Source organism: Plectrocnemia conspersa, unplaced genomic scaffold (genome assembly GCF_051122295.1).
Source record: "Plectrocnemia conspersa isolate PC_06_02 unplaced genomic scaffold, ASM5112229v1 ptg000013l, whole genome shotgun sequence".
In the NCBI taxonomy this organism is placed as follows: Eukaryota; Metazoa; Arthropoda; class Insecta; order Trichoptera; family Polycentropodidae; genus Plectrocnemia; species Plectrocnemia conspersa.
The window spans coordinates 4865904-4990293 of record NW_028277177.1 but is presented as its reverse complement, the minus strand read 5'-3'; the positions used below and the strand labels follow the sequence as shown (position 1 = coordinate 4990293).

The 124390-nt window shown below is 29.1% G+C and overlaps 11 protein-coding genes and 2 long non-coding RNA genes across 25 annotated transcripts; 7 read left to right on the top strand and 6 right to left on the bottom strand.

Moving 5' to 3' along the window:
- Positions 1-10588: 10588 nt before the first annotated feature.
- LOC148227114 (5-hydroxyisourate hydrolase) lies at positions 10589-11722 on the bottom strand. 2 transcript variants are annotated; one of them, XM_088202267.1, is made up of 3 exons: positions 11634-11722; positions 10838-11126; positions 10589-10776 (listed from the first exon to the last, which is right to left on the bottom strand). In XM_088202267.1, the coding sequence occupies exons 2-3, from the start codon at positions 11093-11095 to the stop codon at positions 10687-10689; spliced, it is 348 nt and encodes a 115-aa protein (XP_088058393.1). In that variant the 5' UTR covers positions 11096-11126; positions 11634-11722; the 3' UTR covers positions 10589-10686. The 2 variants fall into 2 exon arrangements, with proteins under 2 accessions (XP_088058393.1, XP_088058394.1); XM_088202268.1 differs by having other exon boundaries at positions 10838-11114; positions 11634-11718.
- Positions 11723-13565: 1843 nt separating this feature from the next.
- On the bottom strand, positions 13566-20799 carry LOC148227113 (uncharacterized). Its single transcript, XM_088202566.1, has 7 exons — positions 20626-20799; positions 19809-19969; positions 16314-16467; positions 15518-16243; positions 15149-15439; positions 14977-15085; positions 13566-14572 (listed from the first exon to the last, which is right to left on the bottom strand). The coding sequence occupies exons 1-7, from the start codon at positions 20681-20683 to the stop codon at positions 14383-14385; spliced, it is 1689 nt and encodes a 562-aa protein (XP_088058692.1). The 5' UTR covers positions 20684-20799; the 3' UTR covers positions 13566-14382.
- A 1228-nt stretch (positions 20800-22027) lies between these two features.
- On the top strand, positions 22028-29833 carry LOC148227112 (uncharacterized). Its single transcript, XM_088202507.1, has 2 exons — positions 22028-22362; positions 27892-29833. Exons 1-2 carry the CDS (start codon positions 22054-22056, stop codon positions 28183-28185), a joined length of 603 nt encoding a protein of 200 aa, XP_088058633.1. The 5' UTR covers positions 22028-22053; the 3' UTR covers positions 28186-29833.
- A 2317-nt stretch (positions 29834-32150) lies between these two features.
- On the top strand, positions 32151-34839 carry LOC148227111 (uncharacterized). Its single transcript, XM_088201951.1, has 4 exons — positions 32151-32208; positions 32269-32327; positions 32392-32464; positions 32795-34839. The coding sequence occupies exons 1-4, from the start codon at positions 32181-32183 to the stop codon at positions 34198-34200; spliced, it is 1566 nt and encodes a 521-aa protein (XP_088058077.1). The 5' UTR covers positions 32151-32180; the 3' UTR covers positions 34201-34839.
- A 938-nt stretch (positions 34840-35777) lies between these two features.
- On the top strand, positions 35778-38979 carry LOC148227110 (uncharacterized). The gene is made up of 4 exons (XR_015811958.1): positions 35778-36427; positions 36498-36814; positions 36939-37020; positions 37733-38979. It is a non-coding gene; the product is annotated as an uncharacterized LOC148227110 (long non-coding RNA).
- A 1917-nt stretch (positions 38980-40896) lies between these two features.
- Positions 40897-44022, top strand: LOC148227109 (uncharacterized). 4 transcript variants are annotated; one of them, XM_088202370.1, is made up of 5 exons: positions 40897-40983; positions 41055-41166; positions 41231-41478; positions 41692-41764; positions 42387-44022. In XM_088202370.1, exons 3-5 carry the CDS (start codon positions 41239-41241, stop codon positions 43706-43708), a joined length of 1635 nt encoding a protein of 544 aa, XP_088058496.1. In that variant the 5' UTR covers positions 40897-40983; positions 41055-41166; positions 41231-41238; the 3' UTR covers positions 43709-44022. The 4 variants fall into 4 exon arrangements, with proteins under 4 accessions (XP_088058496.1, XP_088058497.1, XP_088058499.1 ...); XM_088202371.1 differs by having other exon boundaries at positions 41211-41478; XM_088202373.1 differs by having other exon boundaries at positions 41692-41841; positions 42387-44016.
- Positions 44023-44741: 719 nt separating this feature from the next.
- On the bottom strand, positions 44742-47082 carry LOC148227108 (uncharacterized). The gene is made up of 2 exons (XR_015811998.1): positions 46725-47082; positions 44742-46644 (listed from the first exon to the last, which is right to left on the bottom strand). It is a non-coding gene; the product is annotated as an uncharacterized LOC148227108 (long non-coding RNA).
- A 3551-nt stretch (positions 47083-50633) lies between these two features.
- LOC148227107 (circadian clock-controlled protein daywake-like) lies at positions 50634-57217 on the top strand. 3 transcript variants are annotated; one of them, XM_088202468.1, is made up of 5 exons: positions 50634-50883; positions 53128-53359; positions 54996-55126; positions 56788-56940; positions 57014-57217. In XM_088202468.1, the coding sequence occupies exons 1-5, from the start codon at positions 50802-50804 to the stop codon at positions 57166-57168; spliced, it is 753 nt and encodes a 250-aa protein (XP_088058594.1). In that variant the 5' UTR covers positions 50634-50801; the 3' UTR covers positions 57169-57217. The 3 variants fall into 3 exon arrangements, with proteins under 3 accessions (XP_088058594.1, XP_088058595.1, XP_088058596.1); XM_088202469.1 differs by lacking the exons at positions 50634-50883; positions 53128-53359 and adding an exon at positions 53657-53769; XM_088202470.1 differs by lacking the exons at positions 50634-50883; positions 53128-53359 and adding an exon at positions 53705-53755.
- On the bottom strand, positions 57208-63760 carry LOC148227106 (uncharacterized). Its single transcript, XM_088202467.1, has 8 exons — positions 62369-63760; positions 62126-62286; positions 60770-60895; positions 59167-60236; positions 58957-59107; positions 58773-58896; positions 57545-57734; positions 57208-57483 (listed from the first exon to the last, which is right to left on the bottom strand). The coding sequence occupies exons 1-8, from the start codon at positions 63174-63176 to the stop codon at positions 57255-57257; spliced, it is 2859 nt and encodes a 952-aa protein (XP_088058593.1). The 5' UTR covers positions 63177-63760; the 3' UTR covers positions 57208-57254.
- A 990-nt stretch (positions 63761-64750) lies between these two features.
- LOC148227104 (tRNA-splicing ligase complex subunit RTRAF) lies at positions 64751-75856 on the top strand. Of its 2 annotated transcripts, none has more exons than XM_088201110.1 (4): positions 64751-64883; positions 65067-65291; positions 65359-65451; positions 75717-75856. In XM_088201110.1, coding segments are annotated over exons 1-4 (381 nt in total). In that variant the 5' UTR covers positions 64751-64822; the 3' UTR covers positions 75719-75856. The 2 variants fall into 2 exon arrangements, with proteins under 2 accessions (XP_088057236.1, XP_088057235.1); XM_088201109.1 differs by lacking the exon at positions 75717-75856 and adding an exon at positions 71275-71697.
- LOC148227105 (uncharacterized) lies at positions 71690-72580 on the bottom strand. The gene is made up of 2 exons (XM_088201111.1): positions 72335-72580; positions 71690-71822 (listed from the first exon to the last, which is right to left on the bottom strand). Exons 1-2 carry the CDS (start codon positions 72486-72488, stop codon positions 71767-71769), a joined length of 210 nt encoding a protein of 69 aa, XP_088057237.1. The 5' UTR covers positions 72489-72580; the 3' UTR covers positions 71690-71766.
- Positions 75835-121060, top strand: LOC148227103 (venom dipeptidyl peptidase 4-like). 5 transcript variants are annotated; one of them, XM_088201105.1, is made up of 18 exons: positions 75896-76079; positions 104163-104235; positions 111828-112041; positions 112112-112206; positions 112278-112352; positions 112432-112681; positions 113165-113334; positions 113402-113499; positions 114279-114390; positions 114461-114556; positions 115604-115740; positions 115808-116018; positions 116316-116509; positions 116578-116772; positions 118978-119135; positions 119199-119290; positions 119367-119492; positions 119906-121060. In XM_088201105.1, exons 2-18 carry the CDS (start codon positions 104197-104199, stop codon positions 120002-120004), a joined length of 2361 nt encoding a protein of 786 aa, XP_088057231.1. In that variant the 5' UTR covers positions 75896-76079; positions 104163-104196; the 3' UTR covers positions 120005-121060. The 5 variants fall into 5 exon arrangements, with proteins under 5 accessions (XP_088057234.1, XP_088057231.1, XP_088057233.1 ...); XM_088201104.1 differs by lacking the exon at positions 75896-76079 and adding an exon at positions 99253-99325; XM_088201108.1 differs by lacking the exons at positions 75896-76079; positions 104163-104235 and adding an exon at positions 75835-75856.
- Positions 121061-121892: 832 nt separating this feature from the next.
- Positions 121893-124066, bottom strand: LOC148227102 (carboxypeptidase Q-like). Of its 2 annotated transcripts, none has more exons than XM_088202578.1 (4): positions 123998-124066; positions 123449-123667; positions 123162-123291; positions 121893-123093 (listed from the first exon to the last, which is right to left on the bottom strand). In XM_088202578.1, exons 1-4 carry the CDS (start codon positions 124042-124044, stop codon positions 121993-121995), a joined length of 1497 nt encoding a protein of 498 aa, XP_088058704.1. In that variant the 5' UTR covers positions 124045-124066; the 3' UTR covers positions 121893-121992. The 2 variants fall into 2 exon arrangements, with proteins under 2 accessions (XP_088058704.1, XP_088058706.1); XM_088202580.1 differs by having other exon boundaries at positions 124022-124066.
- Positions 124067-124390: the final 324 nt, after the last annotated feature.

Sequence of the window (124390 nt, the reverse complement as noted above, 5' to 3'; positions counted from 1 at the left end):
TAAAAGCTTTACAGGTCTTTAAGTGCAACTGAGCTTTATACTGGATAGAGAATGGAAAATGTCCATAAAAGGGACACGCTGGAATATTTACCTCGAGGTCTTAAAGTGCATATGAGCAAAATATGCACAAGTGGCATCAAATTTAATTCCTATTTACATTGAATTAAAGGATTTAAATATTTATTTGTGGAATAGATGGGATTGTTTTTTTTTTAATTTTAAAATTGAACTGAGAGAAGTGAAGTGCTAGTTCCGAGTATAAATATTGACTAAGTAATTTTAACAGTGTTATGGCTTGTATACAGTTTAACTCCTTCCTTTAAAAAGATTATTTTTGAGGTATAAGGCCAGAAAAAAATATGGTGTATTTCTATATACACATCACACGTGCGAGCTTGTCGAGCGCCAATGGAATAAAAACGAGCGGAAAACTTCCGCTCGGGTTGATCCAAGCAACGATTTTTCCGAGAATATCCAAAATAATTTAGAAAAAACTCCTTCGGGAAAGAATAAAATGTTATCGTCTCTTTTTAGTTCTTGATCTTCTAATTAATACTAATTTCTCATAATAAAATACATTACTTATGTAGCCGAGTAACGACAGATTTAAAATCGGTTCAGGTAGCGATGTTGTATTTTTCTTAAATATTTAATTTAGAAACGCTGTACCTGCTAAATATTTGGCACCAACCTTTGTTTTTTTGTTAATGTAAGCTTCAGTGGCTTAAGTGTACTTCTCCAGATTACTAATATATACCGTTAATTGCAAGATGAAAAACTCCAATTCTCAATAAATATGAGAAATACAAATCTATTAGCTTTGTGGGGGGTATCAACCACCTACACAATTAATTATAATTTAAAAGTCAATTTAAAGACCATTCGAACAAACGAAAAGAGAGATCAATTTGAATCAAATATGGTGGCACACACAGTATGTTTACACAACAATAGAGAAGAGATCTCGTGACCAAATAATTGAGTTATTAATTGAATATATTGAAGAGATCCTCTTATAGCACATTCATCCCGAAGCGTTAATTATCTATAAGTACCGCTGAAAAAAAATCTTTGTTTGGAAAGGACGCTACAATGCGCACTAAATACTATCGTTCTTTCACTTTTTGTTTACCGAACGCCAGGGTGGCTATCTGAACTGTTTATTTTAAGACGTGAATACATTTCATTGGTGTATCTTAGAAGCGATGCAATTGGCTCGAAAAAATCCTCGTCTGCGATTCGCCAGAGGTGTCACGAAACAGCATTATAAATGATGTGACACTTGGTCACAAGAAAGAGACGACATAGAAATGCCATGGAGTCACAGCAACAAATACGAGCCAAGAGACACGGATCATCCAGAAAGCATCACGATAAATCCCAGCTACTCAACAAACATTACAACCGGCAATAATATAACTCGAAACAATAAGAATGATAAACTTGATCTGATCTAAATTTCTCTATGTGTTTATAAAATAAACTGTTACCAACTTTTCTGGCGTCTATCTGGCTGCAAAGTCACATCCCTTCGACCTGACATCCTGAAAGTTTTATGACCCTTTTAACGAATCTTTATAAACTAATTTTGCCGTAACGATCACAAATAGTCCCGACAAATTAATAAATTTTGTTTAGCAAAAATAGAGTTGTATAAATAATGAAAACATATTTCTATTAAAATTTAGGGTTCAATTTAACAGTGAATTATTTTAAGTGATATGTGCATTTAAATAAATACTTTGTTTCATAAAATAATTGTTTGTGTATTTATTTAAAGTATTTTTTTTAAAAAGGATTCGTTGCAGAGATTCATAAGGTTTTCATTCCAATAGTAATGCACAAATAATTCGTTTTATGGAACAATTATTTGATTTATTGCTCATTTAAATTGTCCTCACAAATATAAATATGAAAAACAACTGGACCTTTCCTTCTTATTCAAATAATATTAAAAGCAACCTAAATGTTTAGAAATTTAATTCGTTACTTCTCTACAATAGATACATTAAATTTAACGCAATCTTAATATAATAAAATATATAAATATATTTAATAAATAATTTATGTACATTTCTTATTATCAATTTATCATAATTTAGTGTTTACTTTTGCATATAACTCACTTTTTTTCACAAATACCCGTCAACTGGCTTATTAACTGTACTGTACATTTGCTTTATTACTTTTATTTATTTTTTCTATTAATTCAATAAGCAGTTCTTAAACTATTTTATAATTTAAAAACGTTATACTAAAAAATCATATAATTAGGTATGCAAATAATGTAATTATGAATATATTTATTAAAACATTAGATAATTGGTTAATTATTAAAACTTGCTTTTAGATTGAAAAAAGACAAAAAAATAATTGTGCACAGTGTAGAATTGAGCAGTCTGTCTTCTAGCTCAGACATGACAAACCGTTGTTTGCAAGCATTTTGTCAATTTTCCGAGCTCATCCAAAAAAACAAAGTTTTCTATAAATATTCAGATTTGTTTAAAAAGATTAGAGGTCTGATCTTGAAACCCAAAAGAGTAAACACTTTATTTATTTGCTCCCAATTAATATTTGCGCCGAAATAATTCTCCTTGGATTGTTTTTTAAGCTTCCGCTTAATGCCCATGCAAAATATAATGTAAAGTATCATTTTTATATTTATATAACAAATCTGTGTCTAATATCTAATAAGTAGAACCTTGCATTAGTGCCGTGGGAACATGCAATGTTTCGAAAAACACACGACAAGGTCGAATTCCTCGATCAAGTAATTGGATACTTTGTTTTTATGATGTGATGAGCTCTCTCGTTTTGTGGAAATTGATTTTGTACATAGTGTTGTATATCTGTTGCGCAAGTCCAATAATCTCTTTGTGCTTTTTTTCTTAAAAAATAAAGACAATGCTAGTTACGTGATAAGAGTTTTAAACCGATGATAAAAATGAGATTTTATTTTCCAAGAGAAGCTATCCATAAGATAACAATACAATAATATAATATATTAAAAATGTTTAATAACACTATGCAACAATTTTGTACCATTTTTCCACACAGAGCAATTACCTTAATTTATATGTAAGATAAAAAGATAAAGATAAAACATTAGCCCCGTTTTTTCAGAAATAATCAAATCAATTTATTTTTTAGTAAAAAACAAACTTTTTATACTTTAAAATTGAATTGTTTTTATATATATAACATCAAAAATAAAAAATAATACTTAAACATAAAATTAATGTTTTTTTTATTTGTATGCGTTACATCAATTTTTACGGTAGCTTGTGCCACATAACTACAAGGATTAAAACAAAAAACGGGTTATAATTTTTTCCCAGTGAATTACAAAATTGAACACGGTCAGCTAATATTTTTTTGTCTGAGAAGATAACAGTTTAACTACATGACCCTACAAGTCCAACCCTTTGGGTGGGCACCCAGCTTAGCGGCTCCTCACCCCCCCTCCCGTAGTACTAAATATGTTATTGGAGATATTAGTTTTTCTCCCGAGCGCGCAGGGAGACGACATATGAAAGGTGAAACAAAGAACAAATAGATTCTGGACAAACTGACCAAAAGACAAAAGCAGCAACGTTTCGAAATATGTTCTTTATTAATTTTCAGAAAAAATAGGAAACCATTTTTAAGAAGATCATTACCTGAAATGAGAAATGAATTCTTTCAAGTATCCAGAAGGTGATTATACCATAAAACAGACTTGGAGCGATATTTCTTTATGATAATGTCAGACCTACACACTGTTGCAAAATCAAACGAATAAAGATTGGAAATTTTATATCATCCCCCATATTTTACTGACCGTTCCCCTACATATTATCACCTTTGCAAATATTTACACTTATATTTTTGAAACACGAAATTCAATAATCAGATATTTCGATAAATTCCTCTAAAAATAAAGATTTTTATAAATATATAATTTATTCATTGTTAAATTGTTGGCGAATATTTTGATTTTGATTATTATAATTGAAATTAAAAAAAACATAGCGTTATATACTTCACTAAAAAAAATCAGCGATTTAATATCAAAAAACCTAATAAATACAATGCAAAAATATTATTGTACATTGTAAATTTTAATTATAATAAATTATTTGGAGTATACGTTTACAACTTTCAATATCCATCAACAAAATACAAATAGGTACTTATTGACCCAGTTTAAATAACCCAATACTTCTTAAGATTACATATCCATAAAATCAGGTTTTGGACATGACCTGAAATCCAGGACAAGCCCAGATCCTTCGATGACAGCTTTGTAAGCTCCGAAAAGATACACAATATTTTTTTTATTATTTCTGTTCGATATTTTAACTATCTGACGTCACCGAGGCACCTTACCAGGTGTGGTCAACTTCGAACCAGGACACAAGGCCAGGTCGTGACTGGTTTGGCCATGGTTTCGGCCTCCCTGCAAGCACTGGCTGGTGTCAGTGGTCAGATTTCAACTTTTAATTAATCTGACCCGAGAAGACGGTTCGATTAACGGAAGGCGATAAGCGATTTTTCATGTTTTAAAAACTCGTTTTTAATATGAATTTATTTATATGTGTATATATTTTTTCAATCGAAAAATTATGATTGGTGTATATGGCACATGTCTCTGGCGGCGATCTTCATAAATAAAATAATAATCTTTTTAATGCTAAGCCAGATTTTGGATATAAATCGAAATAAAACTCAACCTAAAACGTGCATTTGAAACAGTATATTACTAATTGATAATATATAGAATGCTACAAATGTTATTTAAGTAAGAGAGCAATAGTTTATATATTTTTTATCACAATAAGTAGGATGCAGTTATAGACGAAATGAGCACCAATAAATTGTACGATCGAAGTAAAACCAATTAAGTTTTTCTGGACTCGACTCAATTTGGGGTTAGCTCCATTTAATTTGAGCTCAAACTGAATTGACATATATCATGTTGAAGTTCCTACAAAATGTATTTTTCCAAACAAAACATAAAATAAATCGAAATTTTGGAACGTCCAAGAATATGAAGAGCGAGTAAACAAACAATGGCTTTGCAGAATTTTGAAAACCATAAACGTTAATTAGCATAACAAAAAGTAATTAGCCACACTAAGCACAAATATTGATGCTATTCGCAGATTTTGTCGATATTCGATAAGCGACCACAATGATTTCATTAATCGAGGACCACACGGAAGACGAACTTTTGTTTATTAAAGCTATTTTTACATTATCTGTGCTAATCTATTTATGATAAGTCCCGTTTTAGCTATAATTGCTTTTGGTTTGGTTCCTTTTAAGATTTGGTCGGCTATTACGGGCTTATTTTTATTTTTACGGTATTTGTACAAACTATTTGCAATACAACGATTATGGATGGTCCCGATATATTTAAGTGTGTATATATAATTATCATTATAATAATTAAAATTTAAAATATACAGTTTAAAAATGATAGAAGGCAGTGTTAAATACTTAAATTAATATATCAAATAAAGAAACTAAAATAACTGCAAAATATTTTTTGCCACAAAAAAAAATACATACTGATTTTAGCCGTATCAAATATTTTTTTTCTTAATCGGTTTTTTTTATCATTTTCTTTGACATTGTATTTGCAAACTGCTTTTAAATAAAATAAAATATGAAATGTTCTCTTTTTCATATATCATAGATTTTTTATTTTGGTACGATTCTATGAAAAAGTAATTAATTATTATTACTATGTTATAGCTTGACAGGCGTAAGCTCAATGCGTTACAACGGGGTAAATCTGTACCAATCAGGTAAGTCAATCAGACATAATGAATATCTACAAATAAGTATTAACCAACAGACTGAAAGTCTGGGAATCGGTGACATCTATATTATTATTTACAAATTATTATGTTTGTAAATAAATTTTATTTGTATTTATTTTTAAATTAGATAATCAGTTCCTATGCTATCTAAAAAACATTGAATTGGAAATCTCAATGTTGAAAAACCAGAAAAAAAATTATATTAAGGTGTTAATATTTCTAAGCAATTGCTGATAAAACAGGGAATATAAATCCCTGACAATGTTTTACACAGAATTAAACCATCTTAGTACGGACAAAAATAAAGATATAAAAATTGTTAAATTTATTTTATTACTGGTTATATTTTATTATCATCACAATAACATAATATTAAAATACAAAATATGCAAACTACATTATCTAGATAATAATTCCATTCCATTAACAAGATTAAACGTTCAAAAGAACTAATCTAGCAAAGAATTTTCGTCGAAACATCTCGAGATTAGAAAAAAATGTATATTTATCGTATAATTATGGATATAGGACCGTTATGTCATAATGTCTAAAATGCCTAAAAATTGAGAATTCGATTAGCATTAAAATGAATATTATGAGTCATCGATGTTAATTATACATCGCATTAAGATAAATCTAAAACATGTTCGTTTGATACAACAAGTTTATATTATTTATCAAGGAACCACTTGTCCTTATTATAAATATCAATTCAATTGTACTGTCAGTCATTGGGTGACACAATGATTAAGCAATTTCAAACGACTGATCAGTTCTGCGATCTTAACTCAAGTTCATTTTTTTAATAGGAAGCTATTAAAAAAATGTTTAATAGAACTTGAACTGCATAATATGACATTATATCAAGTACAGTTTATCAAATAATGTAAATTAATTGTCAACTATTTTATTTCCGGTAATATAATATATGCAAAAAAATACCTTTAGTACCGTAAAGTTTTTAAATAACTCACGTAGGCGTTTTTCTCCAAAAGCGTACGTGTTTAATCAAAACTTGTTATGTAAATTCTTAGACCGAAAATGATAGACCATAATATTATCGCTCATATAAAAAACATATATAAAATTTGAAAGACTGTTATTATCATTTTAATTACAAAATTGCCATTCGAAACTTATGTTTTATTATTTATGAAAAAATGTACAGTAAAAACTTTGTATAAATCAACACAACACATGATTATTTAACTCGATATATTCCTAATATTTTTAATAGATTATTTTTATTTTAAAGCAACTTTAGATCATTGAATTCATGGTTCGTATTTTTAAAAGTTTATATAATAAATTACATATTTTAAATAACTATTTTGCAATAAATAATAATATTTTTAAAATTGTTAAGCATTTAAGTCTGCTGAATTGTATTCTTAGAGCTTTTATGGTATATGATTTACAATTAATGTGTTGAATGTAACTATTTTTTTTTAATATAATTAATTAAAGAATCATCCATATTCGTATGTAACGAACGAAGTTAATCGCAAGTGAATTAAATAATAATTTTACTAATGGTTTTAAACTTTGCTATTTTTTCCACGAATTATATTTTAATATATTTATAAATGTGTGTATGTAAAAATACTAAAATCGTTTTATAAAAAAATACATTAAATGATTATTAAATACTATACTCTATTTGCGTTAACACAGTAAGTTCGAGAGCTATTCGTTTCATTGAAAGTTTGGGTATAAAGCACGCGATGCGAATGTACGTTCGATATACTTATCATACATAAATAAACTAATTCTAAAAACTAAAACAACCAGAGCAAAACTATACCCTCTTCTTTGCCGAAAAATGAATTAAATATGAAAAACAAATTACTTTTCTTTAGATCTGCAATTTCTTACGTACAGGGATAAATATATAATACTCATAAGTACCCAATAAAACTTCAGTCACAATAAAATATTTAGTTAAACATCACATAAAAATCTCCATGGCTTGTCCTCAGCTCGATGTTACACCGTGATTCAAAAATAGATACCCTAATTGAACACTTCGATAAATTAAACGTAAAACAACGCAAGAGAATTAAAACTCATAAATACGCATTAATAAAAAAATTATACAAGGTATAATTAAAGAGATACTAGTTAATATATATGGGGGGAAAAAATATATACATATAAAAATATATATATTGTTCAAGTTTTTACCGGATTTATTCAAAACGTTACTTAGCTTTTTCAGATGTGATGGTTTTCGTATCACGCCTTTTCTTACTCGCACCTAGTTTGTCGAAGTTTCGACAACCGATGTTGGGGTCATCATCTTGCGCGTAATTTTGACCTTTTCTCAGCCGCCGCAAAACCCTTGAGCTGCGTAATCCTTGACTCGATCTTGTGTTTATTATTTTTCCGTTTGTTTGTTACTAAGGGAGCAATAAGCGCATTTATTTTTCAATTGTTTTGTTTAAATTAATTTATAATCATATGAATTTTATTTATTCAAATTTAATTTAGTTTAATTTAAAACCGGTAACAAAGTATGCGAAATTTTTTTTACGTCGTCTCTTTTATTTAGTGCTATTTTTCTTTTAATTTCAATTTCAATTGCTACTCAATATTGTTTTACAATTGGGTTTTAATTTTGCCTAAAGTTTTTAATGATGATTTTTATTAAAAGTTCTGCTCGTTGCTCTATGAAATAAACAATAAAATTTGTTAAAAATGTAAGAAATTAAATTCAAAAACAGAAAGCGAAAATATGTTTAATAATATAAAATGACAAAAAATAAGGCTTATTCCGCATGAGGTATCCAGTAACAAACAAAATTTCCTTCAAGAAATTTTACGATTCACTGTCGTGACTTTCATCTGTCAAGAGTCGAGATTCATTAGACCGGACATGTATTACTTTTACCGCTACATCATGTTCGCCAACATTTATCACTTTCGCTAAGCTTCTGTGCACGAGCTTTTTATTTAGAAAATTTCGCTTTCGTCAAAGCCATATGTGATCTTGATTGAAGAAAAATTCCATAGTTATCAATAGCGTAAACAGTACACTTTCTATAAATACACGTAATTTATTTTTCTTCCTTGTAATTTAAAGATGCCTTGAGCTAAAAAATACAATATATAAAACAGCGTTAAGTGACCACACATTCGCTAAATACCAGTCAACTTGGGGACACTTCCGGTTAAGAAAAATTATCAATAATCATCGCTTAAATCTTGATAGTTAACCAAATTGCGTTCCAAGCGCTGAGAGCGATCTCGAGCAATGACGCTATAGCCGCAACAGTCAGAATAACGGATGCAATCGCGATTTTCTGGGTGAACGTTCTATAACCCGCAACATTGACAATTTATTGACACCAACACCTCAGCGATTTTAAAAGTTCTTCATTAATGTTGAGACGTTGAGAATTCAATGAATTGTATAGCAACCCTCTTAGCAAAAGGACACTAGGATACTAATATGATCCATTGTTACATTATTCATTGACCCTATAAACGATCCGTACTTCCTCTTATAGAAATATCTTAGAAACAGAAAGTACTTCGTTTCGTTGTGATTCTACATGGACAATAGATCCATAATCAAGGAAGTTAATTGATGTAAGGGAGCGATTCAGTTGCTACCCTGAAGCAATAAATCTGTAGTGATTAACTGTGCCTAATTGCCAAACCATCACCACACATACGCTAAACTACAAACTAGCGTATTGCCAATAAATTTGTAAAGTGACTCACGCTCCGCATAACAAAGCCGAGCATCTTCGACCATCGCAAACTTGGTGATGTGCATAATCTACATCTCTACTTGAACGTCCTCGACTGAAATAGTTTTGCTTAAAACGCTACTGCCTAATCTATAAGGTGATTCCGCCGGGCAAGGAGATCTATAAAATGTAAAAACGAATGCTGTATCAGTCAGTATGAACTACATCAAACTGAATTTTAAAAGCAAAGGTCTTCATCATCACCTTCGAGAGGCACAAGAAGCTTGTGAAAGTGTTGCACTAAAGGTCCACTAAAGCCTGCAGACAGGACTTACTGATATATGTGTGAAAAATTATATCAAACAACTCAACAGATACCAAAAGAAAGGCGACTAGTCTAAAGTTTTTGTTAAACAATCTATTATCAAAGTGACTATTCTTGATTTTTTTTATTCAATAATTTCAATATCTTGCAAATCAATCTTTTTCCCATATTGATTCTGATGTAATCCCATATATAGCCATATGTATTCATAGCACAATACATGCAGTGCCAGATGTGATTTTACTGCATTCAGTAGCATATTTAGCCTTATAAATATACATCATTTATGTTTTGATTCGATTGTAAAATTAATCAAAATAATATCAAATAAGCCTGACAACATTCAATTTTTCAAGATATATATAATGAACACTTATAATTAACATTATAAATGCAAAATTTCTGTCTGAACATATTGCTTGTTATACTCATCACTTTATGTATCATTTGAAAGTTATGAATCAACCGTAATTTAACTGAACGTCCTCGGCGTAGGCTATATATTGTGCACAAGCTCAACTTCGTGTAGCTGTAGACTAAGGCCAATGCTAGTTTATAGTATTAATGATTTCCATAGTTTTACAGTGTGTAATATATTTAAAGCAGTGTACATCATTTCAATAATATTGTATTAGATACATATAAAGCAATCTCAGTAAAACTATATGTAATTAATATAATTTATATAAATATATAATCAAAGAACTACCAATAAGTAACCTTTCCAATAGCTGATATAATTGTAGATGAAAGCTAAAAAATTATAAATTATATTTATATTTATTTATTCCTTTTTACATTAAATTTAATACAAAATAATATCAATTATTACATATTAGATCATGTTCTTTAAACCATCTCATTTTCCTCTGTACGTTGTATAACTGAAAGAGCTCACGAGTAATGGAATATGATACTTCTCCTCAGACGATTGACAATCAAAAGCGACCTACAACATAAGCCGTCATAAATATGTAATTATAGTATTGAATCAAATTTTTAAGTTTTACCTCAGCCGTTGGGAAGAAACAGTAGCTCTTCTTAGACTTGTAATAAGCACCTAAATCGAATATAAATTTGTACACCCCGCTAGTGAACTTATCGCTTGTTATAAATGAAGCAGCTCGTCCGTCCTCTCCTGTGACTCCTTCATTTATAAATTCCCAAGAATCATTGCCCGAAGACTTAAACAGAGTGACTTTCACACCAACAGCTGCACCACCGTGCACCGTATCCAGGACGTGGGTAGAGATTTTATTCTCGGCCATAGTGAACGATGACCTCAATCTATAATTTGCTCTAATAAATATTTATTACATTACTTTTTTATAACATTTAACATTATCTTTTTATGTATATACAAAATATATCTTTATTAATAGTTATATTAAGATAAACACTCATCTGAATGCAGACAAGATAACATATTTAACCTTTACAAGATTTATAGCTCCTACATACCATTTTTTTATTATAGTTTATTAATAATTCAGTGCAGTACTAACTAGTAAATTGTGTTGCACTTTTACTATACTATTAAATTTGATATTAGTCAATTAATTACATAATTTATTAGTTCATTATACCTTCATATCTGCTTTATGCATATAGATCCAATTATATAATAATTCAGTACTTTATCTTCTACACAAAAAAATTAAGTAAACAAGTTTTTTATAATACAATCTGACAAGTAAATTTGGTTACAATTTTATATATATTACTATTAACGAATCACTTCAATTAGTTAATTATAAATATAGAATGATTAAATCTATAATAAAAAACGTGTAAACCCATACATACGTCTGTTAGATTGAAGAATAAGAAGATGATTAAAAACTTGTTATCTTTGAAATTATATTAACCTTACTAGTGATGTTCGACTTTGTAACAATCTTACATTATTGTTACTAATATATATCTACTACTAGGATGTCTTGGATTATTCAGAACTAATCAAAAATAATACTATGAAGGTTATTAAAAGATAATTTAGACAAATTATATGTATTTTTATTGTAATACTATTTTATAGCAGAAAACTAAATTTGAGGCTAAATAAATTAATGAAGAAAGTAAAATCGGACTAGAATTGTAGACTAATAAATAGTATCAAACAGAAAATATTTCAATTAGAAAAGATTTCTCACTGCTGGGCCAATTAGAATAAGATGTTTTAATAAAATAAATTAGAGTTTTTAATAAAAATAAAATATAAGTTGAAGGGTATAACAAAAATATTGTTTATGCTCTGTTATAACTAAATGATTAAATGATGACAGGCCTCACCCTATCTCTAATGCTTCCAGTCTCTTCCAATTTTTTCACTACGTTGCGAATTGTTCGCTCAGTAGGACGATAAAATTTATTATAATCTTCCCGTAAATGTTGATACACAGCTCGTACAAAATTGTAATTTCTGTAGAACAATTTTAACGCGTTGAGCAATGGTTAAGCGATCCATTTCATAAATATGTTGTTGCAAATATGTTGATGCAAACTAATGTTTAACATTTTCAACACGCGCGATTATTGATAGCTTTCTCAAATTGGATCATCCTGTACTTACCTATTTTTTCAAATATTCCATTTTAGCGGATGGATAGTGACGGGTAGCAATTACACACAGTCGTATTTTTTTAATGATATATGATTTACAGTTTAGTAACATTTTAAAACCATGTGAGTAATCGGCGAACGATGCGCCGCCAGTCGTCATACCAAAGAATATCCTGCCCCCTCCACGTCAGTGTTACCAAAGTGCCGCTTAGTTTTGGCCATAAAAAATAAATAAATAGGCTCTAACACCGCTGATATTTTTTGCGCTTAAAATTGCAATATTATATCATAGAAGGAACTATGCTTTACATTGACCGAGAAACGACTATCGTGTGTGTACAAACTTGCAACTCTCTTCACCGTTAAAATATAGACCGATTCTAGTCGTTTCAAACACGATGTAAGGACATTAACCAATGCCTCTTAACCATAGGCAGGAACAGGGTGTTGCCATCATGCGCAGAAAGCACTACAGTATAGCTTAGAAAATATGAATAAGGGTAACTTTTTAAAGTACCAAATGAAAAAATTAATCTTGATGTTGAATCAGTAAACGTCAAATATTACGTAGACATCTTAGGTATGCAATAATCTTTTGAACCACTCCCATCTACATATATATGAGTAGAATTGTAGATTTACAATGTCCATTCTAATACCTGCTAAACGGAAAGGTCGTTTAAGCGACGCAAAAGTATGCGTCCTTCAGTCGTTTGAGGAATGCAGATCTTAAAAACATTGAGTTTTTGCTGATGATAATAAATCTTAGATCAATTTGCTCCAATTATGACCGCATAAGTGCATAGTTTATTGAATTATTTTATTATATTTTTATTTAAATGATAAATATAGATTATACATAATATTCTACTAATCAAATATGTGTATAGATAAATAATCAATAACTAAGTAAGAATACAGAAAGCTTTAAAGCGTATAAATCAGATAATGTATTGTTATTTACTTATTATTCGATTTAAGGAAAGTGGACATGAATCTAATCCTGAAATATTTTTATTTCTCAATCTATTGAACAAAAAATGTACAAAAGGACATTATTTTTTTCGTGTTCAAAACAATTTTTCTAATGCTGATAAATGAACGACAGAGTATGTGTTAAATTACAGTGGCTATCTTCAGCTACCCGGCTTATATCTATCTAAATAAAAACAGAGATAAGATTATACATGTATATATTTATTTTTTATTTTACAATCAATACACTAAAAAAATATACTTCTAATAAACTTAATATAACGTATAGAATTACATATGTATTTTGTATAAATAAAAATATTAATTTTCTATGCATCAGTTTAGGAACGACTCGTATGTTTTTGTATGGATCGTAAACTTTGGTTTTGTAGCCACATTAAAATGTATATTACAATTCATTTTCACACTCGTCATTGTTACTAATAAAAGTTTAATTTTTTTAAACTCATTATGAAATATTTGCAATAAATTAATAACACAAGAAAATATAGAAAATTAAATATATGCATTTTGGATATATGTTCCGAAAATATATAATCAAATTGATAAATGGAAAAATATATACGACTAGTTTCAATTCAGACAATTTTAAATTTGATTGCAATAATAAAGTTTGTTGTCAAATATATACATAAAAAATCAATATAAATTTATAAATAAATTAGATATCATTAAATAACATAAGTTTGTTCGGAGATGATTTATAATATCAAAATAGTTTCTATTAAATTTAAAACATTGGAATGTTGTTTTAATTTAGATTATCAGATTGTGCTGAAAAAATAGATGAAAATAGATTAAGCCTCCAGAAAAAAAAATCATCGCCAAAAAATATTTACATATTACATTTCATATAATTAAATCACATTTATATATCAATTGTTATTCACAACATAAAAAATGCAAATCTTTGCTGAAATAATCACAATGCATTTATAGTATAATATATATTTCATCAGCGTTTGCAACGCGAAAAATACGAATTTTATATCAAAAATCATTCTGTCATGGTGCCGTATTTGTTATTGTCGTTGTGGGCACAATTTACGTATGGAGTCGTAGTCTCCCTAGCACCTCCCCACGTGATAGCATTATTGAAGCTGTCCTTTAATCGTTCTAGGAACGTTTTATACTCTAAATCGGTGTACTGCTTTCCGAAATCAAAATCGGCTACTTCTATCGTATACCTGAAAAACAATAATAAAATTAATATAAGAAATATTTAAAAGTAGATATACAAAGTCCTGAAAATATTTATAATTTTACAACGCATTACGTGAGCTTAAAATCTATAGCATTCAATACCGGAATACTAGTACTGACTTTTTAAATGCTCTGGTTATTTTAAGAATATATTACTACCCACTCACAGTAACATCTCTGATCTTAATGACTCGTGCCTTGTGAGTGGTCAATTTACCATAAGCACATAGTCTATGAGTCACGCGCATAATAAAATACTAGCGATAAATTATTAATTTATCAAGAAAATTTGCTTTTTGCATAATATGAAATATTGCCATTTTATCTATTATGGATATTTTTTGTAAGTAACATTAGCATAAAAATGAAAAGATTGTATTCTACAAACCTCGATTTACTCTGTATATAATAAGCAACACCAAATACAACTAGAATAGCAGCCACCATACAAAACGAAACTGGCACTACGATGACTGACAATTGAGCTTGCTTCGTAACTATAAAATAAATGAGATTATATTAACAATCATAAATACCAATAAAACAAATTTAAAAACTACCTTTATAAATATGTATTGTGAGTGGTGAAACCATCTTTCCTAACTTATTAGAAATAATAACGACGACTGTCTGTATATCCATGCTAGGAAAATAGTGCTGTATTGGAAATTCGCACGAACTAGTCGTTGTGACATCATCGCACGTTTCATTTCCAGTGACGTTATACTGTCCTGTCTTATAATCTATACAATATGTAAACGGAGGCGTTCCTTTACATTTGACCTGCATTTGCAGCATTTCTCCATGCTGCAGCCAATTGGTGCCGCTGACACTCAAATTCGTCAACGGAACTGAAAGTAATAAAAAATATATTATTGCAATAAGCCATCGTACATTATTGGATATATATTTATATATAACACATTTACCTTGAACAATGACTTGTCTGTGAAAATAACCGTAAGTTTTATTCAAGTCGACTGGGATGACCGACTGATTTACGCAGACGTAAGGCATTTGTGGAGATCCAGAAAAAGGTATTATTTGTTCTTCTCCTATCTTTTTAACAATCGTTAAGAAAGTTGTAGATAAATCATTATTTAAATCACTTTCTTGTACAACTGGAGTATTAATTGATCTCGATTTTCGAACTGTATTAACTTTCGGATCAACTGTTGATGGTGGTAAAATTGTGGACGGATCGGAAGCCTTTTTCGGTGTAGTCGTGGATGGTTTGTCGGTGGTAGTAGTAGTAGTGGTTGTTGGGGTAGTCGGTTTTGAGGTAGTTGGTTTTGGAGTAGTTGTAGTAGTGGTAGTTGTTGTCGTTGTGGTGGTTGTAGTAGTTGTGGTAGTTGTCGTTGTAGTTGATGTGGTAGGAAGCGGAATCGGATCATAGGACACAACTACCCACGCTTCAATTTGATGAATCGAATTTTCCTCTTTGAAAGCGTTAGAAAACGAGTAGTTGGTTGAAAATCCATGATAGATGCAATCGACAAACCAATACGTATATACGGAGGTAGCGTTTTCAATTAAATACTGATAATCAGGATGCGAGAGTGAGATAGTATAATCGATCGGAGTATCGAGAGCCACGTATTGCGTGGTCATCACGGTTGCGTTTTGCCTTAAAGTTAAATCGCCGTTTAACAAATCTAAAAACATTATGTTGTATTGAATTTTAAATAAATAAATAGATTCGTAGATAATTAATATGGTACAAACTAGTTAAGTTGAAAAATTCTCTTCCTGAAGTCTCGGGAAACCAAAAGGCTATTGTCCATTTAGACAATTCTACCTGAACTTCGTACTGCCCAGGCTTGTAAATCGAATTGGGATAACTCAACGTCCAAAAGGCAGTTGTTGTATTTGTATACACCTGTTAAACAATAATAACTCTTTAACTCCTTACAAAAGTTTCTTACCCAATTATCCAATTATTGCTAAATATTGTTTGTAAGCACATCTAACATACAAAAGGTAAACAAATATCTGTTTTTGTGCGCAAAACAAATTAAAGTCATGATTTTACCAGGGATTCGAACCAGAACTGAACCGAAAACCAGAAAAAAACGTTATTTTTGTCAGAACGAAAACCAGATCTGAACCAAAAAAAATATAGATATTAGCAATTTAATATACAGTAAACCCCCTATAGCGAAGTTTCCTATAGCGTATGCGTCAATCCATCCTATAACGTTCGCTAGATGTATTTTGTGATAGGCAAAACCCCGCCGCGCTATAACATTCCAGGAATATTCATCACAATACAGTAAAAAAAATTTTTTTTAGCTATGGAAAAAATTATGATCAAGCAAATCAATGTATACGTTTTTTAATACAATTATGTATACACTTCAGGGGGTTTCAACCATTCTATTTTTTTTATAAAATTATTTAGTTATGTAATACACATGTATATATTACAAATCTAAAAAATATTAATGAATCATAAAATATATTTAGATATATGATTGATATAAGACACTATATCCAACATTCAAATTTTAGTTCATTTAAAATAAAACGTAATCTTTCTAAGCTTTGCAATTTTTTATTTCAAAATTTAAATGCAAAACTTATGTAAATATCATAATTTATTCAATACGATTGTTCCACAGAGCAATTTACTGAATTAAAAAAACAATTAGAAAAATGTCAAGCACCATATTATAAAATTCGAGAAGAAATGCAGAGAAAGACAATAAAGAAAATTAACATGTTATTAATGAAAGTTATGATGAAATTAAGGTATTAAAAAGGTCTCGATGGAACGTGATATTAGATAACACTGACAATAAATTAATTCATAATTACACAATTTAAGATGTTTAACTTTTTTCATTTGTACCATTATTGTTCGTTTTTAATATGATTAATAGGGTTTTATTAAAATCCTAAAATAAAACATACTGCAGAAAAAGTTTGATAATTTATATTTACTTTTTACTATTTATCCATTGTAGGCTTACGCATTTTAAAAAAATAACTCAAAAAACTTTTTCTCCCTGGCACTTGCAAAATCAAGGACATTCTTCGAGTGCGTGTCGCAATAAGAACAGGGCAAGTGCTCTTGTTTACAAACTAAAGATAAGTGCATTTAATACATAAAAATGGAAAAAAAGTTTTGATTTGCTGATTTCGTTAAATTCACAAAATACAGTTGAAAGAACCCAGCCTTAAATTTTGTATGGGTGCCTAGTCCCCTATAACATAGTATTCCTATAACGAAGTCCCAATCTCTACGCTATAGGGGGGTCGACTGTATATATTAAATTACTAGTACCAGAAGACTTTCAATACCACTACTCAAATATGCACAGCATTCGAAAAAAAATGATTTCTCTAAAAATTGAAAAGCTCGAATAAATAGATCGAATCAGTGTTCAGTTGATAATTTAAGAAATTTTTTAAGTAAACAATTGACAATAGAGACAAATAGATTCCCTATTTCTACAGATGTGGACATTGAATTAATATTAAATAATTTTAACCTTGTACAAAGAATAGACAGAAATAAACATATTTTAGAATTTTGAGTAAAATAAAAATACATATCCTCATTTATATAAAATTTAAATGGTAGTTTAATGAGTAATTAAATACTTGTACTTAGTCATTATAATAACGGTAAAAAAATAAGTCATTTAAAATCAATAATACTCGACTTATTTACGTTTAAAGCTTTGTAAAACTATTTGTCTATGCCAGGGTTTCCCAAACTTTTTCAGGGACGGAACACTTGGCAAATCTGAAAATTTTGGCGGAACACTTAACTTATTTTTTAGGCTAAATAATTCATAATAAAATAAAACATGTTATTAAAGAAATGTTATTAAATTTATTAAATAAACATAAAAATACAAATAAATAAAACTCCTAATGACTGATGATTTTGGGTTCTTAAATAACAATTTTTTTTATATCAGGCACAATTTTGGTTAGTTGTATTTTCATATCTGCCGTGGCGTGGAGTCTATTTCTATATTTTGTTTTTGTTGCAATATACTTAAAAAATCCCACTTCGCATAAATACGTCGTGGAAAACGGAAGTAAACAAACCAGAGCTTGTTTTGACACATTGGGGAACTCTTCAGCCAGACTCGCCCAGAAATCATTTAATGGCTGATATTTTTGTTTCAAATCAGAGTCATTAACTAAATTCTCATAATCCCTTAAGCCCACTGGTTTTACTGTCACGGAAAATGGATTCCGAACCCAGGAATCGTCCTTACTAGTTTTCGGAAAATATTCCGAAAGAGTTATTTTCAAGTAATATAGGTGTACTAAAAATACTTGTGAAACTTTTTTATCTACTTGAAAATTAAATTAATTTAAACATTCATATCCAAGACAGGAAAACAATCAAAATTATTAGAGTCAACCGATAAAATCTGAAATTGTAATTTTTTATCAAAAGATTCAATTTTATCTCTCATATTAAAAATTGTAATACTTTTTTCTTGTAATAAGTTAACATCATTTCACTTTGTAAAAATATCCGCCAGATATGCAGATGTATCAACCAGGAAGGATTTGTTAAAAAAATTATAAAATGATGTTGCAAATTATTTTGTGCTTTCAAGAAGACTAATAATTCATTTCGAAGTTCATAAAGTCTTAATAGTACTTTTCCTCTAGATAGCCATCTCACTTCAGTATGTAATAAAAGTGCTTCATGTTCACTGCCCATTTCATTGCACAAAATTTTAAATAATCTGGATTGAAGTGGTCTAGATTTTACATAGTTTATCATTTTCACGGCTACTTCATAACATTTTTTAAATTTGTGGAAATTTTTTTAGTCAACAGTGCATGCCTATGCAAAATACAGTGACTGCTAGTAGCATATGTAGTCACATAAATAAAATTCGTATAACAAGCACTAATATCGTGTGATTAATTAACAAAAAAAAAATTGTTTAAATACGAGCAAGTTTTAAAGTTAAAAAAACAGCACCGACTTATAAAACTTTTCCCTCCAGATTTTATACACATCAATGTTGAATATTTAACACATATTTTCAAGCTTTTCTATCAGATTTATGAACAATTTTTATGTATTAGCAAGACTAACAATTTTTTTAATCTACTCTAAATTTTTGTGAAATATCTATTTAGGCTCCGCGGAACACCTATTTTGGATCCGCGGAACACCAGTGTTCCGCGAAACATAGTTTGGGAAACCATGGTCTATGCTATAAATAAATAAGATTATACCTCGTGATAATGTTTGGGCATTGCATTGTCTGTCCAAATGAATCGAAAATCGCCAGTAGGTGGATCTTCGCCCACCGTCACCAACTGAGCCTTGAACGTTATATTAGCTCCCAATACAACAGGTCCATCATCATAAATTTGAATATATTGTAAAGAATAACCTGAAACATAGGTAAAAATTGACCAATGGAATTAAAGTATAAATATTTTTATTATTTTCTATTAATAAAATAAAACATGATAAATAAAATATACATAGTTTGATTATCCAGAAGCTAGACATTTTTTTAAATAGCTTAATTTGTTCGAAAGACTCATTTTTATTTTCATAATTAAAAACATTTGTTCACATGTATATATGTACTTGCAAACATTGTTTATACATATGACAAGCAAATTGTGTAATGGTTAAAAAACAATTAGCTGATAAATCTGAGTGAAATTTGATCAAATCAACATTTATGATTTAGACAAAAAAAAGAGTATATTTTTTTTTAATATTAAATAGAATTAGCTTGTGAACATAAAATCAGGTACAATATTTTTTTTAAATATGACTATTAATCGCCTTGTAAAATCAAAATATTTATATAAGTATATAGGTATGAGAGCCAGATACAACCTAACGCAGGTCACATTTAGCCCATGGGCTATTAGATATCACGTGTATATTTGCATTTGCACTACTCACATAAGATATAAAATAAGAAAAAGTAAGTCGAACTACACCGCGGTTTATGTTTTAGTTACAAGTTATTAGATCTTTACTGCAATGGAACAAATATGACAATGACATTTGTCAATCAGAGGCACTCACCCAATCGAATCGCGGACGCAAAGCAAAGAAACGATAATAATCCGGCCAGCGAAGCCATGATGGGTTTAGATCATGCTAAGATACTGCAAAATAAACGTGAACGACTTTACGACTGTCACCGATCCAACCTGCGTCTTACAAACGTCACAGCGAGGACATAATAGATGTCATAACATCTAAAAATCTGACCATTGATTTTAAATATAATATTTTTTAAATAATAAATTGAACCGTTTAAAAGCAAAATTAATTAATATTTTATTTTTTTATTTTATTATAAAAAAAACTATTATTTTTTAAGTACATTTAAATTCATAGTAGAATATATTCTTAAATAAATAAATATCATAATCTATGTAAATTGCTTTTTTATACCTGTGTAAACAACAACAATATTCTTGAAGTTCTAAATTAAAATAATTTAAGTGCCGCGTAGTATTTGTAATAAAGGTAAAATCATCAATATAGTTTTAAAATAACAAATATAGATATCTAGCAATAAATTTAATTAGCAGAGTATGAAGTAAATTAAAAAGTATTAATTGAATAAGATAATATGACATACATTTCTTATCAAATCATTCGCTGCTATACAAAAAGATGATCAAACATTAGTTTCCGAACTTTTTTTAAAAAAAAATCTGGCTATATCTCGATTATAACTTCATGGATGTTGGATTTTAAGTGCTCGGAAGTTTTGAGTTTGTTTTAAATTATACGACCTGAAAACTTTTCACACAAAAAAATCCGACGTTGCACACGACGTGTATGTTACCTTGCGCCGTTGCTGAAATCACACTTCATCAATATCTTCGCATAGATCAAGAGACGTCGTGCCAAAAATAATAACGCTTACCATTGATTGTTATTGTCCAACCTTCATCGTTTTCAAAAATGTAATGCCCAATAGCGCCGCCTGAGTAAAATGTGCACCAAACAGTCTCTTGTTGGGCATGTAATGCTTTTTCGTGAATCACATAAGAGTGTTCTTTGCCGCATATACGGCAATTTTGCTTATTAACATACCCAGAAACGCATAAATGTTCCTCGTAAGAGAAAAAGATATTCTTTAAAAAAAACGCCAACGAATCGACAATTCCGGGTCTTCGGCCACAATTTTACTTATAGTAGCAATATTCTCTGCTGTACAAGCGCCACGATGTTGCACAGGTCTTAACCTATCTTCAACGCTTCCAAAGTTTCAGCCAAATTTTACGGCCCTGCTACCAATATAAGAAACTTAAATTGGATCACTTTGCATTAAGGTTTTTAATTGTAAAAAATTAAAAGTCAATATTTAAATAATCAGTCAGACGCAAAAACTAATAAAAAAGTTGTAAAATTTTTTATAAATATCGGACATGGCCGAGCGAACGAACAAAGGGGCGGCATGTTGCACGCTGACAACACCGTCCGCGGCGATGACAGATGGCGACGCTGTTCGACAGCCCGTGGCTGGGCAGCCGGCTGCAACGAGCCGCGGGCTCCGCGGGCCGTTGCGACTGCGTCTCGTACTCCTACCTAGGCCTGTCGCTGATGCTGTTCGCGTTCGGCACCACCGTCACCGTGCTGGCACTAGGCGACGCCGACGGCCGTCTTTTCAGCAAGCTCGGTCACATGTGGCTCGTGGGGCCCGTATTCATTTGCTCGGGCATGATGATAGCGGTCAAGAGCATGCTCTACCTGCGCCGCCGTAGCGTCATACAAATGCTGCTACACCAGCGAGCCGTCTTTCAGGTAACTTTCATTCCTTTCTCGTACACTTTCCTTTTCTCTTTATTGTTACATCTTTACTATACTGTTATTGATTCGTCAGACATATCCCATCTTTAAGATTGGCTTTAGAAATAAATCACAACATAATTTTTAAATTAAAGAAAGAAACCAAAATTGATGAATTGGACGTAAATATAATTAAAGAAACATGGCAAATACTTGAAACTTAATTACATTATATAGTAAAGAAAGCGCTTTCTCTGTTATTCCTATACCTAAAATAAAAAAATTCACAGACTGCATTACAAGTATTGATAAATGATTGTTTGTTGGTCAAGGATATAAACAAAATTATTGGAGCCGTTTTCTTCGATTTCAAGAGAGCTTTAGAAACAATAGACAAGGGTATATTGTTAAAAAAATTAGAGATTATAGGTATACTTGAAATAGTTTTAAGATCGTTTGATAATTATTTATAAAAGAGAAAGCGTAAGGTTAAAATATATTTAGCTTATTCCAAAAAGAAAATAATAACTCAGTGTATCGCACCAGCTAATTACATTTTTACTTATCTACTGAATAAGAGGAAGGCAGATAATCAGAAAATAACACAGAATACTTCTCCAAATATGATATATACCACTCAAACAAAACATATTAAATAATGGTTATTAGAAATGCAACAATAGATAACATAGGCCCTTCTCCGTAATTTAGCAGGTGTAAAATCCGTTGTATAAATGTCGCTATTTTTACACGGTCCATTAGACTTACGTGAATAAGTTTTTATAAATGGTAGTACAAATTCAATTTACGACCCCGTCAGCTCCAATAAGTCGAGACAAAGCTAAATGAGAGAAAGAGGATCATTCCCTTTACAATGATAGTGATATTGTGTATAATAAGTATTACTCTGTGCTAAAAGAAATTAATTTACCAAACAATCAGATCTTGATAACCATGCAGACTTTAATCTTTGAAATTGTCTTAAGATGACTGGCGATTATATAAATCACATATACAATATCTGTTAGTGTTCCTTCACATTTAAATTAAACGTGATAAGAGAACCCCCAGAAGTAGACATTGCCACAAATATTCGTAAACAAAGATATAGGATATTTTACAAGATAACAAACAATCATTGTGGTCAATGTTTCTATAACCGTTTGTCACGTCTAAATAATATATTTATCCTTATTCAAACGTCGCTAAGAAATTATATGCCATTTTCACGCTAGATAGATACTTTTGTTTTTTTTTAATTTTAATGTCAATAATGTTCATGTTATTGTCAGCTGATTAAACAATTCTTAACCACATTAATGCAAGCTTTATATTATATTTCGGTTTTCCCCAGTACACATGTATTTTGGATGTGTTTCATGCAACAAGATACTACCTCTTCCGAACCTCTAGATTACAGTTTTCTCCCATTAATACATATTTACATTGTCTTTTCGCTTATAGTATGCAACATAAACTGATAACTTGGGATAAAGAAGTGCCTTTTGTAGATCATATGAGAACACAAAATATTTATCGGGGTTTATTGAGACAAAGTTTTGATCTTTTAAAGATTTTCTAGCTAGCTCTGCATTTCTTATATGGATACTATGTCTGAAGTAAATTTAATCTTCATATATAGCTCATCACACTTTTGGCAGGTATCTTTTTGTGCTTGATGAAAAATTAAATCAAAATTTTCCATAAAAAAGAACTACATATTTGCTCGCTGAGAAATGTATTGTTTTCTTTACATTTTTTGACATACGAATTACACATTTTTCTTAAATTCGATTCAGACCCCCCAATAACACGGTAAATTGGGAATGTGCTATTTAGGGTGCGTGTAGTTGGGGAACTAGAAAAGACTCATACAATTTTTTGCAATACGTGCTTACGAATAAGGCTTGTGTGGTGAGAAAGTAAAGGACATCCAAACAGCACGTCCCCAATTTACCGTGTTATTGGGGAGTCTACTGTATATAACAATATAGTTAAATCTTTTTCTCCTTAAAGTGGTTGTCATTTTTTCGCGCAACTGAAATTTTTCATCTCCATTTGTTTTTAAAAACGCCATACATCATATTGCTTTTTTGGGTTTAATATGCAGTATTAAATGACCCTAAAACATAGAATCAACCACAATTTTCGCTTATGGGAAATTTGTCGAGGAATTGCAAATGCTTTACAAGTATATAGTGGAAAGGCAGACTTACTTCTTACCGGATGATGTTAGTGCTAATTGCTGTCTAAATTTGAAATGTGCGTATTTTATTCCCATTTGCTTTCAGCGTTCATATCTATACTTCTAATTTGAGGGATTAAGTTGTTCAGAGCGTTGCTGTAAAAAATATAATTATGTACATCAAATCTTATGAAAATGAAGGCCTTATTATAAAATATTGGCTTTAGCTCAGTTATCTTGTGTTTATTTTACATTTAACAGCTATGTTGTGAGAATTGTTTTAAACGAATTTAAATTATAGTAATGCTTTTAATATAATATAAATATGTTTATAGAACTTGTTATTTACGTGGCTTCATTTACATCCTTTGTTCTCAATATTTGTTTGACTTCAGTCTCATTTACCTCTTTGAGCTCATCAATTGAGTCTTCGTTTGGTCAACGACCTTAATCAACCAATCTTGTTGTGGAATTTCATTTATTACTTAATTTAATATTCAAAACATGCGGGGATTTGCAATCAATAGTATTTTATATATATAAAAGTGGTTCTTGTTATGCGAATAGCACATTTATTCAAGGCTATATTTACATTTGCCTTCAATTGTGAAGAGATGAGAATGATCTTGGTTTGTTTAATGACAGTCCTTGTATTCCTTTACATTTTTATGTATATAACATCCGTTAAAATAATATCTTGATAGATATGATATCATTAAAATTGTTACGTTAATAAGGAGGTCACCAAACAACTTTAATTTGTACGATGAGGCCACTCTTACTCGTGAACCTTGACATTTAAAATTTTTGTGTTTTGTAAATGCCAACATTTCCAATATAATCTTAGATATGATCCTTTTATTTTTTATAAACATACATAATATATTTTTTATTTACCCTTTTTTAATGATTGTTTATTTCCCAAGACAAAGAAATGTCTATTGAATGTATTCTGAGTGTTTTCCACATGTTTATCTAATATTCATTAAGTATTCAAATCATACGCATACACAATGATAAATAAAGATGCACATGTGATTCCAAGGTTGTCTTTGTGGTTAGATGTATATTTATTTACTTATGAGGTTATTGTCAATTTTGCCTTTGACCAAAAAAATATGAGTATATTTTTACAATAAAAATTGCCATAATGTATTTTTAATTGTATGACAACAATATTTCGCTTAATTTTAAGCAATTTTTAACAAGAGTACTTTTAAATAAATAATTAATAATTATAAATGGGATCTAGCTAACAGGGAATTATTTTAAGAGATATATATATTTTAATAAATACTTTGTTCCATAAAATGAATTGTTTGTGAATTACATTAATAATAAATGAACATTAAATAAATATATCTGTGTTCGATACAAAATATTAAATTGAGCAACATTTTATTTATATTGTGCATTAAAATATCTTTATTCAATAAAAAATATTACATTGAGCAATATTTTATGTTCAAACCCAATCTAGTTTTAGAACTTTTATTAGGTTAGGTTTGGGTTTGAACAGTAATTTAACGTTTCGCAACTGTTACATTGAAGTTATGTTTTCAAAAGTGTGAATATAATTTTTGTAACTAGGCCAGTTAAAATATATTAAAAAATGGTCATTATCAGTGAAACTGTATTTATTCACTACACGGATGATCCGGTACACATACATAGGTTTGGAATATTTTGGCAATTGTGTAAACCACACCAACGCTAATGTACAACTTATTTATTTTAATGCACATATTTTTAAAATGGTTACAATAAAGGCGCATTTATTTTATATATTGCCCATTTAAAATGTCATCATTATAAACTGCTGGTCGAATTCGACAAAATAATTGATTTTGGTGGCTGTTTTGCGCTACGCGTTCATAAATGCCTGCTTGACGCTCATAATCTCAAGCTTTCTTCTCAAATCCTTGCTTTTTGTGTTAACTTAATAGTCTAGGCATTTTAACAAATATGAAATATGTATCTGATACAATAAGATTCAATGTCGGCCATCGTGTTTCGTACATTTTAAAATATTATTTTTAGATATGGTTGCTAATTAATACCTGTATCTAATTTTCATCATTTCCTCTGTTGAATTTTTTAGTTGAATACTGTGTACCACTAGCTTTTTTAAATTATATTCCTGTAATACTACAAAAATTCGTCAAAATTGGTTGCATACAAGTATAAATTAATTTAAAATATGTTCAGAACATGAGACTTGCGCTGATATTGGATGCTGTTACTTTTTCTATAAATCCAGGATTCATCTATATACATAAGCCAGAAATGATAAAAATGTAGGTTAATCATATGTACCGTTTTGAACAGTATTAATGTATTTTACTTTATCCAGGCTATCCCGTCGTTTTAGTAAAAAAAATTGTCCTGTTTTATTGGCAGTTATTTTCTTTTAATAAAATACATTTTTTAATATCTCGCTATCAAGTAAACTACGTCTTTTTAAATTAAAATATTTATTTTATTAATACATAATATTTAAATTTGTGCTTTATTATATTAATTGATTTACAATTATTATTATGGGGACCGAAAAGTAATCAAAATTTTTGTTTGGTTGCAGAAATCATTTATTTACAAGATCATATTAAATACTAATTTAAAAAATAATTTCCATCATTATCAATGACCTTTTGACAATGTGTAGGCAAATTTTCAATTCTCTTTTTGTAAAACTCTTGGTTTTTCATTAAAAAAAATTTCACCTCGTCAACATTTTAAATGTTTTTTACCATAACGAATATTCTATTGACCTAAATAGATGGTAATCGGACAGTGCGAGATCTGGTGAATATGGAGGATGGGGTAAAACTTCCAACTCAAGCTCCCTTATTTTTTCTTGAGTCAATTCTGCAGCGTGAAGCATCGTGTTGCCATAATGCAAAATTCTTATTGACCAAAACAGATCGTTTCTTTAACAAGTCGTGTTTCAATCGTTTGAGTTGTTCACAATACACAATCTCTGTAACTATCGATATTATTTACTTTTAGCTCCTCTAGTCTCTGTGTTTTTCTCTTAACAAATTAGAGCTGATGGGGCGTAACATGGATTTACAAAAATTCCATTCTCGTCCCAAAATACCCTGAAAAAAATATGTCTAATTTAGCTTTAAAAATGGCCTCAATTTCGCCACTTGAAAAAATGTTTATAGTGTATCTAAATCTAATATGGAGACATATAATTTTATATGTATGTGGCCCACTGAGTTATGATGCATTTTCAAAGTGGCCCGCATGATCATTTGGGTTGGCCACCCCTGTACTAATGAACAGTGCATATATGTAAGTGTATTACTTCCTACATTAAATTGTAAAAAATATATTTTTTATTTTTATTTTAGAATATTGCGGCTGCTCAGGCTGAACAAGCACTAGCTGAGGGTCAGGTAGCGAGAACGGCTTCAACCTCAACATTGCCTCCGTCCTACGAAGCCTTAATAGTTTGTGAACCATCTGTTATATCGCCGCAGCAAACAAGCAGCTCGGAATTGCCTCCACCTTCGTACGAAGAAGCCATGTTTTTAATGGGCGATGAGAAGATCACGAGCATACTCGAAATAAGAAACGAGACCATATCGAAAGAGTCCAACTTAAATATTGACGGTTGTCAGAATCTCAACGGCTTGAAGCCTTGAAGCGAACCAGCATTTTATTATTTAACTATGTATATTACGTGCCTATATGATATATGTGTACATATTATAAAGGACGAAATTTTTGTGATCATGGTTATTCTCAAAATTAGCTAATCACTTCCATATACGTTTATTTTTTATTAAAATTGTGATTTATATATTTATTGAAACGGTCTATATAATTTTATACTTTAAAGTATTAGGTTTAAGTAAGTGGAATTATAAAGGTACACAATATGACAAGAAAATTCCTAGACTGATTTATTAAAAATTAATAGATACAAAAAGTCCAGTGAGTCGATCAACAAGCTTTAAAAAGTGACGGAAAACATGACGAAAAATCTAGTCTTTTTATGTACAATACATTGAAGTAAAATAAAAGTTATGTGTACCCAGTCTAACGACTCTCTTGCCATATTGTGTATATAAATTTATTTTAACCAATATACATATATGAATTACAAATTTGGGTTACGAGAAATTATTGCAATTGCTGTTAATGTGTGTGACCAAACTGATATATATTTTTTGACATTTTATATATGTATATGCATGTATACACCAACGTGACTTATTTATGGCTAAGTGCAAAAAAATTACGTCCAGCGACATAGAACATTAATAAAAATAATTTCGAACTTAAAAAATAATATTGAAACTGTACTTTATTTTTTTTTCGTAAAGACTGACTTTTATATGATATTAAAACTAATAGTAATTGTGATATTCCAATGTAACTCTTACCAATAACATAATTTTAATATAGTTTTGAGCAAAGATGCGTTGATTTAATTAATGCCAGTGGTGTTTATATTTTTATTTTATTTTTTCTTTAAGCTCCCACTATCAATCATGATAAAATTTTATATCTTGTTCCTCTGAGCTAAATGTTAGATAATTGATAAACGAAAGGTGCTCGTTAGAATATAAAATGAATCTTTATTTTGTAAACGACAGCTTGAATCACTGCTTAAAGGTGTCGATCAAATCTGTTCGGTTGCAGTATAAAGATTGGTGCTCAACTTACTCTAATTAATCCAGAATAATAAAAATATATTTTTCACTCATAAGTCGTAAAACATATATATTTTTATACTTGTATAATATTTTTCATATAGTGTCATGAAAAGGTTGACAAAGAACGTTAGTTTTTCAGATAGCATTTAGTTAGCATTTATTTTATTTTCATATATGTAATATAACAATTTGTATAGTGTATTTACGTTTATTTTATATATTTGTGAATTGTGTATTTCCATTTTTTTTATATATATATTTTATTTGTGTATATTATGATATGTTTTAACGCTTGTACATTAAATGTATTTTGGTTGAGGTAGTATTATAACCGTTTTTATATGATTTTATTATGTATGTACCTATCTGTAATGCTTATGCCTTATTGGTGTTTATACACTTTTGTACTACTACTTCATTTTAGACGACATGAGACTTGTTCGGTGTAGCACTGATTTCGGTCAAATAGATTGGTCAGTGGGAAGATAATACTGAAAAGCTTTCTCTTCACTGGTCGACCAATTTGGTGGAAAATAGTACTATGTGGACATGTATCAGAATCGTATTTGAGATCTGTAGTTGCCATTCCCAAGGCCCATGCAATATTTTTTAATAAACTTTTACAATTAAATTAACGGATTATTATTACTTCCATTAAACTCAAACAATTCGATTATAAATACTAATGATTTTTTGGTTTCGGCCGAAATTAGACATTTCGAAGTTTGTGACGTAATAAACAAAATCAATAAAATAACCACAAAATCATAAGTGCAATGTCATAACTAACAGCCTTAATTTGATCTGTCAGGACCCTACCTTGACTACCACTAAGAAGCTAATTTGATAAAACAGTTAAAAATTAGACACTGCTGAGATAGGTAGCTTTAGACTATCGACTTCGCTGCTATTAGCTGTGTGGTACATATTCGCTGACGGAAAATATTGGGTATGTTACAGAAGTGTTTTAGGTACATAATTTAAAACGCAGTGAAAAAACAAATACATATATTTATTCTAGTAGCAATATACCTGCACTTTACTAAGATATATGCTGGTAATGTATTTTCTTAAACATTCCGCTATTTACGACATTAGATATAAAAATTCAGAAAACACAACACGCCGTCGATGAAATGAAGAAATCACACTTTCTTTCGTAAAAATATCTTCATAAAATATTTTGCATCCATGGTTAAAGACCAAATACTTGAATACTAATGAAATTGACATTGATAAGAACACAATATAAGATATTTTGTAAAAGTATGCATTCAACATCCTCACACCATTCAGAAAGCTGCTTCTAATTTATGGATATATTATGATAATTACTACAACAATTGAAGAGTGGTTATCTGATAGAAATAAATGAATTTCAGGACCACCGAGGGTAAAATTGGACCCCATGCTTATTGTTCCTTCGCCCCCCACCCAACCTAAATATTTTAGCGGATGGAGCGTAACGGGTGGCAATCAGACACAGATTGGGCCGCTGCAGTAGTATTTTATTGAAAGTATATAAGAGTTTACATGTTTATTATTGAAATATATGTAAATGAACGGTGGATGAGGCACCACCGACCGTTTGCTTCTCGTCGAGGTCCGCCAAAAGAACGTGTTGCCCTTTGCGCCGTCGCATCAGTGTTACCAGAGTGCCGCCTAGTTTTGACCATAAAAAAATACGGGCCCACACAGTATAATATTTAAAGACGTGTTGCGCAAATATTTGTTTTCTAGTATAATCGAAAATAAAAACCAAAAAATGTAAATGAAAAATATTTCATCTTTTTTTCACTGACCCATGTATAATTGTAAAAAGCCATAAACTAATAGATAAAAAATGGAGATTCGGCATTTAGAAACTCTGGAAATATTTATTTTATTCATAAAAAAATTGTATGAATAAAATAAATATTTATTAATTTTTCCACTTTACAAAAAAATATCCAAGCCCCGATTATCTACATTAGCTAATAGCTCCTCCCCCCCCCCCCTCTCGTCAGGCTTTGATAGAGCTGACTGGTAATATTGAGGCTAACTGATAAGTATCAGCTAGAATTCTATCTCCGCAGCGGCTTAGCGTCGACGCCTCGTCATCCGATGTTTCTCTTTATGAATAAATATCTGCAACTGCTAACCTGTGCAACATTCGATAAATAAAAAGCTATATAGCAACATGGTGTTTTTTATCATTTAACTCCATTAAAACTGTTCGGCAAGAATCTGAAAAGCATTATTTTTTAGGTCAATAATAACCTCGTAGTATGGAATTTTTGCCCAAAAATGTTTCAAAATCCATTTCTTTTTATATTATCTTTTCAATATAATTATATATCAAGGAACAAAGAAAAATATTTTAAAATCTATATTTTTCACAGACGTGTAAAAAAGCTTATTTTTATAAAAAGAGAGGTACTGTAACCATAAAATCATATAAAATAAAGTCGTTGGAGATATGGCATGTGTTTCTATTAGCAGAAAAACCAGTTATTTACTTTGGTTTAAGGTCAAACAATAAATTCTTAGTAGGTAATAAAAACCAGGGCTTATAACCGTTATTTTTTTTAATTTCGATTCAATTAAAAAAATATAATGGTTGGATTCCAGTTTTCGGTTTAACTCCAGGAGATTAAAATTATTAAAGAAGTAAACTAAAAAAAGTTATTTCGGAAATTTTTCTTTATTGCAAGATGCTGTGAAAACTAAAAAAAAGTGAGTTTCAAAAATTGTGTTAAATGAGGACATAGAGGATAGATTTTTTTTAGAAGAATAATTCTTAGCGAAGAAGGGCAGCTGCACACCTTATTTTAGTAAGATAATATTTTTATGTGAATTTTTACTATTGATATTGATTATTTCCTAATAGATACATATAATTTAGAGATAAAAATGTAAATAAAATCATGAGCGGTATGTGTTTTGTTTAGGCCAATATATTGACGTATGCGTCATTCGTAAAACGTCAAATCGCAAACATGTCATTTCCATTATATGTTAAAATAGGTAAGTTATTTGTAATAATAATCAATTTTAAAGTATTACAAAATATATAACGTTGTATAGAACCGGACATTGAAAATTTAGATGTTAAAGTCAATGATGTAAATTGTACAATAATAAAGGTAAGCACAGTATAAATAATAATAACAAAATATAAACAAAAATAAAGCTTTGTTGTATTTTTAGAAAGAGTGCATTAAGATTGAATATGATAGCAAAGATGAAGATGACTCTGACGAAAATGACATGTTGGAAATCGGTAAGAAAAATACCTTCGGTGTTATATATACATATCGTTAGAATGGAAGAAAACTGTCATGACACATAATTAATAGATTTTTAAGAGAAGCATTTTCATTCACATCTTGAGGGAATAAATAACATAAACTATGGACTCTGGGATTGACAGGCATTTTATGTTATTTTGTGATTTTATAGTTTTATACTAATATAATACTAATTATCAACCCTTACATATTGAAAATTTCAAGTTGGTTTATATAAAAATCTAAAAACTTATATTTTTAGTTGTGATGGTCTTATTCCATACTGGCGATATGTATCAATTATTAATAGATTATTTTTTCAGAAACACATGATGTTAAGGATGTACTTAACAGTACGGACAATTTGGTTATTAAATCTCAACACCGTTTTAACGATTTTTCAGCTATGCATAAAGAGAGTTTAGAAACTATAAAACAAAAAAAATCCTATAAATGTAGTTTATGCTCAAAAGATTTTTCATCTAGCTCTAGCCTTTCGAGGCATATGCAATCTCATAACAATTCTTATGATTTTGAGTGTGGCCAATGTAAAAAAAAGTTTAAAACTAGTCAAAACCTATCGAGTCATATGGATAGTCATAAAGAATCGTTTGACATTGAATGTGACGAATGTGGTAAAGTGTTTAAGAATAAACGCAATTTATCTTATCATAAGAGGAAAACACACGTAGATTCCCATGAACATGGATGCGAAAAATGTGGAAGAACATTTAAATATAAAAATAATCTCTTGCTTCATTCGAGAACGATGCATCTCGATTCTCATGATTTTAATTGCGATAAATGTAATAAAAAGTTCAAAAATAAACGTACTCTGTTATATCATATGAAGACGGCTCATGTAGATTCTTTTGACTTTGAATGTGACATATGTCACAAGAAATTCAAAGTAAAGCAGAACCTTTTAAATCATATAAACATTCATAAAGATTCTTTCGACTTTAAATGCGACATATGCTATAAAATATTTAAGAGCCGACAATATCTCTCACATCATAAAAAGAAAGTGCATTTTGATTGTTTCGACTTTGAATGTAACATTTGTCAAAAGAAGTTCAAAAGTAAATCGACTCTGTCGTGTCATATGCTAATTCACGGTAATTCATACGACTTTAGCTGCGATAAATGTGGGAAAATATTCAAAAGGAAACCACATCTATGGTATCACACGAAGACGGCGCACTCCGATTGTTACAATTACGAATGTGATAAGTGCGGAAAGAGATTTAATACTAGACTCAGACTTACAACTCATATGGACTGTCATCTTGAAACTTACAACTTTAAATGTAAAGTATGCGAAAAAAAATTCAAAACTAAACTTCGCCTCTCTAGGCATATGTTAAGTCATGTCGATTCTTGCGACTTTGAATGTAACAAATGTGAAAAGAAATTTAAATTTAAATACAACCTTTGGTATCATATGAGTACGCATAATGATTCTTATTACTTTGAATGCGACAAGTGTGGAAAACAATTTAAAAAGAAGGGTATCCTTTTGGGACATATGCGTTGTCATTATGATTCTTATAACTTTGAATGCGATAAGTGTGGGAAAAGATTTAAAACAAAGGGTTCATTGGCACAGCATGTGCAAATTCATAACGATTCTTATGAATTTGTATGCGATTTATGCGGAGAAGGATTTAAAACTACTCATAATCGCCTTTATCATATAAAGAAAGTACACTATGATTTGTTAAACTAAAATTTATTTTAAATAAGATCAAAGAAAATGTTGATAACAATGCATTTTATTTTCGAAGCGAGATATAAATGGTAAAGCTTTAATTTTTTAGCAGCATTAAAAATGATTCAGTATTTATTGGTTCAACTTATATATGTAAATATGTATATATTTTATGTTGTTTATAACTACTTGTATTGTTTTTATATTTTAAATTATTAAATCAAAATTATATATATGTTATGCTAGTAACTTAACCCCTTCCCGGTCCCAAGTTAAATAAAAAATTTGTATTTTGTAAATTCTCATCTCAAAAATCAGCATATGTTTCAAGAAAATTATCATAGCCTTTTTTTGTTAAAAATTAAATATTGTACGAATATTTTTAAATGTTTTACAACGGCTATATATTTTTATGTTGTTGCATAAGAAAGGATGTGTTAGTGCAAAAAGTTTTCGAGTAATTTTCAAAAAGTTCTGTGACCTGGAAGTGGTTAAAGTTCATAGTTTTAAAAGAGTAGTGGTTTAGTGACGGTAACCTTTCCTTACTCTTATGTTAAGAGTAAAGATGCAAAACAACAAGGAATTTAAATACAGTAAGAAAAGTGATTTACGTTTAGATTTGTACTTTTATCAAATAAACTATTTTATGTATATATATTTATATTATAATAATTTAACCTACTTTATCTGTCATCAAATCTTATCTAATTTTTAGGTTTAAGTCGATAAATTATATTGAACTAAATGTCAATGCTCGCACTAAATCTAGGCATACTAGCAGCTGCTTCACCTTAGCAAGTCGCGATTTGCACACGGAACATGATCGGTTTTATACCAACAGAAAGTAAATAAAAAACGACTAAATAATATAATTTAAAAATTATTGGAACAATTTAATATAATAACTATTGAAAAAGCAAACGAAATGATTAAGTATATCGATAAAAATATTTAAAAAATAATCTAAAACAGATATTCACTATCACACATAAATTGTTCCAGCTCAACGTAGTTATTGCAGGAAAAATAATATGTATAGCAATCTCGTTGAGAAGCTGGATGGCTCAAGTAAGAGCAGCGTGCTAGATTGTCGACAGCACCCTTTAGCAACTAAATAAATTTCAGCATTTTTGGCCTTTCTTATGTATTATTACCTTAAAACATGATTTTTTGACAGTGAATTTTTGCAAGTATTTTAAAAAAGTAAAATCCTTATTTTATAGAAAATAAAATTATTTATATGTGTTTACTAAATTTGTTAGATGTAAAGATTAGCTATTAAGCTAAATAAATTAATAAAATGATAATAATAAAAAATACAGCTTGCTCCTAATAATTTAATTTAAAAAGTCAATATTTTTAAAAATCAATGAAATAATATAAGCACATAATTAACGAAAAAAGTTAAGAACTAATAACAAAAAACATACTTATATCTATTTAAGAATTCAGTTTAAAAAAGCACAATATATAATATTTAAAAGTAATGAAAAAATAATTAAGAACAATAATTAAAACATAATACATTTTTTCGCTACAAGTGGTGACGGGTGACAATTGGAAACCGGTTAATCCGTTGAAGTAGTTTTTTTTAAATATCGTTACATATTTAGAATATAAAAATGAGGGACGGTGCACGAGGCAGCATCGGCCGTTACGAGTTCACCAAGAGAATGTGCTTATGTCACGTCAATGTTACCAGAGTGCTGCTAAGTTTGGACCATAATAAAACCTATATCTATAAATAGGGCCCCACAATTAAAAAATAGTTTTAAAAAGCACTGGTGTTGCCTCGTACATTATTCATACTTCAATATAGACAATGAATATTTAATTCACACACTAATTAAATTATAGAAACGGACCCGACAAAGACGTGCATTTTAATAAGGCAAATGTTTCAGCTTCGTATTAAAAGAGTTCTCATTTGCTCGTAAACGTTTTTAACAATACAAATATATGAACAAAATTTTAAAAAATAGACTATTTCTTATATGTAAAACGAAAAATGATAAATCTTGAATAATCAAAACTTATCAAGTAATATAAGTTGTGGTTTGATAACGAGAATTGAGTTAAGCTGATTCAGCATAACGAGTTTATAAAGTGTTACGGGATTTGAAAAGTCTAGATTATAGGAATATTAATCTGCGCGAAGATGCATGAAGAAATATATCAATAGAAATGTGTATCCCGGTCGATGATTTAAAAAAAGATGAATATGTTGCTCTCCACAAGTAGACGGGTAAAAAATAAATGTATAATCACTGTATTTTTTATTGATTGACTTAAAATTAAACCATTTTTATTATTAGTATTGTGGAGCGTGTAGCGTCTAGCGCTACAAGCACCACAACGAACATGACCGGAAATGCATCGCACCCCTAACGCCGATCGCTGCTCGCCGACCTCTGTGTTAAGGCCAAAGAACATCCCTTAACGCGCTTGGGGACGCCAAAGCTCGTACTTTTTAGAACGGAGCCGCTTTAGACGCTACCGGAGCCCTACGCCTCGAAACTGCGCCCCCTCAGAGCCGCGCTTCCTTGGATCGGTACCCCATCAAAACCGCGTCTTAGAGTTGTTCCCCCCTTAGGGCCGCACCCTCTTCACAAAGGATCGCCGGTCGCCCAAGGTTTGTATGTGAAAGTGTGGTGTCGTGGGTGGTTTAACATGGAATTACCAAAAAAATACAACAGTCACCTCGACAGTACTTATTAATATTATATAATGTATTTGACTAGTTTTGTGTTTTACAGATACTGCCGACGTCTATAAAATAAAGTGGTTAGCATATAAATTCTTCAATTTTTAAACGATCAAGACAACCTCACAACTTAAGTAAGTATTACCAAAAATATATACATATATATATACATATATATATATATATATATATACATATATATATATATATATATATATATATATATATATATATATATATATATATATATATATATATATATATATATATATATATATATATATATATACCTATATACATTGCGTAGTTTGGAAGGAATATTAGGTGACATTCTAGCTATGCACTGCATATGTAATAGGGAAGTGATTTTCTGCTGTTATTGTCCAATATATTTCTCGGTGTGTAGATGTTACTTCGACGTTGGCCTTTTTCGCAAGAAATTGTGATTGGATAGTTGCTATTACAATTTTTGAAGCTCTTTCTGGTTCCAATAACATTGGTTTCCTCAATACTCGAAACACAGAGCTTACTATTACAAAAGTGTTTTAAACAACTCTGCGTGCTTTAGAAATATAATAATTAAATATTTTTTCAATAGATTCCTTTTCTACATTACTTGAGGTCTTGATTCACTAAGTGCAAGTGCTTTATTTTACAGTACCATATACGGTATTACATCCACATCGAATTGTTAATTTTAATGTCTTGTTTTGAAGGTTTCGGTATAAGATAGTATTGTTGAAAATACTTCCATCAGATATTCGTCCTTTGCAGTCAATATTAACGTACATAAAATTGTAATCAGCGTCACTATAAAAAAATTATAATTGTAAAATTATTTTTTAGGCACCGCTGCAGGCTGTTGTGGTAGCTTGTCCTGATGCAGAGAATGCGGGGACATACATCTGCAAAGAACACCAACAGGGAGGTTGGTGGAGTGCAGGGTTCTCTGCAAGAAGATGACAACTTTGTCAAAATTGTAAGAGTACAGCGGCACACAAGTATGTGTAGCGAAAATAAGACACACGCCAGATCTAAGGCCCTACTAAAATTGGGGCAAATTAAAATCTGACTGGTCACATGCCGTGTATGAGAATATGTCTTTGTTCCTCCGTTGCTTCTGCCCTATAATCTTTGGACACTGCTGAAAATAAGACACCCGCCAGATCCAATGCCCTATTAAAATTGGGGCAAATTTAAAACAGACTGGTCAAATGCTGTGTATAAGAATATGTCTTTGATCCTCCGCTGCTTCTGCACTATGACCTTCGGACACTGCTGCAAGATGCGACTTGATCGACAGATCGAAGCTTTTCAGAAGATGCAATCTGGCCGACCTCGTTATAGCCAACTGTGGGAACGCACTGCATGCTACCCGCAGGCGCTGCTCAGCATAAAATGCGTGAAGAAAAAACCTTAAAGAAACTCTAGACGAACAACTGTCGCCAGAGAACATGGTCCCCTCCATGCTGAAAGACAGAAATGTGTGGTTGGCATGGCAAGAATTCGCATCGTGTGGTGTCCACGAAAGAGGAAGTGGTAGGAGTGGAGGGGAATAAAAATCCAACACGAATACCAACCAGCGACTCTGGTTGGTGGAGTATTTTTGAAAAATTCCCCCTTCAAAAAAAGAAAAAATGCTAAGCTGCGCCGAATCGACCAAGATGATCATTAGAAGACCATAGAAAGCAGCCATTTTTCACTTCGATATTCTGATCTTTTACCGGGATTTGAATCCAAAAAGTTGGCTTCCCTTATTCTCAAGGGTATATAAGTAAGAACACTCCCATGCTAAATTACTTCTTTTAGTCGAAAACTTACTTCTTTACCACCAGGTGAATGCCATGGGCCCCATTTTTTCTCAAAATCTAATTTTGCAATACTAAATTGTTTGGGTGCGGGGAGCTAACTGCAGGAAGAAACAATTAGGATATTGGAGCTACGCTGATAACATCAAAATGGCGACATAATTTGCTCGTCTGGCGATGCAACGGAAAGACACGCCGATTAACGCGTAACGAACAGCGAGTATTTATAAGCTTTTTATAACTATGTAACATTTAACCAGTAAATAAATCTTTAGCAGTGGCTAACCAGTGTCTCATTGCTAATCCATTTGTATACATTCGCCAAACTTAAAATTACCCCAAATTGGGTAAAAAGGGAAAATCGCATAGATAATCAAGGTGCAATAAACTTATAATTAAAATGTATGACTGCTTTAGATGGTTTTCCATTCAGTTTTTTCATTACTTCTAATGACCAAAGGTGAATCATGAAGCAATGTAGCTACAATTTGTAATTCGATTAAAAATACGGTGATAAAGCAAATTTTTGATTTTTTTTACTTCAAGGATATATTTATTTTGTCGTGTTTTATACTATTTGATATATTGCATTTTATTGTATTATTTAAAATAATTATAATGATAATTTGACAATTCGCTATTTTATTACATTTTTTATTGAATTATAAAACACCTTGTTTAAATAAGAAAACAAGTAATACATACAAAAGTAAATAATACGGAAAGGGTATGTAGCGTAATTGTGAAGTGAGGCAAAAGCGGCCGTCTGTTCCGGATTTTTAAGGTTACATATTTTCAGGAAAGTCAGGATTTCTTTTAAAAAATGTATGGGGGGGCGGCAATTTTAAGGATGGCCCCGGGCAGCACATATCCTAGCAAAGCCACTGCGGTGATGATGATAATGACAACTATGGTTTTCATGTTACAGTTGAGACCAATCAAAATTATGAATTTATTTTCAAAGATTTAATCGGGAAAGTGGAAAAAATTTCAGAAAGTCGCCTGCCAAAAATACGATTCTTAAGAAATATGTAAAATAAGAAATAGGCCGTAAGGTTAATTTGATTTAATTTATTTTTTGACTTATTAAAAATTAAAATATGATTTTTTCTGAATGTTTTTATTTCAATGATAAATGATTATCTCGAATCCTGACAAAAGCTCCTTGAAATATCGCAATTCCGGTATTCATAAAACAGTAATATCGAAAATACTGGTTTTGGTAAAAGGGACTGGTATTGTAACACTTAGAAAATATTATATCGCTGTCGTATTGGTGGCCCGCGAACCAATTCATGGGGTATACGAAGAGAAAATTATCGAGGTGACTTTTTTTATTTCTCAACAGCAAAAGATTTTTTGACCTCAAAAATGTTTGTAGAGGAAAAAAATGGCCCGCTGATTAAGAAAAGTTGGACAACGTTGCTATATAATAATATATATTAATTAAATTTATTTAAATAAATATCACTGAAACGCCTAAAACAGCAGCAAAAACACTCGAATTTATACAAGAGCTTCAAAGGCTTTCAAAATTTTACACAAGGAAGCTATACAATTGTCGGGTCGCTTACACTACCTATCTTTGTGAGTACGGATTTTTCACTATCTTGAAATTAATAACATATTAATTAATCGACTTAACTTGAAAAATATCAAAAAGGTAATATTATATTATTAGTAAAAAAATATTAAGCAATGAAACTTAATTTTATCAGCAACAATAAGAATTCCTTTATTTTGTATTTACATAAAATAAACTATGCAAAAAAATATTATTTTGTCAGAAGAGGAGAGAAATTTTTCCTTTTTATGTGATGGTAATAAAATACATATATAGATTTAATAAGTTTAATAAAAATAATTAGATAAATTAAGATCAGGTGGCTTGCATAAATTACATCACAAGTTTTTCATGAGCTTTTTACCCCTCCCCCTTCTATGGCATAAGATTTCATTGAGCCAGACTCCTGTTTGTTTTACTCTGGCACAATTATGCTGACCCCCCTTCTCCAAAATCTGAAACATAATTTATGAAAGCCGCCTTATTAACTAAAAACATTTTTCCATAATTGCAACATTACACTTTTAAGAAGTAATATATTTTGTATTATTATTAATTTAATTTTACCTATTATTCTGTATAATTTAACTGTGTAATAATTTTTATTATAATGACATGGACGTACATATTTTTTACTTAGACCCAAAATGGCTGCATATTTTGACAGTTGTTTTGGTTAACGTTACTTCAAATTGCAAATATGTTTTTTCACTATAATGAAGCAAGTAAGACGTCAATATTTTAAATTTGATCATTTTAATTATTATAAACCACAATAAAAATTAATATTTTGTAGAACCTGCAGTTGAAAATTAAAATGTACGAAGAATGTCAGATATAAAAGTTTGTACAATAAATAACCTTTAACCGGCCATTAATCGATCCTAATACGTATTTACTTATTTCTAGTAAGTAATTATCTCTCAGTTACATATCCTAGTTTACATTTTAGCATCATATTTACTTTTGCAGTTAATAAAATGGAACAATTAAATGTGCATATTCAACATGTAATGTTGTGGGAATTTAAACTGGGCAAAAACGCTACGGAGACTGCTAAAAATATATGCAATGTGTATGGCGACAGTGCCGTAACTACCGAGACAGTTCAGAATTGGTTTGAGAAATTTCGTTCTGGTGATACGTCATTGAAAGATAAACCGATTTTTATATTGAAAAATAAACATAATGAATTTTTAACACGGCCTTTTATAGCTGAGGTAAACAAAATTTGTTATAGTTATTCTGAGAATGTATTACTAGCTGTGCACGATAACACCTTATTTGATTCGAGATTTGTGAGTGGTTAATTTACTATGATGTAATTGTTCACTTCATAAAATATTTTTGTCCCAAGCAATACATTCTTAAATAAATCAGACTATACATATATTAATGAATTAATAACTCAGCACAGTGTAATTTATTTTTAGCATGAAGTAAAGATAGAGTATGATGGTAGTGACGATAAGAAATCCAGCAAACCTGATGAACTAATAAAAATAGGTTTGAACAAAAACAATAAAATAGTCGCTTATATCAATTTGGCACTTTTTTCGCCACAAAGTTAACTCGATTTATATGTATGCTTATATTAACTGTGTCATTGGTTTTTATCCAAAAGATTTAGTGCTAAATCTATATTTATAATTAATAACTAAATTAAATAAATAGTTTGCATCAGTAATAATCAATTATTTTATCAAGGTATTTTCTAATTTATCAAGTCTAAAGAATCGTATTTTTTATTTTGTTTATAACTAAGAATTCACAGTGATTTTATTATGTTAATTATCAATTTCACAAATAATTCGTGTGACTTTATGCAATCACAAATGGGTATAATTTTGTGTCAGGGTATAGGACGTTAAAAAGCGCTGGCCTTTTTCTCAGACTTCTCTTGATTAGTATTGGTTATATTGTTTTTAGTGGTGGTATATTTTTTAGCGATTTTGTTATTATTATGGGCAATTTAAAAGTCAGCCGGCTTAATTTTTTGAATTGAAGGATTTGTGAGGTCTTTTTTGTACTATGACATCTTTGGAATTGGAAAACTAATGATACAAGTTAAAATCTTTGTGGCAGTTTTGAATAATTTCTATATTCATATTCCAATTTATATTTTCAGATACACATGTTAAGGATGAAGTCGATAAAAGTACTAATATTTTATCTCTGCTACAGTTTACTGATGGTTCATATAAAAAGAGTCCTAATTTGACTTCAAATCATCAAAATAAAAATTATATTGAATCAATTCCTGTAAGCGAAAGCAAAAATCATGGTGATTTTCATGGCGTTGAATGTGATATGTGTGGAAAAAAATTAAAAACTAAAAAGAATCTATTACTACATATAAAAAATCATAGTTTATCTTATGACTTTGATTGTGCTAAGTGTGGAAAAGTATTTAAAACAAAACGATGCCTTGACCGCCATACATCTACAGTACACATCATATCGGATTTTAAATGTGAGAAATGCGATAAAAAATTCAAAACCAAAGACTTATTATTGAGTCACATGAACGTTCATGGTGTATTTTTAGATCTGGAATGTGTCATTTGTGGAAAAGTGTTCAAAAGTAAACAACACCTTACAACTCACGAAAGAACAATGCATGACAGTTGCTTTAAATACGAGTGTGAAAAGTGCGCGAAAAAATTCAAAGTGAAACAAAGTCTTTTAAAGCATATAATTACTCATAACAATTTATACAATTATAAATGCGGTAAATGCGGAAAATTATACAAAAATAGTCAGAGTCTTTGGTATCATATGAAGGCGGTGCATAGTGAATCATTTGATCACGAATGCGAGAAATGTGGAAAGAAATTTAAAATAAAAAAGAACCTCTTAACTCATATGATCATTCACACTGATGCTTATATCCTAGAATGCGACAAGTGTGATAAGAAATTCAGAAGAAAATGCCACCTTGCGCAGCATTTGAATAATACTCACAAAGAGTCGTTTGACTTTCAGTGCGACATGTGCGGTAAATTTTTAAAAAGTAACTTGAGTCTTATTTATCATAAGAAAACGACGCATGCTGAATCTTATGATTTTGAATGTAACGTGTGTGAGAAAAAATTTAAATCAAAACATTGTCTTTCGATGCATATGTATATTCACAGTGATACTAAAGACTTTGTGTGTGGCAAGTGTGGAAAAGCGTACATATGTAAACAATATTTATTAAGGCATATAAAATTTATGCATGTCAAGAAAATGATACCAGTCTTAGAAACATATAATTTTGATTGTAACATGTGTGGGAAAAAATTTAAATCCAAACCTTCCCTATTGGCCCATATGCATATTCATAGAGAATCTTGTGACTTTGAATGCAACACATGTGGAAAGGCATTTAAACGTAGAACATATCTTCTACGACACACAAGAGTAATGCATGCTGAACTCAAAAAGCCTGAAAATGTATTTTTATAGTGTTGACAGTAGATACTCCATTGGAGTATTATATCATTCAAACTTAAATACTGCATTTCAAAGAGCATTTAGAAATACTGGCAAAAGTACCTTATAAACATTCCAATTATTTCATTGTTTTATTGATACAAACAATATTACAATATTAACAGATGTCAATGTAATATTTTCCGAGAGTTGATCACAATTTTTTAATTTAAAATAAACCGATAATTATAGAGAAAAGTATTATGCTTTGTTGGCTTGCAAATTAGACTGAAGTGCTTACCCTAATTTTATCATCTCGAGAGAGAGGAGAATGAATGAAAAAAAAATATTGAGATAACTTAATTTGTCTAAATGTGTGTATCTAAAATAACAAAATAGCTTGATAAAAAATACATACAATTATAAAAAATATATACATATGATTGTGTGTATGTATTTTATATAGATAAGCTATTAATAAATATTTATTTTGTACATATGTAATTTTGTATTTGTTTATCAGACGTCTTAAAAAAAATCTATTTTTATTTAATATATAAATATTTATATATCTACATGTTTATTCTTTATACAATGCTACACCCTTTGACTGGTTTAAATATTTTTCTTAAAACCTAGACATACTTCCTACCTCCCATTATATGAATGTTATCCATTTCAAATTTTGCTCAGTCGCACTTAAGGACCCTAATAAATATAAAGAACCGTTTTGAACGGAGCACTACTGTAGTTGTTGTTCTGTTCCTATTATACAATTAGTGCTTCTTCTCAAGAATTACTCGAGAAAAATATAAAATCGAGAATTCTCATTTCTCGAGCAAGTTTTCTAAATTCTCGAAAAAATTTACAAAGTATTTTTTATTATATTAAATTAAATTTGTACAAATACTTTAAAGAGGTTACAACTAATGTTATTTTATAACGCTGCATAAGTAAAGGCGGGTCCATGCCTAATATGTAGAGATACGTGTTTTTAGCATCTATTTTCGAAAAAAATAGCATTTTGATGTTACAATTTAGCGTTTTGGAGCAAATAAAGTAACAATTTTTAGCATCTATTTAGCGTTTATTATTTTAATTAATTTATTTTAAACATAATTTAATATAAAATATGCAATTCAGTAGTAGAAAACATTAAAAAATAAGTAAATAGATGAGAATTTCTTTATTAATATAAAAGACATTAAAATTTATTAAAATATAGCATAGAACATGTCTCAATGGATGATTCCTTAAGTCTAGTACGACGATCAGTGACAACTAAATTATAAGTGCTAAAGTAGCGTTCTGCATCTACACTGTTTGCAGGACACCAAATTGATTGTATGGCCGCATTACCAAATTCCACATGTTTTATTTTTGTGGCAAGTAAGAGTTGGAGTGTGTCTGTTTTTACTCCACTTTTAATACTAGATACTAAATTATTAAAAAAATGTGAATAACCCTCTAAACATTGGATCGTTGTTAATATCGAAAATAGAGGTAAATTCCTAAATAATAATAGTACTTCGTCGCTTTGGAAATTGCATTTACTTCCAGCTACAGATGGATTGAACAGTTGGTTTAATGATTCATAAAAAAGATTAGTCTCATTTATAGATAAATGAGACTCGAGTTTCAATAGAGCTTTACCGGAAGCTTCCTTGAGCATATTTATTAAATCTTTTTTTGTATTTTCATTACTTTCAAGAAGTAAGTTTTGTGTTTCGATAGGAAAAATGCCACCCATATTGTAATTTAAGGAATCTTTTATCCCCATAATTTCTTCCCACAATAAATGAGAAAAGGGGTACAAAGATCCTTCCAGTTTGTTCATTAAATTGGTAAATTTATCGCATATTTCGCTAACATATTTACATTCAATTTTTAATCTAATTGTATCGGACTCATATAATTCAATGATTTTTTCTTTTGTAACATTTCTTAATTCCGAGCTTTTAAAAAAATTAATTAAGGCATCAAAATAAGTGTCCAAATATCTAACTGATTTGAACCATGATTTCCAGCGAGTTATGACTGGACTTGGAAATAGCACCGCTGGAAGATCTGGGTATGATATTTGCAAAAATGCAATATAATTTGATTTCATTTTTCTGGAATGCAAAAATGCTATTTTTAGTTTACTAATGTATTCATTCAGCAATTTCAACTCTTTCATGAATGTATTTCCCACCAAACTAATTTTGTGAGCCCAGCATTGAAAATGAAGCATTTTATTGCCAATTAAAACATTGAGGCTTTTATAACAAGCTGTCATATATGGCGCTGAATCTGATACAAATCCTACAATATCAGAATACGAAATTTCATACTCTTTAAGAGTATCTACTATTGTTTGCGAGCACGTCGTAGCATTAGCTGTATCTAAAAAATTACATGATGCTAAATACACATTTTGTTCACTTGCAGGTAACACTGTTTTAAATAAAACTGCAAACACACATCGTCCCATTTTATCAGAAGTTTCATCCACTATTATTACAAGAGGTTTGTTTTTTATTTCTTCTAATATTTCTTTCTTCATATCTGCTCCACATATTGGAACATATGTTCTCCGTAAATGATCTGCACACGGTAATTCACCAGATCCCTGGACATATTGACTAAAATATTGTCGCACTGCAGGATGGTCTAACTTTGCTAGCGGTATGTTAGCTTTAAGACACATGCTAACGGTATTTTTTATAAATGCAGATTTTTCTTGCCTTTTGACTACAATGTTTGGAATTGTTGATTGACGAGTATGACTTGTGGAAGGTTTTGAAACTCTTTTTTTATGGCTATTTGATTGTAAATGTTTGGTTAAATTATCTTTCTTTTTCCAATCTAACTGACAATTACAATGCCGGCACATCAAATTATTGTCATCATTTATATAAAAACCATCTTTTTTGTATGCTGCAGCTCTTTCTTTAATATCAACATTTGCTCGACCCATATTGTTGAAACTGAAAAAATACATATAATATTAATATTTAATAAACGTTGTAATAAGTAAAATAAAATAATCTTTGACATGTAAACTCACCAAGAGATTGTGACGAATAATTCATTAATTTGTGGAAGAAAACAGTTCTGAACGTATGCTCGCGTGCATATGTCAACAACACATAACCTCAAAAGATGCGAATGTCAATGTAGCGTCATAGACCACAGACAATAAGTTAAGCAGCTTAACTTATTGTCTGTGGTCTATGACTAGAGTTCGGGCAGACTGACCATAGACATTGAGAATCGATATTTGGAATAATTATTTTGCGATTTTAATTTTTTCACGTCTATTCACATATTTCAACAATTTCGCAACAATTTCGCATATATCACGTTTATCGCTTTTATTTCGCATTTATCGCAAAACGCGATAATCACGTATCTCTACTAATATGCTATAGGTCTAAGAGTGACAAAAAATTGTTAACAAGTTTTTAACACTTGAACTCGCCTTATTTTTGCTTATGTAATAAAACTATGTATACTTTCTTAGAATTATTTGAATGACCGACAATTTTTTTGCGATTTTGTATAACTCTAATCGGCCGGAGGCTTTATCTTTGCTTTGGTGATCTAAGAACCTGCTCCGATAAGAAAAAAATACGCTTTTTATTTTTCAATAATTCAAAAAGCTTTTTTGTATTAGTTTTGTTAAGTATCAACAGCTGTTATTGATAATTGTCTCACGATTATTATTGATAGCCGAAGGGGCCTTAATTTTTATGTTAAACAATTAAAAATATCAATTCTGGACTGAACCCATTTCAACGGGAAGAAACCAGACATTGATGTAATTAATTAAATATTTTCAAAATATTTAGTCAGTCACTAGTTATTCTTCGAATTATAAGGACCATTGCGACTCCATTAAATCATTAGAATCCATTGAAGAAGTTGTAAATGTTATCATTGGCGCAACAATTAGAGAAAGAAATTTCTTTCAGTTTTGCAAAGAGTAGTATAATAAAACCAAAATCTTATTAATTAATGGAGAAAGATTTCATAATATTTGAACACAAAACGAATTTTTCCACGGATGAAATTTTTTTAACAAAAAATTTTTTATTCATAAAAAACCTGTATGCTTGATTCTACTTGAGATGGCATGTGTTTTTTAAAAGATTATCTTAAGAATAATGTGGTGGGTGGAATTAGAACGCTCGGAAACGAACGTTCCCACTGCGACAGTGATGGCACGATTTTATTGCTTTTGACGTGGATTTTTGCCTTCTGAGAAGAATAGATAATTGATTTTTACGCTATCCTATTGATCATAATTCGGTTTAGATATAAATACTTCATTTAATTCTTGCTTTGTGTAAGTCGTAATATTGTTAAAAAAAAGTCTTAATAGATATAACTAGATAAGCGAGCGTTTCCATTGTGACAGCACGATTTTATTGCTTTTGCCATAGATTCTAAACAGAGATCAGAACAATGTATATCATTTAATGAAATGCTATAAATCTAAATGAAATAAAAATATTAAAAAACTACCATTGTTTGGCCAAATTTTGTCTCATCCACCTTTGAAAAAATCTGAAATGTCGTTCCTGCATGTATCTATATTCAAGAATATATTAAAGCATCAACTCAGCAATAAAGCATTTAGTTCGACTTTGAATGAAAATACATTATTTTTTTGCTCTTTTTTTATTAACAATTAATAAAAAAATAATGACCATACTGGTAGCACTGGTATTGGCTATTTTATTTCTCGGTAATATCGTTTTTGAAAATCCTGGTATTATTACAATCTTTAGTGGTAATATCAACTATTTTCGAAATTTGTGTTAATATCGAAATTGTTAGTGTTAGACATTCTCTACAAACTCCGTTAATGAAAAAATCGTAAAACCACTGTGGGGGCTCATTTATGTATTTGTATGTATATATATATGTATAGGCTTTATTATGGCCAAAATTTGGCGGCACTCTGGTAGCACTAATGTGACGTAGGCACACTGTTGGCGAACTTCAGACGGATAACCATCAGCCGGTGCGTGCCTCATGCACCGTTCACCGAACATAATGTATTCTAACATGTAACTTCATATATCTCAATGAAAATACTACTGCAGCGGCTCAATCTGTGTCTGATTCCCATCCGTCAGCAAATCCCCATTGTCATAATAAAATAGAGGCAAAAATATCACCACTTTTGGAAAAACCAATGCCCAAAAATTTTGTATGAAGAACAAAATTAGCGCTCTGGCATTATTTAATTTAACACTACACCACTGATGTTCAAGATATATACCAACCCTTATTTTTATTTAAGTGGATAATGGGCGCCGTTTACTGGATGTCCACTTATATACGCAATATCGTTTGCTTACGCAAATTTCATCAATTTGTTTATTCGATACTTTTAGTGAGTCTTCTCAACAATTGCGGGTGATCCCGACAATATTATATTTTTATTTGCTATTTGCTGTTCCAAATCATGTATTGTATTTATAGAATATTTCATAGACTATTCAAATGTTTAATTGCATTGAACCTTTATCCTAGGTGTATAATTTAATTTTTAGTTTATTTAAAAAAATAAAAACTCTTACATTACTTATGCATGCAAATATATTCGCATTATTTGCTTTCAAACCCATGATGAGTTATGTTCATAATACGTAATTATTGTTGGTATCGCATCCGCATAAAGAAAAAAAAACAATTCTACGATTGTTAACATAATTACAACAGTTTAGATCAAATCGCTCGACTTCCATAAATTTTAATTGAGTTAATTATAGAATCATAATTAGCAAGATGTATTAGTGTCACATAAAAGGTCATGGATGTCTTGTTAAAGATTTTTCTATTATAAATTTAATACTGGATTTCATCAAAGACCCATATACTAACTTATATTATATTATACAGTGTTTCTGAAGTGGTTATCTATTTTGCAAGACAATATAAAAATACTTGAACAATCAAACATGAAAACATTCTGCATATATTATAGGATGGCATTTATTTAAATGCACTGTTGACGTCATAAAAAATAAAAGGGTTATTTTTTAATGAGATGTATAATTTTCATTAAAAAATAAAGACTGTTGGTAATTATTTCTCCCTCTCTATAACTAATTCCCAGAAGTTAAACCACAGCTTATAAAATTAGCATATGTAATGCTATGTAATATTACTAATAATGCTAAGTTTGTGATCAATCAGCATGCTTTTCATAATACAGATGATATATACATATTTATACATACCTACGTATTGCTTGAATTTAAATATCATAATATGAACTATTTATGATAATACTCGATAATATGGAGAACAATTTTCCAATCGTAATTTAAATACTATTCAGTTGCAGACTAATTAGTTATGCTTATATTGTGAATAAATAAAATCTTTTGAAATATTCTATATATTTTTCAGTATTATATAAATTCCCAAATTTATATATTACATTTATTTTATTTAATTTAGCATGCATTTTCCAAATATTTTTTACAAACTAACATTAAACTTTAAAAATAAGGTTAATTTGGCCGCGCAGCGCATAATTTATAAACACAGAAAAAAAATTTACACTGGAAATTATTTTGCAGATTTATTCGTTTCTTCTGAGGACAGAACCATTGCAGTTTAAGCAATGTAACGCCGGCGCACTTAGCGGGAGCGTGCGCTACTAATTTAATTTCGAATCAGGAGCAGACTGAAGGGCATAGATTGCCTACTTAATTGATCTTACCTACTTAACTAATCTTCAAATAGTTTTAACAAATATTTATAAATAAATAAATTTGATAACTTACACTTTTCCAATCTCCTATTTAGACTTTTCCAGAAACTCGTCTTGTTAGCCGGATGTGTCACTGGACTGAAAAAATAACTAATTATATATGTAAAGTTTTACTTCGGTCGCGATCTCATTTAACCACTAAAACGTCAATTAAATATATGTACGATCAGTCATCGTTCGGTCAAGGTAAATAACTTAGCAAAGGTTTTAAAGAGGAGTTTGCGCACACCTCGACACTGTCCTTGTTCCTCAGCGCTCAAGTAAACTAGTTCTTGGCTTAGCGGCACTAATTGCGATTAGTACTGAGGAAAGCCACAGTAGAGTCACACTAGTAAAAAAAATCATCCCGAGATGGCATCCAGTAACATTTTCGCACTTTTCTTCATTCTTCTGTTGGTTGACAGTCTACCAGATGTTAATTCTGCAAATCTGCGTAAGTCTTAGCTAACTAAAAAAATACTTTTATCACTGAACTATTAAACTATTCGGATTGTGTTAATTTTAAAAGGTGTTAGGTATACTTATAGCTCTATTTTTTGCTACTTGTGAAATTTGGATTCCATTAATTTCCGATATAATATTAGAAAATTTTTCTTATAAATAAAAATGCAACCATTACAATCTTAAGGCTAAACCATAAAATATATAGTAATAATAGTTTTTGGTATTTTCAGTTCATATGTTAATTATTAATATGTTCTTTAACCCTTTGAAATCAATATTTCTAAACGTCTGTGTTGTCTGGATCACAATTTATCAGGACTTATTTTTAACTCTCGAATTAAACCAGGTAACTATTATTTTGTTGGGCTTTTGTTTTGTATTATCTAGTTATCTATTATTTTTGATATTATATACATCATTGTTATATATTTTTAATATTATATATTCCCTAACTATTTACTATTTATATGGTCATTCCTCATTTATAAAAATATTTTCTTTCAAATATATATAACATATTTAATATGTGTCATAAAAGTCTGTGTTTCGCATAATATTCATAGGATTTCATTGATAATTGCATTAATAATTATGAAAATTCAAAGATCAGCAAACGTCCTTCTCTATTGATTGCATTAATTATCTAATAATAATATTTTAAAAGTACGAAACACGATGCCCGACATTGAATATTTTCTGATAAATATTTTTAATTTTTTAAAACTCCTGAAGTTCACTAATAAAATAGCAATAAATAAAAGTAATTCAGGTATTTATATTTTTAATACTATTATAAATAAGGATTTTATAACATGAAAAAATAAGATAATGTTGGTTTATATTTTATGAGCAACAAATACTTGGCTATATACAATATGTTTAGTCTCTTGTATTCACGGTTTGCGGTAGCACGTTATCGATAGTTAGCACGTCGTTGTTCAGCTCAACTTTCAACTTTTGAGCACAGTTGCCGTAAAAAATGCAGCCAGATGGCTAGTTGACCGCAGAAAATAATTAATTAAAGCAGCTAGAATGACATATGGAAATGTCACGCTATTACTGTTTACCATTTGGTAGGAGTTCTTGTGACAGACAGACAGGCACATGATTTTTCTGTTTTACAGTATAGATTATAGTTTCCCATCATGATCCTTGCACGTGTTTATACTTATCTGATTTCTTAAAACGCCTAAAGTTGTATAATGGTTTAATCAATAAATTATGATAAAAACACTAAAAAATATATTAAATTTTATTTAATATATTGAAGTCCAATTTTACAAGCATCGTATTCGTTGTAATGAGCGCAAAGTACAAGTTTATGAACGTGAAATGCGAAATTAACAGTTGATGTGTATTTTTTAATATTTCCCTAATATCCAATCAATCAAATTGTTTAAGCGTACTTTTTTACCTAATAAATTAATTTTTAATAATAATACAACTAATAATAGTATATTGTATTTTTTTTGAAATACATTAAACGCTCGTAACTTCGCGCTTTGCGCTCGTAATTTTGCGTAATTGTTAGTGTAACTAATTATTAAACTAAATTAGGTATTTAAATAAACTTTATATATTTAAATATATTTCTATAGCATAAATATATAGTCATAGCGAGAATACGAACACGAATTTATTTTTAAATTACATAAATACTACACTCAGTAAAGTATTAGATGGATTGTTCTTAAATTAAGCATAAATATATTTGCAATATGATTTTTTAAAAGCCATTTAATAATGCATACTTTTGAGCAAAATGAAAATTACATATTTATTTTTTAATATTTATTAATTTACCACTTATTGATCGGTTAACTAAAAACCAAATCTTTTGACCTTTCAATTAAATGGTTAGTTAATTTTAAATTAAGTGGTCAGTAATATTATTCATGTATGGTAACTTTGTCATAAATGATTGATTGTTAAGTATAAAACCATTATGTATAATTTGTATCCATTAATTAAAATTTTTGACGGCTTATTTAAATAAATAAAATTAAATAAAAATTAAATTGATTCATTCAATTGTTTTTTTTTTGTTATAAACTCAGTTTTTTGTCAGTGATACTGCTCACATTTTTTGATAATCATACAAGTAAACCGCAATTACATCATACTATTGTTTCATAAACATTATTTTTTACAATGCAACAATGAAACAGTCACGACACGTAATTTAACTGTTTATTTATTGTGCAACGCAATTTTTTTATGATATGATTTTCAGCTTCCTTCATAAAACCATGCCTTCGAAACGAAGAGTTACACAACTGTATTCTGAACGAGGGAAGAAGAGTCCAGAAGCAATTTACAGAAGGCATTCCAGAGCTAGGGATTGAGTCCATAGATCCTCTGATGGTTGGCGATATCGAACCTGTCATAACTCCTGGAGGTATGCGTTTCAAGCAGTTCAACGCAGTCTTGACGGGGCTGAAGAACACGAAAATGATGGACTTGAGGTGAATAGAACAATTACTAGCATTCTTTAATTCTTTGGTTACCGAATCTTTTTGGGTTACTATTTAAATATCTATGTATTACATAATACAAAAAGTATGTGTTCGGAAAAAATGCTATTTGTACCTAAAGCAAATAACTCACTGTTTCTTTATTCAGTAAAAACATTGGATCCAAAACAGCAAATTTCGGCAATCAAAGGGTTACAATTTCATCTGCGCTCTCTTTTTATAAAATAATCCAATGTTTGCGTTAAAAATCTGAATCACTATGCTATATAAAAGTGTACCTAAAAGATTTGCGTTCTTTGTATAAATTATTTTGAAAAGATATTTCATTGCCTGAAGATATCGACAAGATGGGTGCGGTGTTTGCTCACAGTGCAGGATAACGCAATCGTGTGTAAAACAAAGTAAAAGTTTAAGACTCATTACAAACGCATTTTGTTTCTAACAATCTGTTTATCTGGAATAAGTGATAACGGACATCAATACTTATAAAAATTCTGGTACTACTCTTTCCTTGGTGCCATAAGTACGTGCTTAGTGTGCTTAAGGGCTAATCCAGCACTGGATATAATGGACAATTCATTGAATTACAACATGTGCATGTGCATCTGTTGCACCTATCTCGTTGATACCGCATACGTGAGAACAATATAACTATGTAAAATATAAAGTTTCATGACTTGATTGAGGAAGAGGTTAGATTTTTATCATGAAAACATTTAATGGTGCTTAGAGGTCATGTTGCGGATTAGAAGATTATTTTCTGTTATTGAAATAGTGACGTAAACTTGTATTGTTGCATTTACCTTAATATTATGCCTTAAACAAGATGTAGACAAGTCTTTTAGATATGATGGATATAATTTGCGATTTTTAATCTTCAGGTTTAATTGCTTCAATATTAAAATGTAGTGATAATAAGATCATTAAAAAAGTGGCAAGATTTTCCTCTTTTATAAAATGTTTCGTTGAAATAATTGTATCTATGTTATATCTTTATGGTAATAACTAATTGTTGTAATACGTATGTATGGTACACGCGTTTATTATTAAATCATTGTTAAATCGCAACGGTTTGAAATATGGTAATAATTATATGTATGCGCTGTGTCGTTATCTTCTGTATGAAAGCAGCTGTCGTCTCTGTTGATTTAAAGTAGCTCTGTTTGGCTGAATTATCGTAAAGGGTGATCCAACTTCAGTTTCTGAAGATGAAGAGACAAACAATCGTCGCATAAGACACTGGTTATCTAAAGGTTAAGTAGCAAAACCTACATTGAACCCCGGACTCACTGTAAAAAATGTATTTTTTGTGTATAATGGGATTGCAAAAGGATTGTGCATTATGAAACTCTTTAACCTAGCCAAACAATTGTAGCAAGTTTCTATCGTGATCAGCTGGATCGTTTGCATAAGGTAGGAAAATAAATAGGCTGCACTTGCCAACGAGTCTTGTGGCGAAATTGGATGAAAGGTTTTATCTCATCCACCTTGCTTTCTCCGATTACCTTTTATTTCTTATTTTGCTTATTAACATATCCAGAGAGGTGGAAATGTGACTCATCAGAGAATTTTTTCTTTGAACTCCAATGTAATTGTGTATAATATAATACATCTTTTTATTTTATAGATTTGACACCGTTGCCAAAACAGGACATTCACACTATTTTGGAAATTTGACGATGACGTCAAATTATACATTAGAAGGAAAGCTTCTTATGTTCCCAGTTAAAGGAAAAGGCGACTGTATTACAAAAATAAGTAAGTTAATTAAATTTATGAAACAAAAATATCTTGTCTTAATATATTCGAGATGCCTTATCAGATTTAATAATCGCTGCAACATTGACCTATTTTAACAGATCTGCCTTTGAAACTTAGTCTTCAATAAGGTCACATTGTTCACTTAAAATGGCTTAATTAATCCGCGAGAAACTAGTTTGCAATTATCGATATATTATGTATATATTCAATCAGACAATTATCTAACAATATGTAAGCGCTGTAAAGTTGTTTTATTTGTAAGCATACTTGATTGATTTTACTTAGTTATTATATGTACATTGAATTATAAAGGAATGAATCAAGCGTGTTGTTTTTATGGTTACGATTAGAGCTAATAATGATAAACATATATTCAGCGACATATTTAAAAGTCAACGTTTATAAAAAAGAAAGTCTTTCGTTATTTATTTTACAATTTATCTGAATTTTTATGACAGGGTGTGAGTCAGATGATGTTTTAGCGAATTAGGTGTGAAAGTAATTAGTAAATGCATACTATTTCTAATATGGCGTATGTAAATATAAACAGTGTAGAAGCATGAACCTGGAAGTCATTCACTTGGATTAGTGCCGCGCCATTGTATGTGTCTATGTGTGATCACGCTGGCCAGTGGCAGTTGTTGGGTATTTGATTAAATGTATAATAACTTTTGGTTACTTCATATTACGACTTTACACAAATGGCGCACAAAGGATAATTACAAAAATATTGGTCGGGGTGGAGGGTTAAAAAGGAGTCGGTCGATTTTTTACGGCTTCGACTCCACAGCCCTGATATTGCCATTAAAAATTATATTTGTTGATACAAATGTGTAGAAAAATATAGCAGTTAAAACTGTTTTTGTAGTGTACTGACTGTTATTAGTTAACGAAACACAATTATAAAATAAAGTTTATTTAGCATTTATAAACAAATTGAGAACAAACGATTGAACGTCTTCATGCCCGCACCATTTCACATTTCAAAGCAGAAAAAATATAAAATTCACAAAAAATAACAGACAGAACATTACAACCGTTTCATTTACTTACATAAATTTAGCCAGAAAGAGTATGTTACATTTTCAACTTTCACAACATTTCACAAATATGTTAACAATGGTAAAGTGTTATATGGAATTTTTATTATAGAATGCAATATTTTAAAACTGAAATGGCTCCGTTTGTGTAGAAAAATATAGCAGTTTTAATAATCTTTCTTGGGTACTGATAGTGATTAGCAACAGGATTTGTGAAAAAGAATATAAATTAAAATTATATGATTAACTTTTGTGATTTTTTATGGCACTAGATTTTTAATGAAACAACTGGAAATGATTTATATTTTAATGTTGAAGGGTTGTAAGTTATAATCTGTATGTAAATAAATTGTGACTGTTTCGCACCATTATTTTAAATCTCGACTGTTGTTCCTTCCATCTTATAATGTCATTTGATACAGCTAGGTTGTTGAAAAAAAAGGAATTTGACAAAAAAAATCTATGATATTAATATGATTGATTCTTTAACAAAACAACATTAAATAAGGGTTGAAGTTCCCAATATAGCTTAAAATGCCTGCCGATCCACAAATTCTCTTGAAAGTCTTTTAATGTATTTATTATCTCATGATTAATTTATTTTATTTCACATCTTAGAAGACGCCGATTTGCAGATGGATTGGACTTGGGAGATCTACACGGCTGAAGACGGAAAAAACTACACTAGAATGACCGGTTACACTAGTAAATTTGATTATGGAAAAGTGAACACAAAGATGAATGGACTCTTTAACGATAACAAAGAAATTGGTTAAATAATATTTTGATTCTAATAAACTAATACCCAAACTTCTTGATTATAAATTATGTATATGAATTGCAGAAAACATAATTAACAACTTCATCAATGCAAACGCCAAGGATCTACTGAAAGAAATAGGTGGACCGGCGATCAAGAAGGTCGAGAATAAGATTACTAAAATATTCATGGACTTCTTCAAGCAGATTCCGTACGAAGAACTTGTATTACCAGCTTAATTTTATTCCACAGCAACATTTTATATAAATAAATATCAATTTATTAATTTAACAAGTTCTTTTTATTTCAAAAGAGTATCAAAATCTTATAAAACGCTATTTAAATGATTAAATTTAGCCTTTGGTTCAGACATATGCATCGAATTCCATAGAGAATCGTATATTTCTATCACTTTATAACCCATGATTTCTAAATGTCGGTTTCGCAGTAAAGTCCTTCCGCTTTTCACATATTTTATTATAGGCGAGTTGGTTTCTTCTTCAAGATCATATAGTTTAACTAACGAATTGCTCTTTTCTAATACGATTGCAATCCTAAAAAAATACATATTAGTGTTATAAAAATATATTTGTTTAATTATTTATATAAACTTACTTTTGCACTTCCATTTCGTTACAGTTTTGAGAAATTGGTATAAAATTTCCGTTTCTGTCTTTTTGAAGATGAAAGTCTATGTTGTATCCGTAAGGTGTAGAATGAAATATTTCTATAAGGTTCCTATCATCGACAATTTCTAGCAAATGTTCCAAGACATCTTGTTGGTAGTAGTTCATTTTTATAGATGCTGAAAATAAAATTTAAAAATTACAATTTCTTTTTATCAAATGATTTTTAATTTTATTCAAATAAAAACATAAAATTTCTCACTGCACAGATATTTTGTCAAAATTTAATTTGTGCATATTAACTAATATTATTCTACTTCAAATTTTTATTTATTTGACTATTTCAAATGCTTACATGCAATACACACAAAAATAATTTTTCTCAATGATTTTTTAAAGTTAAAATTTATTTTTATAGTTGCCATTTTAAAACAAGATGGCGGATCTGGCTGGCTAACAAACTTAGCGGAAATGTGTAAAAGCTCTTTTATAAAAAAATGTTTCATGGCAAAATGTGTCCATCACAAGTGAAATAATAATTTAAAAACATATTTTTTAAATTCAAATTTAGTTTTAATATTAAATTATATAAAATTTTAATATTTAAAAAAAATATATTTAACCATCATGAATTTAAAAAAAATATAATAGTCGCCATTTTGAAATAAGATGACGTAACAAGTTGGCTAAGAAATTGGCCTAAGCATATAAATGACCTATATTTTTTAAATTTTGATGGAGATCTAATTAAAACTAAGACAGTTATTGTGTACTCAAAAACCATTATATCCCATATAAACGACAGCAAAAATGTTAAAAAATTGTTATATTTTAATTTTATTTTTATTTCTATTATAGACCTCTTTATTTTTTTATAGGATTTCTTTTAAATTTTTAATTTATTATACTTTTTTGAATAACCGCCGTTTTGAAACAAGATGGCGGATCAGGCTAGTTAACGAACTTAGCTGAGATATTTACAAGATCTACTTTTAAGAAGAGTTGTCTTTCTTAATGTGTACTATATATTTTTTGTGTATTATAATAATACTATGTAATGTTTTTTGAGCATCATGACGCATTGGGGTAACCTGTTAGGTAGCGATGGTCTTAATTTAATTTGAATAAATAATTAAAATCCTCTGCATTAGTATTATTTTAGAAAAACTACGTTATCAATACATCATATTATATATAAACATGTATATATATTTTACCGTATGTTGCAATTTCCTGAAGATATTTCTGATGAAACCAGGGAATTTTATGCTCGGGAATTTCTAGGCAAACTGCTCGGTTCAACTCCATTAATTTTTCACGCACAGATTTGGGATAATGTGGCTAAAAATTTATAACAATAAATTAAAAGAAATTATACTTGACAATTCAAAAAATGCTTACATATGGACTATTAAACATAATTTCATCATCCAGTTTCTCCATAAATTCAATTGAAAATATATATTGTATGATGGTTTCGGGTAAACATTGAAAGTAACACAGTGTTATACTTTGATCCAATAACTTGATACTTTTTATGTCGTACATATCTCTAAAATAAATTAATACATATTATTTAATAATTTAATTTTAAATATCAAAAATGAATACCTTTCAAAGATTTCTATGAACAATTTGAGGAAATCTTCTTTAGGAGTAATGGCCGTGTTATAAAAACAAGTCATAACTTTTAAAATTGTGTCGCCATATATGTTTTCTTTTTTAAACAAGCAATAATCGGCGATTTTATTAAGAAATGTTTTCGCATATATGTTGAGATCAAAAAAGTTATAAATCGACTGTCTGATGCTTACAGACGACAGTTCGTTATACACAACTTTATTGTATTTTGTAAATATCTTATCCATGTTTTCCATACTAGACTTATTACCTAGCATAATATTAGTTTTACATATATTGTTCAAGTTGAAGATAGAACTTTTTTTGTCATTTAAAAACCTTGTATTGCAGTCTTTAATTGATGTTTTCATAGTATTTATTAAATCCAGATCGTATTCAGAAGCGTTCTTTTTATTCAACAGCTGCAATAACTGTAGACTCTTCATCAAGTATAATATATCTCTGGGCATCATCTGATGAGCAATATTGTGATATTTCTTGATGAGCTTATCCAAAAAGCTATAGTAACTTTTTTCGTTCGTGCTTATGGGTTTGCAAGCGATGATAAACGATAAAATCCGAACAAACTTCCACGGCAAGAAGCTCTCGTAACTTTCGGCAATGACGTTTTGTAAATGTTTCAACATTGAATTTTCGAAATATTTATTTCGGTAAGTGCCATCGATATTAAAGCAAAAGTATATATACATATGACACAAAAGTATCGTTTTGTTATTATAAAGTGAATTATTAATAAATAGCTCTGCAGTTCTATACCAAAATTTGTCGCAAATTACCGGATCGTTTATTTTAAGATATCGCAAAGAGTTGAATATGGACAAGAGTGTCGTAGTATATCCAGTTTCGACCAGTTGAGCTACAATATTTTTCAACAGGTTCCTGTTGCTTAGTTCCGATATTGACGTTTGACAATAGAGCAAATCAGGCAATTTTGTGTAAGTTTTAATTCTGTCGTCAAACTTTATCTCTTCTAACAACAATTTTACTTTGGCTTTTAATTCAGTTAAAAGTAATGCTGGTTCCAGATGATCTTTGAATACCTAAAAAAAATATACATTACAGCAATTTGGCAACAAAAATATGATAATATTTTTTACCAATATAATGTTTTTTGTATTTAGTTAAAAATATTAAAAACAATATTTATGATATATTGTACAATAATTTATTTATTTAAAGCTGAGTTTTGAGATCTACATTATGATTAAGATTTTTTAGTAATATGTGTAAGTATAATCTAGCGTACAACATTCTAGTGAAGAACATTTTTATCAATTTTGGACCAATATTATATTACTAATAATGACATTAATAATTATTGTAAGACACATTCGTTTGTGGATATTGTAAATAACAGCAAATGTAACATAAATATAAAGGATTTATGAACAGAAAAAGTAAGAAAAGAATTTTATCAAACTTTATAATAAATAACTAAATAAAGAAATTATACGTTTAGAATTATTATTGTTAAGTTAAAATATAGTAATAATTAGCTTGCAGCTAATTCTATATAAAAATAATTAGCACTGAAATAATATAAGTTAAACCGAATAAATACCATATAAATTACCTTATGTAAAGTCACTACTTCTTCAATATTCATTTGGTGTACCATAGGAGTGATTATATTGCAAATCATGTATATATCTCTTGAATTAGATATAAACCAATGACGAAGATTTAAAAAAATTAAAACCTGTAAGAAAAAAAGTTATGAATTAAAGTATATACTATTTATATTTATAAAAAAAACGTATATTCGGATTGTATTTATATTTTACTTTGATTATTTTTAAAATATACTCATTCGTATTTTGCATGAAACGAAAACCTTTAAATATTTTTAGAGTAGCATATCGTTTTGTGTGTAGTTTTGTCTCCTCTAACTATAATTTTATCTGGATATTGAGAAAAAGCGTTTAAATCTAAGCATGCCAATTTAAAGGACAAATCTTTCGGAGTTTTCACTTCGTTACCCTGTGAGACGCTTGGTGGATTTGAGTAGTATATATTTTTATAGCGCTAATATTAACACTTTGGGCTATATCGCCGCACATGTATGGCGGTTGATCTTTTTCTGTTTTGAGGTACCCCAGATATTTATATATTTACATATATAACTGAAGAAATAATAAATAGAAAACATTATCTTTATGTTTTTAAAATTTGCTTTAATGTAAATGATTTTCTATAATTTACTATAAATGAAATATAAAATAATAATAATTAAATAAAAACAGAAATAATTATGAAAAAATACATAAAATTAGCTCACTTTCGGTGGATAATAAATTAACAAATGTGTATAAATTAACCCACTATTCAAAGGATTTAAGTATATACATATGTAAATCAGCTGTCGGTATTTGACAGCAGGGGCAAATGCGGAAGGGTCTGTACGAATCCAAGTGGTGTAGCAGTTGTGGAAATAACGAAGACCTTGTAGTGTCTTGAATTTTTGCAAACCCTTTTATACGTTTCCTGCGAGCAGCTTATACAAATGGGGAAAATGCTTATTTATATCGATTGGGTTGCATGGTCAAACTCCACTTTTTAAAGAACACCATAAAGAAGCCTGAGTTTATATCTAATGTAGCCATCCATTAACAAATCAAATGTGATGAATTCATGTCTTTTAGACAAATGAATAATAAGTATTTGTCGTGCGAAACAATGCCATTCTTTTTTAAACAATACGTTTCGATAAGTACAATACATTGTTTAGTGGTAACAAACGGTTATATGTTATAAAAGTTTATGGTGATATTAATTTAGTTGTTTTAGAAAAAATGTTATACTATGGCAATTTCTTTATAAAGTGCATTTGTTTAAATTACACTTTCTAACGGTGAAGAATGTAGAGTCCGCTACAAATCTATTATTATTTTGAAATGAAAATTTCTGAACTTAATATTTGAACATATACCTGTATTAAAGTTTTATAATCATTTGTAGTCAACACTCCTGTTTTTAATAATTTCATTAACTTTTTTTTATAATTGTTTAACAAATCCTTGCTTATAATAATATGAATATTACCATAGCAAACAGTGAGGTTATGAAAATCTTCCACTGAATTGCAATTATCTGAAAAATTCAAATGATATAGATGTATACAAATATTTAAAATTAAGTAACATAGTTATAGACACCATTTAAATGAACATACTTAGCAACGTATTAATAGCTGGAACTATTTTTGCAGCAGTATAAGCAAATCTTAGACCGTTCGGTGATAGCATGTAATTGGTATATTTCATTACTGTCTTACAATCTAACTCATGTTGGTTTGCTAATATTTTATCGTTACATGCTTGTATCATATTTTGGAATTCTTTTTTGCCTAGATCTACACTCATTTTTTTCAAGTAATACAAACAGTACACAATTTCTTTTACAGTCATCGAATCGAGTCTATTAAATAGATTTGCTAAAAAATTATCAAACTCCACGTTTGAATTCCGATCTTGAATGTAATTCTCTAGAAGTTTTATAGGTGAAGTGTCGTTGTCTATTTTGATTAAGTTATCTAAGTAAGACTTGTTATATTCTTTTTGAAGGTCCCATAGAACAAGAACCGCTTCACATAAATGTTTGCATTTTAACTCGGAACTTTCGTCGGATACAATATCTAGCACTTCTTGTATTGAGTTGCAGTTTGTTAACTTATTAATTAAGGGATCGCTAGTATCGTACAAATTTAATCTGACGTTTACTTCACTTAACATATTTTCAATGATGGGCTCATTTTCGAATGTGTCCGAATTAAAATCATCATCGTCACATTTAGTTGTATAACACTTTAAAACATTGTAATTCATAGGTAAATAGTCATAGTATTTGTAAGATGACGCAGAACTATATTTATCACACTTTTTAACTGCAGACACTATATTTCTCTTTGCGTTTAATAAACGTAAGGATTTTAAATAACAAAAGTTATATCGTTTTGATAACACTTTATGCAAATGCGACATTTTTTATAAGCGCATCACAAATGTCACGTTTAAAAATTTAAATATTTTATGAATTGGTATGAAGGTGTAAATAACCTAACTAATATACTGTGCATGGTATTTTGACAGTTGTTTAGTTTTAACTTTAATATAGGTCTTAGGTAAATATTTCGTGAGCATCAAATTGCGTTGCCAATTTAAAAATCTGACTTTAAATTTAATTAACTATATTTATAATTACTTTCCTAAAAAAATTACCTTAAAATATTCATTAAGCATTTACAAATAGTAAAAGTTCGATATTCAGTGAAAATAAGTTGGGAACTACAAAAATAAGCTAAAAAAAGCTAAAAAGTTTCTTTCGGTTAGAATGTCTTCATTTTGTATTACAATCACTGGCGGTCGATGAAATATTGTGTCTCAGTCGCACGATCGCAAAAACACTGTATTGATGCGTGTGTCAGAGCGAGTCCTTGACCCTTTTGCTCTGTCACACGTATGCATCAGCACGGCGTTTTTACGATCTTACGGCTGACACAATGTTTCATTGCAGTCATGCAAAGCATAAGAGCCCAGCTTAACAGGGTTCCCAAATTTCTAAAACTTTTGCTGACGGGATGTCAGCGTTGACAAGAGAAGTGTGTCCGTTACGCCAGTGCTACCAGAGTGCCGCCAAGTTTTAGCCATAATAAACCTTAATAAATAAATATGAATAAGCCACTACACACTCATTATATAAAAAAATATTATCAATATAAAAAGATCGAAAGTTAAAATATAACATATACAATATAAATACATAATCGAGATAGAGTTATCTACATACTCACATACAAATTTTAGGAAATAATATATTTTATAGTATTACTAACAAGGTAACCGTTTATTTTGAAATTTGCTTTTAAGGAATGCAGTAAGTGAAACTATTTTATTTTTCTTGAATCTCGCACCATCATAATTACATAAGAAGCAAATAATTCGAAAAATTGTTTGAAATACAAAAAAAAAATACACAGAAGTTTTCACAGAGCAATTTGTTGCACAGTTTCTTTAAGTAAGTTCACTTTTGAGAAAAATACATTATTTATAATTTGCACATACGACAGATTAAGTAAATATGAAATATTTGTGGTTTAGAAAGTAAATTTTTAGAAGTTTATATTATTGTTTTACTCTTCTAATAACTCTCGTGAGTGTTAAAGGGTCCTTTAGTAATATAAAAATCATAAAAGATTACAAAAGAAACATAATCTTGCATTGCTGGTTATTGAATACAAATAAGCATAAAAAATGAAGCTTAAAAAATATATTAATGATTTCGAAAATCTTCAAGTGAGAAAGAAAAAAAATTAAAATAGGTGAGTCTATTTTTTTCTTAAATGCTCTATTATGTGAATTTGTACAAACATGTAGTAAAAATCATTTCATCTTCAATTAAAAAAAAATCTATTTTATTTCATAGTAATTTATGTATGTTGACCAAAAATTTTTAGTTACGTCATAGAAAACAAATTAGTCTATTGTATTTATAAATATTTATTGTATTTAAATTATATTGCTGAAAAAAATAAAGATTATTCTTAGAAAAAAAAATTATTAGGGCCAAATAAAAAAATTGATTCGCCGGCCGCCATTGACGTTGACGTTTGTCTGGTGCATCTGATAAAATGCTAAAGAAGAAATTAACGGTTTTAGATCATCCAAATCCAGATCAATTTGATGTCAATGGTATGTGCATCCTATAAAATTATTTAATTCATCAGCAACGCTTCTTGAACCTACTGTGTAAAAAAGCTTAAAATGTAGATATTTTTGTAAAAAATCGTGTTTGAAATTTTTTGTAATGTCAAACACGTGAAGAATAAACTTATGAGCTAAAATTTGAGTAAATAATTGTAAATTGATTTACAGATGAAACTGAATTTAGAAGCGCTGTATTATGGCTGGAAGATCAGAAAATTCGACATTACAAGATCGAGGACAGAACAGCTTTGCGCAACTTAAAAAATCCTGATTGGAACAAAGCGTTTGAGAAATACCAAAATGATCTTCGAAGCCCCGTAATCGATAAAACACCATATGAGCAATTAACTTGGTTGACTTCAATGGCTATACGATACGAATATGCCGATAATGGTAATACTATAACTAATCTTAATTTAAAATTAATTATGAACATCTTTTTATATGGTATATATTTCAGCGGCTGAATACAATGAGAAGATTAGTGAAATACGTAGCAAGAGATCCTCTGTTCCCAATGTGATATCAAGCAATCCTCTGGATAATCTAGATTGTATGTATACTTACTTTCTTTTTAAATCTAAAAATATATGTATGTCCTTACTATGTATAAAAACGATTAAACATTAGCTTCTGAACCAAAATATTCGGCCAAAACTGAACATATATAAATCGAAACTTTACAGTTTTGGTTCGATTTCGTTTTAAAAAGTTACAAAATCATGCTTACTGCTCATCTGAAGCGTATTTTTGATCCGGTTTTCAAGACTGATTTTCATTTACTGAATTTTGGAAATGCACAAGGGTCACCCCTAGTCATCACAAGGGTGACAAATTGTGAATCAACAATTATACCAGTCATAGTGTTGTCAGCTTATTCCCAAAGTCTCACAAAAGCAGTAACAAAATCCCTTGTGGGGATACAAGTATGTTCTGATTTTGATAAGTTTGTCATGGGTTATATTAGTAAGAAAATTGTTGGATCGTGCTTGCTCAGATTTTCTAACTTGATTATTTCCGAGTTATTTGAGTGATCATAGACAGTTTATAACCTATGGGGACGGGTTGTCGAATGATTACTTTACTTCATCAAGAGTTTCTCGAGGGTCCAATCTTGGCCCTCTACTCTTCTCATTTTTTGTCAAAGACATTAATACAGTAAGGTGTCAAAATGAGTGATTATATCTGAGCGCAGTTCATAGTCAAAGTACTGGTGTATGTCACACAGGCATATATATTAATTTTATAAAATAATGTCCCTTATCTCACAAAAATGATAACCAATTTGGGTGTTCTATTTCAAGACTTTGAGTGTTCTATTTCAAGAGTATAGAACATAAAAGTAATTCTTCAAGCTGACGGTAGGGAACAAATCTAATCTAATTACAAAGTTAATTTACTAAAACAAATTTTATTATAAAAGCGATTTTTTTTAATAATTTAATTTATTTTTTAAGAAAATATTTAATTCAACTACATAAGCACAAAAAAACATAAGTAAATATTTTATTTTTGTCAAACAAAATAAGCTTTTAGAAATAGCATTGAATTTAAAACTGAATCAGGTAACTTATTTTTAATTTTTGTGATAAATATTTCTGCTGTTGAGAATATTTTGCGTTTCTTTTACATTTGCAAAAATGTATAACTTTTTATAAATTAATCATAATTTCACTATTCTTTCAGTGTTTTTAACAGTAATCACATCAATGATGCTATTGACACTTAACCAACTAGCTGGGTAGTGACTATCTTTTATTATTTCTGACCTTTCTGAAGGGTCCAGTAGTATCTACTGGCAAAAACTAAAGTGTTTTGTGCTATGTCTATGAATGAATGTTTGTACTTTAAGAAAAAAATATTTCAATGCATAATTATTTTTATAGCCCTGGTTAACTTCCCATGTGAGGGGCAATCAAAGAGCTCTTTGTATAAACAAGAGATGATAATAAAACTTGATCGTAAATTATTTTTAAAGCTGACAGAGCTATAAGCATAAAATTTTTAACCCAAGAAAGACCTAAATATAATTTTATATATGATAATTCACATTGTTCATTTTATTCACATAATTAATTATTATCTATTTATTTAAACTAGAGATAAAATAAAGTAGAATAAAGCAAATTATTAATTATTCTTTTATGCAACCCACAGATTGAAACCCACTAATAAAATAATTTTAACATATGAACCAATACAATGCAGAATATTTGATAAATTTTTGTTTTTTAATTCCGTTTAATTCAAAAGTTATATCTTTTTGTTATAAATCTGTGTTGCGCAAAGTTCTCGCGAAACAGCCCGTCAGCCAAGTGTTGAGTAACAGAATAATTTTTGTTTTGATATCTTCAACTCTAAATCAACAATGGCAATAAAGAAAAAATAACCCCAGTTAAGCTATATTATGTTTTATGAGTTTTAACTTGGTCATAATGCGTCAAATGAAGTTTAAAATATCTGTAATACAATGGGCAAGTGTCAAATGTGGTTCTAAAACTTTTGTTCTGGGAATTTTGACTACGTGAGGTAGTCCTTAATTGGTTGTTAGTGAGGATATTAGGGTTGCCAGCAAAGCAGATTTGAGATTAATGGTATGGAAATTAGCACAAACGCTCAATGTTTCGCCAACATCAGTTATGTAAATTTGCAGAATATGGTTATGTCATAAATTATTGGAGGAAAGCCTTGCGCAGAAAATTTAAAAATGTCAATAATTAATGATTCTAGAACAGAAAGATTTATTTTTGATAGATCCCCAAATCCATCAAAACAGGATTACACTCCAATAAGATAATGTTGTACATTTGATGGGATATGAAGGGCATAATTCATTGAGTTATTGCATTATAGGCTGACAATGACGACATACACATCGCTCAGGTAATTCGTTTAAAGGCGACATTTAAAAAAGTATTGCTTCCAAAAATACAATATTTTTCGAATCAGATATAAAAGATTTGATTAACACGTAGAAAATAATTGTAAAAGATGGAGAATATGTAGCTCAGTAAAAATATTATGTGTTAATTTTTAACTCATTTAATCCGCACCTTTAAAAACTCAGACTTATGGAGCAATTTGATACTTACTCGTTTTCCGTCGATGTTAATTTTATTGTCAGCAATGATTTATACAAAAATTTAATTTTTTGTGTTTGTTATTGAGAAAATCTTTTCATTTAGTTTTTTTATTTTTTAATGGAGAAATCTTCTGGTTGTTCGTGATTTGTCTATTTAATTCCTCTTTCATCGTCAGCGTCACAATTTTAATCGGATCGTCATCAGTATTATCTTCTTTGTCTTCAATTACTTCTAATAGTTCTAATAATTTTTTTCTATATATCAAAAACATTTTTTTGGAGCAATTCTCAAAAAGCTTTTCATTGCCAACATATTCAGGCATTTGTAAAAAATGTATTAAACAGATGTGCTGCTATTTATTCTTTTTTAAGTTTTTGATTTTTGTGCTGCAAATATTTCGAATAATTTTTATATCATCTTGGACATCTTTTCCAATAGAAAGTTAATAATAATTTCAGAAGTCACCTTTATAGGATCGAGTACTTCAGAAATAGTTCTTAATCATTAAATCAATTAAAACGATCTTTCAATGATGTTTAGTAACTTTAAAAATCCTTCTGTCATGGAAATCAATAAATTCCACCTTGTATAATATAATAAAAAAATATCTTCAATGTTTTGAGCTCGTCCATTCATCCATTGTCAAGCTAAAGCGAGCATTCGCTTCTTTTAAATCTTTTATTTTGGCAATCATTTCATTTTTTTCTCTTCATAAAATTTTAATATCAATTTCATGATTGATTCTTTGGCAATGTAAATCCTTTTTGCGTAATATATTCTCGAAAGGAATCACTATTCGTAACCCCTCTTATGGAAAAACCATCTTTAGTAGCTAGTCGAGCAACAATTTAAGGAACTGATTGTGTTTAGGGAGGGTTGATATATTCTAATTCTTTTGGCACTATTTGAAAATTCAGTTTTTGTGGACTCTTCTTTAGTATTTTTTATCCATATGAATGCGATGAATTCTTTCTAGATGTTTTGCTAATTCAGTCGTGTTTGACCCTTTGCATGAGATTTATTTTGGTCAGTGGGTGCATTGGGCTGACTCTTTTTGTGTGAGTTTTTTGTAATGTTTAATGAAGCAGGTGGGAACATTTGCCTCCCCTTGAATTTAGTAAAAAAAATGCATTTGGATGATTAGTCGTGTCAATACGTGTCTTGTTATTTTTCGGTTCATCATCATTCCGGGTATCCATTTTAACCAAAATATAAAAATAAAAACCACCGATTCGCGACGGCAGATTTTATACCGACCGAAGTTTCTTACGAAATTGGATGCTATCTGAGTTTTTTAAAAAAATATCTGCAACTACTGCAACAAACAATATTTGTGATGTATTGGGGGACGTATTTATTTTTCGTAAGTGCCAGAGAAGATTTAAAAAAATTCAGATAGGAGATTTTGATATTAAAAATAGTCGTGTACGTGGAAGACCTGCAAAATTGGAGAAAGACGTATTGACCACAGAAATTGAAAATAGTACGTCCCAAACTATTCATCGATTGGCCTCAGAGAGCTCAGATTCTCCGAATCCACCACTCATGATCATTTATTTATTTTATTTATTTATTAAAATTATAACCATCATGATCTGACAGGTTAATCTAATGCGTCATGATTGCCAAAAGTATAAAATATATTACAATTTTAAAAAACATACAAATATATGCATTCATACAAATTCATATATACATATATAAGTAAACACACGAAAACAAAATAAAAGAACAGACACAAATCACCTCAACAGGTGTGTATTGTCCCACACAAATTGAACCAAAACTCCAAAAGTGCACGAGAAAATGTTAATATCTCTATGCACAGTATTGAGCAGACGTACGGCCTTAGCTAGAGAAGAGTTGGCAAGTGCTCCAGTTCTAGACTATACAGGCAAGAACAGTGGATGCGACCAAGAACTATAACCACTTTTCGGAGCCCACATTTGAAGCTGCTCGATCACCGAAGGATTGTTTACGATGCTCTTGAGCAATTTCCAGAAGTGTTTAATTATATAAACACTTCTACAGGAATCCAAATCGTAGAGCTAGTTTCTTGTATGCTGCGGACTAGAGTATAATAAAGAGTGCGCAATACTAAAGTATTCCTGAAGTAGCGCGCACATCTTAAGATAAAACCGAGCATTTTTAATGATTTGCTGTGAGTCTCTGCAATATGCTGGCTAAATTTCCAATGTTCTTCGAAAGTCACACCTAAATCCTTAGTTAAAGAAGACCTGTCTAGAATATATCCGCCGAGATGGTAGGAGTATTTTGCCAGCATCAACGACCTTGAAAATTAAATTGTGTGACATTTCTTTACACTGAAAGGCAATTGGTTATAGCAAGCCCATTTCCATAAAGAATTGAGATCTTCCTGCAGGTCGAGGGAATCCGAAATTGACTGCACTTTCTTGAAAATTTTCAAGTCATCTGCATATAATAAAAAATCTGAATGATCTATTGCTGTTTCTATGTCATTAATGAACAATAGAAACAACAATGGACCCAAGTTGGATCCTTGAGATACTCCAGTAGAGGTCTTATATCATTCTCAAAAAGAGTTCTTATACTTGACGAACTGATATCTATTGTTCAAGTAATTTGAGAATAGGTTTATAAGACCTTCAGAAAACCCTAAATTAGACAACTTTTTCACAAGTAAAGCATGATTAACTTTATTGAATGCCTTTTCAAAATCTGTGTATACGACGTCCACTTGTACACCAGAGTCCAATGATCTTAAAATAAATCGGAAAATGATCTTGAAAAAAATCATTTGAAATAAATTGGCAAAAATTAGAGGCAGGGCGTATGAATTCCGCACGAGTTGAGTGACATAAACAAAGAAGCATGTGTGTGCACTTGCTGAGAACTCTTAGATCTTGAAGAAAAAACACCATTTTTACACCATCTGGTGACTGGAGATGAGAAATGGGTACTATATGACAACCGTAGAAGTAAAAAACAATTGTTACCAAAGAAGCAGGTAGCAAAAACAAACGGCGAAACCCGGACTGACTGCAAAAAATTACTCTTGTGTATTTGGTGGGATAGCACAAAAAATTATGCACACTATGAAATTATTTGGATAGCACAAGAAATTATACACACTATGAAATTATTCGACCTGGTCAAACGCTTACATTTTTGTGTTTGCATTACAATTTCTGCATTTTTGAAAATCTGTGGCGATTTCTATTTCTGGGTGATCTTGCACTGTTAAATATGATTTTCTCAAGGGTTGATCAATTGAAAGCCTTTGTAATAAATTATTTTTATCTTAATTTCAGTTACAAGTGATGGTTTTGTTTCCGGCATAGCAAGAGTCGCAACAGTCGGTTGTATAGGTCCACATCATGATCCTCGAGTGCGACTCAGTGCTCTGGCTTCCGTCGTTAAAAACACACCACATCCCCCGCCGACTGGAGCTAATACGGAAAAATGCGACAATCCCAGCGACGTATTGAACTTACTGTTCATGTCAGAGTTGAGATCGTTGCAAACATCGATCAACGAAGCTTTGGTGGCCGTTCAGAAGATAACGGCGAACCCAAAGACTGACTCTAGTCTCGGCAAAGTGGGATTTTGAATAATGAAATCCTGTTTATTTGTGTTTACATGATTCTTGTCAAAATAATATATATCGATCTGACATAAGTAGATCTTTTTTCTGATGTATTTATAAAAGAAAATAAAAAAATAAAATTATTAAAGTGGAATATTTTATTATTACAAATTACTATATAAATTCATTATTGATATTCAAATATATCTAAAGTAAATTAAGTCTTGAACGGTGGCCAATCGCATATTCTTGCAATACCTAACCCTGAGAATCCTGAAAAAAAAATGAATGAATATTAAAACGTGACTTTTTATCATAGGGGTCAAATGATAACGATCATGACGAGTTTTATATCGTAGCACGTATTGATAATTAAAATATCATAAAATCTATAATAGATATGACCGTCATTGTTTTAAAATACAATTCTTCAAATTCTAATAAATATTTATATTTTACTAGAAAAAACCCAATAATAACATGAAAGCAATACTAAATTTCAAATAAATAAAATTATAATCAAAGTGGTAAAGATTTACTTAACTAAAAATTTAAAAATAAATATATAAAAAGTACAGTAAAGATATTAGGAATATTTAAATTTATTAAATTAAAATATATTTAATTATTAATTTAATACCTAGTAGTACCAAAAAAAAAGGTAAAAATGTTGGATTTCTTTCCCGTATATGTCATTTTTTATGAGAAAATAAACCTCAAGCATTAATGAATCATTTAAGATCTGTGCACTATTGATTAATAGTATTCTTAAAGTTAATTTTTACCCAGGGCAATGATGTACAGCGTCGTTTTCCCGATTGGCGCTGGGTTTTTGGAAGCAATCGTTGCCATGTATCCTCCGACGCCAACCAATCCTAAGCCGCTTATGGCTCGGCACGCTGCGCAATTGCGATCACGTCCTGTCACAATCGAAACCATCTTAAACGACGGTTCATTGATAATTGCCACTGACGGCTAAGGTTATGTTTACTACTAAAGCAAAATCATTGACAATAGACTGTCATAAAAGCAAACATTTTGACCATGTACTAAAATATTTATTTTTAATTACAATTGAAATATACATATTATTTTCAATAAATAAATAAATAGCAACTTCAACATCTATTTAAATATTATTATTATATAAATATGTTTTGTATAAATAAATATATTTTTTTCACTTTTCTCTCTCTCTCAATTTGTTTTGCTTGAACTATAACAGATTATTCCAATCATCCTACAATCAAAGCCACATAAAATATTGAAGTGTCTCGTTTAAAAAATACAATAAATTAAATGAGTTCTAAAATAATTTCGAAATATTATAGTTTAACATTTGTATGGCTGTACTGCATATTGAGAATGCGTTTGCCACTGTTTTGTATTAATCATTGTGGGAGAACACTTAATGGATTAAGGTACGTGTCATAAATCATAAAGGATTAAATATTTATCACTTTAAGAATAGGTAACGCGCGTAGCCGTTTCCAAACTACCTTATCGGACAACAGCAGATTATTTCAAATAAATTCGCCACCTTTTCTAATTGGTCGTCCCACCGGACGGACCGCAAAATCTACCATGAAAGGGCCATGAACATAAATACTGCAACCCTTCAACTAAAAACCAATTCCAAAAGACACCCCGTCTCAACTGTTGCGCAACAAACAATTTATCTTTGTCTTAAGAAAATTAAGACACCGGACCCTATAACACGGACTTGGTATATATAATTAAATTGAAACAAAGTCGATACATAACAAAACATTTCTTTCCATAAAATATCAAATTCATCTAATTTATTAACACTTCTTTCTAAAAGAGGTTCTACACCAGAATAGTTTTATTAAAAAAATACATTATTATGTAATATATTATATTTATTTCGCAATGTTATTTTAAAATTACATATTCTAAATAAATCTTTTTTATGTATTATGTTTAATTTTGCTAATTTAAACTTTAAAATAGTCCACTCCTTGACCATTTTCTGGATCCGTTTATGTTTCCCCCCGTATTCAAATTAACAGTATGGCGATCAGCTGGATGAGATCAGGAAATTTAGAAACCGAATATTATTTTTATTACATAGAAATGCTTAACTTTCATAGGAAGATAACTAACATCGTATGTCTTAATACTGTAAAATATAAATTGTACGACTTACGCTTAGATTACCAACCCATCTTGAGAGACGAACCGTGAACATATTTTTTAATGTTAAATTGCAAGAGAAATTGTGAATTTTAATCGTTTGATTGGCATACAGTTAAGAGATAAATATTAAGTTGAGTATAAGTGAACATAAAGTACAGACTTTTGGAAGGATTGGAAGGCTCTGGTTCATTACGGCGTAATGTCTGAAACGTCAACTGTGGTTTTATTTTATTCTTTGTCTGAGCTATATGTGTAACTTCAGTTACGGTTTGGTACACCCGTGGTGGCCGTAGTGATGTACAATATGCTACGTTACATTTTAGGAAACGATGTGGGAGTCCAAGTCCCACAGATCGTCAAATATAATATACATAAATCAATCAGACAATGTTTTAATAGTGCGAAAAAGTCGAGATAAAGTATCGAATCAAAGTTACAAATTAATGTTGCAAATTAGTAAGAAATTAAGAAAAGAATTAGGAAGTAATATGTTGTTACTTTGCTTGGTTTTATGTGTACCTGCTTAGTTAAAAACACTCGTATGTTTCAGAGATGGTTAAGTACAGAAAAATATATAGTGGGGCGATCGTTTGCCATTCTTTTTGCTACCCCAAAAAAGATATCGCCGTTTCACGGGCCCAAATAAAAATTGATTTCTTAGTGAACGATAAAACTCGGAGCTTATCGAAATAAATTTCGGTAAGTCGTATGTTTCTAAAATGTTTTTGCTAGAATTTATAGATGTACCATTTGTATTCGTGCAATATATAATCTTCCTATTATATCAGAAGAAATAATAGGAAGATTAAAACATAATTTTGTCAATTAAAGCAAATTTGCATTTATATTTTTTGCTTGTTCTTTTCTAAAAATAATTATTGGATGATTATGTAATTTTCCCCACATCTACTGATAAAATGTTTATGTTTGCATTCATCTGAATTACTCATATGCATAATTTAAAAATTATATCGTATCTTCTTAAGATAATCGATCACTAACCAAAGATGAATTACACTCCCATTAGATTCAAGCCATACACAATGGTTCACCTTACTATAACTCAGAGAATATATTGTTCGAACTGTCTGAACAAGACACTGAGAACTTGTACCATCATTTTATAGTAACACGGAGAACCTATGTAACTTTATTGACCAACCGTTCGTTTTTACATTTTTTTCGTTCAGTTGTAGATATTTTGGATATCATTTAAATTCTTAAAACTCAATTTTGTTGAAAATTTTACTATGCCGCCTAATATAAGAATTTTAACCGTTATTTTATTTACTTTGATTATACATTTATATACATAGTATATGATTGTTATAATTTAACTACATATTTGTATTTATTGAAACTCATAATTAAATTAAGTTTCATATATATTTTACAAAGCAACGAGGTCAGCGCCATCTTTTTTAAATAGAACTGGTATTGTCATTTTTTATAATGTATTCATAATATATTATATACTACAAAGGTTATGCATAGAAGCAAACTACATGCTACATATTTTAAATAAACAATTTTGAAGGTAAAAGATAATTTAAGGCTGACGATGATAACAACAGCTGACAACTGAAAAATTTATACGTCACACGTGTAACTTTTCGCGTAAAGAATCACAATATTAATTGTAAATGTTGGAAGGTTTTTGAGAGCTAGTTTCAAAAATACGTATTGTTTAATGATTGCAGAATAAAATGAAAAAAAAATGTATAGACAAATGTATAATTTAACATCACATAACTGACTATATAATTTGCTATATTTTAAATCAGATGTAATATGTTGTATTATAAATAATGATTATGTTTTTCAGCTGAAAGTCTTAATACAGTAAAATGCGATCTGTTACTTATTAAATATCGCTCTCACTTTAAAATTTTTATTGCTTAATATTGACTTTGAAAATCTTCCTCACTGTTGCAAGGGGGTCCCACGGTGTTTATGTTTTGGTGTCGGATTTATTTGGAGCTAATTCGATTAATGTATGCGTTACAGAGCAAAGGACCGCGGACGCTTTTGATTGGAGCCAACAATCGGTCTGACAGCCAGTGACGAGCGTCGAGAGACTTGAAGTGATCCGGTGCCGCTCCATGACCAGCGTTCCCCCCCTGACTTCCAATTTGTGCCGGTGAAAGGTGAGGAGCGACTTGTTTCCTCTTTTGCGACCGTAATTTAGTCGAACTCTGACTGGTCTGTCGGTCAGTCGGACAATAAGAACCGTTTAACTCATTTGACTCAAAACAATTAATCAAATCACAAATAAACAACAAAAACAATTAACAACAAAGTGTTATGTTTTAGTGATAAACACAATCAATAATCAAATTTATAATTGAACCAACAATTACAACTATACAGGTAAGGTCAGAAATATTTATTTTATGTATAATTACAATTATATGTTAATGTTCAATTTTAATTGACTTAAGACCGTAATTAAAAAAACCCATATATTTTGACGTTTTTGGCCATCGTTGCACAATGTTCGTCCATGACAATGTTCCAAAATTGATCAATCAAATTAATGATTAACTATGAGCGTACTTTAACATACATATGTATGTACACATAAAAAAGAAAGTGTCCGATGCATCCGTATTTATATTATATTTCGTAACTCGAACGTTCTTGCTCATAGGTTATAGTTTCATTTGGCAGCCTGATTATTAAATTCAGATCACATGAATAATCAAACGACAATATCAATCAAAACTGTCATGTTAAAAATTATACGATTTACATATGTATCAATAGCGGTGCGTGGGTTAGCTTAAAGAAATCATAGCGTTATATTTATCACCTCCCCCTCTTTTATGAATAGTTTTTTTACATTTAATTTATTTTAAATAATTAAATTGATAATATTTTGGTATTAAAGCAAATATGTACTTTAAATTTAGCTACTTTTATTCTCAAAAATGACTAATTAATGTATACATATGATACATTTTACTATCGTTCATTTTATAACATGTACATGTACAATATCTTGAACTTTCATTAAATACAAAATATAATAAAATACAACTTCAGAAAAGCTAAAAGTTGTGAAAACTTCGTCTTAATTGGCAAGTTTAACTTACTTTAATAAAATTTATTAAATCTTGGCCTTTTTGTAAATTCTATTTTTTTCTTTAGCATCCAAATATTAACTCACACGGCAACATACGCCACATCATTAAAAATTATATAAAATTTATTCGCTTCAAATTTGACAGTTAAGATATGCTAGCTTTTTCTAATAGTTCAAATACAAATATAAATTAAAACAGTCCCGTTGAGCTAAATTTAATAAAAACAATAAACAGTATTTTTGACACAAATGTTATAAAAAAATTTCCCGTAAGAAAGACTTTCTGGCTGTGTAGGACAGGATTAATAAGGGACGCATTCGTGACTCTATGTGGTACTCTGGAAAGTGCTTTATAGTATATACGCTACTTCAAAAATATATTCATTAGAATCTTTTTTAAAAACTAGAAGTACTACATTTCACTAGGATTCCAGACAATGTCTAATTTAGGTTCACAAAACGTCCTCTTTTCAACTGTATTTATTCGTACAATATTATTTATATTGGACCAGCCAAATGTCCGAGCAATTTTTAACTATGAGTTATATTATTTACTAGGCTAAGTTTTGTGTATCTTTTAAATTTATACCTATGTCTATGGCTAAAAAATAAAAAACAGGTTAACTGAACTTTTTTATGGTTATATTTGGTAAACTACATATTAATTATGTTATTGCAATGAATATGTTATAAAAGTTGGCTTTGGAGATTTGTACCTTTTTGTACTATCTACAATAAGAAAAAATATCGTTTGTTATTTGTAATAAAATATGGTCTTTTAAATTGAAGAAATGGTTCAAATTCTTGTACTTAACATTAAATAATTATTCAGCTGTAAAAAAAAAAAAAATTTAAGTTAAAGATGACATAATATGTTTCATGCGGTTAAGAAATAATTATCTGACGAAACAAAAGTTTATTTACCAATTCTGTTCATTTTGCAAGTACAAATTAATTATTTAAGATGCGTGCGGTTTTTTAAATTGCACTGTGGAATTTTATCCATTTCGAAATAGCTTTTTTCTAGTTGGCCTCTGTACGATAGTCACGTTTGTGTTTTTAGAGTTACGGCTTTTTTCATTATAAATATTGAAAATATCTCAAAGAAAACATAACATAAACACAAAAAATACAAATAAACATATCGACCAATGGATTAGATAAGATGATTTAAGATTATGACTCACATTTGTATTTACATAAGTATATGAGAAAAATATTTTAACCAAAAATAATTCTAATATTTATTTACTGACACATAAATTTGAAATATGTCATTTATGTAAACTAGAGATTGTCTGTTTTAAAAACAGCTTTTTTCTGATAAATTTATAAAATTTATAAACCAGTTTTATTTAATTAAATAAAAATTAGAAATTTTATAACATGCGTCATATTTCTTTCCGGTTATCACCTTATCAAATCATTGAAGCGTTAGCTTATTAGTTAATTTACTCAACGAAAAACTGTTAAAGTAATACATTGAGAAAATATTAATATGTGGAAAAAGTTCATATACGTTTTTTTTTATAATTTAGGTTTATTTTGATTTATATATTAGTAGTTACTGTAATATTAAATAGCTAGAAAAATAAAACAATAGGAACAAATATTTTTTTGTGAAAAAATATTCACTGTCGACAGACTTAAACCAGCAACACAGTCTTCGCGTCGTCCTAAGAGCATTCAAAGCACACATTTATGCCTCTCAAATGCGATGACAAAGTCTCTCAATTCTAAAATCATAGTCAACGTAGTCTATATTATTTTCGAAAAGCATCCAACAAAATTTGCCATGAATTTATTCTTCGGAAACAAAACTATTTGATTTCTCAAAAAGGCTTTGTTAGTATTATCTCGAGTTTTTTAAGTGGCCTCCGTCAGTAAGATACTTGTGTTTCTAACCAGTTTTTTTATTTGTTTTGGAGTACCGCAAGGATCCAATTTGGGTCAACTGCTCTTACTTTTCTTTATTAATGACATACTTAGAAGATTTGTTATACTACGATGGCCTGAAAACTGTTTTTCACTAAAGTTCTATGTAAACATCACAATTTTGGTAGTTTTGGTCCTAGCAACCATCTATGTGTTATTTTAATATTTATAGATTGAATTTATTCATAATGCAAATAAATATATATTTTATTTATTTTTAGTTACTCGCTTGCAAAGTAATCAAAAACATAAATTTATTATTTCAATCGGAATATGACCTGTCACGAAACAGTTAGATTAAAATGTAAATATTTAAGCGCAAATAAAACAGACAAATTTTAAACGTGCGAATTTCATAATTTTAGGGATTTATTATTGTATCTATCGATTGAGTCTCTATATAATTTTATCAAACATAACTAATTATTTAACTGCAATTCATAAGACCAACTGTTTTAAAATTTTTATATTTTTAGATTGAAATTTTAGCTCAGCAATTTAATTACGCCCGCATTTTTATTTGATTTGATTTGATTTGATTATTTATTATTTCACTGTTAGTATATGAGCTATGGTACTCTTCGCTGGTTCTGGAGTACCGCAGGGATCTGGTTTAGGTCCTCTGATCATCCTTCTCATCAATGACATACATTCGTAAATGAGGAACTTAAAATATTTATAATATACTGATAATCTGAGTGTTTCATTGTATTTATAAAAATACAATGAAACACTCAGAAAGTCTTTATGAGCAAATTTGTAATTAATTGATTGAATAATATGTACATATAATATATAGTTATAAATTATAATATAATAAATCTAATGGAGTTTGAGGTTTTAAAGATGTTTATCTGCGGTTTTAAACCAATGTTACGTCTTAATGACTAATATTTTGATAAATTATCATCTAGGTTTCAAACTTTTGTTATCATAGTTAGTTAAAGTTCTTCAACCAAGTCGATTGTTTGTGTGATTGGGATGACTGACATTATAGAATCACATACCCATGTGAATATGTATCGATTAAGTATAATACAAGAGTAAGACATTTTTTAAATATTTAAAGAGATTTATAATGATTTTTATTTAGTTATTAGGTATAGTTGATATTTATTACATTTAAATTACGGAATTTTTGAGTATTTGTATTAAAAAATTGCGACAAAAAATGGGTCAGTGCTTTTTCATAAAATTATCGGTTTTGGTGTCGCAGTTATAAGTTAGACCTATTGCTGTCATTAGTTGATTGTATATATTGTTTATATTAAAATTGGATACTTTTTTATGGTTACATGTGACTCACTGCTGAAGTAAAATCAATGGAATGTTTTTTTATTTATATATAATATGTATGTACAAAAAATAGTTTCATAGGTTACAAAAATAATAAGTAGTAAATTAGCATGCTTTGTAATTTAAATTTACTTCAATATTGTAACATATATCTATATTTTTTCAGCATCTTAAAATAAAAATGATTTTTTTAGTATTCGCAGTGTTTTTAAATATAAATGTTCAATAATATTTTTTATATTTTTGTAACCGTGTTAGTGAAAAAATCAGTGTAAAAAATTAGCCATTAAAACGTCTGGGATATCAGAATTAGTGATTATTATATAATTATAATTTCGATCGATCATCATAAATTATGTTTCCCTAGATTTTCCTAATCTCACGGATGAATATCGTGATGATTAATTAATTAGGTTGTATATATCTTGTATTGAAAATTCTTCAATAATGAGCTAGTACAGCTTTTAAAGAAGATCTTTTATATATTAAAAAAAAACACAATTATTTTGTAAAAGAAAAAGTATTGAAAGATTATAAATTCTGCCGAAATCTAGGATCAGCGTGCAAATTTACACAAAAATAGAGTTATCTTATCTTTGTGGCAAACATATTATTGTATTTTAGAGACAGTGTATTCTACCGACTGTTACACAACATATGATTCACTGCTCACTTTTGTTACAACAACTCTGCAACATATGTAATTGATCAATTAATTAAATTTAGTCACGTGTCGCTACTGATTTTCTCACGCGCTGCGCATGCGCATCAAAAATACGTGCTGATAATGCATCGTCGCGGCTTTTGCGCAACATTGTCGCAATCTGAACCGAATAAATTTCGACAGTAGATACTAAAAACGTGTCCGGGGTCACTTATGTCACATGCAGATTAGCTTGAATAACTTAAAATAACTTAAATGCACAATCGTGGAGCGTTTAATTTTCTTTTTTGCGGGTAATTGATCGTGAAAATCGTTAAGAGAGACCTTTATAGTGAAAGCTGATAATCTCACCGATCTCTATGCGGAAGAAAGTCATAATAATGTGAATCGATACACGCAGAAAGGGCATATGTCCGGTTTTACATCAAATGGGTTCATATATCACACGAGATCTGTATTATTATTAATAAAAAATATAATTATAATTCTAGTTAATATTATATCTAGTTAATATCAATAAATCGCGGTAGGTGCTTTAGTATTTGATAATATGACAGACGTTTAGTTCAATACTTTGTTTGGCAATTAATTACACAAATCAATTTATTTTAGTTATGCTACATTTAAATTGCGAATTACCTTGTAAGAAGTTGTCGAAGTATAATTGATCGAGTATGGTGTTTAAGATAATATTTTATAACCCTACTCATCCAAACCTAGATATGTTATTTAAAATAGATTTACGATATTATTGTAGATTGCATTTCATTAATAAATATCTTGCCTGTGTGCAAGAAAGATAACTTAATGGAGTTTCTCAATCTTTAATACTTACAACAGAGCTGTTATTAGAGACCATTCCCATATTTGCCTGTTTTTACCTGTTCGTTAATTGAATATTGTATAAAATACCAAAAACCGACCAACTTTGAATACACAGTTGTGTATTAAGTATTTGTGTATAACAAACACATAAATATTATTCTTTTCTTTAATGTACCATTGCATTATATATATACAGCCACAAATGTGTTTTTTTGTTTGTAAAAATTAATAACAGCTATGGAGATTATGTTTATCTAATAATAAATAAACAATAAAATTGCCAAAATTCTAGAAATTACCCATATTTTTTTAAATCAATATAATTAAATTTAAAACTTTAGTCTATCTTAAGTCATTTATTATGGTATTGTTTTTCAGTGCATACCAAATTCTAGTATTTTTGGCACCAGGTTTAATATTATACAAATTGAACTTTGTATTGATTAAAATTAAAATAAATTGATACTTTTTATTGTTAACATATAAATATGTAGAAACCTGTATTTATTATTAAAACTGTATTTTTTGATTCTTCATAACCTTACAAATATATTAGAATATTTTATCATTATGTCAATCGTCATCTCTATTGACTTCTTCATAAATTGAATGAACAATTAACAGTACTCATCACAAAACTCAATGATTAATAATGATAGCTAGTATAACTTGGCATTTCCTTGTCATTTATGCACAGTGTAAATGATAATTTATGGATAATATATCATACATTATTAATAAATCTTACATAAAAATGAAATGGTAAATAACTATTCGTTGCTGTTTTATTAAAAAAAATCATGACTTTATTTATAGCCATTTTTTTAGTATAAATATAAAATCAAGTTATTCCAAGTGCTATAAATTATAATGGATAAATGTTGTTTTTGTCTACTCTTTCTAAAGAGTCGCTGTAAATATAATAAGAAAAGCTATATCGAAGTATTATTTGCAATACTCAATGCATATATACAAAATAATTATAATAACAGCAAAATTTAAATGATATACTACCCGAATGTATACACTTGGTTAGATAAAACAAAAATTTAACTAAATATGACATCATGTGATGGTTTTGAATTTGCATGAAAACTGTTTGAGCGGATGCGCCTTCTTGTCAGATTTCCTGTTTATCAAGAACGTAATCATTCATCCATAATTCACTTGCATGTTTTCACCGACGGTTTTAATCGATAAGCAATTTCCTTTAAATATGGAAATTCCCTGTCATAAGGTCTTAAAATTTATATACAATAATATTTATAACAAAGAGATAATAACTTTAGGTTTTATAATGGGAATACCCTATATCGTAATATAGTATTATATCATACACGAAAAACGTGTTTAGAAGCAACGAATAAAATCTTGAGGATTCATATCTTTGACTCCTTTTAGAATGATATTAAATAAAAACGACATTTGATACTAGACTAACCGAGTCGCGGATACACATCCTTAAAAGATTATAGATATTTTGTGGTATACCTTTCTTTAATGTTTTACACCACAAATAGTTTATGTCGTATATTTACCGGAAATAAATAAATAAGTTGTGGAGATCTTTATCATATTTCAAAGGTTTTTGTATTATTTGTTTTAATGGTAATTGATCAGGTACAATAAAAATAATTTCCTTAAGGTTTACGTGGAAAAAAGTAACATGCGCCGGTTCATCTTTTTATCGAAAAAACAATCACAAGGTAAAATGTTGTTTTTGTTCCGTGACTCTTGACTTTATAGACAATAATAGCAAAAAAAATAATAAATTAAAAATGTTATCAAGTTAGAGCTACGTAAGATCTGTAAAGCAGTTTCTTGCTTTAAATAGAAAAAAATCTGTCAAAAGATTTTATTTAATTACAACTAGGGATTGCAATAATACCGGAATTTTCAAGATCGGTATTACTGAGAGAAAAAAAATCAATACCGGTATTCATATTATTATTATTATTGCAATTAATTGCCCCAAAAAATAATTAGTACCGCTAGCGTGATTCAATATGTTTCAAATATCGGCAACTATTGTTTCGATGTATTAAATATTTGAATTACATATTATTTCAATGATTATAAAAAAAAATATTTTCAAAAATACAGGCGCCAAATATTTCTTCTTTTGGAACAATAAATCTAGGAAAACATCGTCTTTGAGCGACCGTTTCTGGATGCCACCTAAATTTTTATACCAAGTTCCAGAGCACCACCTGCCAATTTATTCCAATAAAATATATTACTCTTTATTTTTTGTCAATATCTTATGAGAAAGGAGTACGTAGAAATTGTAAACGGTTGCTAGCGTTGAGCACATTGTGAGTAACATCAATAGACAATTATTTTTTAAATTTATTTACTTGAAAAAGTTTAGTAAAAAATAACCGTAAACACATTTTAATTATAACTTTTGGGATATAATTTATTGCATTCTCGGCGTAGCGTCTACTCAATAAAGTACTTTTTAAAGTTGCAAATGAACGGTGTTGACAACCCGTTAATAATCGGTGACTTTCGGCTGCGAGCTTTAAAGTGCCCTAGAGTCGCGATCGCGTCCTTTGTTCTAGCTCGTTGCGACCAGGACTTAAGTGCTTAAAAACGCTCATCTTGCACGAGCTATTCAGATTTTCAACGAATTTGCCAAACACAATGATGTTTTCAGTGATAGCTATGAGGAGCTGAAAAAAATTATGTGGGATGATGCTCATCTATTTAAGATGTGCACCATAACTGTTTTTTTTTTTTTTTTGTATAATAAATGTGTAATACAAAAATAAAAATAAAATTAAAATTTAACCACCTTAGAATTGGAGGCATATTTATAATATGCATATAGAAATAATTAACATTAAAAATATTTTAATTATTCTCAATTGTAACATATATGTCAGCATAGAGAGAAGGAAGATAAATAGGTTACGGATTAAACAAAACAAAATACCGGCTATGTTGATAGTTTTATAGCAGTCGTTTTTTGGCGTGAAACTGTGATAAACCTTCGCTCAAAATGAAACGAAAAATGATTGTGTAAATAGCTACTTTTATGCACTTTAAGAATCAAAAGAAAGGTTTTATTTTTGTCCTGGGAAGTTATTGTTAAGATTTGCGCAACTGAGTTGCAAAATAAACGACACTTTTGCTTTCAAACTTAGAGACCATTCACCCGGAGAACGTCTTCTCGTACGATTGGATTTGGTTGAACGAGATTAGCGTTCAACTACTATCGTTTGATGCTGCGTGAAATTTCAAACGATTGTGTAACAAAAACTGCGATTATAAAGCCATTTCGAGAGCGTAAAAATACATCAGATAATCATTAGAGTGGATGTATAGATTTCTGTGCAGAAAAACACTGTTTGAAAAACTAGTTATATTTTGCTACTCATACACCCACGGAAATAGACCATACACCCACGAAGCGGTGCTGTTTACATAAATAATTAATAATATAGGCGTAACGGTAGCAAAATATCGAACGTCATACATCAGTGGAAAATATCGCACATTGACTACAATAACGCAGCATAATTTTTCAACTAAAAATATTTTTTTAAAAGTGCTAAGTCAATAACTCATATAACAAGGAATTCATAAACATGAATATTACCGGTAAAAAAAGTTACTGCTCTTGTACTGCGACTCTGTTCAAACATTTTTTTTGTTGCTGGATAGGGATGGTTCATTGACATGGGGTTGGCAAAACTTGTCACATTGCTATAACTTTGTTTACTTAAATATTATAAATGGTTCTTCAATGGATCTTAAAAGTTTGAAAACGTAGTATAGGGTGAGTTTGAAATTAAAAATTTTATTAAATGATATTAGATATTATAAAAGTTAACCCGATTTTTTACGCGAGACTTCGATTTTGTGCAATAATTAAAATAAGAAATAATATATAATTTTTCTATTGCATACAATTTTTAATACAAATTTCTATAGTTCAATGACACGTGCAAACGTCACGTCGCTACTGTTCACCGTTCGAGAGGAGCTCTTGTGACAGACATTTTATGTTTGATAGTATAGATGATATTATATATGAGCTAAATTAGCTCATTATTAGATACATTTTTATTCCTAATATGTACGACATAGTGCGATTTAAATTATTCATTACGATATTCTTCTGTGAGATTAGGAAAATATAGGAAAATCAAAATTAAAATTATTTATAGCACTCGTTTACCGTATTGGTTAATATACATATATTGAACGTTTACCATTTCGTTTCATAAGTACAGCGAAAGATTAATCGCATGGAAGCACATCATAAACGTAATGTTTCATAATAACTGGATAATTGACCTGCCAACTATTATGTTAACTGAATAGTAAACAGAATGCCTGAAAAGATAACATTTTACAAGTCATCATACGTAAATAGCTAACCTACTTGCGAGGCAATTTTTCAAACTACGTCGTAGAGATAACGTTTTCATTGACAAGCATACTTCTTAAAACACCTTCAAGGACAGAATTTATTTTCGGAGCTCTCCTTCAATCCATCGACGTTTCACACGCGCATTGACGTAAACGTAAAAACGGTATGACGTTAATGTGTGTCGATTAATTATTTATAGATAAACATAATAACTAACGGAAACGAAGCAATTGGCGTAGAAGGCTGATAAGCAGATGCAAGATGGGATAATCGATAAAAGATATATATTGATTGTAAATTTTATTAACATAAACTTTTGCTTATATTACCTGCATGTTTTACAGTCATTTTTACATTAATACATAAAATTTTATTTAAATTCTCTCACGTCAGTTACTATAAATTATCGGAACAAAACAAATTTAACAATGTTTTATAAAAGTATGCTTATGATTGAATGTGTATTTGTTCAACAACTTAATTTATGTATGTACTACTTTTTATGAATTAAAGTATAAAAATATACTATTCAGTCATTGATTTAATAAATATGTCAGTATAAATACAAACTTGTCAGTCCTGATATAAATATATGTTATAAAATTATGTGTATAAAAATATTAGAGAGCTAAAAAGTTAATGATCACCAAATGAATAAGTAACATATATTAATCTTTCAGTAAAATAAATTAACAGTTTCTTTATCACTTATAGAAATAATTAGATTTTATTGAAATTTATTCAAGAACGAATTTTATTTAAGTTTTTTTCTTTAGACTAAAATATAAAATCATCACTGTAGAATTATTGGAAATATTTAAACACCATAAAATAATTCATTAATTGTATGCATTTATTTTTATAGAGTGTGATTTACCTGATTTATTGAAATGCTTAAAATTGGACATATCTGATATTGATTCTAGACACTATTGTCACTATAATCATCATAATTAGACGTCACGTTAAGTTATGAAGATTACAGTGCTGTTTTGTTTTCTAGAACTATTTTTAAATCTTGGTTATTGAATATTTATCTTCAACATATGTGTATGAAATTTGAATACAATAGCGTTAAGAGGTTAACCTAATAAGCCGATTTATTTAATGAATAGAATATAATTCGAAAGTTTCCGAGAACGGATATATTATTTAATTGTTTCTTAATAGTGAGAATTATGAAGCAGAGAAAATGACTTAATATTTACTTCTGAGAAAATTATACATTTGAAATATTACTTCATATATTTCAATAATAAATAATAATCTAGGTATAATTTTATTTGCTTAAAATACTAAGCGTTCAGAGGATGCTGTTTTTTAAGGTATATTTTTAAGGAAAGTCTAGTTGTTAAAATGCTTTTATTTGATAAAAAAATATGTATTTAAAAATAAATATTTTTTAATCAATTTTATTTGCATAGCATTTAAGAAATATGTAAGAAAAAATATGTACTTAAAATCTTAATGACTCTGACGCTAGCATTCTTATACCGAAGGATGTTAAAAACGCTATGGGAGGTGCACTAACGAGCAATATAAAAATTTGATAAATAATTCAATTGATCAATTAAATATACTCAGATTTTTTTAGTTCAAGCTTAAAAATAATAAGTAAAAGTATCTCTAACATATGCTTTAAGCATATGAAGATGCAATTATAAAAGTGTTTTATTTTATTCTATCAATTATCGGAGTTGTCTTTTTATTCTGTAATTTTATATAGAACTGTGATCGCTGCGGTACCTCACGATAGTGAGGGACCGACAGCTAGTTCTAAAAATATTTATTTTAACGTTATAAAATATTTATTTTATCGGTAATTTAACGGTTAATTGATTAATTCAGATTTAAAACTTATATAGACTACTTTTATTGCATAAGCTTTAAAATAATTTAACGAGCATAGCTATTACATATGACTAAACCTGATTAGGATAGAATAAGAATAATAGTTTACATCATTCAATAAAAGATGTGTGTTTGTAATCGTATATTTTTAATTTTAATGTTATACAAAGTTCAATAAAAGATCGACAGTATTACTTATAATCTAAAACAACTTTTGTAAATATAAATATTTAAGAACCAATATTTAAAAAAAATGCAATATATTTAGTTAAATCTCAATCATTTTAGGGCTGGTAATCATTAAATGGAACAATGCTAATTTAAAAGTCAATTGATTAGTAAGAATATAGGTATATTCATAATTCAGCAAATAAAACATAATTAGATGGTGCAATTATTAATATGGAAAATCTGTGTTTATGGGTTTATATATAAATGTTTTCAAAAAAAATATTTTTCTTTAAAAAAGACGTCAATTGTTTTTGTAATAATCTAAAACAATGATTTTTAAACATGTTGTAGTACTAGAACAAGCAATGTGTTTAGTTTCGCGGATCAAATAAAATTTTTAGTGCACTATATTATAAATTATAGATTTTATAAAATAAATTGACATTTGTTTTTAAGTGTTTAATAAATACATATGTAGCAATTAAACTAATCAATAATATGCCAAAGATCATTTAAAGCAATGTTACGAGTGAATAATATAATTTGTGTGAGACACGTATATTCAAAAGAGTAAGCAATTACGCATATAGCTTTACCAATGTAACAATTAACATTAAAACGCAACAATTTGTGAATTAAAAAGTTTTGAGGAATGAGCTAAAATAATTGTTTTATACACTTAAAACGTGGCAACTCTTTTATATTTTAAAAATAAAGCTATAACAGTCGTTAAAAAGTGCCGAAGATTAAATAAGTTTCTATCCATAAACACAAAGGATCATGCAGAAATTGTGAAGATTAATGTAATTTTTTAATTTAAACAGTTTTTTAAATGTACTTGTATTACGTCAACAAAAATACATGTTTTTTGAGAGTCACGATTTTTTCAAGCAATTAGTTTTATCTCTTAAAACTTATTTCTTCGCAATAATTAGAAAGTCTAGACATTTTTTATAGGATGACTAGTATGAAGGAGCGTGTTTTTGTCAGTGTTTAAATTAAACCTCATAAGCGTACTTTATTAGTGGTTTCGAATTTTTTACTTTAGATTTAAGTGAATTAAAGGCAAATATATTTTTCATTTTTAATTTATTATTTTTTTATTCCAAATATGACCATATCATCCAATCCCTCGCGATGGCTATTATACAAACAATATTTGTGAGATTACATATTGAATAATACAGTTATGATACCTACCTAATTTTTTTAGTTACTCAGCTATCGTTAAAAACATTCTTGTATTCGGCAAGCTCGTTGAGAAGCTGAATGACTCGTGCAAGAGGACGTAATCGTGACTCTCTAGGGAAAAAAATATTGTTATTGTGAACCTATGCACATTAAAAATAGTGTTTTGCTTACATATTTGTAAAGAAATGAAAGTGAAACCAAATTTATAGTAATTATTACTATATGAATAACAATTTATAGTAAAAACTCGCTCCTCTCTTAAAGTCGATTATTATAATATGTTAAGAAACGCTGATTTAAACCAAATTATTATTTTTATTTAATTATTGCTATAAATGTATTTTAAAATAGCTTGGATTTTTCCAAAAAAATGACAAGAGCGCAATTTATGTAATATAATAAAATTGATCGAATTTCCTTAAAAGCAAAGTGTGCACAAATTAATGGCCGATCGTTTGTCTATTCTTTGAATACTATGGTCGTTTCTGCAATTAAGGCCCCATGGAGGGGCCCCAGGGGACACTCGACTGCGAATTTGGCCCTCAAGAATTTACGTTTCTGAAACACCCTGAGTGGTTTTCAAACGCAATTTCATTATGTGCCCGTTTCCATCTACTAATAGATTCTGCTTTCGACACCGAGTGTTTTCCACGACCGCCAAATAGTTGTAATTTATTTTATTATGAGAAAATCGCCAACGCGTGGCTATATACGGAGCCTTTAGCGGAAAAGGAGGTACGTCATATCTATCTGATGAACCCTGTATTATTAGATTACGCATACGAGAAAATTGTGGCTACACATGAAACCTTTATTGTATGGTGATGGGCTAACGACATCCTGTCCGGAAATAGATTATTATATAGAAAAATATACATACACGTGCATATATTATATAACTCGTTTCCCACAGTGAGCTACCGAATATGTTGACATGCAATTATGGACACTTGTTTTAACCCACTAATACAAATACAATAAAAAACGTAAGTAAATAGATTATTTTACTAAGCACGCAACTTGCTCAAAGATAAAGTAAATAATATAAAGAAATTCTTCAGAAGAATTCTCTGGTATGTACATAGATAGGGGAGAGTGGGTCTAGACAGGCACTAAAATACATAGGTGATTCAAATTGAAATGATAATAAAATTGCGATTTTATTGGCTTATAGAATGTTATGCAGCTGGAAGTATAGAGCTGCTGAATGCATGACGTCATATTAGCAGCATGCACCATACGTATGTACAATACAGTAACGTAAATATTTAAAATATTCTAGGAAGTGTCCAAAATATTATCTTATATATAATTGTTCTAAGCCGCCGCCGTCGCTTCTGCTCCTGCTGTAAATTGTATAGCTTTGTATGAACGGTGTATATTATTAATTCACGTAAACAAAGGAAATATATTCAATAATAAAAATAAAAATTAAATTTGCTCCGATTGATTTTCGAGCCGCCGGTTATGCGTTCTGTTGTTTCGACCAATGAAAAATAAGCATTCAAATATAAAACAAGATGGCCGACAGTACCATGACGACAGTTTTAAATAATCATTATTTAATAATAAAATTTTGTTACGCGACAATAATTTTCATTAATTCTTCATTTGACTGAATATAAATAATCGGATTGCAAATTAAGTAGGTGTGTTATAACTATGAAAATTAAATATATACATAATGTGTTGAGGATTAGAAGAAAACATTGATTAAACTAGATAAACAATCATAGAACAATCTTCAAATTTTGAATTCCCGGTGACAGGCTCCGAGGCCGAAAAGTGAGTTTTTCATTTTATAAATATTTGGATTGCAAATTAACTAGTTGTGTTATAACTATGAAAATTAAATATATACATAATCTGTTTAGGATAAGAAGAATATATTGATTAAATTAGATAAACAGTCACAAAACAATCTTCGTAATGAAATCTTCAAATTTTGAATTCACGTCGCCGGGCTCCGAGGCCGAAAAGTGAGTTTTTTCTTTTATATTACATATACATTATCATTGCTTCCGATTTAATGCACATAAACCACTGCAAGTAAACTAGGTGTGTTTTAAACGTGAACGTGTAATATATCCTTAGTTTGTATGAGGATTGCTAGTTAATGTCGATCAAATCGACGCTGTCGCAGTAGGAACGCTATATATATCAGCCAACGGACAGCTTATAAATGTGTACTTTCTTGAATGTTATCTAATAAATGGCATTTTACAATGATTATAAATATGTGCTTGCATACCTAGAATAATCGATAGCTAAAATATCTAAGAGTGAGATATTTTTAATTCCGATGTGGCAATATATGTATACGTCATGGTTTTTATTCAATTTTTGTTCTGTGCTATCATTCCTCTTTCGGAATAGCCAAATTAAAGAAATTCAGTTACATCAAACTTATGTAGTATGTTCTTTATAAAAAAATAATAATACCTGCTGACAGTGACTTCAACATGAGAAGATTCACTCTTTGTTTATATATACCAATTCTACATTGTAGACATATAGATCATCAAATTGTTTCTTGATTGCTTCTTAAAAATAATTAAAAACAATAAGACCTTTATCAAGAGCTAAACATTGAGCACTTTATCACTACTTATATAATCCATAAATTAAATTTAAACGATAACCGAAGAAAAAAATGGACGGAAGTTACTGTAGAGGTTTAAGCACGTAAATTGTCGCAATATCTTATATTTTAATTGTTTGCCATACGTAAAAGTTATTAGATCTTTCATTGCTTCTGAAAATTAACTGTAAACGATATTATATAGTGGGTAAAATGTAACTTTTTGCTTACACTAATATAAGATTTTTCATTATTACTTCCATCGTAATATGTTTAATTAACTTTGGCATTTATATCTTTAATTGCCAAATCACTGCTGTTTGTCTTTTAATATTAGATCCTAAAAAGTCAATAATTATTTTGTTAGAATAACCGTGATATATTATTCATATAATCAAACACTTTCTGGCACACTCATAATTTAAACTTTTGTTTATATTGTTTATAATTTCAAGTGCTATATCATTTTGAATGATTTTCAACTAACACTTTGTAAGAAAAATGCTGTGATTATAACATATTTCACTGTTTATTTAATCACACTAAGCTGTATTCTGGCGCGCACTTGACAGATGACAATGGCGGAGTGTAAATATAATTCTGTTATTTAAAAGGATTATCAGAATTCATATTGAGGCCATTGAAATTTCGTGATCTTTTTCCCGATCTTGTGACACATATTGGTCGTCATAAAAACAGATTCAGGATAACGCCTGATATGTTATAGCGGAAAAATTGCGGCAATAAATACATAAAATTAACATTATACATATATTTCCTGGAAAAAATATTTGATTATTTTTAATGCACATTTTTTAAACATGATACTTAAATATAATAAGCGATTTATACATTTATGTATACCATTTAAACAATATGATATATTCTAATGAATGTATTTTTATTCATAAGCTTCCATAATACATTTTTCAAGAAATCAACTAAATTTTGTATTGTATGTTTAAAAAATATACATATTTGCAAGCTTTATTTTACGTATGTTTTTAACAGATATATAAATAATATTAAGTACCTTAGTTTGCAATTATGCATAACATATTGAAATTATTGACTTATTATTAAATAAAAAGCTAATAAAAACTTCTACATATATTTTTAATGTTAGTATTTAAATAACAATAATATCTTAAAGTACAATTTATAGAAATAGGCGTTTTTGTATATTCAACCCATTTAATTGCAACATCTTGATCTTAGCTATATATATTTTTAATTGAACACAATAAAACATTGAGGTTCTGTTATATAATGCTTTCTATATTTTATTATAGGTATTAACAGTTTAAAGACCGCATTTTATGGCACTTTCTTTTAAAGTAATGGTCTTATATATATATATTACGAAATTCTAATTAAAAAGAATTATTTAGATTTAAAATATATACTTTTGATATAGGAAAACTAATCTTTTTAATTCAAGGTTTCCACTATTGAAGCGCTCAGTTCAATTATAACAAATGTTGTTTTTTGACCTTTAGTTACTTATATAATATAAAAAACAATAATAATAAAAAGTACATTAAATTTTGGTTCAAAATAGTTTGTTCGATTTCCAAACGTTCTGACATTTCACCGTCACGATCTTCTTCTGGCAAATGTCAAGTGTTACAAACTTTATTAAGGATGTTGTAATGTAATAGTATGTACATACATACATTTTTAGCCTTCATTTCATATTATATTCATTATAAATTTAATTACAGGCGTTCTACGGATACTTGTATTCTCTATTGTGTTGCTTAATAGTCGGTCTATAGTTTATATTTCTGATAATTACGATGCATGTGGAATCGATCGGTTTTAATTAGCTCGATTGAAAGGTTATCTTTTTTATAATTGTATTCGTAAATCAGTGATTCTGACATATTTATAGTACAGTGAAACTTTTCGGTATATGAGTCTAATTTTTTTAAAACACTATAAAAGCAAATTTCCTAATCAAAAAATATCATAAATTTAAGTAGATCTGTTCTAAAACCCAAATATGTTAATATAAAAATGATTAATACAAAATACAGGTATATTTATTTATTATTTTTTTTTCATAAACTAGGAACCTATAAAATGACACGTGCTCTTTTTGAGTATTTGGCGAAAGTGTGACATTGAATTTCATTGAATAGATTCTGACATATTATAGTACGGTCTAATTTATTTTAGTAACGTGCTTTTTTGGGCATTTGTATTATTTTTTTGATATGGATTATTGCAATAAGTTATTTTGTGCTCATTTTTTATTAGAAACTTCATACTTATTTTACTATACATATCAATGAGTCGATGAAGTCATTAATTTATTATTATAAAGTCAAGTAAACTCACTACTCAATTATTCAAATATTGATTCACCGCTGTATTGCTAATTTCCAAACAATAGTATGAGTGTCGAACACAAACAGAATTAAATTTAAGTCAAGTTTATACCGCCGATGAATGTTTTCGGAACAAACATTAAGACTTTCGCATAAACAAAGCTAATAAAGCCGGTGCTGTGAAAAGGAGCCTTTATGTCGGATCATGTTGTTAATAGAACATTTTAGAATGCAACGATTATTTTCTATATCTGCCTGTTTTTTTCAATATCAATATTTATTTGACACAATTTCACACAACAAAAAAAGCATAATTTTCCATGATTTTACTACGAAGGTTATTCAGAAAATGAAGAACAAAGTCTAGAACATAATATGAATACTTTGTAGACACTGAATCGAAATCGACTTGACATACAATGGAACGTAATTTTATAAATTTTCTTATGATGCGTAAAAAGCCTTGGTAATTATTCTAAAACGTCGTGTTATAAAATAAAATATACTGATTAAATGTATAGTATGTATATGGTTTAATTATTCTTCAACAATAGACATTTCACACTAATTACTTATTGTTTGATGTCCGCAAACATAACTGATAAGAATTGTTAAGACTTGGTTGGATACCTTTGTCATGTATTATTATTTTTAGTGTACAAACTGACAGTATATAAATTATTCGTGTTGTAAAACAAGGATGTGAATTATTAAAGGTGCTATTTAATGCTATAAATTTTATTTACAATTGACATAAAACTCGTTGCTTAATTCTAACAATATATAAGTCTTTCTTTTTCGGCACCCAAAACGTGCAGTTTACGATAGTAATGCTTTTATCGGCAAGTTTTAAAGAGTATTATTTTTGTTCATTGCGCTTTTAACGCGTATATGCGATAAGTTATTTTCTCACAGTTAATGCCTAAATGTTTTTTAGTGGGCCATATCGTCAAATATATATTTAAGGAAGAGTACTCATGGTATCTATATTTAGAATCATAAGCGTTGGAATACAATTCATTGCAGTCATGATTTAATTTGCATTCAATGAAGCACTTTTTGAAATTTATGAAAAGTGGTATCGGCAGTTTCATGATCTTAACTGCGATAGTATCCTAGTAAATTATGTCATATATCAACCAAATAACATAACTCGCTATTTAAAATTACTTTTTATCGAATTCTCAACTGATAGACCAGTGATATAGCAAGTCAGTGACTATGGGTTTTAATTTGAGGGAACAGAATTATTTAATATTATATAATTATAATCAGTTTTTTATAGATTTTCCTAGTAGAGAATAATTAAAATAAAATATATGTCATTGATTTGACTTTCACTGTAGTTTAGTGTCTCATTATTAACTTAGTAGTTATTGATTGTGTTGACATGGTTGTAACGGGAGATTTACAATAAATATATAAGCATATTAAAAGTATTTAAAATACGCATACCTTAAAATTGCTGACCCCAATAAAACATAATGTACATAGTGGATCAGATAAAATATTTTGAGGATATATAAGTTCTTGGAACTTTCTATCTGATCGTCTTATCACTATTTGTATTTAATTTGCAAATGTCGATATCTTATGAAATTCGAAAGAGAACTCACAAGTTCAAACTATGAGTAATCTTGCATGTTTTACGAAATTTATCGGGCAAAGGTAAGCGCCCAGATTTTAACAATGGCAATTGCGTATTTTATTAACCACACCGAATATTTAAAAGTTACATCGATTTTCACAATATACAACCAATACAAGTGTATCTTATACAAAGGGACTCAGCGATTTCCGAATGTCCATTATCCCACGATAGTTGTGACACACAAAGAAACTATATATCTATTATGCATGTTCGTGTAGGTTCATAAGAAACTTTGGCAATAATGTTGCAAAAATAACAATGAAATAAGTCGCCATAAATCACGCAAAGACTGGTGTGCATTTTAATTATTTTTTAATTTAAAACTGGAATGTACCGCTAAATATTTACAATTGTAACTTGTTTGAACTGGGTGACCCACACGCATTGTCACTTGCTTGTGGTGCAAGTCAGTGATAAGCAATCTTTGAATTATATTTTACATGAAAATATATTATTAATTATCACATAAGTAGTATTTATATCTCACTGAATGTTGAACTTGTGCGGTGTTTTTTAATCTTTACCTATTAACTAAGCATATTTAAATATTGATGTAATGTAACATATACATACATATAATGTGCACCTTGAATTTATTATTGTATTAATCGATAATAATATAATAGCAACATAATGGCACACTTAATATTTGAACAACATCAGATGTATTTAAAAAAGTGTTTTTACTGTTGATAGTTGATTCATAATTCATTACTTTTAATTATTTTATTACTCACATTGTAATTAAAAATACGTTTAGCATTTCGATAAGTATTTTTTAATATTTTATATTGAGATATTTTTATGTGCCGTTAGCTAAAGCTAAATATGTTTTTATAAATAAAAAATATCATATATAATTATTAATAAATAAATAAATTAAAGTAGTGATGTCCAAGCGCGTATCGTGAAATACTTTCCCTTTCGCTTGCTCACCTGCTAAGTGACGAGAGTGAGCGAGAGATAAGGATGTGCGGAACGTATGTAACACACGCCCTTATCCTAAGGCCTTTTAAAAGTAATTGTGCCGGAATTTTTTAGCGTCCTATCGCTTATCTAATATATTATTTTTTAATAATCGTTGAATTGATGCCCTTACTAATTTATTGACATTGTAAATATATAATTCGACTTATGATTTAATTCGAATAAAATAAATCAAGGTTTTTATTTTTTAATTCAACTGTGTAATGATTTATGTATTTAACATATGTAGTAATAAATTCAATACATAGATTAGGTATACACATTTCAATGAAATAATAAAAAAATTATGAGTTTCACACAATATTTTTTTTATGTATAATCTTAAGACTCTAATTTTATTACTTTATATCATAATTAATGCTAATAAAAATATTATGTTAAAATAATCGCAGCAATAAAAATATATATTACTACAATTATGTAATAAAATAAAATATAGTAGCACAAAACTTTAAATATTTAAATGTAAAATTGTATATGTTCTACCACTAAAAATATAGTTTCAATGACTAGTGAAAATAATGACATTTTAACAGGTGTGAATCATGTACAAACATTAAATCCTGTACGTTACCTGTCAATTTCGTTTAAAAATAGTTAAAAGGACGACACCAAATAAATTCAGTTTCACCAGTGAAATTATAAATCAATTGTTCGATACATTTTAACTGGCCTAGTTAGTGAATCTATATTTATACTAGTGAAAATATAACTTTCACTGTAACAGTTGCAAATCGTCTAAGTTTTAAAATTAACTATAGTTTTTGAACGTTTAGGTAAGGTTTGGATATGGACCTTTTGCAATTGTCAAATTTAGTTCATAGACATATTAAGGCAGCATCTATCAGTAAAATTATATTTTCGCTAGTATACATATATTATATATTTACTGGTAAAAATGTATTCCAATTTGATTTTTCTAAAACAGTTAGTGAAAATATATGTAATATATGAAATATATATAGAAATCTATTCTAAAAATGCAATAAAACATTTTTTGGGTATTTTGTAAAAATCTTTTAATATTTTTAGGGTGTGACTTAAATGTTACGTATACTATATAATTATAGCTTATCTACCTTAAAAGTTATCTACCATAAAGTAAATTAATTTATTCTATTCGGTTAACTTTATTTATTAATTTGTCGCTTGACTGATTTATCGTTAAATATTTATTGTGTTAAATTATTTAATAATAAAGGCATACAGGTTGATCTAAAAATCATATATACATTAGTAACAGTTAAAATTATATTAAAATTTAATATTATAATTTTTAAGTAGATAAAAATCACAATAAATTAAATATGAACTTATATATCTTAACATTCTAAAAATATAAACATTTTTGTTTGAACCAAATTCTTAACAGTCAAAGAAAAGTGCCTGTTTTTATCAGTCTTCTAATGGTTGTCTTGGTCGATTCGGCGTAGCTTTGCTTAGGTGTTAGTTTGTCTGATTTTTTTATTATTCCAAGCTAGAAACAAAGTGGCAGTTTGAAATATTGGTATAGTTCGCAGTATTCCGACTTATATAACCCATAAATTATAGATAAGTCAGACTTTTATTTCTCAATTCTCTGTTTTTTGTTGAAAAAATATTGTATGATTATTTAATTTATTTTTATCCTATTTTTTAGGAATATTAATAATTATAAATAGGATTATATATTTTTTTAAACAAAGTATCATAATTCAGCACTATTACTAGGAGCGTACGGTGAGATTTATTCCCTTTCGCTCGCTCGCGTGTTAAATGATGAGAGTGAGTGAGAGAGAAGGGCGTGCGTTACATGCATTCTGCACGCCCACTTCTTCTCACTCATTTTCGTCTCTATCTCACCGTACGCGCCTGATTATTAAATGCCTTTTTAAAATATAGAAACAACGCACCAATTTATTTTTTTCCCGAATCTTAAATTGAAACTATATAAGATATAAGCTAAGCTATTTACAATAAATTAGAAAATATTAATCTTATATTAATGGTCGTATGTATTGTATATACATAAAAAATGTATCACTTTTCTCATCTATGTAATTTATCCACTCTCCATTTAAAATATTGAACTTCGTCGATTACAGCTGAAAAATGATAGTGTTTTTTTATTATATATTTTACTTAATGTACTACTTAAAATTGTTTAAGTTTTCAATGTGTTTTTCTAAATTTAATTTATAATATCGAAAGTGTCTGTATCATTCTGTACACACAGATGGGTAAGATAACGTATAAGTATACATAGAAATCTGATGTTGGCGAAATTTATTTGCATGATATTTATGTATCTAAAGAAAGAATAATACTTTATTGTCACCGTCGCTTTTAAAGTGACGTCAAATACTGAGTTTACTTATACTCTCTCTTTCGTTTATTTTGCTGAAGCCTCGACTCACACAAATATTTATTTAAATATTTTCCTATATGACAAGTTACCGGTAATAGTAATGATTGTTACGCAGTGACCGTGCGATGTTTTTGTGGTCAACCTGTACCGATAGTTTCAATGACAAAATTGGCAAAACAGAGTGACCACAAAATACGTATTAGTTTATTGCCACGATACATAGCGAACGTTGTGACAAGACGGTCAGAAAGTGTTGGAAGTTCGCGCCGTTTGGTCGCGTGTTTAGCGTCGAATTTTCAATTTACTGTCTGAAAATTTGTACGTATTCAATAATCACTATATTTGTGAAGTGTTTAAATAGCCACAATCAAAAATATATATATTATTAATAAATAAATAAGTGTCATTATTTTATAAAAAAAAATAGTAAATGACTTTTTGGCGTGTCGTGAGATACTCGAATTTAAAGTTTTCCTTTTACGTTTACGTGGTTCGTGATGGTATTGAACACGAATGCTAATTCACCGCAAAAATAACGAGCGTGTAATGATAGATTCAAGTACGCGAAACCAAGGATAGGTCACATGGATAACCATCAATGATTAAATTTATTGATCCATAAAAATGTATACACACTTTAAATGCAATATATGCAAATGGTAATATAAAGTATGTAATGTAATACCATATTGTATTATTAAATAATTTAATATTAGATCATTGGTTAATATTTACTTCTCACCTATGTGTAACACTCATAGGGTCAGATAATAAAAAGACTTTAGACATTTATCTTCATATTTTTTTTAAGAAATGAAACTTGATAACCAAATTTAATACATGAAATGTTTTGAAAACAGTCGACAAATTTTAGCTCTAATTTTATCTGTGTTGTCAAATTTATTTTATTATTTAATTTATTTATTATATATTAAAAATTATCAAGCCGTACAATTGATATTATTTTAGTTATATGTATATAAAATATAAATGAGATTTATTCAGATTATTTTTGTCAATGATTTGGTATACAAATGAAGCATATGTACTTTGTTATTTAAGGCAAAATTTTATGTAACAATTTTGTATTGCGTAGTACATATTTTGAATCTTTGATCTATTAAAATTGTCTTACAGTAATTATTGCAAATAATAAATAGAAAATTTGTTTTCATAAACCTGTTGTATGTAACTATATACTTAAGACTGCTGACGACTGTTGATGTGATGATGCGCTCATAATTTCGCGCTTCGCTCACCCATTAAAAGTTTTAGCGAGGCAACTAATAACACACACAGAGCGCTACGCTCATGAATGTGCGTAGAAAAATTTTGTATTTTGTTAAGTTCTAAACTTAAATAAATATAATAAAAATAGTAAATTTGTGAAAATAGTTTGAAGTAAGATATTATTAAGTATGTATTAAAAACACAAATAAACGTTTGACTACGTATTAACTGTCAACCATTAATTTGATTTATAAGGCTTTTAGTTCATCAAGACAATCGGCAGAATATGAAATGTGATTATTTTGTTAACATTCTTTTTTTGTTATATACACACGTGGGATGATTAATACGATATATGCATTAATATGGTTCATCAAAATAAATAATAATATAATAATCATTAATTTCGATCTTTTAGACACATAAGTTCATATAGAATTCAGGAATTAGTCTACCACTGATTTATTGTGCTAGTTTATTATAGATAAAGCTATAGCTACCAAATTTATGTGTGTAAATTAGTTGTCTCGTTTATGTTCTTTCATAATGCTGTTCGTCGTCGTATAATTTTTTAGTAATATTCTAATAACTTCACCGTATAGAGTTAAAATAATTCTATTTGTATGTAAAGTTGCATGGTACATGCTTTAAAATTTCAGTTATTATATATTATAATGTCATGTTTTATTTTAGATTTTTTTAGAAAACACATTTATTAAAAAGATAAGTAAATAATAAAAAAAAACTTATTTTTTAAATTTTTTATTGCTGTTCCTATTTGTTTTATATATCTATAAAATATAATACAATTGATAGAAACACTAATAATGTATATAATTATCAGCAGTAATCATTTTAGGACCAAAATAACGTAGTATGTAAGGTCTCAGACTGGTCTTTCAGAAGCCATGGGTTCAAGTCCCGGCAGTAGACTGAATTTTTTATTAATAAATATTTGCTAATGTTAAATATCGGCTTCTGCTGCATAGTGACATATATAAATTATAAATATATAACGAATAATCATTAAATAGATGTCATCGATTACCTTCAGTCTGGTGGTTAATTTTATTAAATTTTATTGAACTTGTATTTTTTTGAATAAATAAATAAATTGTATTCAGGAAACAACATAGTTTAGCGCTATTTTATTAATGACTCTCTTAAATAATATGTTCATTTACTAACGTCGCATAAATCTAAATATAAACTATTTAATAATATGAGCAAGAAAAATATATTTTATCAAGGAGCGTACACTTTTTTTATTATTACGTTATAAGTTTCATGTAAATTTAATAAAACCTATATTTCAATAGTGCTGTTTCTTAAGGCCGTAGTATCTGAGGGGTGCAGACTCTCTGGCGATGCGATATAGTAGTGTAGGTGCTGTGGCGCAAGTTCTCTGGGTCTTGTTTCCTTGGCACAACTCTAAAAATAGAGATTGGGAATGGAACATGCTTTATATAGTATATGCTTAAAATTAAATTATAGTATATATTTTAAATTCACTTAAATAAAATAAAAATTTAAACCTAAAGTATAAATTCAGTCATAATTCTATTATTTTTATTTGTTATACTTGTACTTGTATTTGTTTTGTTATCATTTATGTTTTGCATGTATATTTAGGGTGTTAATTAATAGAATTTAAGTTTTAATAGTTTCTACTATACATTTGATACTTTGCTCTTTACATATTTTAGCGTGCGGTCTACCTTTACATCTGTTCAGAGTTGTGAAGCGTCCGTTTTATGTTCAAACCAAAACCTAATCTCAATGAATTCAGAAAAAAACTGTCTTTTTATAGTGCAAAGTATTACATGAAGGGGGAATAGGTACGGGCTATTTGCACTTAAAATGCATGTCATATAATGAAATACTATGAATCTTAGTTAAATCAAAATATTAAAAATACGATCAGAGACTGTTTTTTGCTCCCCCACTCCTTTGGAAAAAGTTGAAATGACACTATTTTTATGGTGAAAAGTAGTAGATTTATAGCACAAAGTTGTAAATTTATTGGGCAAAGTATTAAATGTATGGTAGAAACTATTAAATTTATATTGCAAAATATCAAATTTATAGTGCAATTATATATTTCTCTATAGATTACCATCAACAATTATATTTTAATTGTTTTTATTAGATTTTAATCATAAATAGTCAAAAATATTTTAAATAACATATTGATTTTTTTATAATTTTACTTTGACAACAGTTTTAAAAACAATTTGTTATCAAATAAAATAAAAGCTTATTGAAATTTCGTTATTTCATGTCCGTGTGACACACATCAGCCGCCACAGTTAGCAATGCAAGGGCATTTATATTCGGTGTATAGAGGATTCAGATTCTTATCTCAACCCAAAAGTTGTTTTTGGGTTAAGAATAAAATACAGTCTTTAACTCTTCTGCAATTGTTATATTTTACTAAGTTTTCATCAGTAAATGATAAAGCAATACACTAACAAATTTTGACTTGATGGGAAAAGCCGTAATATCGGTTATTCGTGCAATGAAATTGATTATCTTTTGAAATACCTATATATAAAAAATATCAGTGTTGAAATACATATTTTGATGAGACTTTTAATTTAAGCTCATTAAATATTTATTTAATTTCTAATGCTTTATTCTTCATTGTTTACTACTGCTATAATAATGTATAAGTGCTCTTAGTTGTTTGGGTTAATTATCAAGACTACAATAATTTATAAATTTATACAAAAATATTTAGCCATAATTTATCTGTATAATAACGTGTTTTTAAATAATTTTCAATTGTAAGTTACCTAATTCAATTTGCGTTTGACATTTTTTAATAATAATAATATAGTATAAAAAAAAATGATAATATTTATATATTTTATTTTAATACATATAAGATATTCTCTATAAGCTGAAAATAGCTCATTATTAGACATACACGACCTAGCTCGATTTTAATTAATCATCACGATCATTCGTGAGATTAGGAAAATCTAGGTAAACCTAATCTGTGATGTTCGATCGGAATTATAATTATATATTAATCACTAATTCTGATCTCACAGACGCGATAAAAATTTAAAAACACCATGGTCCGTATAGGATTTGAACCCAGATCTTTCAGGTTTATAGTCGGAGACTATCATCTGTTGATACGTTGCTTATTCTAATTTTTACTTTTTGTTTTACAATAATTAATAAGAATAGATCAATATCGTATTTTTGTGAAGATCTTTAATTTAATTTCCATCACTTTGCTAAATCAAAAAAGCATAAATAAAATATCTAATTTAACATCTCAACGTTGCACTAAAAAGAGCTTCTAAAATTTTGCAAAATATAAACCGTGTTTTGCTTATCTGATGGTCATGAATCGAATTTTTTATTAATTGCAATAAATAAATTAACTAGCGCTTGTTTGTAATAGTTTTATTATTTCGGTAGGTGTTTCATCGTGACCTTTATGTAGCTTTTTTGTTTTTATCTTTTATGATTGCTCTTTCAACCTCATTTCTTATAACCAATGAACCAATAGATATTTATACCTATATTATTTACTTTTTTTTATTAAATAAGTTCAGCGAACGCATCGTAGCATCTCTGTAGCAATACTTTAATACCAATTTTTACTAAGAGGAACTTCTTAGAATATAAATATTAACTTTCGCTTAAATTTCTTAGGTTTCAAGACTGATACATTATTGATATTCTATCAAAAATCATGATTGAAAATATTTAGGACTGAATCTTATCTTGATTTAAATAAACAAAATGTTTCAGCTTAACATTTATATATTTTTTAAAGTGTGTATAATAAATGTTTATGGAAATCTATAACCTATTAAACAGTAGTTAATGAAAATTCATATAAAATAAATAAAATATTTTGGTAAAGTGTAAGATAAAACATAAATAAAAGTGTACGTTTTTATAGGGACAACATTGAAAAAGTTTTCGGCCGCTACAACATGGCTCGAGCTAGTTTAGAAATTGGAAATAGTAATCAGGTGAGTAATGCTATAAAAATATAACGATTATAATAAATAGTATTGTCGTCTTGCGATAACATGTACAGAATATCGGATTTGGCCTACGCGTATCGATCTACTGTTTGAAGCTTATTTAAGAATAGAAATTAATGAAGGAAAATTGTCTTGCATTATTTATAAGGGTAGCTTGATACTAATATATATATTCTCTATGTTTATAAATGTTTTAATTGGCTTAACACATTCTAGATGTATAAAGTAATTTTTATACATATTATTATGTAATACATTGCCATTTAAATATTTTACATATATTTTTTATTGAGTAACAAATATTAAAATCTTGTACTTTTCATTGATTTTTTAACTAGTACGATAGAAGTAATTACATTATGTTAATGTCAGGCGATCAATTCGTATATCTATTGTGGAGTTCAAATTCAATCTTAAACTTTTGAAATTTCATCTTTGTCAAAGTATTGTCTTTTTAATTACGTAATTTCGGCGAACTGAAACGTTTATGTTTATCTTTATTCTTCGTTTATACGGCGTTCGTTTAACTTTGGAATGTAGACACTTTCACGGCGAGAGAAGCTACAATTTGAAAACTTTCACAATCGAAACATAATATAATACGCCGGAGGAAAGATCAATTTAATTATTGGAACACATACACACGAAGAAAATAATTTGATACTCTATATATAACAGCTACTATACCATACAATATAAACAAGATCTATGAAGGATCTTAAGATGAAAGATAATTATAATTTTACTGACTTTGGATATTAGGACACTCATAAATTTTGAATTATGTTAGATCAAAACCGCGTATCAATTATCCCCAAATACACAAACGCCAACGCCAATGCCTAGTAGTAGTTAAAGTATTGTATGATATTAACATCAACACAAATTCGTCAGCTCGTCCAAATATAAGGGTCAAAAATTTGATGAACGTTAGTAATTTTATGCATAGTTTATTTAATTTTTTTTGAAGTTATTTATTCTCTCAGAGGTATAAATTATTCAACAATAGATGTGAGTTACAATTTAAAGAATTACATAACGTAGTTATATTTGATAAGCATGTATACTCACTGAAACATTTTTAAGCAGTATTACCATCATTAAAAGTTCCGTTTCTTTGATTCGATTTTTTAACAATGAGCTCGAGTTCTTATAAAAACATTTTTAAGACATATGCTTTTTATTTATTATTTAAAATATCTACATCTTTTACAGATCATTTCAATAATACCATAATACCATAGAAACATATCTAAATAAATACTGGACATACTAAAAAACAATGTATCTCTAGGGAAAAATTTGAGTTAGATAATTTATCATTGTTATGTTATGAAAATGTTGATCATTCAATATTATTTATTTTGAGATTAGAATAACATATATCATGATTACTCGTCGCTTAAGAGGCCATAAAACTAATAGATTTTTAAAAATTAAATTGTTTTCTTTTGTCGACGTAAATAAAGAATATTGCGCATCCAAGCGAACGTCCACTGACGGTCTATTAGCAGTTTCTAAGTGCATAAATAAAAACCGTGGATTTTATTTAAGCAAGTACAAGAGTCGCTGCATATATCTGCCGAACAGGTATCGAAACACCGGATTATACAGTCCATTGAATGACGATGTTGCCAATTAGATCGACTTCAAATCAACTGTTACAATTGAGCAATGTATTGGAATTAAAAATAATATATATTTTTTTATTATATTGTTTGGATCATCCAAAGCATTGTTAAAAGAGTATACTAAAGCATTTGCATTAAGATCGTTGGACCCTACTTTAATAAAAAAAACTTTATCGCACAATTACTTTGATTGACAGATAAAAAATATGTAATATATAAATGTTACAGCGTCTCATGTCAAATTTAGATACACACAAATGTATTGTATCAGCAGTACATTTACAACTAATTTTGAACTAAAACTAAAGATACGTGATAAAATCAAACAGTCATTGTTTTTTAACGTAACGGTAGCTTCAAAATCGGTACGTTTATCAATACGGTTTTTCTTTGAAATATACAATTCGGGAATGTGTTTGCTGTGCTTACAGCAATTATTTTTGGAAAGAGATACTGACACTTAAAGAGAAATAACAGGTGACTCGCTAAAAAGTCGCTGGCGTTTAAAGGGTTAAAAATATCTTACAATACTTGAATTGGTTTATTAATTAGAAAAAAACTTTTTATTTTTTAACTGCAAATATTTTTTTATAACAAGTCAATTTTAAATCAGAAGTTAGTGATTTTATTTTTGAAATAATACTTTTGTAGTTTCATTTTAAACCTAACTGCGTAATTAAGTTATATACACCAGATTATTTTGTCAATTGTATGGCTTTTATTTCCTTGGTTTATTTGGGAAAATCATAATAATTCATACTTACAAGGCCAACTTTTTTAAGTCTTAGAAAAAATGTATGCTTCTGTTTTTTTTTTAATTTATAATTTTAAAATATTTTTTCTTAACAGAAATGTAATTTCCTGTTGTTCTGTGTATTGGTAATATCAAATTTCGTTTTAACAAAACTTTTTTGATCGTCTTTATATGCTGGTATGATTTAGTGATCTCAAAATGCCAACTTAAATTTTAAAATTATTAAAAGCTGTTATTAAAGTGTATAATGCAAAGGTTTTTAATATTTATTGAAATCCAATGTATGAATATTATAAATTATATGGAACATATCTGTACCTACATATTTGTAATTACATAATTGAAAATGGTGTCTCAATACTAATGGCGTTTATTTCGAATTTGAAGATCCTTGATTTTAAATCTAGTTACCTGATGAAAATGCTTCTTATTTAATTTTTATTACCTTCCCTTTTAATTTTAACGCCAATATAATGTTTTCTTTTGCATAATTTAACCGAGGTAGATCGTTTAAATATTTTAATGCAGTAAAATTGTTTTTCAATACTTATTGAATGCGATATATATTTTAGAGCAATTTATTCTAATTACAGACATTGTAGTTTATTGATACTTTTCATGACTCAATCGCTTTAAATTGTTTGAGGACATAAAACAGTAATCGGTTAGATACATTTTATACTATGGATTATGATACAATATTATAATTTTTTATTTTATTTTATTTTAAATTTATAGACCTCAAACATACTTAATTAAATGGTTAATAACTTCTTACAGATATTGATGTATTATATTTTGGATTCTATAGTCTGTAGATCTTACCAGTTTTTTTTTAAATTATTTTAGTGGTAAACGAAACTATTTTTATAAAACTATATTTAAACCAAACATATTAATATATAGAACGGACATATTAGATATTGATTTAAATTAACGGAGTATTAAATTTTAAAGTGATGACTAGAGATTTAGTGTATTAACCTATCTATCTGATATTTTACTTCAGTTTTTAGTTTTATGCAATTGAATATTGTCTACGATTAAAGATAATCAATGCATGTATCTTGTCAGGAATATCATCATGTATGCACATATTTAGTCTTTCATTAACAAATAGTAATCAATAATAAAATTTCAATTTTAATTTAATTTATTAAGATCAAGCTGTATCACTCAAATTTACACAAAGCCAACATAAAAACGCCTAATATTTCTTAAATAAAATATTTATAAAAACTTATGTGTAACTATTAGGTAATCCCGGAATTAATGTCGTTTTTTATTAAAACTCAAACTTATTTTTTTTTTCAATTATTTAATATTTTTTTAATACAAAGTAATTTCTAGTGTTATCTACGACTCTTTGCCATCTTGTTACTAGATCTAAAATTCCTTATTCATAAAAGGCTTTTGGTTTAGATTCGAAGAACTCCGAAAGACCCGATTTCAGTTTTTGTCGAATTGTCGAATTTTTTGTTCCCTAATTGCGTTTCTAAAAAGCGAAATAAGTGAAAGTTGCTCGGTACCAAGTCCAGAGAATAGGGTGGATGCAATAAAACATCCCAGCTAAGGTCCTGGATTTTTTTACGGGTAATATCGGCAACATGCGGCTGGGCGTTATCATGTTGAAGAATGACATTACTTTTATTTACAAGAGCAGGTCTAATTTTTTGTAACGTCGTATTTAATTTGTCCATCTGTTCACAATAGAGGGCTGCAGTAACAGTTTGCCCTTGTTTTAAAACATCATAATAAATTACACCTTTCGAATCCCACCACACACACAATAATGCTTTCCGAGGATGTAGTCCTGGTTTTGGTGTTGGAATTGGGGTTTGACCTCGATTTAACCATTGTTTCTATTTTTTTATATCATGATAAAGAACCCATTTTTCGTCTCTGGTGATAAAGTCATGGAGAAACGGGGTAAAATGTTGCTTTTCTTGCAGTATTTTGCATGTGTTGAGGCGTTGAGCTTTGTTGCGTCGGTGAGCGCGTGAGGAACCGAGATACCTTATTTTTTAACTTTTCGCAGTTTCTCAAGATAACGATGGGTGTTCAACCGTGATGTGCCGACTTTCTTCGATAATTCATCAATGGTCATAATCGGATTTGCTTCGATTTCCGCCTTTAGAGCTGGACTATCCACTAGACTGGGCCGTCCACTTCGAAGCTCGTCCTTCAAATCGAGATTGCCCGTTGGAAATTTTTTGAACCCACTTTGGCACTTTCTTTTGTCCAGTATATCATCGTAAATGTCATAAATGCATTCTGTTGCTTCTGTCGCAGTTTTTTTTTAATGAAACGAAAACAGCATACAGTTTCTTAAATGTGTTTCCGAAGGACACGTCTCTGCCATTGTTTGTAAATGGGGTAGAAAAGTTTTTTTTTGTTTAAAAGAAAGGCAAAGGATCACAGAGAAGAAAAAAATTACAACGCACGTCTTCACTGCTCATCGGACCCAAAAATACTAAGCCAAAGTTGCCTATTAAAAAAACGACATTAATTCCGGGATTACCTAATATATTGTAACTAATCTTTATGGACTCAGTTCTCTCAGTTATCTGGTCCTAGGAATCACCCATTCTAGCCTCTCACAGAACATTCAATAGTGTTTCAATGTTCATCAAATACAAAGCACACCGATTGTTGGGAACAAACGATCGAAATTGACAATGGCAGGTCATATTTTTTCATTGTGTAAATGAAAATGGGAGTGTTAAAAGGCCCTGCACTTTTAGAACTCGAGGGCGAGAGTTCAATTTCGAATCGCATAAAAGTATTGCGATTCAATTTCGATTCGACGTCATTCGGGTCAATAGGACTACGTACATTTATCTCGAGGAAAAATGAATCAAATACGTCACGAGTTGTGAATGGCTATCACTACTCACGCGTTTGGATTAATCCGGTTGTGATTGTATGTCAATCAAAAAGCAATAACAAATTTTTAAACGTAAATGAAATAACATAGAAAAAGGGCGTGTTTATACCAAGCAGAGTTGCTTTAAGTTATGATGACCAGACGTTACAGATTCAGCAGTGCAGCTTTGCATTATTAATTGAATGCATTATTTGCTTCTACTTATTTATCATTGAAATCATTTTATATAGTGTAAATTAAAATATTCTTAATAAATGCAGAAATAAAAGATTGATACTATTCCACAAATATAAGTCATTTTTAAATATTTTTTCGGCATGAGTGACTGAAATATGTGACTTTTTATCTGAACGAGCTGTTTGATAGACAACTTAGTGCACATATATATGTTTATTTGTTTATGTACATATATAATTTATACCTTCTTAGTTCCTCGTTGAGTGTGAGCTGAGCTGAGCTGAGTTGAGTGTGTGCTCACCGAGAGTGAGGTCGTGCTATAAGTGCGAAAGTGATCTGTGAAGTATCTTATTTTTATATTAGTTATAATGCCAAGCTATAACCAATCGCAATATTGTTTAGCTTCGCTTCCGATCCATCTATTAATAAACGCGTAATTTATTAGGTACCTAGTTCTGGGCGACCGTTCGATAATTACAAATGTTACGTACAACAATGATTATTCAATGCGAGACCATTATTCTTTTTATAGACGTGTGTTTCGAAGCTTATGAAAAAATGGTTTAAAGAGCTGTTATATTGTATTAATTAACGGGGTTCTGAAATGTTTTGTTTAATTAAACATTTGTTCATGTTATTATCTAGCGGGTCTTTGTTAAAACATTTTTTATATATTCACAATTTTTTTTTATGAATGGTAAAATATCTCGCTACGCTGGTTAATAACGCGCGTCATTCAAACACGCAAAAATATTAATAACGAATTAATCGATGAGCGTTCATAACAATCGTAGCACCGTCGCAGACACGATTTTTTTGCTTTTGACGTGAATTTTTGACTTCTGAGAAGTGATAATTGTTTTTGCGCCCTCTTATTGACCAAAATTTGGTTTGAATATACTTTGACAAGCACTCTTATATTAGAAGTTGGTAGTAATATCAGTAAGGATAGCTATCATATTTTTAAAACATAGTGCAATATCGAAATGCAGACAAACTATGGAGAAATATGCGAGATGTGACGTCTGTCTGTATTTATTCCTCCGCTTATTTCTTCGTGAGAGATGAGTTGGCTTAGTTTGTATTTTATACTTGACCTACTGAAGTTTATTTATTATTACTATATTTATTTTTAGATCATTAGGTTAGGTTTGGGTTTGAACAGCAAATGAACGTTTCGCAACTGTCAAATTGAGTGTCAAATCTGTGCCTATCAGTTAAATTATATTTTCGCTAGTAGAAGTTTATATCTACTGGTGAAAATGTATTTGGACTTCACTAGTGAAAAAATAACTTAACTGAAAAATACACATTAACTGTAACATTTATACATTGAATGTAAATAAATAATGATAAGTATGTAAATGTATATATTTCTACGCAAAAAAACTCACTTTCACTAGTGAAAATATATATCGACTGGTAAAAATGAATTCTGATTTGATTTTACTGAAATGACATATTCAAAAAAAATATTTTCGGGATAGATTCGAGACTGTTAATAATCCGAGAATTTTTGGTTTATAAGCAGGGATGTCATTTCATACGTCATTCATTTTATAAGGGGGGGGGCAAAAGTTGGCCATCCAGTAGTCTTTTTTTTAATATTTCATTTTAATTAAGATAAATAGTATTTCATCAAATGAAATGCATTTTTCTGACCAAATTAAGGAGAGAGGGGGAAATGCCTTTATACCATTGAGGAAATGAGAGAAGTTAAATGTTCCTTGTGGTCCGTGATCATCTAACTAATGTCAATGATTTGGGGTAGAATCAGACTCTTTTTTATTGTCTAATTCACATTTTACTAGGCTTGTTGACAGTCATTATATGGAATGTCTAATTCAAGGATGCTTGGTATTTGTTCGAACTGCATTATTTTGCATTTGATACCCACTTTATCCACGGTTTTTAAGAAAATCTTTTTGTTGATGATGCAAATGCTTAAGTGAGTGTGAGTCTTTAGTGACTAATTTCGTCACAACAAATGTAAATGGTCCTGACAATAAAACTAAAAAAAATTATAACTCGTAAAGTGCTAAAATGTTTTTTAATGTTAAGGGTCCTTAAATAATTTCATCAGTTTGCCAACCATTGTCCTATGCTAATAATTATTTCAATGTTTCAGGAACTCATGGAGAAGTCAAAGCGTAAGAAATGGAAAGTTTGGTTGGGAGCTATCACACTTTTCTTCATTATCATCATCCTGGTTGCGGCTGCAATCGTTTTACTATCGGGTACAAGCGACGAAGAAAATAATGAACGGCCAACTCCGATTCCTCTCAAAAGTGTATTGAACGGCACATTACAACCGAATAGGTTCAATGCTACGTGGATATCTGGTATGGGTTTAGCTTAACTTATTATAATATATTACTTGTTATATTATCTATAATTACGATTTATTTACAGATGATCAATTGCTTTACTTAAGCGAAGACAATGACCTGAAGTTATATGACGCGAAAAATAAAAGGCACATTGTTTTGATAGGCAAAAATAATCCTGTAAGTAAATCATTAGGATAGTTAATTTTTAACTACATAGTAATCTAATGCGTTTTTAATTTTTTTAATAGCTCTCACAAATCTCGTTCGACCATCAAATATCAGCCGATCAAAAGTTTTTATTGTTTGCTTATAATTATAGAAAGGTTGGTTTTTTTTTTATATGGAACGTGTATTTAATACTGTTATGATGTGTTAATTAATTTATTATTAATTTATATTTAGCATTACAGGCATAGCTATTCAGCCATGTATATGATTATAGACATAGAGACGTCTGAACATGTCAATGTTCATACTGATAAAGATGCGTATTTGGAATTAGTGATTTGGGGACCCCAAAACAATTCTCTTATATATGTCAAAAACAACAATATATATTACAAGTCATCAGCAATAGCAGTATATCAACAGTTGACGTTCGATGGATTACCTGGAGTTGTGTATAATGGAGTGCCAGATTGGGTTTATGAAGGTTTGTTATATAAAGAAATATATCTTTTGTAATTACATATGTTTTATCAACAGTCAAACATCAATCTGCAATAAATATAAAAAAATAAGTTATTTAAATAAAAATATAAATTAAATGCTAGTATTGTACACATTGAAAAGTTTTATAGGAGGCTTTATAAAATTAGTATTAATTAATTAAAAATTATAAATACTTGTTAAGATTATCACTTTATAATTAAATTATTTTGTATATATATAAGTAAAAATATATTGATAAAAAAAGTTAAGAATAAAAACTTGGTTTAGTCAAGCGTAAAACCATCGTTCAAAATATGTACTGTAAAGACTTAGATGAGAATAAATTATTTTTTAATATAAATGATAATAAACCTATCCATATGATTCTGAATATAATCTATTCTATAAAATACTTCTTAAGTCATCAGCAAAATAATAAGCAAAGATTAAATCCATGATAATATAAGTTATTAAATAATTTCAGAGGAAATTCTAACATCAAATAGAGCAATTTGGTTCTCCGGAGATGGCTCACATCTCGTCTACGCCAAATTTAATGATAGTCTCACTAAAGCCATGACGATACCGTATTATGGAAATCCTGGAAGTATTGAATATCAATACGTTAAAGCTTTCTCCGTGAAGTATCCGAAGGTATGTTATTCCTAATATAATTCAATTGTAGTGATTCATCATTATATATCCACTTTTCTTGTACTAGGTAGGCACCGAAAATCCAGAAATTTCATTGTTCAAAGTTGCACTCACCGATTCAGTTTCGACGACTACTGAATTAGAAATTCCTGATAAGTTGGATCTGTAAGTATTGTAAAATAAGCCAGCTTAGGGCAATGTTTCATGAATATCATAATAAGTAATTAACATTAATAAGACATTTACATTCATAAAAAAATAATATTATAGTGTTGAATAATCAATGGAGATAAATGCATTTTTATAATTTTTTCATTTAAAAAGGTTAAAATCCATGAAATATTTATGATAGTAAGATTTAACAGATATTAATTAAAACCTTCAACACTAACCAGCAAAAAATAAAATTCAAGGTTTTATACAAACATACAAATAAATAAGTATATTTTCGAGGGTCAATGAGAGCTAATGATCAAATGATGAATAATTCCAGCAATAATTAAAAAAAAAATATTTATCTTATGGATAAATAAATTTAATAGAAAATGATAAAAAAATCCTAATTGATTTTTTTAAATTTGCTTTTGGTCATGGTAACATTTGTATATATTTGTCTTAAAAATATTGATTTCACTAAACTTGTCGCATATTGCTAAAACTAAAATGAAAATAATCGAGATAACAACCAGTGGTGTCATGAAAATAATTAAACTACATGAAGAAATGGCCGGCCAGCATTATCTGAGTTTAATACAAAATTTTCATTGACAATTCTGAATTTGAAGTAATGTATCTACATATAACTCTATAATGATTGTTTTTAAGATAATTGGATATTCATTAGATTTTAGTTAACATATATATTTATTAAACAATAAAAAGGATGTCTCACATATAATCATTTATCCGTTTTTTATTAATCATGATTTCAATTTGCCTTACAGGCCCATTTTGGCGTCAGTATCATTCGCTAACAGCTCAGGAGTAGCCGTGATTTGGACAAATAGAATACAAAATGAATTTATCATTACTATGTGCGATGAGATATGTAAAGAAGTAAGTTATAAATTATTGATAACAATTTTAAAACGCAATTTTATTCTTAAATTTTAATTTAATATTCCAGATATACAGTTATAAAGAGAAGCACGGGTGGGTCGATATGCTGCGTCCCTTGATCTTCAACTCTAAAGGCAACGCTTCTTTTGCAATATTACCAAAGGTGAGATTGTGAGGATACAATAACTTTAAAAGTAATTTCAGTCTCTCAGCATAGCCGCGGTCTACCGAGCGGATTGCGTGAACTTGATTTCTAGTTTAATAGTGTCGTTTAAACTTCTTTTCTCGAGGAAAGGTTAGCGGTTTTCTTGGCTATCTGGCCATTTTAATGGTGCTTCGAAGAACCAGTGAAAGATCAATGTCAACCTTTAAATGGCCTACTTTTAAATTACAAAAAATACCATTTAATAGGTTTGCCGTTCCAGGACCAGTCGCTATGACTATCGGACGATATTTCTGGCGCAAGAGGCGCTGCTGATTCGCCTCAGCCGTTGGCCAAAACAATTATGTTGGCCATGTTTCTAATAAATCAGAATAAGTGTCTTAGGCAATTCATTCGATATCTCTATACCTAAAACTTTTCTCGCAAACCGTCAATATACTACCTGTCTCTCATATACAGTTAAAAATATGTATCTACTAGTAAAAATGTATTTGAACTTCACTAGTAAAAATACACATTCACTGTAACATTTATACATCACATGTAAATAAATAATGTTAATTATGTAAATGTATATATTACTACATATGGAAAAGTTGAAGTCATATAATTTTACTAGCACCAGTTAGATAAATTATATTTTCACTAGTTAAAATAAATTTTTAATTAAAAAAAATAAAAGTAAAAAAAAATCACTAGTGAATATGTATTTTGTTATGATTTCACTGAAATGACGTATTTTAAGTTTCCAATTATATTGTATTCTTTAACGTTTGACCATAGGTATGTATTTTGTTTAATTACTTTCATTTGCCATCACATATAGCTGTTCTCATGACATTGTGATGTAAAATTAGAAAAGCATTCATTTTACAAGGAAATTTCTGACACCTTCAGCGACTGTCTTTTAGTTTATTTATTGTCATTATAAAAGACAATGAATTGAAGCAGTTTGTAGCACAAAGACAAATCACTAAAAAATAAAAGGATCATAGAAATAAACATGTTTTTACTTTTTAAATTAAAAAAAATTATTATATATTTCAGGCAATCGATAATGATTCTTGGAGACAGATTGTTTTATTCAAAGAAACCAACGAAGATCTTTGGGATACAGAGTTTATCACCAATAGTAAAAATAACGTTATCGAATTGGTGTATTATGATGAAAGCTTGCAGAAAATGTAAAAATTACTTTGTTTGTATTTTATAATATTTGGTAATATAATTTATAATTCATAATGCTTACAGATGGTTTATGGCTACGAGTGTCAATGATTCTGCCTATCAACATTTGTACACTGCAACCTTGGATGGACAAATAGATTGCTTTACGTGCAAAATCAAACATTCCTCCGGAAGTGAATGTTTATATAATGAAGTGTCAATGAGCAAAGATGGATCTTATCTAAGCGTCTCTTGTATGGGACCCCAAATACCAGAAATATATTTATATACAAAGGTTTTTTATTATCATTTGTTTATTGCATTTTAAATAATAGTGTAGCTTCACACGTGCCGGATGGATTCGCCTGACACCGGGCCGGCGCCGTGTAGTGAGGATGATGTTGTATGGGCTAGTACTTACTTTTGGTTGGGAAGAAACCGGCCAGAGACCGGCCACGTGTGAAGGGTTTAAAAACGGCGCCGGCCCGGTGCCGGGTGAATTCATCCAGCACGTTTGAAATTACACTAAGCGAGATAATCAAGATTTTTGTTATATTATACAACCATAAAACTATTTTTAAATTTATTTTAGAACGGAGAGAAACTATTAAATTGGGACTTGAATGAACAGATAACCGAACAATTAAAAGATATTAGTTTACCAGTCATAAAAAGAATGACGGTTCAAGTGGCACCGAAACCGTTGCCTCCAGCTCAAGTTTTACTCATGACTCCGATGAACGCAGACCTCTCAGGAAATCTGAAATATCCTATGCTTGTCAATGTGTAAGCTAATAAAATTTGATACTATAATCCATAAAAAATGATCGCAATAATGAATTGTTGAACGATAGGTATGCTGGTCCTGATTCAGCACAAGTACTGGAAAAATGGAGTTTAGATTGGGGTGCATCTTTAGTGACTAGATATAATATAATAATTGCTCTCATAGACGGTAGAGGATCAAGCTTGAAAGGAAACAATAATTTGTTTGCGGGTTACAGACAGTTGGGCAGCGTTGAAATCGACGATCAAATAAACGTTACAAGGTTAGTATGTAGATTGAATAATTTTAAGCTGATGTTGATATTATTGGTTATCAGTTCATACATTCGCGAGTATTTAAACCTTGCATATGCTTAGAATAATATTTTTTAATAGATTATTTGATCCACTAACACATTGTACATACATTTTTGTTGTTCCTCTTGTGACACTAACTTAATTTTGACTAAGATAGAAACATTCATTAAGTTAACTTTTATCATATTCAGCAACTATCATTTTCACTTATTAAATGTTATGGCGAATTTTGAATTTGGAAATAAACACATTCTTGCCTTTAAATGTTGGTATTGTCGGGATCACATATAATTGTTGCATTAAAATTTGTTGGCAATAAATTTCGACGTAATTTTAAGGCAATAACTAACGATAATTTAAAAATAAACATGCTAACTGGCATTATTTTTTCGAATGTTGAAAACAATGATTCCGGGCCTCATGACAAAAATGGTATTTTTTATATTTTTTAACATCTGCTCGTTTCCGAACGTTCCGAATTTTAGTGCTTTTGACGTGAATTTTTGCCTTATGAGAAGTGATAATTGTTTTTGCGCTCTCCTATTGACCAAAATTCGGTTTGAAAATACTTTGATCAGCTCTCTTATATTAGAGGTGCATACCAATATCGATAAGGATAGCGATCATATTTTTAAAACATAGTGTAATATCGAAATGCAAGATGCAATGTCTGTCTGTACTTATTCTTTTACTTATTTCCCCCTGATAGATGAGTTGGCTTAGTTTGTATTTTGGTCTTGATCTAATAAAAGTTCTAAAACTATAATTTTAGAACTTTCATTAGGTTAGATTTGGGTTTGAACAGCAAATGGACGTTTCACAACTGTCAAATTTAGCTTCATAGACATTTTAGAACAGCATATTAGCATCTATCAGTTAAATTATATATTCGCTAGTAGAAATATGGATCTACTGGTGACTTTACTAGTGAAAATATAACTTTACCAAAAAATAAACATTCACTGCAACATTAATACATCAGATGTAAATAAATAATGATAAGTATGTAACTACACATATAGAAAAGTTGAAATCATATAATTTTACTAGCACCTGAAAGATAATTTATATTTTTACTGGAAAAAATATATATCTACTGGTGAAAATGTATTCTGATATGATTTTACTGAAATGACATATTTTAAAAAATATTTTCGGGATAGATTTGAGACTACTTTTTCTAGATTTTCTTTTAGGAATAATCACATGGAACATAATGTATTATTTATTTATTTTGCTGCATTAAATTCAGTTGTCAAATTACTGATAGTACAATCTATACATTACATTTATATAATTTTGCTGGTGCTGATGTTGATTTTTCGTTATTTCTTTGCTTCTTCCTTAGATATATGATCTGAAATTTCAGATCAAATACCTTAATTTACTGCTACTAATTTACATTTGTTGAATATTTCCTCTCATGTCTAATATTTTTTAAACGTTCAAAAAGCAATGAAGTCAACAATAATTCGCAAACAAATTTTAACACAAACGTAGCCGCATTAAAAACTGCAATCTGTCCCTTAGAATAATAATGTTTTTTGTGAAAGTACTACCTGGAAAGTGGGTACTTTTGAAGGCAATGTTCCGTTCCTTTTATTTCTTGTATGTATAAAAAGGACTGAAAGAATTTATACCTGAAATACATCAGTACATACATCTCAAACAGCTGTAGCTTAGTTCAGATTCATTATTTGAGGTCGGTTTTTCTTTTTTTATACATATATTATTGCTATAATTTTTGTCCAGAGTCAAGCCCCTCAAGGAGAATGGGCCCCGGGAATTATTCCGCTCTCGGCAAGCCTGCATATAACGACACTCAGTTGAGCTACGATTGCTAAAAATTGGTTTCAAAGATTTAGAGATTAGCATAGAAGTATAGAGTATGTATCGTGTTTTGAATATCTTTTTGAATTTGACAACATAGTTGTTCAGATTTAAAAAAAGATTAAATTCATCTTTAGGTAACAGGAAATATATTTAATCTTAGAAAGTGGGTGCCGCTACTCAGTAATGAATAAGCATCTGCACTTCTTTTTAAACATAGAGATTACTTCACGTCAAAAGTGTGATTCATTGTTCACATTATTTTTTACTTATAAAAATCTCAAAAAGACTGATTTACTAGTTAAGAATGTTTATTTAATAGCTTAATATTATTTCAATAGGCGTTTACAACAGAACTTAAAATACATTGATGCCAATCGTACTTGTATATGGGGCTGGTCTTATGGAGGATATGCGTCAGCTCTAGCTCTTGCACGAGGAGAAGGCACCTTCAAATGTGCCATATCTGTCGCTCCAGTAACTGACTGGTTATATTATGGTAATATAGCACTAATTTTATGATTGCTTATTATTTGGCTTTAAATCTGATTTATCATTTTAGATTCAATGTACACAGAGAGGTACATGGGTTTGCCGATTCTCGAAGACAATTTATTAGGCTATCAAAAATCTCAGTTGAACACAATAAAAAATGTGAATTTATTATATTTTCAATAAGTATATTTTGCTGTATAATGAATAATATAATCTGATTGATTCTTATTTTCAGACATTGGCTATTGGCACTAAGAAGTTTATGTTGGTTCATGGAACAATGGATGATAATGTACACTTTCAACAATCCATGATGTTATCGAGAATGCTGCAATTAAATGATGTACTATTTACACAATTGGTAATTATTATATGATTTTTGTTGAAGATAATTTAGTTATTAATTTATAAGCAATTTATTGAAAGTATTTTCATTCATTTTCATAAGAATGAGAGTCCATGATATAGTTTGTAAGTCAATGTTTATTGTTAAATTTCATATCTTCTGAAGAAAATGAAAATTACTACACTGAAAATAATATTTAGTTACATTGTGTTGTCAATATAAGATTCAAAATAGTTGCCTCTATTGGTTAAGTAACAAGAAAAGAGTCCAATTAATAGTTTATGGTGCTGTGGTGATTACTGCAAGAAAAAGCGTTTGTGGAAAAATATATAACGATTTATTGATTTACAACCTGTAAACCATGTTTTGTAAATTATGTATAAAACAATAATTTTTATGTAATAAATTAATCTATTTTTTTATGACAGAGTTATCCTGATGAAGATCATGGACTGACTGGCGTTAAAAAACATTTTTATCACTCTATTGAACAGTTCCTACAAACGAATCTCATTACTGACGATTAAACAGTTATTTTTGTATGTAAAACAGATACAATAATCAGTATTGATTTGTGTGCCAAAATGAAGAGTTACACTGACTTTTTCCATTCATATAATACATGAATATAGATGTGTGTACCGTATAATATTAATGTTTGTTAATCATACATTTTAAACTCTTTAAATTGTAAATACGGCGAAATGCATATTATATAATTAATGTAATAAATATTTAATTTATCAATGTTGTGAAAAGGTATGATGTTTATCGATGTTATAATGTATTATTAATTTGTACATATTTGCCATTGAATTCTGAATGTATATATCTTTTATATTTAATCTATCAGTGCCAGATATAAATTATTTTACATATGCTATAAAATCACTATAAGTTTTATGTAACTAAGAATAGTTTTTATTAATTATATTTTATGATCCGGCACCGAATAAGTTAAAACGTGCCAGTAATGTTTCGTCCAAGATAAAATATTTATATCACATCAAAACCTATTTAAATCTATGTTAATTTCATCACAAATTATTATTTAATAAATTATGTTAAGTAGTTTATAACCAGTAATTGGTCAATTTTAGAGGAGACTGATTTGTTTGTCTTTTTATTTACACAATGTACATTATTTTAAATTTCTCTCCAATTTTCAAAAATAATTTTAGTCAAATAGGAAAATCGTTACAATTTTACATGTTACCTGATTTCCTCAAAACATCCATTTTTTTGTAAAATTAATTGTGTTTTAAAGAACATAACAAAAAAAAAACAATGTTCTTTGTTCTGCGTTGTTTTGCATTTTAGTAAATTATATGAAGTTTTAATCCAATTTTATTCACTGTGCCGTACAGAAATTCAATGTTCATAATTAACATCACATTGACTTGTGTGGGTGTTATTAAATTATAATTATTTATAATAATTACATGGTTCAATGTTTACGATAATATTTTATGTAAAATAAATATATTATTTAATGCATGATTGACTATATTAGTCAAAAAATGTGAATTTATGTTGTGATGTAAATATAAAGCAGAATAAATGTAATAAAATAATTAAATTTATGCCTAATATTTTATTAATCATATTTAATCTGTCCTTGTGTATTTTTTTTTTTAAATTAGTAATAAATTCTAATTGTTTTAAAAATATACTACTAGCCATTCATGAAAACTATTAAAGAAATATTTTTTCTACACTAATATTAGTTAATTATTTTTATTTATGGTAATATTTTTCCTACAAAAAATGTTTATTAAATTAAAAAAATATAGTAGAGCATACCTAAAAGTTTTGCAGTATAGCACATATAGTATTACAGCTTCTAAAAGCTATCGCCGAAAACATCTTTGTGTCTGGCAAGTTCGTTAAAAAGCTGTATGGCTCGTATAAAGGTAGCGTGTAAAAAATTAAGGTTTAAACAATAATTTAAATGTTTCGTTGGTCCCTCGGAGCCCTAATAAAACGAAATTCAATGTCGCATGCAAGAAGAACGCTAACTCCTCAAGGGGAGAAGTTAACTGACAGCTCATCAGATCTTATAGCTAGAGATTTTCACACCTTAAGACTGTTTAAAGAGACGGTGGAAGTGAAAAAGTATTTAGGGCACCGTATGAGTGGTGGAGCTGCGTACTAAGCAAAAGATTTTCTTTAAAAAGATATCAATGCAATTTTTCTTAGGCGTAAAACTTATATTCAACATTATGGAAATTACTTTATAATACCATATGATTTGAGGTTTTAATTAGACTCTCCATCATACATCAAACAGAGCTCTAAAAGAGCATTAAGATAACGTTTCAGACCTCAGGCGAGTGACATACAGATATACCAACTATAATAATAAGTTATGCATGTGAAATATTAATATTTTATGGATTAAATAAATAATTCGAGTTAATAGCTTAATGTTTATTAAAAAATCGTCTAAAACAATCCAATATTTAAAACGAAATCAGTCACATTCATATAACTATTGAATAAAATAAGTTTCAGCTTATATGTCTGGCTTTCTTGGCATATCATTCTTCAAATCTGCTACAATATATGAAAATCCTGCCCATAAGGCTGCAGCCTTATCCATATCATCAGAATTTAAAACGTTAATTCTATCGGCTTCAGAGTGATGGTACCAAAAATATTTTTTATTGTCATTATATAATCCACCGCCAGGAATACCTTTTTCGACCCACGCCGCTACGTCTGATTCAGGCCCATCGTACACAGCTTGTGTTGTATTGATAGACGCAAATAATTTAAGAATCTCTTGTACGATACATCTTCCAGTTTCGATTCCTTGATAACTTATACCAAAAGGTTTAAAAACTCCAATATCAGACTCCATCACAAAGTTTAAAAAGTGATCGGAGTCTTTATGTCTCTTTTGATATTCTCGAGAGCCAATCAAGCCTAGCTCTTCAGCAGTCCAAAATATAGTTCTTAACGTTCTTCTCGGTCTAAGTCCCAATTTCTTTAATGCGATTGGTGCCATTAAAGAAATGAAACTACCACCTCCGTCGTCCATTGCACCATCTCCAACGTCCCAACTATCTATATGTCCAGATATGAGCACGATACTCTTTTTATTCTCATATCCTTCAATCTCAGCTATCGTATTCCTTGAAGTAGCTTCCGTTAAGGAATTAGGCATTACAATTCTTAAAGTGATATCCTTTCCTCTCTTTTGTAACCTCCATAATAAATCGGCATCTTCGTGTGTTATGGCAGCTATCGGTATCTTCTTTATACCTTCTTCATAAGTCATCATTCCGGTGTGTGGCGTTGCATGCGAGTATGGCGTTACAGATCTGATTAAAGCAGCAACAGCTCCTTTTTTAGCAGCCTTCGAAGCTCCTTTTGATCTATATTTAACCGTCACACCATACTTTACAAAATCCTCATCGTAAACAACAATCTTTCCTTCTACTTTGCAATCAGGTAATTTATCCAGTTCTTCAAAACTTTTAACTACTATAGCTTGAGCTACGATACCTTCATCGGTGGTGTTAGTGCTATAGCCCAAGCCGAGCATTGCTAGTTTTTTGAGACGAGGCGTGAGCATCATTGCGTATTCCTCTCCTCTATTCCAATATGGAGCCTAAAATATATCATAAAACGCAATATCTTAAGGTGTGATATCATTTATAATATATAATATAGTATTACCAAAACATCTTCTGTATGAACATTCTCCAAGCCATTTGATGTTGTCATATTAATCATATGATCGATAGCATTTTCAAGATTTTTAGTACCTACGATTCGATTTCCAAACGTATCCACAAACTCTTCCAATCTAAGATAGTTTCATTAAAGAATTATGTCTTTTAAATATGTCAATAAAGTTAAGATGAAATAATAATAATGCTATTAATAATTCTTATCAGGATAAGGTTAAAAAGTTAGATGAACTATACAGTAGTATATAACTTTATCAATATAGTTTAACTTACTGTCTGTATGTTTCACCTTTAAACGGCCCTTTAATGAAATAATCTATGATAGTATCCGTAACATTAGCATAACTAGCTATTTCATCTTTAATGCTATTCGGAAGATAGCAAAGAGCTTCAACGTTTATTTCTTCATAAGTAGTTACTGTAGTAGTGCAATAAACATTTGGTACGCTAGTTAGCATAAAAACCAATACTGTAGATAGCATTTTTGAGTGCCTGTAACAAAGGGTTGTACTTTATTTTCGACATTGCGATGTTAAATATACAATTATTGATGACGATGACCCGAAATTTATAACCAATTGTTTTGAACAGCTAATCAAATAAATGTTGAATGTTTATTGTATATTTATAGCTATTTGCAAAGAGTATCACAATGTCAAACTGTCAGATTAATTTACGTTTTAATTTTATATGCTCAAATGCACAAAAATAAATATGTATGTATCTACTTATATAGTAATGTGTATGAAGCAATTAATTGCTATGAAATTAAATAAATAATATATATTATATTATATAGATGATTTTATCCATGTAGCTTACGATACATAACGGAGAAGAGTATACTTAAAGTGTCGCACGTCATTCATGATAACCGGTTGGTGCTTAACTAGCAATTGCTAGTAACTTTTTTATATTCAATGACCCCTAACAAACTTCTAGTGTTGTCATGCATTGCAAACAATTTAAAATCAATTAAATCAATCCAATGTATCAATAATTATTTCAAGTATAAAAATTTGATAGTATATTTGGAAAAATAATACTCTTCATTTTTAATTTTATGTTGCTATAAGATAAGCTGTATTAATAAATATAGTGAATAAGTTATATTATATTATTAAAAATACAAATAATGAATATAAATATATCCAATTCCCAAACTAGTTTGATTTGTGTGTTGTTAAAATATTTATTTAGGGTTATGATTTTTGT

Bases quoted from the DNA above. Each gene is read 5' to 3' on its own strand.
- LOC148227114 (XM_088202267.1), bottom strand. From the start codon at position 11,095: ATGGCCGAGAATAAAATCTCTACCCACGTCCTGGATACGGTGCACGGT. The intron at 10,777-10,837 runs GTAAAACTTAAA...CTTATGTTGTAG, and splicing joins GTTTCTTCCCAACGGCTGAG to GTCGCTTTTGATTGTCAATC.
- LOC148227113 (XM_088202566.1), bottom strand. From the start codon at position 20,683: ATGGCTTCGCTGGCCGGATTATTATCGTTTCTTTGCTTTGCGTCCGCG. The intron at 15,440-15,517 runs GTAAATGTGTTA...TATTACTTTCAG, and splicing joins CAGACAAGTCATTGTTCAAG to TTCCGTTGACGAATTTGAGT. The intron at 14,573-14,976 runs GTTTGTAGAATA...ATTGTTTTTCAG, and splicing joins TATATACAGAGTAAATCGAG to GTATACGATAGAAGTAGCCG.
- LOC148227112 (XM_088202507.1), top strand. From the start codon at position 22,054: ATGGCGACGCTGTTCGACAGCCCGTGGCTGGGCAGCCGGCTGCAACGA. The intron at 22,363-27,891 runs GTAACTTTCATT...TTTTTATTTTAG, and splicing joins ACCAGCGAGCCGTCTTTCAG to AATATTGCGGCTGCTCAGGC.
- LOC148227111 (XM_088201951.1), top strand. From the start codon at position 32,181: ATGTCATTTCCATTATATGTTAAAATAG. The intron at 32,209-32,268 runs GTAAGTTATTTG...AACGTTGTATAG, and splicing joins TCCATTATATGTTAAAATAG to AACCGGACATTGAAAATTTA. The intron at 32,328-32,391 runs GTAAGCACAGTA...TTGTATTTTTAG, and splicing joins TAAATTGTACAATAATAAAG to AAAGAGTGCATTAAGATTGA.
- LOC148227109 (XM_088202370.1), top strand. From the start codon at position 41,239: ATGGAACAATTAAATGTGCATATTCAACATGTAATGTTGTGGGAATTT. The intron at 41,479-41,691 runs GTAAACAAAATT...ATTTATTTTTAG, and splicing joins CACGGCCTTTTATAGCTGAG to CATGAAGTAAAGATAGAGTA. The intron at 41,765-42,386 runs GTTTGAACAAAA...TTATATTTTCAG, and splicing joins TGATGAACTAATAAAAATAG to ATACACATGTTAAGGATGAA.
- LOC148227107 (XM_088202468.1), top strand. From the start codon at position 50,802: ATGGCATCCAGTAACATTTTCGCACTTTTCTTCATTCTTCTGTTGGTT. The intron at 50,884-53,127 runs GTAAGTCTTAGC...TATGATTTTCAG, and splicing joins TGTTAATTCTGCAAATCTGC to CTTCCTTCATAAAACCATGC. The intron at 53,360-54,995 runs GTGAATAGAACA...TTTATTTTATAG, and splicing joins ACGAAAATGATGGACTTGAG to ATTTGACACCGTTGCCAAAA.
- LOC148227106 (XM_088202467.1), bottom strand. From the start codon at position 63,176: ATGTCGCATTTGCATAAAGTGTTATCAAAACGATATAACTTTTGTTAT. The intron at 62,287-62,368 runs GTATGTTCATTT...TGAATTTTTCAG, and splicing joins AGCTATTAATACGTTGCTAA to ATAATTGCAATTCAGTGGAA. The intron at 59,108-59,166 runs GTATTCATTTTT...AATTTATTTTAG, and splicing joins TTCATAGAAATCTTTGAAAG to AGATATGTACGACATAAAAA.
- LOC148227104 (XM_088201109.1), top strand. From the start codon at position 64,823: ATGCTAAAGAAGAAATTAACGGTTTTAGATCATCCAAATCCAGATCAA. The intron at 64,884-65,066 runs GTATGTGCATCC...ATTGATTTACAG, and splicing joins AGATCAATTTGATGTCAATG to ATGAAACTGAATTTAGAAGC. The intron at 65,292-65,358 runs GTAATACTATAA...TATATATTTCAG, and splicing joins ATACGAATATGCCGATAATG to CGGCTGAATACAATGAGAAG.
- LOC148227105 (XM_088201111.1), bottom strand. From the start codon at position 72,488: ATGGTTTCGATTGTGACAGGACGTGATCGCAATTGCGCAGCGTGCCGA. The intron at 71,823-72,334 runs GTAAAAATTAAC...TTTTTTTTTCAG, and splicing joins GCTGTACATCATTGCCCTGG to GATTCTCAGGGTTAGGTATT.
- LOC148227103 (XM_088201105.1), top strand. From the start codon at position 104,197: ATGGCTCGAGCTAGTTTAGAAATTGGAAATAGTAATCAG. The intron at 115,741-115,807 runs GTAAAAATTACT...TAATGCTTACAG, and splicing joins GATGAAAGCTTGCAGAAAAT to ATGGTTTATGGCTACGAGTG. The intron at 119,493-119,905 runs GTAATTATTATA...TTTTTATGACAG, and splicing joins ATGTACTATTTACACAATTG to AGTTATCCTGATGAAGATCA.
- LOC148227102 (XM_088202578.1), bottom strand. From the start codon at position 124,044: ATGAATGACGTGCGACACTTTAAGTATACTCTTCTCCGTTATGTATC. The intron at 123,668-123,997 runs GTAAGCTACATG...CCTTTGTTACAG, and splicing joins ACTCTTCTCCGTTATGTATC to GCACTCAAAAATGCTATCTA. The intron at 123,292-123,448 runs GTAAGTTAAACT...AAACTATCTTAG, and splicing joins AAAGGTGAAACATACAGACA to ATTGGAAGAGTTTGTGGATA.